General features: G+C 44.7%; 2 protein-coding genes across 11 annotated transcripts in view; both read left to right on the forward strand.

The window, feature by feature from the left end:
• The first annotated feature begins 15,489 nt into the window (after positions 1-15,489).
• On the forward strand, positions 15,490-90,595 carry LOC121660292 (dedicator of cytokinesis protein 1). Its single transcript, XM_042019569.1, has 23 exons — positions 15,490-15,592; positions 16,049-16,149; positions 18,992-19,050; positions 24,876-25,024; positions 31,555-31,640; positions 31,828-31,984; positions 35,553-35,593; positions 36,915-37,005; positions 40,280-40,399; positions 49,557-49,646; positions 51,871-51,975; positions 53,830-53,971; positions 54,183-54,261; positions 54,604-54,688; positions 55,519-55,605; positions 58,995-59,171; positions 59,815-59,898; positions 64,078-64,215; positions 66,268-66,413; positions 69,808-70,006; positions 74,264-74,417; positions 78,297-78,442; positions 87,560-90,595. The coding sequence occupies exons 1-23, from the start codon at positions 15,548-15,550 to the stop codon at positions 87,653-87,655; spliced, it is 2,577 nt and encodes an 858-aa protein (XP_041875503.1). The 5' UTR covers positions 15,490-15,547; the 3' UTR covers positions 87,656-90,595.
• Positions 90,596-122,693: 32,098 nt separating this feature from the next.
• Positions 122,694-143,131, forward strand: part of NPS (neuropeptide S) — a 22,142-nt gene continuing 1,704 nt past the window's right edge. The window contains exons 1-6 of one of the 10 annotated variants that reach the window (XR_006014578.1): positions 123,165-123,248; positions 129,482-130,616; positions 135,138-137,198; positions 137,387-137,531; positions 138,580-138,668; positions 142,421-143,131. The exon at positions 142,421-143,131 is cut by the window's right edge and continues 1,704 nt beyond it. Coding sequence is in view for 1 of the 10 variants with exons in the window: in XM_042019571.1 (XP_041875505.1) it covers positions 123,207-123,248; positions 124,894-125,103 (252 nt within the window). In the remaining 9 variants the exon portion in view is untranslated. Of the gene's footprint in view, positions 123,249-124,893; positions 126,417-128,501; positions 130,617-133,649; positions 137,199-137,386; positions 137,532-138,579; positions 138,669-138,710; positions 140,728-142,420 lie in introns of those variants that run through there. The other 9 variants (XR_006014580.1, XR_006014582.1, XR_006014579.1 and 6 more) reach the window with 9 other exon arrangements.

Below are 143,131 nucleotides of genomic sequence, written 5' to 3' on the forward strand. Positions count from 1 at the left end.
TGGAGAGCTGCCCTTCCCCTGCCCCCTCCGTGAAGGTGATATTCAAGGAGGGCATTGTCTATGTTGGGTTTTTAAATCTGAACTCTAAATGTGTAAAATGATCACAGTGTGCCTCTCTGCAAGAACCCACATCCAACCTGGAAAACCCCAGCCACAGAGACTTGAAGAGGTGAAGAAGCTCGAGTCTATAACAGTTATTTCAAATTAATTTTCTGCCATCCAGCTCCAGCAGTTCATTTTTCCTACTGAATGGGATCTAATAAGACCTAATAGGTGATAAATCAGTTTCCCGGTTTCGGGCATTAAGGAACTGCAGTGCTGTGTTCTGCTAGAGCAGGAAGGTCTCCAGCTCTCTGTTCCACAACAAGTGGGGCATTAAATAGTCTTAAATCATCAGCCTGTCCCTTCCTCAGCTGCTCCAGGACCACTCCTGAGGCTGGGAAATTCCACAATGAGGGATCATTCTTTCTGGCAAACTCTGTAGCTGCGAGCAAAGCAATTTAAAAAACACTTGAGAGTGGTTCCTACATCCTGCTCCTGTTACAAATCACTTGGCCTCGGTGTTTACAGAATCTGCAGTTTAACTAATACAGATGGGTTATCAAATTATCCTGATGTGAACAGATAGAGAGGTTGTTTCCTATCAACAGATCCATTAGGAACTAACAACAAAATGGGATTATTTACTCAGCATCTATTCATTCCTGCTAATTTGGCACTGTGTTATTAGCACTGAAGCTTTGCATGCGAAACATTCCAATTCTTGGGGTAATTTGATAATGCAAGACACGTTCCTGATCCATCATTTTATAGGATGGATCCTATAAACCTGTGTTTTAACAACGCAGTCCTTACCCAGCTCTTGTATGGCAAAGCACATCCATCCCAATTAGGAGCAACACCAGTTCTGCAGAAGGTTTAAATGAGCCTGGCTTTGCTATCCTTGGGTCTCTAACCCGCACTCCAAAGGCCTTATTGTTCCAAGGGCTCTTCTTTTTCCAAGTTTAAAGCTGAACAAGGCTTTAGGAAGGTTCAGAGCTGCTGGAGCTCACAGCAAAGGGGTTCACCAGATCCACTGGCCAAAATCAGCGGGGTTACCTCGGTTGGTTTAAGTCGCACAAACCCATCCCAGCTCTTTTTCCCTGGGGGAAGAATCTGGTGGGGGTGTGTTTGCACAAGGTGCTTTTTAGCAGCAATGTTTGGGAAGTGATAACCTCCAGCAGAAAGATGGGGATCAGGGAGGACCAGTGATCAGCCTGGAGAGGAGAAGGCTCCAAGGAGACCTTAGAGCCAATTCTGGACCCTAAAGGGGCTCCAGGAGAGCTGGAGAGGGGCTTGGAACAAGGGCTGGAGGGACAGGACCCAGGGAATGGCTTCCCAGTGCCAGAGGGCAGGGCTGGATGGGAAATTGGGAAGGAATTGTTCCCTGGGAGGGTGGGCAGGCCCTGGCACAGGGTGCCCAGAGCAGCTGGGGCTGCCCCTGGATCCCTGGCAGTGCCCAAGGCCAGGCTGGACATTGGGGCTGGGAGCAGCCTGGGACAGTGGGAGGTGTCCCTGCCTGTGGTGGGGGGTGGAATGAGAAATCTTTAAAGTCCCTTCCAAACCAGACCGTTCTGGAATTCCACAGTTTTATGATCAGCAGAGTCCTTGCACGTGGGATTTGTCAGCCCAGGCCCACCAGGTTTTGGATGATATTCCCCTGGGATGAGGAGTTTCCCATGTGTTTGTCTTGCCCTCCTGCTGCTGAGTCAGATAACCCTCTCTGGGCAGTGATGTGTCCACTGACTGCCCTGCACATAAAAGGAGAAAATATTGGATTCAGCTGGAGAGGAGGAAGGGAAGCACAGCTTTGCTTCTCACCCTGATCGATCCCACTCCTGTGGCTGCTGAGACTTCTTAAAGGAGAAGATGAAGTTTTAGTTGTTGTCAGAGGCAGCAGTGAAATTACCTTTGCAGTTCCAGTTGAATGAACGAAGTTTTATTTATTCTCTAAAACCAAACAGGAGATAAAACACTCACACCCTGTATTTTGTTTGTACATCATCATAGCAGCATTTTCCTGCTCAAGGATTAACACCAATTGTGCTTGGATTTGTTATTTACAGGTTTCACCTGGGGGCACATTGCCTTTTTTGAGTAGGAAAATCAAAAATTGGCCTTGCATGAGATAAAGGCAGAGCTTTTAACACGGGAGGTCGCTGGCTGCTCAGTGGCATCTTCTGATGTACAAAATGGGGTCAGCACAAAACGTTTCTGTCTCAAAGACATTCAACACCCTGCGAGTTCCAGCTCTGCCAGACCTCTGCCCTCTCCTGCTGGGGCATCCCACACCCACTGCAAGAGGGACTCTGAGGGGCTGGAGCGTGTCCAGGGAAGGGAACGGAGCTGGGAAGGAGCTGGAGCCCCAGGAGCGGCTGAGGGAGCTGGAAAGGGGCTCAGGCTGGAGCAAAGGAGGCTCAGGGGGGACCTTGTGGCTCTGCACAAGTCCCTGACAGGAGGGGGCAGCCGGGGGGGTCGGGCTCTGCTGGCAGGGAACAGGGACAGGAGGAGAGGGAACGGCCTCAGGCTGGGCCAGGGCAGGCTCAGGGTGGATATTGGGGAAAATTCCTGCATGGAAAGGTTTGTCCAGGCCTGGCACAGCTGCCCAGGGTGATGTTGGAGTCCCCATCGCTGGAAGTGCTCAATAAACGTGTGGATGTGGCCCTTGGGGACATGGGGCAGCGGTGACCTTGGCAGTGCTGGGATCCATGATCTTGAGGGCTTTCCCAGCCTTCCTTCATTCCATGGTTTTTTACTCATTTTTGCTGCATTTCCCTGGCTCTGTGCTGGGCTGGAGCAGGAGGAGTAAGTCAGAGATTTTTTACAGAATCATGGAATTGTTTAGGTTGGAAAAGCCCTCCCAGACCATCGAGTCCAATTCTCCCAGCACTGCCAAGGCCACCACTGCCCCATGTCCCCAGGTGCCACCTCCATTAGCCAAGTGCTGTTCCTGCTGCTGTTGTCATTAATTTAGGCAAAGCAAGGTGCTCAAATGTTGTTGTGATTGCCAAACCTGTCCCTGTAAATGTGTTTTAAAGAAACCAAGTGACCCCCCCCGTCCAAAGCAACTTCCCAAAAAAATCTGTGTTTGCCATGAGCTGAAATTCCCTAGCAGGAGTCAATTTAAACATCTGTGACCACCCCGTAATTAAGATTTGTCACAGACTAATATTTACTTTTTTGATTCATTTAAAACCCATTTGTTTTACTGTGTACAAATTAAGAACAAAGTGTCGTGTTGGTCCCTGAATGCATAATTGCAATTAAGGTGGTGTCTTGCAGAAATAATACATGGAAGGTTAATTTGGACCACGAGCTGGTTTTAATTCTGTCTTTGTGTTTCTTTACAAGTGAATTATCCCAGGGTGACACAGAGAAAATCACAGTTATTTGTAGCTGGGCTGTAACGTCGGGTTTTTAATGGGAGTATTTTTAATGAGGGCTTGTGGCTTGAATGGTTGATGGAAAGCAGATTAGTTCTGTTTGCTCATTCCATGAGAGGTGAGAGGCTCTGAGCAGTGCTTGTGGCCCCATCTGGGAACTTCCCTAAAGAAAATCAGGGAATTTCTGATGAAAATGTCAACACTTGAAGAGTTCAATCGCAGGAGGGCTCTGCACAAGTCTCTGTTTCTCCCTTTTTAGTGATATTTGGCTCTTAAAGATTTGATGATGCCTTGGGAATAAAAATATTGTATATTAAAATATGAAATATTTTGTTGTGAATGTCACCTAAATGAACTTACTCCCTATTATAGGAACAGCACTGGAGTGGTGTCATCATCTAATTCTCTGTGTCTTGGACTAAATCACAATTTTTGAGGCCCATTTGCACCATTAAATGCTGTGTGTGGGGGTAGAAGAAGCATCTAACTTAAATATTAATAAAGTGAGAATTTCCCAATTTTAATACCGCAAAATTAATATTAAGGTAGTTATAGATATAATAAAAGAAAGGATAATAAAAAACCTTTCACTGTTTTCCCCAGTAAAAGTTAAATGACTCAACCTAAACAGCAAGGGGGAGAGGCTGTTAATTCCAAAAAAGTGAGAGAAAAGGAAGAAGTTCTTAAAATATGGAGAAAAAATATCTCAGATGGCACTTCTGGGGAAAAAAAGTATAAAAATGAAATATTATGCTATAATTTGTGAAACACTCATTGCATGTTTTCTTTTAAAATACTGTTTTCAACTGAAAAGCTGGAAGAAAAAGCTAATTCCCAAATTTATCAATCCCTAATTTTTCAGCAGTGATTCTCAAACCTCTTTGGCCTCTGGGTGTGATGAAAAATACAAGCTTTTTGAAGGCTTTTGTGTGGCTCATGTAACACTAGAACTTTGGATTGTAACACTGTAAATTCTATCCCAGGTTTTGTGCTGCCACTTTCAGTGTCCTTTGGGATCAGTTTTCAGGGATCGATGTCTGGGTATTGCTGATGTTAAAGATGGAATTACTTAAAATCTGGATGACCTGTGTGTGCCATTCTGCTTTTAGTTCCTCTGGAAAAACTCCAGGAGTTGGTGCTTTTTACCTTACATAAACCTTTGATCCCACTGATCAGTGCTGGCCTAGATCACTTCTGGCTGGTGCCAAGCTTTCCATAATATCTGCTGCAGATGGAGCTGAAAATTCTGGCAAATCTGCTCTGCACAAGCATCAATATCCATTGGAAAAGCAGATTTTTGCTTGCCCTTCATGAGTCACTGGATGCCAGCATCCCTCTGCATCCCAATGTTAGTCCCTGCACCCTGCTCAGCTCATTCCCAGCTTTGTAAGTCCCTGCTTTCCTGATACACTGAATTTTCAGTGACCAGGCAGTGCTGCCTGTCTCACGTGGATGTTGTTGCTCAAACCTCACTCAAGCCAAGGATGAAGGAATTGTGTGTGGGTTTAGGGAGAATCCGTGGCACAGACATCCTGGAATGGTGAGCTTGGAGCAGCCTGGGCTATGGAAGGTGTCCCTGCCCGTGGAATGGGATGCTCTTCATGGTCCCTTCTGACCCAAACCATTCTGGGACTCTGTAATATAATCCTGTAAAATGAGGGTGGCTTTAGGTGTTACTCCGTACACAAGCACTGGGTGAAAAAATCATTGTGAATGTTTGGTTTGGTTGTGTTTTCTGGGTGAGAAAATCTCCTGTCGGAACTAATCTGAATTTTTCCCCACTTAAGTTCTTTTTGCTTCTATGAGCCCATCAAATAATTGCCGTCTACTCCCAGAGAAGCTGCTGGCTTTCAGTGCCACTGGCATTATAAATGGTCCATCTAGAGAGAGCCAAACTGTGTAATTCAGGCCGGGGAGAACATAAAAGGAGTAGAAATGGTGCAGAAATATTATTTGGGCCTTGTGCCCAACTCCACTTTGCCCCAGTGAGGGAGAACCAGGCCAGGGGCATTGATTTGTGTGAAGGGACTGCCTGGTTGTCCTGTCCTTGTGAGGCTCAGGAATCCATTCCCATGCTGGAATTAACTTCCCTGGCACTGCATCACCCCGTGTGCACTGTGGGGTTGATGGTGCTCCAGTGTGCTGGTGTCCAGCAGTGCTGCTGGAGTCAGGAACTTCCCACGCAAGGGTAATTCCCAAATTCCAAGCAAATAGACCTTCCATAGTTTTGGAAATTCACTTATTGCTGAGTCCACATTAAAGCAAACTTTTTCATGGCTCTGCCTTGGGAAGGTGAGGATTCACCCAAGGGCAGCTGTACCTGGAGGTTATTGCACTGTCTCAAACTCACCTGTCAGAAATCAAATTTTAGTCTTGTGCTGCAGCACTGTTTGGATTTCAAAAGCCAGAGAATTTCCTGTAGTTTTAAAAGTCATTTATCCATTCAGCATAATTTAGTAGCTTAAAGAGCTTTCTTGGGATTAGCAGAGGGAGTGAAATTAAAGTATTGCATAAAAGAAATTGCAGAGAACCTGATTTCATAGAATCCCAGAATGGTTTGGGTTGGGAGGGACTTTAAAGCCCATCTCATCCCATCCTCTGCCATGGGCAGGGGACACCTCCCACTGTCCCAGGCTGCTCCCAGCCCCAATGTCCAGCCTGGCCTTGGACACTGCCAGGGATCCAGGGGCAGCCCCAGCTGCTCTGGGCACCCTGTGCCAGGGCCTGCCCACCCTCCCAGGGAAGGATTTACACCCACAATTCTATTTCATGACTTGTTTAATATACACCACTTTTTATCCAGGCCTTTGTCCCAATGACACACTTGGCTGTGTTTTTGTGACCCTGACTGTGTTTGCCTCTTAGGCTTTGAGTTCACCAGGCACAAACTAATCCCCAGCTGTAAAATTCCAGGAAGGATTGGCATGTCCAAGCCAGCACCGAATCCTCCCTGGCCTTGAGCCCACCCAGAGGCTGCAGTGCAGCCCCCCACACCTTGGTGTGATCCCTGCCTAAAGGCTGCAAATGCATCTGCTTGTGGGGTTGGGAATGTCCCTCTGCTGCCCTGCAGTCCCCCTAGAACAGGAAAACCCCACGTTATCAATGGTATTATCTGCCCTGCAAGGCTGATTTTTGTGCTGGATCATCTGGGACTGTTTCAGTGTGTAGGATGATTTAACCCTTCCCACACGAGCCAGAAGTCCTGCTCAGAACCACGGAGGGGCGGAGCTCCCATCGTGCTGGGGGATTCCTCTTACTGGCAGGATTCCTATTACTGCCAGGTATTGAAGCATCCTGGTGAAGCATTTATTCCACTCCTGTCTCACTGCTGCAAGGATCAGGCGGGATGCTGAGGGAGAACTGGGAAGAAGAGCAAAGCAGGGATCTTGTGCGTAGGTTAATAGCAGAGTGCGGCGGGCAGAGCGGCACAGGAGGCGAGCGCTGCTCCCGTCTCGCTTGGCTCCCTCCTTCACACACCCTACTGCCTCCCTAAAACGTTTTGTGTCACTTTAATATCTGAGAGCCACCCTTTGGATCAAACAGAGGCTTACCTAAAGCTCCAGCAAGACTTTTTTTTACATTGCCAGCATTAGCGTTCCCTTCACAAAGCTGTCAGCCGCATAAGCAGCCGTGGCACAGCCGAGCAGAGCAGCTGCTGCCGTTTATCCCGCTCATCTCTTACAAGAAATCACATTTTAACCTCTTGCCAGGGAGTCTCTTCTTGCATGTATCTGCTGGGAGATGGATCCCAGTTTTGTGAAGGCTCAGCTCTCCTGGGCAGTGTCTCTGTGCTTGTGATTGCTCGTGTTAGAAAATAAAAGTCGTGGTAAGGCGTAGGGATAATTCAGCTCCCATGGAAAGTTTCTGCCATCAGAATGAGCTTCACATTTTGGGGGAAACTCCAGCAAATGGAATTTCTGAACAGACCTGATTGGTGACCCCAGCAGTGAAGAGGTGATAACACAGCCTTTGGACACCATTTGCAGATTGCTTTCTTTTTCCTCATTACTATTCTCTGGTGGAATTTGATAAATTAAATACCCGCTGGAAAAAATGGGAGATTCTTCTCCAAGCAACATCATGATGTTTGTTTAGCCAGGTGCAGTTGTCTTCCCAGTTGATGGCAAGATGGATGAGAATGCCAAATAATTTGAAATGCAGCAGATCAATTCTATTGATTTATCCATAAGTAGCTAAAGTGGCCTTAATCACCTCCAGTATCCATGGAAATGGGGAAGGAGCAGAGGACAGTGCTGTCAGCACTGAGCAAGGGAGGTTCCCCTGCTGCAAACCGTGAGGCGCTGTCAAGTATCTGAAAACATTTTGCCAAGTTCAGCCAGAACTTCCACGCTTTGCAGGATAATTTCCCTGTGATGTCCTTTCCCAACCTTTCCATGAATTACTTCTCTTGGAATTATTTCTCTTTCTGGACTGAATGTTTGTGTGAAAAGCAGTGCAACAGTGAAAAAACATCTTCTGCTTTCTTGATTTTTACCACTGCAAAAAGTGGTTGAATTCCCGTGTAAAATAAAGTCAAAGCAAGAACTGAGGTGACAAGTTGGGTGGAGAGGCCCTGGCACAGAGCAGCTGGGGCTGCCCCTGGATCCCTGGCAGTGTCCAAGGCCAGGCTGGACATTGGGGCTTGGAGCAGCCTGGGATAGTGGGAGGTGTCCCTGGCAGGGGGATTGGAACAAGGTGTTCTTTGAGGTCCCTTCCCACCCAAAGCAGTCTGGGATTCTGATGTTTCCAGAGGGGAAGGTGATGATTGGTGTTCCCAGCAAAGGCTTTCTGCGTTTTATGCAGCATTGCACTACAATGAAATGCTTGTTTAATAACTCACCTGATGGCAGAGATCCCTTCCAGCAGCACTACAACAAATTACATTTGTTTGAAATTACCAGCTCTGCTGTGAGTTTTTGCCAACTGCCACAATAGAAAGTCTCCTGGAATTCAGCAAATCTGCTTTCTTTGGAATATTAACTTCTGAGTAGAGGAATAGTAGCACTGTCCACTTGCAAGAGATGCTGCTTTGCCAGCATTGTAGCGTTAGCTAAAAACTTCTAAATGAAATTGTCTGCTAGCATTTCCATTAGAAAATGCAATTTCCAAGCCTTTATTACTCTGCCATAAAATTCTCCAGTGCTAAAATGGAGTACAGACAGTTCTATCCATGGAGTTACATCTTAGATAAAATAACAGGAGGCAAATTTGCTTTGGGAAAGAGGATAGAAGGCTAAAGCTTCTTCTCTCCTGCACTCCAAGTCATCCAAAAACCACAGCTGAGACCTCAGACACGTAGTCAAGAAAGGAGGAGGAGAGCGAGAGCAGTCAGATCCAATCCTTGGAGAGACTCAAAGCCCACCTGGACACAGCCCTGAGCAGCTGCTCCAGAGGCACCTTGGAAAAACAATCCACTGTACCTCTTGCAGGGCCCTGGGTGTTGGTAGTCAGCCCACAAGTTTGTCCTTCAGTTTTGTAACTCAGTTATTTTTCATTCATCTGTCCCCTTTGTTTTAGAGGACGCAGGGCCCGGAATACAAATGAGGGGAGAGCTATCAGTGATTAGAGATAATGTGCTAAAGCCAGGGCTGAAATATTTGTTAGAAAATAGGTTAATGAAGTGACGTGGAGCACCTGTGCTGGTGTGGAGCAGGCATTATGAGGAGATTATGCTAATGTGGGTATTTAGTAGCAAGTCTTCTTTGGGATTACTCTCTGCTATTATCATCCTCAGTCCAGGAATTGTAATTCAAAAGACGGTGAATGATCAAGGACTTAGTTTCGGTTTTTTTCTTTTTTTTAAGTTTTGACTGCTCTTATCCTGCTGAATTAGAGGATGTTGCAAGGACTCTTTTAAACACTTAAAAAATGTTTTTTAAGAGAAAGAAATGGGCTGGGCAGGGATGTGTAAATATAAAGATGTGTTAAATGAAATTAATTTTGGAAACCATCGTTGGTGGTGGGCAGCTGGCAGGCCTGGAGGTGCAAAGGCAGCTGAAGAGGAAAAGAAAAGAAAGAAAGTTTGGGAAAGCAGAAAAATAGGAGAGATGCAAAGATACCTTCAGGCTGAGTCATTAAATAACTTTGAGTTTCTTTTATGGTGAGACACTGGTGAGGCACCTCAGATTCTGGAGGCAGTTTTGGATCCTTCTCAACAAGACAGACATGGAGGGGCTGGAGTGTGTCCAGGGAAGGGAATGGAGCTGGGAAGGGGCTGGAGAGTTCCTGAGGGAGCTGGAAAGGGGGCTGAGCCTGGAGCAAAGGAGGCTCAGGGGGGACCTGGTGGCTCTGCACAAGTCCCTGACAGGAGGGGGCAGCCGGGGGGGTCGGGCTCTGCTGCCAGGGAACAGGGACAGGAGGAGAGGGAACGGCCTCAGGCTGGGCCAGGGCAGGCTCAGGTTGAATACCAGGGAAAATTTCTTTTTTTAATTCCTAATTAAGAAAAAAGCTGTTTAAAACCTTGCTTTGCAAGAAGGAGGTGTTGCAGAGGCAGTGGAGGTGTTTGAGGTGAGGGCTGTTCAGAGGAGCCTCTGCTGTGCTGTTCGTGCCTCCCTGAGCGTTTGCTCGGGTTTGGGATCTGCACTGGGATTTCCAGGTCTGGGGCTGTTGTTTCCCCCACGGCCTGACACGGTAAGAGGAGTCTGTCTCATCTGAGCACATGGAATTTGTCTCCCAGAGAAGCAGGAGCTCAGGCATGGAGAGCATGGCGATGGGCAGGATGTGATGAGCTGGAATAAAGCACTCATTATCCTTCCATCTAAATTAACTGAAATGACATCATAACAGTGCCTTTTAGAACCTCACTCCAAATTCCCTCTCTTTTATCAAATTATCAGCTAAACCAGAGTTATTTTAAGATGTATCTGTGTATTCTTGTTGAGATAATGATTCTGCCATTAAGGAAGTCATTTGTTCATTCTTTTTTCTTCTTTTTTTTTTTTTTTTTTGGATGTTTGCTTAAGGAAAAATAGTGGGGAGGACATTCCTATTTTGCATTGTTTCTTGTTTTCCTGTCAGAAATATTTTGCATGAACACTCACAGTGTAAATCCAAATCCCTGGGTAGTGGAGCTAACTAAATAACGTGCCAAATGGCATAGGCTGTAAAAATATTTTCACTTTTTTAATATTTCTCTGTAGATGATTTCTTCAGAGCAGTGTTTCTGCAGAGGCAGTTGGATGTGTGTTACCTGCTGGGAGAGGTGTGCTGCAGCATCCTGCACCCAGCTTTCCTCAGCTCCTGGAGCTTCCCACCATGTGAGAAGCTGAGTGAGGGAAAAGGGGGCACAGAATCTTTTTAAACATGAGCAAATCAGGGCACTTGACTAATTAGGAGGGAGAATGGTGCAATAAAAAGCGACTGAACCTGAGAAAGAGCTAAAAAAAAAATGAGTTGTTTGGCGCAATGACTCCTGTTCCATTTATAAATCGAATCCCTCTGTCCCTCCTTCATTTACAATTGCCACTGGAAGTCAGGATTTGATGTATGTTCCCAGCCTCCTGGAGGCAGTGAGGTTGTTTGGAGAGAATAAAGGACCTTTTGGAAAACTCCGGAATCGAACCATTCATTTTTGATTTGTTTGGAGAAGCAATCTCTGCATCCACAAACCACTTAAGCACCTATGGGCCTAGTGGGTGATAATCAGTAACAGGAAACATTCCCAGAAATCAGGAGTTGCAATTGAAGGTAGTTCCTGAACCAGCAGCACATTCCTGGATGGATTAACTCTGGAGTGAGAGCCACGAATGGGGAGAAATTACGGAAGCAGTTAACCCTGCCCAAGGCAGGGCAAGGTGGATGTACCCAAGCAGGACACTGAGACTGGCTAACCTGGCTTTTGGTTTGGTTTTTTGAGAATTTCTGCTTTTTATAACCTTTATTTCCTAATGCTGACCTCTGCCGTGCTTTCTTCCATCTCCTTTTCCCTGGCTTCTCTCACCTGAGCTCTCAGCTGTACTTCTGTGTCACCCTGAAAAGGTGGTGGGCAGCTCACTGTTCCTGCTGGGTCACGGAGAGCTGATACAGGTGTCTGGTCAGGAAATGCATAAACAGGGATGAAATACCAAAAATCCTGGTGACACAGAAAAGGCTTTGGGGAGACCTTAAGGTCTGTCTCAGGGGTTTCAAGAGGGCTGGAGAGAGATTTGGGACAAGGGCCTGGAGTGACCGGAAAAAAGGGGAAATGGCTTCCCAGTGCCAGAGGGCAGGGCTGGATGGGATACTGGGAAGGAATTGTTCCCTGGGAGGGTGGGCAGGCCCTGGCACAGGGTGCCCAGAGCAGCTGGGGCTGCCCCTGGATCCCTGGCAGTGCCCAAGGCCAGGCTGGACATTGGGGCTTGGAGCAGCCTGGGACGGTGGGAGGTGTCCCTGCCATGGCAGGGCTGGCACTGGGTGAACTTTCAGGTCCCATCCAAGCAAAATGATTCTGATTCTGGTCTGTGGAAGGTCTCTAAACACAGAATAAGAGGACAGTCCCTGCCTCAGAGGATCAAACTACAACAGAAGAGACAACAGAAATCTGTGGATGCCCTTGGAGCCATTCCCACCCCCCCATCCCCAGTGCTCACACACAAACCTCCTCTGTCCAGGGTGTTGATTTCATTCTTTGGTAGATTTTTATGCCTTTCTCTCTTCCACATATCCTGAAGTGACTTCCTTCTGTAATCATATTCCTTCTATTCCAATCACATCATAGGAAATGTTAATTTCCTTCTTTTAATTGGGTTGATAAAGTCTTTTGTCTCACAAATCTTTCCCAATACATTCGGATTAGGTTTTGTTGTCTTAAACGACAGCAGAGCCCATTGTGTTGGGTTCCAGGCTCTGAACTTCTCCTTTTTTCAAAGTTTAACTTCAGTGGCTCTTCCTGACATGGATAATAAATTCTTTTGTTCATTGAAAGTGAATTTCAAGAAGAGCACTTCTTTTTATGCACACACAACTGGGAGCCAATCTTCGTTATTAATTACAGCGAGATAAGGGCTGGCACTGCAAGGGATGCTCTCCATCCGAGGGTTTTGATTATTTGTCTCTTGGCCCAGTGATGTCCATGTCCACCTTTTATCCTTGAGACTGTTCCAGCAGCCAATTTCTTTCTTCTTCAGTACAGAGCTGCTGCTTTTGGGTTAATTCCACTTACTCTGAAGAGCCACTTTTCACTGCATTTTCCATTTTCTCTAACTTTTGACAGTGAAGTTACTGAAAATTGTCAGGACCTGCTTTGGAGGAGGAGGAGGATTTAACTAACACCTGGAATGATAAAATATTTCTGCTTCCTCTTTCAATTTTTATTTGGGCATAAACCTGAACCGTTTTTATATTCATGAGTTGCAGCAACTTCCCAGGTGATAACAAAGCATTGCCCAGGTTACAGCCAAGAATTCATCCAGCACAATTTTTTACTATTGAAATTCGCTCTTCAGAGTAGTGATCTTACAACTTGCTACTTCTTATTGCCAATATTTTAATATCTATCTTTTTAAAATTAACTTCATTGGATAAAAATCTTCTTAATTTTGCTGTTGTTCTTGGCACTGGAGGTGCTAAAATATCTTGAAAAGTGCTGTGAGGTTTGCCATGACATTCGATTTGCAAATGAAGATAGACTGTAATAATAATAGCAGTAATAGTAGTAGCAGTAGTAGGGGGAGTAGTAGAAGAAGAAGAAGAAGTAAAAATAATAAAAATAATAGTAATAATAATAGTAATGAGGATGATGATGTTCTGCTGACTGTCACTGGGATTTTTCCACTGACCTATGTTAGGAAGTGTTTTGTCCAGTCACAGAAGGATTGATCAAATGAAATCAAAAATAAATTGGGATTTGAATAATTCAAAAATTAACATTAAATCTCTCCATCCCTCCTTTGGATGTTCCTTTATGGAAATTGGAGGAATTCCTGGCTTCCTAAACCGCCCTGATGCCCAGGGGTTGTTTAATTCCAGCTCCAGTTGAACACATGTTCTGTGCTCTGCTCCTTTTCCAGTGGCAAATACAGCAGAATTTGTATTATTTGTTCTTTGTTGGTATTCAATGGAATTAATATAAGGGAAGAATGAGAGTTACAATTTAAAGAAAAATAATGGTATATAAAGTAATGAGATTGTGCCAAAGCTTAATTAGATGGAGTAGATTGAATACATTACAGTGATGTCTTGAGGCAGCATAATTAAGTTGTAGGCGCAGTCCTGCCTGAGTTGGAAGCATTTTTATCTCCATGAGGGAAGCAGCCTTGGATGGCCCCTGTACCATGTTAAATTCTGGGGAAGATTTACAGAGCCCATTGTATTATCAGCCTTCAGAAGCACAAAGCGAAGCAGGGAGAAGGCAGAGGATAAAACTGCAGGTTGTCTGATCACACAGATAACTCGGGTCTCAACCTTAGTGTGTGCTGCAGCTCAGGAATTGAATCACAGATCTCAAATACACGTATTTTGGAGCAGGGCAGTGTGTTAATTTGTGTGCTGGATTCAGCTCATTTGTAAAATCTCCTAATGAACTGCTTTCCCAAAACACTGCCAAAGATGCTGAATGAGGGCTGAAGTGCTGAAATTTCTCCTTGGCTGTGCTGGGTGCAAGAGCAGAGATGCCTCTGTCATCTCAGTTATAAAGAAGAATATTATAAAACACACCTGCATATATGTATGTACTTGATTTTTATGTATAGTTGCTTATATTTTATGTATACTTTCATGTTTTATTTTTTTTTCTGTGTTTTCCTTTCTAAATTTAATTTTAGTTTTCCCATTTGGATCCTTTCTGTCTCCTCCATAATTCTGCCAGGGGGATGATCTGACCTTACACTACAGATACATCCCAATGGCATCGAATTTTTTTTCCTTTATTAATTTATTTCAATCTATAAATAAATAAATGACCTCTCTTAGCATCCTGATGCCTTTATCCATTTATATAAATGCATCAATACATACAGAAATAATCTCTGTTGCCCATAAATAAATAAATAAATAAATAAATATAAATAATGTCTCTTGCCATCATGTTGCCCATGTGTTTTCTGGAGATTTAATTTCTCATGGATACCAAACCTTCAGCTAAATATTATTTTTTTTTCCAGGAGAGGTCGTTAAGTATCTTAAAAGTATCTTAAATATAGTACAAATCCTTTCTAGCTGGTTTGTTTTAAATCTGGCTCTTTTTTTTTTTTTTTTTTTTTTGCCAGCCTGGGGGAAAATCAGCTTTTTTATTTGCAGTAGCAAACTTTCTTTTTCAAGATTGGTTTTGGGGTGGGGAAAAAACAAACCCAGTACATGTCAGGAGGAGTTTTCGTCATTTTTGAGACTCTGAGGAGACACAAATCTCTCCCCCAGCCTGCTCCAAAGAGAAGCTCATTTGTCTGGGCATTAGCTGGCAGCTGCACAGCATAAATTTCAAGTTTGCAGGGGGAATCTCGTGTTTGTTTTGAAAATGGAGATCAGGCTACCAAGGAATAATACATTTATTTTTCAGCACCATGAATATGTAGTGCCCTACTTCTCCTGTGCCATTTGGTTTTCTCTTTCAAGCTTGTCAGGCCAACTCCTTTTGCAATTTAAGAAGCATTTTAGAAACTCCATAAACTACAGTGGGTACTGAATTAGCATCTTGGAAGTAGAGCAGTGAACAATGTTTTAAAGATTGTCCTTCAGCAGCATTTCTATTGTGCCAGAAGTGGAAATCTTTTTGCCTCATATGTTTAAAAACGTGTTTTTCTTGACCCTAAAGTTAAAATACAACCAGTTGCAGGTCTGGGTTAGATACAAGACTGCAACTTTAAAATAAATATATATATAGTGCTAATAAGCTGAATTTTTAATGATCTCTTGATTATGAAAAGATACTTTAAAGAGAAGTGATTTTATCCCAAACATTCCCTCTGTTTCTACATATGCTAATTTACTTGATTAATTTGGAGAACATCTGCATAGAATTCTGTACACTTACCAGTGGTAAGATCACCCTGCTTTTCAAGTTACAGCCTCAAATTTCACTTTCCAGACAGACTCAGATTTTGTGTCTAATTGGGATGCCAAATATACAAAGGTACCCCAGAAGAGTGTGTAATTATGTAATTTTCTCTTGATCTTTCAGAGTCTTCCTGCGAGCAATTAATCAGTATGCAGATATGCTAAACAAAAAATTCCTTGATCAAGCCAACTTTGAGTTACAGGTAAGAAAAAACTCCCCGTTTTAATGGAATAAATGATATTAATGTAATAAATTTCTGCCCTGAACACGTAGTTTTGGTGGGTTTATTTGTCAGTGTGAACCCCAGTTATCCCAGTGAAGCCATTCCAGGCTCAGCAGGTGTTGTGATCCATTCCTGGCTTGTGTGTCTTGTCATGGAATCACAGAACCACAGCGGGGTTTGGGTTGGGATTCTGCTTGAATCATCAGAACACAAAGAATTGGGATTTGTAGCTGGGAAACATTTGTTGGAAGCATAAAGGCAACGAGGAGATGTATTAAGAATTTATCAAGAAACACCATCTCTGTGGTGTCTGCTCTTTTCTCCTTTAAATATTTATGTGCATAATTCAGAGACTTCTAAGTTGTTTTGTAGGTGTGTAGAGAAACATTGCAGAGAATTAATGGAATCTCTTCTTGTCATTTTGGGGGCTTTCAGCTCTGGAACAACTACTTCCACCTGGCTGTTGCTTTTCTCACACAAGAATCTTTACAACTGGAGAATTTTTCGAGTGCTAAAAGAGCAAAAATCCTTAACAAGTAAGTCCTGCTCGTCATCTCAATCATGGCCAAGAACTCGAGGTCTACTGCCATAATTTCAGGTTAATTTCTTAGCTCAATCTATTCAAATTGAGATGCAATCAGGGGATAATGAAAGGTTGGGTTGAAAAACATGAATGAAGTGTTGTGTGTGTTTCTGCCCTGGGATCAGGATCTGAATTTCCCCCTTCGTTACTGATGGAGACAGTGTTTGCTGCTGTAGGATGTTCAGAAAGTCAAGGTTCTTGGAAGTGTTAACATGTTATAGAACTGCATTTCAAAATCACTTGAGCTTTGTGCTTCTTTTAATCTCATTTTACGTCTGCTCTTTTTTGTTTAATCCCTGGTGGCCTTTTAGAGGGAGTTTTGGTCGCTCCAGCCACTTGCACTGTGCTGTCCCTGAAGGATGGCTTGGGATAAGTGCAGCCCTGTGTGCATTCCTGGTTCTAAGGGGTTACATTCCCTGCCTCCAACCACCCCGCTGCTGGTCCGAATCCCACAGCAAAGGAAAGCTGTCAGAAGAGGGAAAAAAGCCTGGAAATAAGAGTGGAACATGAAGATTTTGTTTAAATAGAGTGATTAAGGGTGGAAAAGATCATGGAGTCCAACCAAGGCCACCACTGCCCCATGGTGCCAAGTGCCACATCCTTACAGCTTTTAAATCCCTCCAGGGATGGGGACTCCACCTGAACAACCAGTTCCAGTGCCTGACCACCCTCTGAGTGAGGAAATTTTCTCTACTCTCCAATTCAATCTCCCCTGGCACAGCTTGAGGCCATTTTCCCCTTGTCCTGTTGATATTTCTCCTGCTTTTTATTGGTGTTCCATAGTAATGACCTTATTATGACTTAGCTAAACACCAAGCTCTGAAAAGAGCCAGCTTTGTGATTTTAGAGTGTGTGGATTCTTTTTCTGTGGCATGATATTTGGGAAGAGTAGCTACAAAAGCAGGATGTTCCCACAGCCAGTGAGGTGGCAAAAATGGGGAATTTCCAAGCTGTGATTCCTTGAACAAGCACAGCTCAAGCTCCTGGTGTGTACAATAAATAAAATATGTCTATACAGAGAGAGCAAATGTATTTTGTGTCCCTTCACCTTCCCAATTCAGGCCTTTCTGCCTATTATTATGATAGGAGAAATCCCAGGGAGAATGGGGACAGTTCATCACTGCTGCAGTGACTTGATTTTAAGGGCTTTTTGCTTGTGTGGCTTTTAGGGTTTGACCAGAAAATTCAGGAAGGGCTCCACATCCCATCCCTTTTTTTGGGAGCCAAGTTTTGCCCTGCAAACTCCACCACTCCCTCCTGAGTTTTGAGGTGTTTCCTTTGGAAGCTGTGCTCTACCTGAGCCTTGAAAGAGAATTTTAAAGCACTGTAGGATCTGCTCTGCCTGTGGCTCGTGGGGCTTCCTTGATAAAACAGGAATATTTACCAGTTCAGAGGAAAAGTGGTGTCAAGCAGAGCTCAGGGTTTGGGGCTTGTGCTATAAATACCAGAACTAACATTATAGATAAAGGTTTTTTAAGGAAATTGAGCTGATATTGCAGAGCCAGATACATTTTATTTAAGGAAATTGAGATGGTGTTGCAGGTAAATTTTATTTAATTAAATTTAGAATCCCTTTGCCCTCTCTGCCCAGTGTTAGTGAGCACCTTTGTGAGCATTTCAGTTGGAATCAAACTCCTGACCTGAACAAAGAGCCAACAGCTGAGCTGTAATTGGGCTGGAAATTGCTGTGAAATACATTTGTGGGCTGATAATTCCTATTTGTCAGAATGGGAACCATGGGCACAAATTTTCTTGGAGTGATTTTTATATTAAACAGAGCAGTTTATCTCGCTGAAGGAATTCCAGGAATCAACAGGCATTTCTCACTGCTAATAGAAGTAAATAGATTAAGTCATTTGAAGTGGTTGCTTAATAAAGTTTGCTAAATTGTAAATCTTTGTTTATAATGAATTTGCAAATTGTTATTTTCAGTTTAATCATGTTTTGGAGACAGGAATCAAGACAATAAATTCTTCAAGGTGCAATAAGTGCATGGTCTGGAGGCACTTTCATTGCTGTGTGAAGGCACTTCTGTGTCGAAAGGGATATAATTAATCAGTTAATTCCATATCACACTCACCCATCTTTTTAAATGTATATTTCAATTAAAACATCAAATATTTAATAATTAAAATTTAATTATTGTAATTTGTAGGTTTTGCTAAACATTGCATTTAAGCATTAGATAATAACAGATTCTTAATGATGCAGAAGATTCTCTTTAATCCATATTAATGACAGGGTGTCTCACTATTATCCCCCAGAAATCCCACAAGTTGCCAGATATTACAGTTTTGCTCATCGTGTTATTTAAGTAATGATCTTTAACTTGCAAATATTCCATGTAGCAAATGCATCCTTGGAGCTCGTTATGGTTCTCATCCCATCGTTAATGAAGGCATTAGGATGATTTCCACTCATTAAAGCTTCCTGGTGTTCACGTGGAGAGGGAGGGGAATGCAAAACTGACCCTGATGGGAGATGGGAGGTGTTGGTGCCACCAGCTTTGGGGCAGGGTTGGTGGTGAACGGGCTCCCACCCCTGCCTGGGACCATGGATTGTTGGAATTGTTGAGGCTGGAAACCCTTTTTCTCCAAATTTTGATGTTTACAGATGCATTGCTGAGCTGGTGAGGGTGAGCCAAGTAATCTTAGTAGGGTGGGACTGATTTGAGAGCTTGTTCTGGAATTTCTTCTCTTTTTGGGTGCTGTGAATCTGATTTTGAAATGAGATTTGGCTGCTCGTAGGTCTTAGATTTGTTTTGTTTTAATGCTGGTTTTGTTTTCCTTTTTAAGGTACGGGGACATGAGAAGGCAGATTGGGTTTGAGATCAGGGACATGTGGTACAACCTGGGTAAGTATCCTGAGCACGGGTTGCCTTCAGTGTTACCATAAAATGAGTTAGAGGGATATTCCTGGAAAAATTCAGTGCCAGCTTGGATGGGACTTGGAGCAGCCTGGTCTATGGAAGGTGTCCCTGCCCATGGAATGAGATGGTCTTTGATGTCCCTTCCAACCCAAAGCATGCCATGACTCTCTATAATGGACTTGCTCTCTCTTGAAACAAAAGTAGGCCTGCAGAAAGCTTTTAAAAACCAGGTGATTGAAGAAACCAAGCCACCTCTGCATACTTAATTCACCATCTGGGAAGTCACATCACTCTTGTTAATATTTATATGTCTTGTGGTTTTTGTGGGTTTCAGCCTCTTGATAAACACAAAGCTGTTGTTATGGTGATACCTCGTCAGTGGGGGGCTTTTTCCCCTTAAAAATATCTATATACACACACATTTCTGTTCACTCACTCGTGGATGCAGTGCCTGGGACTGACTGTAGCAAAATGGATGTGTCCGTGGTTCTCAGTACCTCAGCCTGGAAATTCTGCTTCAACTCTGCTTTTCAGTCTTGTCTGCCTGCATCAGTGACTCAGTAGAGACTGGGAAGTTGGAGCTCCCTGGAGCTCGCAGGTAAATGAGGCATCTCTGCCTATCTCCAGCCTGGGCTGCTCTCTGGGTATAATTGGGCTGTACAGGGATTGAATTTCACGAGAAACTGAGTATTTACTGTGACCTGAGTGTACTTGTCTGCCAGATTTCACTTTCCTGAGCTTAACAGCACAGACACTTCAGCTCTTCTGAGTTTTATCAAAACTTCCTTAAATGATCAGAAATAAATGCGTTTGCCACTTCGCTTCTATCTCTGGCTGAGCTGTTGTTGCTGAGAGTTGAAAAAACCCCGGCATCTCGAAGAGAAGGGAGTGCCAAGGGTTCATAAGTATTTGATAGCACAGAATTTGCATCCTATCTGCTGGAATGATGAGAAAAGGCTTTGGAGAGCAGCTGAGTTCACTTTTTATTAGAAGCATCTTTGGTGAATTAAGTGTCTGGAGAACAGATTAGAGCTTAGTGCACGACTGAGATGTGACTTGACAGGCAGGTAATAAAATCAGTGTCGTGCCTGCTGCTGCATCACCCAGCGTGGGATGCTGGCAGCCTCTGGGTGAGTAATTAGCCAAATCCTTCCCTCTTCCAGGCCCACTGTCATGGAGTCATGGAATTCTTAAGGTTGGAAAAGGTTGAGTTCAAGCCAGCACTGCCAAGGCCACCTCTGCCCCATGTCCCCAAGTGCCACATCCACATGGATTTTAAATCCCTCCAGGAATGGGGACTCCACCACTGCTCTGGGCAGCCCCTTCCAGTGGCTGAAAATCCTTTTGCAGAATAAATTTTCCCAATATCCCCCCTGAGCCTGCCCTGTCCCAGCCTGAGGCCGTTCCCTCTCCTCCTGTCCCTGTTCCCTGGCAGCAGAGCCCGACCCCCCCGGCTGCCCCCTCCTGTCAGGGACTTGTGCAGAGCCACCAGGTCCCCCCTGAGCCTCCTTTGCTCCAGGCTGAGCCTCTTTCCCAGCTCCCTCAGCCGCCTTTTCTCCTCACTAATGTTTCTGGCCTCTTTGGATTCTTACGGATTTTTAAACTTTTCCCAGAATTTACTGGACTGAAAGTAGAAAGTTTGATGTAGACTTTTCCATCCAGCTGTTCTTAACTGAGGTTGTTTTATCCAGGCTGGCCTTTGTGGAGTGCATTGTGCCTTTCACTTCTGCTGCTGCCACTGCCTGCTCTTTACAGGTTATTGAGTTGCTCTGGGGTTCAGTTTCTCACCATTAACAAGGATAATAATTTCCCCTGGAGTTTTGGGAATCGATTGGCACAAGGGGTAGTGTTTTCTTCAATATTTCTTTCTGTGCTGTCATGAAAGCCTTTTATTTTTAATGGATTTTTTATAAATGGAGATTATCCAGGTAGATGCCTCTGTGACCTCCTCAAGCTCTAATGTCTGTGATTCTCTAAGATCCATTAATGGGATCATTAATGCCAAAGTCTCTCATGTGGAGGGAGTCGGGAAATTGCTGCTCTTCCCAAGAAAAGCTGGGAGAGAAAGGTAAATGTGAGGCAGGACCCCAGTGCAAGGCAGCCTTTGTGGTTCTCCTGAGCAGCACCTTGCTTTTCCTCATCTTCTTTGTCACACAGAGAGTCCATGTTTAACTCGTGGATCATGTTCAACTCATGGATCCCGTTTAACTTCTGGCTCCTCACCAATCTCATCCATGTCACAGCATCAATTAAGAAGGAATTCCAACTTCCCACTGCACAGGAATCGATTGGGGGATGCCTGACACTTTTATCTTGGAAGTTGCACTGCATTGATCAAATTATTCATGTGTATGTTCAGAAACCAAGTCAGAAAGTAAAGGGTGGAATTGTGGAATATGTTTGAGCATGGGATTTTTATGTCTATGCCATTGTGCATGAGATGTGGTGAAACCAAACCACCCTGACTTTCGATTTATGGAATAAAGGGTATAGAAAAGCCTCAAAAATGAATATTTTCTCTCATCGGGTTTTGTTTCTAAATAGCGTGATTAGCACACGATGCCTGCTGAGTTAAAACTCCCCAGCTGGGAACAAGGCAGTCCTCCAGCTATGATGCACATTTAAAAGTATAATTCTTTTTCTGAAATGAAATAGTAAAATAAGAATTCTGAAAGTTTTTACTTGTCTGCCTGTTTCTGATGCAGGGGGGGCCTCAACAGTCACCCCTTCCTATTTTTATGAGTAGGAAAAAAAAATAAAAGAACATTTATAGTGCAGAACAGCACTTCAGAGGCTTTTTTCCTTCCATACCACAACCTGAACTTTAAAATGTGTTATTTTGAGTCACTGTTTTGTTGAAACTGGGGCTATTTAAACCTTGCTGAGACATTAAGCATCAAAAAAGCATCAAACAGGCCGTGGTCTGTCTGGGAAAAGCAGGAATTCAAAAACCACGCCTTATAAAGCGTTTTGTGATGCAATTTAGCAAACAGAACCCAAGAGTGTGACACGAGGTCGTGTGCACAGGGGTGCAGTGGTTAATGGCTCCCACAGTTCCGTGCTAGAGGAATTGCAGTGACATTTCAAATGACATCCTGCTGGGAAAGGTGGCCAGGGAAAGGCAGCTCGGAGAGCAGCGCCTTTATTGGTGACGTCTGAACCAGCTGGGGGGAGATGGAGAAGAGAAATTCCTCAAGGTGAAGGGGAATGGTTGCTGGTGTCCTCCAGCGAGCTGCCACCGTCCCTCCCAGGGCTTGACGTCACCAAAGGTGTCCTGACAGGGCCGTTGATGTCGTTGGAGGGAAGGCCAGGGTTAAAAATAGCCCTGAACTTTGGGCGTTACATAAATAAAAGTCATCACACATCACCCTCTCTGGATTAGTCAGGCGTGTTCCCAGCCAGCCCAGGGGACAGGGAAGGCTGCTGGCAAATTACTCAGAGGTTTTTGTGGCCCAAATTGAAATGGGAAGAGGCTGGGAAAGGAGGATCACACGTTACCTGGCAAGGAGAGCACCTTGGCTTTGGTTTGTGATGAGGTCCCTTCCTACTGTGTGAGCACATCCCAGGGCCAGGCACAAGACAATGCAAGGGGAAGTTTTTGCATGTTCAAAGGCGGCTTTTTTTTGGCATGTGGTGGTTCTTAAAGCAGCTGCACAAGTTGATTTTCAGAAGAGACTCCTCAATTTTCTTCCAGACTTGTCACATTTGGAGTCTCTGCGTGGGAGTTCCCACACTCCTGCGGAGAGGAGAAAGGTGAATTTCTTGCTGGGTTGTTTATCAGACAGGGGGATGGATGCCCTGGGGGGCCAGGGGAGGGTTGTTTCCCTTCCTGCTTTGCTCCCATGCTTTCTTTAGTGGCACAACATCTCCCAGGCTCACGTTGTCCCAGCAAACCCGTGCGTGTGCACCGTCAGCCCCGATGCGCGTGGGATGGACGTCACCCAGGGCTCCCACTTCATGGGCTTCCCCCAGAGAGCAGCAAACAGATCATCATCAAATCAAAGATTCTGTGGATTTTTCACATCTCAAGTTCAAAAGATGATCCTCTTCTGAGGGAATTCCTGTGCTTGAGGCAGTGGAAAAACCCACCATTACCCAGTGAGAACTTGCGGCGTTCAATCAGCGCGTGACGAACAACTTTTGTCACCGTTATTTGTTTTCTGCAATATTGACTCTGGCACTCTTCAGGCATAACACAAGAAATCTGTCACCTGAGAGGCCCAGTGTAATAATCCTTGTAGGAGAGACTGAGGGAAGCTTTAGGCCTCTCACTTGATATTCCTGAGCAGCACCCAGCCCTGCAGCAGCACCCAAAGTCACCGTTTTCGTTGAGTATTAATTTGCCCTGATCCGATTGCTAATGCTAATAGGATTCAGGAGTTTGCCAAATCAAGGAACTTAAATTATATCCGCTAAAAAAAGGAGCATGTTTTGGTGGTAAAGGATTTTTCTTGATTACATTTGTTGAGATTTATGTTAGTTCTGGTCAAAAGTGAAACTACCAATTAAAGACTTCACTGGTTACTGTCACAGTGGTGTAGTGCAGTGGAATAAAAATGAGTTGAAATCTGTTTCTGTCCTGTACCACTGCTAACCACAGTGGGAAACAAGAGTTTGGGGAATGGAGGAAACTGAGGGCTCCCTAAATTAGCTGGACTCCAAAGAATCTGGTCTGAAGCACAGTACTGGGTATAGAAACAGTGTTTGAACCTGGCTGTAAACATCCCTAACAGGGCATTTGTGAGGAATATCTCCAGTTCTGTCCTGAGGTCCCAGTGGATCCTGGCCTGTTGCTGATTGGAGAAATGGATTTGTGTTTCATAAACTTCTATCTGGAACTCTCAGGGCTGTGCTGCTCCAGCACCGTTGTACAATGAGGTGATAAAACACCAGCACAGGGTGCCCAGAGCAGCTGGGGCTGCCCCTGGATCCCTGGCAGTGCCCAAGGCCAGGTTGGACAGGGCTTGGAGCACCCTGGGCTAGTGGAAGGTGTCCCTGCCCATGGCAGAGGATGGGATGGGATACTCTTAAAGTCTATTTCATCCCAAAGCATCCTGATGATTTTTCCATGGACTTGCTCACCAGATAATTTGCAGCACATACACTCTGCACCCATTTAGCCAGTAATATAAACAGTAAGCTGCTCTTTTTTCCTAGTCCAATATTTATTAAGTGCCACGCTCCTGCTAAGCTTTAATTTCTCTTCCCTGTGCGGAGCAGAGCCCGGAGAGGGGGGAGGAGCAGCTTCTTGTTGGGAAGCTAAAGTGAAATGGAGTTTTACAGGCAGCTCAGCTCCGAGGAAAGGAGACATGTTGTGGGCTGGCTGAGCTGTGCTTTCATGTCTCGAGGCTCTGTTAGGCTGCACTCATGGTGACACTTTGATAGACTGACACCGAGAACATTTTGTTCACACAGGAGTCTAAATAAGTTAATACAAGCGATGTGCCTTTCAGCCTCCCTCTCTGCCAGCCACACATTGTGCTTTAAAATAAAACCTGGAAATTGGAGTGTGAAAATCCGTAGTGGGAAATGTGGCGAGTCCCAGCTTGACGACTGATTCAACAACTCCTCTTGATTTGGGTTTATACACTACCTCCCCTCCTGTGGAATTAATAATCATTGTAGTGATGATGAGGGTGTTCATCATCATCATCAAATAAACAAGACAAATAAATAGAAGTGTTTCAGTAGAGCCAGATATTAAAACATGCTTTGTTATGCTCCACGAGGATTTATTAATACAGCTTTTACATCTTCTACCAAAGCCAGGGGCTGTTTGTTAACTCTGAAATGTGTCTTTTCTCCTAAAGGTCAGCATAAAATCAAGTTCATCCCAGAAATGGTGGGGCCTATCCTGGAAATGACGCTGATCCCGGAGACGGAGCTGCGGAAAGCCACGATCCCAATCTTCTTCGATATGATGCAGTGTGAATTCCACTCCACCAGAAGCTTCCAGAGGGTAAGAAGAGAGCTGCAGACATTTAAAGTTTAAAGTGAGGAAGATTTAGCTGTTCTTTGACAAAACATAAGGAGTTTTGTTATTTCTCATTTTTCTAAGGAATAATATAATTATGGATTTGCTTATTTCCTATAACTCCTGAGGGGCTGTGGAGTTCTCATCTGTTGGTTTGAAATGCTTATGGAAGGAGAGATTTGCATGTAGTAAATGAAACCTTTGGTTATGGCACAGGAGCAAAGACAGATGTCTTAAATTGTCACTGTGACTCACACAAGGAGCTTGCTCCTGAGATAAATTGGACATAAAGGAAGCCTGATAAAAGGCAAAAGTATAACCTGTAAGGATTTATCATCTCTACTATCATGTAATTTTGATTTTCCCTACCTTTTTATGGATTTTGAAGAGGGGAAAAAGCAATCCAGCACTGTCAGTACTACTTCTTGCTCTACAGATACTGCAGAATCTCCAGTAGTAATGGAGCATTTTTATTCTATTTTATTGCAATGTGCTGAGGGGAGCCCTTGAATACACACACACACCATCTTCTCCTGATAGCTTCAACTTTTGAAAGACAAGTGGAGTGAAATGGTTTCCTGACATCATTCATTTGACATTGCTTCCCTTGAAACTTTGCTTATGGATTCAGTTTAAGACTAGTTAGGCCAGGTAGGGTTTGGGCTAAGCCAGTGGAGCTCCTTCCCACTGTGAGATTTCCGTCAGTTCAGGATATGACCTTGTGAATTTTGCAATAAAGTTTGACATGTGTTGTTTGCTTTTTTTCCCTTTATATTGGCAGTTTTCTTTCTTGGATGAAAAACCTCATCCTTTTCCATACTTTTCTTGTGAACTGCTATTGAGAACCAACTCTTAATAAATCTGTAGGCAGAGTAAATGAAAATCTGCGTGGGGAGACTTAAGCAAGGGAAATGGCATCAGCTTTATTGCTTTGATTTGTTTTGTGCTGGATGGTGTGTGGAGAGGTTGTGAACTGTATTTTGGCTTCATCCAATTACTGCATAATCATTCGTTCTTATGTTTGACTCCAGTGCTACTGTAAAGATTGAAATGCTCGCTGGGATGCCATTTAAACAGTTTCCTGTCAGATGCTCTCTTTTGTTGCTTGTCATTTTTTATTTGTACAATTATATAGATCGTGAAAAATCCGAGGGTAACTTTATAGCTAAATTTATGGCCCTCAATTTTCCTGACAGAAGGAAACCAGCTTTGTGTGGAATAGTTGGGTGATTTTAATAAATGAATGTCTTAAATATTTCACTTAGGGATTTTTTTGCTGTTTGAGAGGAGAAATGCCTCATCCTCAAGTCAAAAATGTCTGGGGTTGTATTTAACATCGTATTTCCTGTGGCAGTGTAGCTTCATTATGGATGTGGCATTGACAGGACAAGTGCAGAGGTAACAATCCTCTTTTCCACGGGTTTGGAGTGAACAGCCACATGTGACAAGGAATAATCGATCTGTCCATTGATCGTGCAGCTCTGAGTTTGCTGAGTATCTCAGGTTGGCCTTTGGGGAATGAAGATCACAGGCTTGGGAAAAGCAGAGGGTTGAAGGAAAATCTAGGCTGGGACCCCTGGAAGTAACCTGGGCCTTAGGTTGGGTTATCTGGGACCACGTGAAGCTCGGTTTGGAATATCTCCAGTGAGGGTTGTTTGAGCTCTTCTCTGGGTGAGCTATTCCAGTGTAAATCCTGGCCTTTGGAATGTGTCCCTGCCTGTGGTAGAGGGTTTGGAATGAAATAAGGTCCCTTCTGACCCCAGCCATTCCAGGATTCTATGATTAAAACTTTCTGATTTTTATATCCTGATGGAATTTCCTTGGATCAGCTCGTGCCTGTTTCTGCTTCCATCTCCTTTCTGAGCACCTTTTAGGCTTTGAAATGTTTGAGCTGGATTTTCTCTGGGCTGAACAAACCCAAATCCTTCAACCATTCCTGGGGCCAGGTTCTGCAGCACTCTGCCCATGTTGGTGGCCCTCCTTTAGACCATCTCCAGCTTGTCAAGGTCTCCCTAAGCCAGTGAATCAGAGCCAGACACGGAATTCCAGCTGTGGTTCAACAAGTGCAGTAGTCTTGTTGCTCCTCTGGCCGTGCTCTTGCTGGTGCAATCTAGGACACATTTAGGCTCCATTGAAGGGGGACACTTTTTTTCATGTTCAGCTTGCTAAATTGGCTTTTCCCAGTCACCTTCTTGCCCTTTGTGTACCTGGAAAAAGCTTCTGTGAGGTCCTGCTCTGTGGTTTCCTCAGGAACTGAAGTGGGGCTGCCTGGTCTGTAGATTCCTTGCTCTTTTTTTTGTCTTTTTTGTGTTGAAGTGATAGAAATAGATATAATTTGGGTTGGTTTTTTTTAATATTATCAGTACCTAGGCAAGCTTTGATGCTTAATGGGTCGATGTAATGTGCTGCTTTATATCCTTTATATGCAAGTACCAATTATCCTTGTCCAGCACTGCTTCCAGAGAGAACTTCCAAATGGAATGGTTGGCTGCTGTTAAACTAATCTGCCAGAAATCCAATTATCTAACCTTATTAGTCACATCAACGAGGGTTTAGATTGGCTCCACTTCTCCAGCAGATGTATCAACCTCATGATTTGTGGGGGAGGAACTGCAGTTTTTTGCAGGCCTCCGATGCTGTGATGGTTTGTGTGATAAACAGGCAGCTTTCCCTGAGGTTTGGGTTTGCCTGGTAAAACCAGGGACAGACAGAAGGGGTTTTTTTTTCTTCTCCCAGTGTATTTAGAGACAAAACAAGATCAATTCCCCTTGTTTTTACAGAACTGTATTAAGGCTGACTGAATTAAAAGCTGGAGTTGCCCGTTTTTGCCCTGTCCCTCTGAAGGTGCTTTGAAGCCTTTATAAGACTTCAAGGTAGCCTGCACCTCAAAGCAGGAATCCCATCCTAAAAACAGTGTGGGACTGAAGCTTCCCTGTAGAAGGAAACGCCTCCTTCTCCACTCAGCTTCTCCCTTGGCCTGTTTCAGTAGCGGAGCCTCTGAATCAAAGGGAATTTTTCACAGCCAGGGAAGCGATGAAAGAGAATTGGTTTGATTGTTCAGGGCCTGGTCAGGTGAGTGGGATGGATCCCGTGGTGACAGCAGGAGGGAAAGCTCAAGGTGAAACAACCCTGCAGCTGGAATGTGGAATTTGGAGCATGGAAAGCTCCTGCTGCTGGTGCCTGTTCCTCCCAGCGGTGGCTCCATTCCTCGTTTCCTACCAGCACTCCTTTTTCTTTGCATCAATTTTAACTCACTTTCTCTGGACCTGTGTCACTGCTGATACCACGTTCTGCTTGTTTGGAGTTGAACCCATTTACAGCTGTAAATCTCAGTATCACTGAGACAGCCACAGCAGCATTTTGATTTTCACATGCTGGTTATTGATGAATTTCAGATGGATTTAATTCCCTTCAGTGAGAAGTTTCCCCTCGTTTTTCTGAATCTCTCTTGACTTTTAGAACCTGTAATTCCTTATTAAGTCTTTTTGCTGCTTTTGAGCCCTGGGTTAAGCTCCCTTTCCCCGTGCTGTGGATTTGCAGGCAGGACACAAGTAAATGACTCCCAGTTCCTGTGATCGCACTGAACGTGCAAATTCAAATAACTAATCCCCCACAAAGGATTGGTTTCAATCAGTAATATTTTTTAATTCCCTCCAGTTGAAATGTAAGTCTGTACATTTTTCTTGGTTTCTGGCCTTTTGGAGAATATCAGTATTCCTCCTTCACTGCATCTGGAGAGCAAGGGAGAAAGGTAATGCAGTGGTCTCCAAAATGATCCCATCATTTTAAATGGCTCCAGATCCGTTTCACAGCTGGAATGCTGTGGAAAAATAGAAAAGGGAACAGATGAAACTGTTGGGAGTAACCACCAACTTTCATAAAAACCTTTGAGCAACGTTTTGCAGTACTCATGTGCCATTTCTGCATCAGGACTAATTTCTGGTGGTGGGATCTGTCACATGAATTGCACATGGCAAATTATTATTAGCCCACATTAAAATGAATTTATAGCAGCTTGGAGGGCTGGAAGTCCTCCTCATCTGCATCAAGATTAACTTGTCAGCCAGTGCTCCAAATACAGCCTTCGTTGAGGAAGACCCAGGCCCAAAAATGATTAGTTGAGTTGACGTGCGATGGCTCACCCTGATTTATTTGCTCCAGGTGAGAGATTGTCACAGACAGAGGAAGCACTGGATGACAGTGCAAGGAAAAGTGGATAATAATGTCCTGTAATCTTCCTGGTATCACCCCTCAAGCTTTCAGTGTCAGCAGGAGGATGTGAATCTGGCTCACTGATGGTGCAGATACTCCCCCAAGCCTCCAGAAGAGCCTCAGCGAGTGCCACTGGCTCTAATGGAAGCACTGGAGATTTGGCACTTCTTCATTTGAGACTAAATCCCATCACAATAATTGCAGGCCTATTTATGCATTAAATTAAATGTAATGCATTTAAAAAAAAAAAGAATGCATTAGGGGAAGAAAAAGAGAAAAGGAAAACTCGAGTTTATCAACAGATGCCAGGTGCAGTGTCCCAGAGCCATTGGCTTGTCACATTCCCACTCCCATCATGGGAAATGATAAACCTCCAAAGCTCCATAAACCTCAGCTGGCGTTGATAAAACCTTCCTCCGTGGAAAGACCACAGAAGGAATTTTAACTGATATTAAATAACATTTATTCATCTGGCTGCCATGATCTGCATCACAGCGACTCCGAGAGAAATACAGGGGATGACTGAAGAGCAAAGATACTGTTAACAATCCTGAAAACCCCCAAAATGCCACAAGTCTGGCTCTGTGCAGCCCAAGAGGCCATTAGGGAAATGGCCCAACAAAGCGTGGATTTACAGAGATTTAAGTGAAACTGATAGTGGGAAGATCCTTGAGATCCTGCATGACAAATGCAATTGCTCTTGTCTGTCTGAGTGATCTCTTCCTAAAAATTACATCACCTATAGGGCTGGGGCTGGCAGTGAGTCAAGAAGTCAAGTGTCATTTCTCACATTGGGTTAGAAAGTCAGTTTCTTTCTGGGCTCCTTAGGGAACAGGATTTTTGTGACTTCCCTGTTTCACCATTGTGTTGTTTCTGTGTTCTACTCAACGCTCTCGTACTGTGGGAATGTGTTTGCTTCTGGGACGGGGTGGGTTGCATTATCCTGCCTTTTCTCATTTTCCTGTCATTATTTTAATAATGGATTCATTGTGTTCACTGTGAGCAGGGACAGGACCTGAGGGAACAGCTGGAGCTGTGTCAGAGGAGGTTTAGGTTGGATATCAGGGAAAGGTTCTTCCCCCAGAGGGTGCTGGGCACTGCCCAGGCTCCCCAGGGAATGGGCACGGCCCCGAGGCTGCCAGAGCTCCAGGAGTGTTGGGACAGCGCTGCCAGGGATGCCCAGGGTGGGGTTGTTGGGGTGTCTGTGCAGGGCCAGGGGCTAGAATGGATGATCCTGTGGGTCCCTTCCAACCCGGAATATTTTATGATTCAGACAATTCATTCTTTCTCCATGGGTACATTATGTGCTGTTAATATCACCTGCAGATACAAAGTACATCCCTTGACATTTACAGAATGTTGGTACTCTTTGTTCTTGTGCAGGGGCCCTTTGCTTCTCCACAGCGTCCTTAGGGCTGGCTTAAGCAGGTGACAGTGGAAAAACCTGGTGACAACTGTTCTGTCACCGAACTCCCACTCTGAGCACTGGGCTCCCATTCCCCTGCCACAGGCTCCCAGCTCACCCAGCCTCTCCTGCTGAGGTCTCTGTCTTTAATCCTGTGGATGTCTGTGCTTATTTAATGAAGAATTAGGAATTAGGAGACTTAACTGATTCATTACAGAGCAGCAGGCGACTAACAGTTCACATTCATTCCTAGCAGCAACAGCTAAAGCCCTCTGTAATCATTAAAAATCCAGGGAATTACCGAGTTTGCATTTTAAATTTATATTCTGATGCCCACTTAAGTTTGCGTTATTTTATTATTGCCCAAATAAAATTATTCTGGAGTTGTTTGAAACGTCTCCCTTCCCTTCTGCAGGGTTTATTAGCAGCTTTCTCAGTTATGTTCCACTGGGAGTCAATGTCTGTGTGCTAAAAAGGGGTGTCAGGGATGCTGGGGGATGCATCCAGCAGGATTATCCAGCCTCAGGTGTTGCCTTTCTCAGAGAGCTTCCAGCATTTTTGTATTTAGTTCTGCTGCTGGGGACATTCTGTGTCTCCTTTCTCCCTGCCCTCATTCCTGTCATTAATCTCCTTCTTTAGTTTTCCATAATGCAAATATTTACACTTCATTTAACAACACAACCAATGATTCCTGTAACCAAAGAAGTCCTTGTAGGGCCGGAGATCATCGTGGAGAATCTAAAACCAGAGGCTGCAAGCTCTAAAAGTGAATCAAGCTTTAAAGCAGGGGCTAAACGTCTCACCGAGGTACCCAACCAATCTGTGAGGCATTGAGGCTACAGTAATAAAGTGAAATATTTGCCAGCTGATTATTTACGCTTGCTTTGTTTAATTATAGTTCGAAAACGAGATCATCACCAAACTGGATCACGAAGTGGAAGGAGGCCGTGGAGATGAGCAGTACAAAGTGTTATTTGACAAAATGTAAGTGTTGATCAGCAGCAAAATTTATGTCACGGGGAAGTCAGGAGAGAGAGCAATTAGACTACAATGAACTTTGTAGCCCAGAAATAATTAAAATCTGTTAACGATGCGCAATATTTAAAACTGCACCTGAGTCAAGGTTTTTCTCCGTGTGTGATTAACAAGGCGAACTTAATTGGTTTTTCAGTCTCTTGGAGCACTGCAGGAAGCACAAATACCTGGCTAAGAGTGGGGAGACGTTTGTGAAGCTGGTGGTGCGTCTGATGGAGAGGCTCTTGGACTACAGGACCATCATGCACGACGAGAACAAGGAGAACCGCATGAGCTGCACCGTCAACGTGCTGGTGAGCAGGAAAATCACTGCAAAGTCACCCCAAAATCACTACAAAATCGTCACAAAATCACTGCAAAATCGCCACAAAATCACCCCGAAATCACCACAAAATCACCACAAAATTGTCACAAAATCACTGCAAAGTCACCACAAAATCACCCCAAAATCACCACAAAATCACCCCAAAATCGCCACAAAATCACTAAAAATCATCACAAAATCACTGCAAAGTCACCACAAAATCACTGCAAAATCGCCACAAAATCACTGCAAAGTCACCACAAAATCACCACGAAATCGCCACAAAATCACTACAAAATCGCCACAAAATCGCCATAAAATCACTACAAAACCATCACAAAATAGAAAATCACCAAGAATCACTACAAAATTGCCACCAAATTGCCAAAAATCAGCATGAAATCACCACAAAAATCACTACAAAATCACCACAACACTACCACAAAATCACTACAAAATCACTCAAAAAATAATTCAAAAAATCACCATAAAATCACCCAAAAAACCACCACTAAACCACCACAAAATCACCCAGAAAATCACCCAAAGCCCCACTGCTCTCTGAATCCTGCACCTTTAACAGAGGGTTTGACTCGACCAGAGTGTCTGTTGGGATTCTTGGGGAAATTTGGAATGCTTTCCCCATTTTTTTCCTATTTTGGTGAATGCAAATCTCTGAAAAAGTGGGTTATTCCTTCTTTAATTGTTTCTACAGGAAGATTTAAGGAGAAATGTTACAGGGCCTGTTCATTGACATTTACAATTGATGTATAAACAACTCTGTGCAGAAAAACACTTGACATACGGAATGTTGGAGTTCTCTGCCATTTACTCCCAAAATGTCCATGGATTTGCAGTCCCATCTGTATTCTGCTCTCTGCTCAGCCCCCATATTCAAATTTTGTGAAGGAATTGAAGTTACTATTTCATTTACAGCAGGAAAAGCTTGGCTTGTTTTCCTCATTGATACGAGGAAAACTTTCTGGATCCTCTTAGATCCAGAAATTCTGGAGTGTCCACTCCATGCACAAATCTTGGTCTGTTTGGGCTGCAGATGGAAGCAATAATTGTCCCCACTGTACCCACATCATGTTTTTGGTGGAGATTCAGAGAATGAGATTTTACAAGCCTAAAATCAGCACCCATGAAGAATAACTTTCAGAGACCCCCAAAATAACGTGAACTAAATTTGAGTTTTCCATCAGCACTGTTTGCCACTGAGGATTCCAAGCTTTCCTCCCCAGATCATCATCGAAGCTTTAATTTTGTTTAAATACATGGGGCACAGCCAGTGTTTATCATTTATGTGATCTGGATGATGGATTTTGTTCAGGAAAGAGCTGAGTAAATAGTTTGAAGGTTGGTTTTTTTTTGCATATAATGTAGTTTGTAGCTTTTTTGATTTTGCATCTAATGCAGTCCTCAGCTCGTGCAGCGCAGCCTTTACGCCGCCCCATCACATCAGCCGTAAACAAAACAGTGCCCACTGGAGCAGGAGAGGAGATGGAGGCATCCAATTTGAAATTGGGCGCTTATTTTTAGTTTGTTTTTCCTTTCTGTGCACATTAGAAAGCATCAGAATGTTTGGGAAGTGGGCAGAGAGGAGGGACTTGCAGGGTTGTCACTGGCTGGTGGTGCAGCAAGTGCAGAAAGGTCACGGCGTCCTCGCGAGCAGAGCCCTGGTGGAAAGTCCTGCCAGTTCTCCAGGCAGGATGGGGAGCAGCAAATCAGTCACCATGCTCTCTGTGTCAAACTGGGAAAATTCCCTTAGGAAGTTTGAAGTTGTTCCTCCTTCCCTTCATCTGGATACTCAGAGTCTCCTCCCAGGAATTCTTGCCATCCCCATGGGGGATCCTGAGAACACTTGGGGGTTGGGTTTGTTTTCTCCAAGTGTCTCCCAAGAGCAGCTCCTGATGCTGGTTTTTGGCAGCTGAGTTTGTCAGGCATTTGCAGATGATGAATTTTGTGGGTGATGTGCTGCTGTCAGGTTCAATCACTGTGAGGCACCAGGCACAGGCCTGCTGGAGCCACTGGAGTTCCCAGGAAATGCTGGGAAGCGGCGCAGGGCGGAATTTTCTGTTACTTTCAGTAGTCATGATTTCAAAGTTTAGCTTGATTTTACACTCCCATTTTCCCTCCAGGGCCTACTCAGCCTTTTCATCATTCTCCAGGTTCCTGAAGTGAAGTTCATGCCTTTGCAAAAATCTAACCCACGGCTGAAACTCGGCACAATTCCCACGTGGGGTCTCAAAGAGCTCCTAATTGGGACTTTAATGATGCTGAGGGTTTCCTAGGATTAGGTTTGTCTGTATTGATGGTGCTTTAACTTGGAGGGTTTGATCTGCACTTAAGCCAGTGCTGACAGGAAAGGGGCTCAGGCTGGAGCAAAGGAGGCTCCGGGGGGACCTTGTGGCTCTGCACAAGTCCCTGACAGGAGGGGGCAGCCGGGGGGGTCGGGCTCTGCTGCCAGGGAACAGGGACAGGAGAGAGGGAACGGCCTCAGGCTGGGCCAGGGCAGGCTCAGGGTGGATATTGGGGAAAATTTCCTCATGGAAAGAGTTGTAAAGCGTTGGCACAGCTGCCCAGAGCAGAGGTGGAGTCCCCATTCCTGAGAGGATTTTAAAGCCCTCTGGATGTGGCCCTTGTGGACATGGGGCAGTGGTGGCCTTGGCAGTTTGTTTTCTGAATTGAACCCAAAACCAGTAAGCAGTTACATGAACTTAAATATCCCTGGAGTAACCCATCATTCTGCTGTGAAATGGGGATTCTGTCTTGCATTCCAGTTCTCTTCGAAGGGATCACTTCTGTATTGGATTTATCCCTCTTTTAGTACTGGGTGTGTGCTCTTCTGGTGCCTCCTCAAACTGCTTTAATTTAGCATTGAAATATATTTAATTCAGTGAAGAAGGACTTTCTTCGTTGTTTTTTTTTCTTAGATATATTTTATATTTTGGAGGCAAACTTGAAATTAGATTCAGCAGTGCCTTGAATCTTTCACCCAGTTTATCATATTTTGCATTCACAATATTTGCACTGTTAACTAGTTTATCTCAAGGCTGGAGGCACTCAGAGGAGAGGGATGCTAATGTGTGACATATGCAACCAGATAAATAACACTAATCTAACTTTTGATTTCCAAGGAAACTGTTAGAATCCAAGAGCAGATGATGTATTGCTCAACTAAGTTCAGAATTTTCAATCCATAGAACAACTGTTGCTTAAAAATTACAGGTTTTTTGTATATTAGAAAACTTCCAGCTGAAAATGGTTAATGATGTGTGACTTGCAAATGCCAGCAGCAAATTTCTAGCAGTGCTATTCTGGCAAACTCTTAACCTTTGCAATGAGACAGAAGGCCTAAAACACTGCAACATGAAACATCCCAGCATTCGAATTTGTGAGTTAAATAACTTGTGTTCCATCACTGGAGGCAAATTTCATTTTGCAGTTTGGAGGCTGACGTTATGCAATTATGAATTTTTAATTTGGAGCCTGTTCTGTGTACATTCCAAAGTGTGAAATCAAAGACTTTGTAACCAAATTATGTTGTTTTTCAGAATTTCTACAAGGAGATCGAGAGGGAAGAGATGTACATAAGGTTTGTAAACATGACTGGTGACAAACTGCCTGACACAGGCACTGTAATTGGGGGAAATTAAGTTCGTATTAAGCAGTCACTTGGGGGCTGGAGGAGAAGAGTACTGAAAAATCACACCTTGGCTGAACCTGAAGTAATTCAAAATCTTATCTGCACTGAGAACAGAGTGCTGGAAGTGAAAGTCAGGAGATTATCTCTGTCCCCTTTCTCCAAGTCCTTGGGTTCCATTACAATGAACACTGAAATACTCAGGAGCCAGAACTCTTCTGTTCATGAGGAAAACAAAAAAGTCAAAAGCTGAGCAAAGAAATGATGCTGCCTCCTGGTGAGGTACAAAAGATGTGACTTGGAATAAAAACAACTATTAAATAATACCTGATACTTATTTTAAACTTAAAGCTTTCAAAATCTCTTTTCAGACAAAGTAAACGTGGAAATTGGTGCTTTCTGTGAAAATGGGGTTCACAGCCCCCCATTTGTGCTTTGGCTGACACATTGTTGTGCTAAAACGATGGAGTTTGTGCTTGTAATGCTATTTTAGGTATCTAAATGTCACTCAATTCATTCTCAGGTGCTTGTTATCTTTTTGGAAGAATTTTCACTTGTGAACTCTCTTCCTGTCGTTTAAATGGTTTTAATTGGTCTGTTAGAAGCTTGCAAAAAGAAAATTGTGGACAAACACATGGAGTTATTTATTATTATTTAGGTCTCCCTGCTCAGCATCTCTGTAAAGACAAATTGCCTCTCACGGTCAAACCCCCATCCAAATTCTCTCCAATTTCTGTCAACGAACTTATAATTAACATCAAACATGAAAGTATTTTCACTGGCTTTTTCAAAATAGAATTTTTAATAGTTTTGTGGGGATTTTTTTAAATGGTCAGTAAAAAAATCATCAAAGAAAACCCAGAAGAGAATCCCCTTCCAGAGGTGCAATGATAGTGGAGTTAAAGAAGGAAATTTACTTCTGTCCCCATAGCTGAACTGTAAGAGTGCTCTGTCTTGCACAAAAGCAGCATTGGGTATTTTACTCATCACAAGTCATCCATCTGGTGTTCAGTCAAAGATTGCGCCCGATGATCTCAGAGGTCTTTTCCGACCTTAATGATCCCATGATTTTCTGAGCGTCCTTTGAGAACGACACAGCGGAAATGCAAATGGTCCTAAAGGTTGGCTGCACACAGAAATGTGAACTTTAACCAATCCCACAAATATTTACTTGTTTGAAGATAGACTTGAACCCTTGTAATCTTCAAAAGAAATGGCTGAGTAGCATCCTAACCCCACTCTTTTTAAGAGCCACTGTTTCTGTCGCTGGCAGGTATCTGTACAAGCTGTGTGACCTGCACAAGGAGTGTGATAACTACACAGAGGCTGCCTACACCTTACTCCTGCACGCAAAGCTCCTCAAGGTAAACCCCAAAACACATCCTGAGTTGGGGAAATCCCAGCAGCAGCCAGCCAGGGGGGTGTTTGCCACTCAGAGCAGCTGCACTTCGGGCTAACAGCTCTGTGCTGGGTTCTTTTTGCACATGGAATTCATACGCGAAGGAAAGCAGCACTTCAGTGGGTGGCAGAGGTGGATCTTGACCTGATATGAAGGGAATGTGGTCAAGTCAGCACTGCAAAATCCAAATTGCGAATATCCACATTGTGCAATATGTGAAAGCCTCAAACCAGATGTTTTAGTAAATCAGCTCTTCACAGATCTTTGTGCCAAGGAGTGCTGGAGCCCATTCTCGAGTGCTCTTGGGTGTCTGGAGTAGATTCAGTTTGGATTTCAGAAAACTGTAGAGAGGTTCAGATGGCCTTCTCTCCAAGTTCATGCTTTTAAAAGGTGCATGTCATTTTAGTGCAGTGTTACCCAGCTTAGAGCACCTTTAAAGAGGCACAACAATATTGCTGCTCTTCAAGGAATGTTTGGGGTAGCCTGCAATATGCACAAATAACATGTTATCTGCAGAAAGTGCAGAAAGTGCCTGAAGTAAAGCATTTGAGTGGTTAACACTATCCACTGCCAGCCAGAAATGGAGTGAAGCTGTATTTCAGAAGCATTAATTCCCTGAAAACGTTCTGGAGAGAAGATGTTGTCTCTGACATGCAGCTTTTTTACGTGCTTGTGTCACAAATGTGGGAGCAGGTACCCACTTTGCTCTCCTGGCTAGCATTTAGGAAGATGCTGCTCTTGCCAGCAGACACTTGTGTCATGAAATTGCATTTAATACATCTGAGTCATCACTGAATTCCTGTTTTTATGGTTTATGTTTTACATTTAAAAAGCAGTTAATGGGAAAAGCAAAAATCTCAGTGTGATCAGAATTAGAAGTTCTGGAAGAGTTGGCTTTAGTCCTGCTTGTCTTCCTCACATTTCACAACCTGCAGTGAAATCTTTCTCCCTCAAGGAGTGCTGGATCTCTTTCCACTCCCCTCAAGGACAGGACCCCCCAGGGCAGAGAGTCAGGGACAGAATAATTGAGAATTTCATTTTCCCCTTCATCTCCTGCTCGTGCCAAGGGTGTTGCAGCCTCCTGATCCAGGGAAAGTTTCCCTTCCTGTGGCAAGGGATGGGACAAGATGGGTTTTAGGGTTCCTTCCCACCCAAACCAGCCTGGGATTCTGTTACTGCAACCTGCTGGGCCCATGGTGCCCCTCTTCATCAAGGAGATGGATCTCATCCGAAGCAGCCAACTGTTCTTAGCAATCCTGGCTTTAATTTAAGCAATCCCCAGCAAAGTGCGAGGGTAAAATATCTGTTTTGAAAAGTTGAAAAGGGGAAGGTGTTAAATGAGATCTTCTGATGGATGCACTGAGAGTTATTTGTACCTCAAAGCTGAGGAAGCTGCATCCAAGCCATAATAAGACTAAATGTGATGCAGAGTGTACATGTGCAATTTAAATGAAGACACTCTGAAATATATTTACTGTATTTTAAAATAATCAGAGGGTTGTTACACAAGGAAACATCTCAAAGATTCATCTGCAGTGCAAAAGCAAACTGTGAGTTGTGCCCACTTCACATGGATAAACCTTTTAGATGGGATGAAGGATTCATTCCCTTCCATGGGGGCTGTGTTTTCTGAATAAATGATGGAACAAGCCATTCCATAAAATGATATTCAGACTTTCACCTGGCATGGCTTGGACTTGTTAGACATTTTACTTTCTGTAACCTCAAATTAGAGTTGAGCCAGTTGTGGCTTTTCTTAGAGAATGTGTTCAGCGAGCAGGTGAGAGTCTCACTTAATGTACTTCTTTGCATTCCATGGAAGAACTTCATGGGAAGAAATACGCATTTTTCTTTCCTTCTAATGCAAATCCATAGACACAGCAAATGCCAGGGTAGGGTTTGTCACAGGTTTTCTTTCCTGAGTGGACATTTGTTTATAAGTGTAATTTCATTATGGGCTGGAATTAGTTTATTGTAAAGGTGTATCAGTCTCTATCTCAGTGCCTGCTCCTGCAGCCCTTGGTGGAGGGAGGAGTTCAGTGTTGCCTGAGGAGCAGCAATAATTTGGGTGTGTAACTGAGCAATTGAGTTTTTCTGTCAAGCCTCAGGACAGGATTTTCAATGACACTCATCACTGGCAGATACTTCATCCCCCTGATTTTAATGGGATCACATTGAGGGCAAGACTGAGAGCACGTGAGAATTTCACCTTTAAATTTGCAAGAAGACTCTGTCTGTGGGGAGAGAGAGGCCAAATTACTGCAAGCTGATGAAGCACACTCAAGAAAGGAGACTTTTGTTGTGTTTTCAACCCTTTCTGTCAAAATGGAGGTGTTCAAAACTAACAGAAGATAGTGGCTCTTAGCATGCTGAAAAAAATGCCATCACACTGCAGGCTCCAGCAGGTTTGTGCTGCTCAGAAACAGAGCTCAGGACAGAGCTGTCAGAGGTGTCTGCATGACCCAAACACAAACATTCTGGCCAAATTAAGAAGTGATTGGGTGCAATTTAATAATATATAGGAGGTAAAATAACAGTAATTCTGGAAATGAATCTGGGAGTTGCCCAGAGAAGCTGTGGCTGCCCCTGGATCCCTGGAAGTGTCCAAGGCCAGGCTGGATGGGGTTTGGAGCACCCTGGGCTAGTGGAAGGTGTCCCTGCCCATGGCAGGGGATGGAATGGGATGACCTTGAAGGTCTTTTCCAACCCAAACCATTCCATGATTCTGTTGACAGCTTTCCCTTGATCCATCAGTCGCTTGCTGGAGGAGCCAGAGCTGCTAATTACAGACAGGCTGAATAAAGTTAATTGTGCTTTCCCTGCCTCCAGAGATTCTCAGCGAGTTGGAGCCATCTCATTTCCCTGCCTGCAGCCCTTTCCTTTGTGCTGATGTGTCTGGGCTCCAAGGCTTCTCTCACATAAAGTGAAGTGTTCCTTGTGTCCCCAGTGGGTTGTACCCATCAGCAGGCCAAGGTCGCTCTCATCAAACTCACCAAGGAGGGGCAGCCACCTCCAGAAGCTCCCTTCCAGCTGATAGATGTAATTAGCCTCCAATTACAGCATCCAAATAAATGATCCTTGTGCCCAAGGAAGCAAAGGGCACAACTGTGAGAAAACCCTTCATTGGTGCATTAACTGCAGTACCACTTCTTTAAATAAAACCCCTCTCTTTTATTTAGCTTCAGAACTCAAAACTTTGGATTTGCTTTCACTTTTCCCCTTTTTTTTGTGTGATTTAGTGGTCAGAAGAAGCATGTGCAGCCCATCTTACCCAGCGGGATGGATACCAAGCTGCTACTCAAGGACAGCTGAAAGATCAGCTCTATCAAGAAATTATCCATTACTTTGACAAGGGCAAGGTAAAAAGGGAAGAAAAAAAGTGCAAATGTATTTCATTGCTTTTCTCTCGAACTTATAAATTTAATAGTAAACATAGTTTGCATCCAGTGACCTTCAGGAAGCACTTACAGGTAATGATACCACCAAAAAAACAGTCAAAAGAAATCACTGGTACATTTATAACTGCTGTGTTAAGGGTAAATATATGGGTATGTGGTACCATGGAGTAAATAATAAAGTGATGCCTGTAATTTGGAGGACTCTTTCTGGCAGTTACAAGAGCTAATGGAATCCTTCAGCTCCCCTTGTTTTGCCTTGTGTACACAAAAATAATCCCTCAGGGCCTGGATGTCTGTGGTTCATATCATAAATATCCTGGGATGAGGATATTTCATCGCAATTGCATCGTTTAATGCAGCAGGAATTTGCATTTGGCAGTGCTTGGTGTTGGAGAGGAAGGGGGTTAACGTGGGAGACAGGGATGGATCAGTGTTTGGATATTCCAAGCACGAAATTCAAGTACAGAAGCAGGAATCTCTTTGTCAGAACATTTCAGAGAAGTAAACTTGGGGTTTAACAGTGATCTCTGTAGGGTGAACAGGAATGGTGTTTCCTGCTAGGACTAGAATATTATCCAGCCAGCCCATCCTTTCCAGGTGAGTTTTTAGCAGAATCAGACTAAAATACTAGAATCACTTTGATAGGAAGAATCATTTCTATCATTTTGTTAGAAACTTTGCCTGAAAAGTTAAACTTTATCACTTACCTTAATGCAATGTTTAAAAGTTGTTAGTGAGTGATGCTAAAAGTTGCAGTTCTAGACCGGGATGAAAGTTGTAAAAATATAATTCTGGAGTGATGAACAAGTGGCTGTTTGGGGCTGGGGCTGGTGGAGGTGACTTGGGGACAGAACTGGTTCCTGCTGCCCAAAAAGCTTGTCCTGAGTCAATGAGGAGAATCTCATTTGAATGAGGGTCACAAATGATTTAAAAGCTTATTTTAATCTTACATTCCTGTCTGGAAGGAAAATCAGAAGTTGCCTGGTTTTATTTTGTTGCTTTATGGGCTTCCTGTTAGTCCTTTAGGGTATCCAGGCACTGGGAATTGTTCTGCTGAGCACCAGTTCTCTGCAGAACTCAAATCCCAGGAGTCCTGTGTGATTTTTGTGTGTGTGTGTGTGAGGAGGTGATTAATTTCCAAAGTTCTCTTTTCTGCTTACAGACATTCCTTCTCTCATTTTCTGGTCACTCAAGCTGGTGATAATTTTTCATATTGCTCCGTGAAAAGGGAAATAAAAAAATCAATATACACTGGGAATATTCATTTTAGGTGAATTTGCAAATGTCAGGAAGCTCCAAGTGGAGGTTTCCAGTGTAGATTGAAGGTAATCCTCTCATTTGGGATGTTCTGACATTAAGTTAAATCAACTTCTTGCATGTTCTTGTGCAGTTTGCAAACATAGCCCAGCAGCTGCTTTAACTCCCTGGTCAGTAACACCTGAAACAGCCTTTGCTGTGCATTTTTGGGACACTGAACCCCTGCACAAACCAATTCCTCTTTTTTGGGCCGTGACCACCCAGCTGGGTCCCTGCCTGGCAGTTCACTCCAGCTTGATCCCACTTGTTTGATTTCCCTTCCCATAAAGCCAACAACAGGTGCCAAAAGAAGATCCCCACCCCCTGGACAGCTGCAGAGCCACTTCCAGGCTTTTACAGAAGCTCAGGAGTTTGGTCTGAAAGTTGTGAGCCTGTGCCTCTCCCACCCCAACCTGCCTGATGGGAAACTGGATTTGGGAAGGGAGGGACATGTGGGGGTCAGAAACATTATGTAGAAGAAACGGAGGAGAGGGATTTCCTAAAACTGGGTTTAAAACATTGGCTTTTTGCTTTTTAAAGGCTTGTGTAGTTCAGCCTCTCAAAAATCATGATCCCTTTCTCTTGGCAGAGTAATTTCCCAGGGGAAGGCACGGTGCACTTGTCTATTAAAACCAACCATGAGGCTTGTCCCTTAACTATTGGCATTCATGGGGAGGTGAATTTAGATTTCATCCTCCATACACAGGCTGGAATGGAGTGAACGTCTCACTTCTGGCCCAGAAGTGCCTGAGAGATTTGTAAGAGAGTAAAAGGGAGAGTGGACTTGCCCTGCAGGCAGGAGTGTGGCACCTCATGTGGGCTGAGAACAAAGTGCTGGCCCTCACCATGAGTATCCCTGGTACTTGTAGGTCAAGATCCATTTAAGATCCCTCATTTTGATTTCTATTCTTAATCTGCTGTTCTCAGGAAGTTTGCTTTTTTTGCCTGTATTTGACTTTTGGTCCTTAAACCAACCTTTTGTAAAGCTGAGGTACAACTTTCACCTTTAGTGAAGAAGCATTTTTGAGAAACACCTTTTGCATTTTGCAGTTGTTCTACTTTATGGATTTGATTCCTGGCTAGTTGTGCTCTTCATTCCTTTTCTAAGCTCCTTCTTTCCAAGAGGAAAGCTGTTTCCCTGGTATGGGCATCCTTTCCTCTCCTAGATTATTCTTCCTCACTGCTCTGCACTTACCAGTCTCCCCTCCATCTCTCTTGGCTTTTGCCCTTCAAATCCTTATCCTCAGGCTTATCCCAGCAGTCTGACCCATCCTTTGAACTGCTCTCAAGTGTTTGCTCTCTCTGTGTTTTCCTGAAGCTTTGTGATTTCCAACAGCCCTTAATCCAGGGACTTCACTGGAAGCTGTTGGGTTGGAATATCCCAAGGCGAGAAGGGAAAACAGTGACGGGAGTAAAGGGATGAGGGAAGAGGTGACATTTTTCCTGTGGGAAGCAGTTGAGGGAAGTCAATGTTAATGAACTCCTGAAGCCAAGGAATGCTCCTTGGCAAAGGTAAGGTGCTGTTTAAACCAGGTTTGTGTGGTCTCTGGAGCCACGAGGGAAGCAGCAGCTTCCTGCCCTGTTCCTATTCCTGCCCAGGAAGATGTGGGAACACCAACAGGCTCAGGTTTGCTGGGGATGCTGCTGCCCATAAATCAGGACAGGTTTCCCTCTGCTCTCCATAAATTGAAAGTGTTGGTCCCAAGGAGAAAAGAGGAAATAAATGCACACTGCTCATTTATTTCTGCTCCTCCTTTTTCCCCTCCTCCTCCAGAAAAAAGCTTTTACTGCTTTACAGCAGCCACAGAACAAAAAATATCTGAAATTACACAGCAAATGCCATGCTTTGGCTTAAAAGGCCTTTTTTTCTGGCTCATGGGATGACATCAAATGGCTTTTTTTCTTCCATCTTAACAAGAGAGTGGTGAAATTCACCTGTCTGCCAAAAATCTGTGTGAGGCTCGTGGCCAGCTCAGCCCTGGAGTGTGTCCTGAGAGCTGGGAAGGACAGAGAGTCTTGGGAGAGGGAGGATACAGAGTCTGTTCCAAAGGAATATATTTATTTGTTTAAAGGCTTTCCAGCCTGGCTCTATCTTGGATGCAGGGCTACCAATAGAGAAGTGCTGAGTTTTAGCATTTTATTTCAAATACTAAGCCTTCATGTTGGTTAATTACCACTACCTGAAATTTAGCCAGCTTAGAAAGTCCCTCACACGTCAGAATATGGCACCATAATATTCTTACCCCAGACTATTTCACTGCTCCTGACCATTAACTCTGCAGGAGCTCAGAAATACCCTGAGATCCTCCTTTGCTGCTATTAACCTCAAAAACTAAATTGGATGCTGTAGCTCTTTCTGGCCAACAAGCAATCCAGCTTGAAAAATAAATTAAATGGCTGGGTGTTCCCTAAAAAAGATCTCCTGCATCTCCAAAATCTTGCCTGTAACAATTTGCATCTCATGTCTACACAACTAAATTTAGGCTCTGCACATTTTTCCTACACCTAGAGTATAAAAGAAGCATTTTCCTTCCAGTATCAGCAGCCTCTCTCCCTGGTACCCTCTCCAGATAAATTGTTTCTCCCATTAATGAGTTGTACCTCGTACAAATCCTGTGTTGTAGCTCCCTGTACGACTCATTTCTCCAGCAGACTTGCCATGTCCTGGGCAAAGCTGGGAAAGCTTCCAAGGCAGGAAATCTGCGAGGCAGCAGATTGGGAGTTAGTGACCTTCAAGAATATAGATTTCATTTATCAGGATCCTGGGCCACAGCCGTGCTGTCCTCACCTGAATAAATTGGCTCTGGAGCAAACAGCTGAATTTTTCAGAGGGTTGTGCAGGGATGTGAGGCACACAGCCCCTGTTTCTCTAAGGATGGCAGAAAAATCTCCAGCTTTGGGTTGGTTTTCCGTGATGTTGGAGGTGTCACGGTGCAGCTGCACAAGGGAAAAGCCAGGTTCAGGAAACAGCCTCAGGTTGCTCCAGAGGAGGTTTTGGTTGGATATTAGGAAGTGTTTCCTCATGGAAAGGGTTGGCAGGCAGAGGATCAGGCTGCCCAGGGCAGTGGTGCAGTCCCCTTCTCTGGAATTGTTCAAAAAATGTGTGGATGTGGCACTTGAGGTCAGGATTTAGTGTTTAACAAGGTGATGGTTGATGATCTTAGAAGTCTTTTCCAACTTTAGTGATTCTCTGGACTCCTGGACCTCTGGAGTTCAGGGCACTCTCCACTGGAGAAATTGAGTTCCATAATGCAGCTTCTCATTGTTCCACTGAAGAACTGAACAGGACAGTTGGGATTTCCAAACAGAGATGTTGGAGCAGAGTGAGATTTTTAAGAGGCAGTAGAAAAAGAAAGTGGATGCTCTTCCCTGAGACAGAGCTCTTGGCTGGAGAGGGACCAAGTTAGAGACTGGCAAAAATGGAAAGAATCTTTTCCCCTTTATCCCTTTTTTATCATGCATTTGCAGTACAGTAGAAAAAGTGCCTGAAAGTGTTCCATTAAAAATAATGTGACAAAATGTCAGCAGGGTAGCCTGTAAACTGACTTTTAAAGAAACTTTAAAGGAATTCCAATAATTTAAGCCAGAAACAAATGTTGTTCTTAATATCTGAAGCTGCTCTGCTGATAGAATTGGGATTGTTCAACCTGGAGAAGGATCCAGAGAGATCTTAGAGCCCCTTCCAGTGCCTAAAGGGGCTCCAAGAGAGCTGGAGAGGGACCTGGGACAAGGGCTGGAGAGCCAGGACACAGGGAATGGCTTCCCAGTGCCAGAGGGCAGGGATGGATGGGAGATTGGGCAGGAATTGTTCCCTGGGAGGGTGGGCAGGCCCTGGCACAGGGTGCCCAGAGCAGCTGGGGCTGCCCCTGGATCCCTGGCAGTGCCCAAGGCCAGGCTGGACACTGGGGCTTGGAGCAGCCTGGGACAGTGGGAGGTGTCCCTGCCCATGGCAGGGGTGGCACTGGATGGGATTTGAGGTCCCTTCCATCCAAACCATTCTGGGATTCCCTGATTCCATGGTCTGGTTTTCTCCTGTTCATCTCCACATCCTTGCTTAAGAAGCACACAAGGATTATGTGATGACTGGGTGTGTGTTGTACATGAACTAAATCTGGATCACATTTAATTTGAGGATTCATTTTTCAGGCTCTGGAACATTTACAGAATCCATTATTAATATTAATATTCAGTAACATATAAAGGCTTTGTTCAGGCTAGAGGAGGTGCAGTGGAAGCAGCCTCTGCTCCCGTGTGTTTATGGTGTCAACAGACAAGGGTGGGAAGGTGAAAAAAAAGATCAAAGGAGATTTCATTCTGCTGAAGTTGTTCTTTAATCAGTGGCAGTGCTGTGCTACCTATAGGCAGTGATGTGTAGGCAGAGTGTGTCTGCTTTTAGAATCACTGAATGGTTTGGCTTGGAAAGGACCTTTAAAGGTCACCTGGTCCCACCCTCTGTCACAAGCAAGGGCATCTGTCATAGACCAGGTTCCTCCAAGCCTGGCCTTGGACACTGCCAGGGATCCAGGGGCAGCCCCAGCTGCTCTGGGCACCCTGTGCCAGGGCCTGCCCACCCTCCCAGGGAACAATTCCTGCCCAATATCCCATCTAAATCTCCCCACCTGGTGCTTTGCATTCCCAGACATGGTTTGGGAACACGTCTGTGCTTATCCAGGAGTCAGTGGGAAGAACCAACAGAGCTTGTTTACAGTGCTGATGCAAATCAGAAATGATTTAGGCTTCCATTTGTTTCCAGTCTCATTTTAAAGAGGGACTGGTTAAATCTGGAACATACAAACAGGGAACAGGACAATGATGGTCACACCGTTGTCTTTGAAATGAAAATATGCAGAAGTTATGGATGACCGAAGTTCAGAAGAGAATGGCACTCAGAATGAAGGAAGGTTAAATGATTCTGAAAGCTTTCACTTGCTGACTTAACAAGCAACTGAATATTAGTTCAGTTCCTATAAACTGATGCTATATTGCCCTTCTGAGTCAAAATTAACTCAACTTACTGTGTGAAAATGTCCTCCTTTTTCTGCAACTGTGCCTTTACTCTTAAATTCATGTTAATTTTGTTTAGAAATAAAAACATGCTCTGTATCATCATGCTAGATTAGATCCATAATATGGATAAAAACATTCAGATCCTTCCATTTGCAAAAATTGCATGTCAGAGCATTCAGGCTGCCTTGTAATTTCCTGCAGACGTGATCCCTCATTACCGTGATTATAATTAGTCCTTCTGATGCGTTTTTCACCTTCAAGGCACTTTACAAACACGAGGCAACTCATGCTCATTCCAGTCCTCTTCCCTAGATAAATAACGTTCTGAACCTTGTTGGAGAAATAAGGAAAATCAAGAGGAGGGGTCGAACACCACGTGGAGCTGCAAGGAAAGGTTAATGAAGAGCCAGGTTCTGCTCCTTGTGAGCATTCATGGCTTTTTTAGCTCAAATTAGGTCACCCCTTTGTCCAAACATCATCCCAGCTGGTTTTTGCAGGACTCAGAAGCTCCTTTCCCCTCGCTCAGCCCCACAGTGCAGTTTTTAGCCCTTATTTTGTCTTCACTTCGAGGGCAGAAATCTCTCTCCTTTCTCCCTGCGATCTGCTGTAACTGTTCTTCCCTGTGCAGTTCCTCATCTCCTGCACCATCAGCAGCTCCCTGCCTGTCCAGGCTGCTGCTCTCCAGCCATTCCTGCTCAGTTTGCCAATCTTCCAGTCCATCCCTCCACTTGAAAATTGGCTCCTGGTTTCCAAAGAGGAGCAGGGATGAAAAGTGAACCAGTGCGACCTATCTTGCTTTTGTGGCGTTGGCATGTTCCGCTTGCTGAGGGTTCATCCTTAACGTTTTATTCTTATTTTTTAAACCAGCATCTAGAACCAGGAATTTTTCTAATAGCCTTTTTTTTTCCTAATTTCCTGATATACTGAGAAATGCAATTTCAACTTGCAGATCAAAAGACAAATGGAATTCACCTGACATTGATTTTGGGGCTTTGAGTGTGGAATGTTATTTGTGTGGTTTGGGGAGCTTCTGGTTTTTGGGGTGTAAAATACCTCTTTATTTGCACAGTGCTTTAAAGCAGATGGGATTGGGGGATTTTTATGGGATGGATACAGGGATCAGTTGTTGTGAAGGTTTCCTCAGGTCATCATTCCTGTTCTCTCCCCAGCATACACCTCCCACCATCACTGGAAGTTGTGGTGCTTCATCCCAAACTCCCTGTTCCCAAAGGTGGATGTTTTTGGGGACAAATGGGGAATTCAGTGTTCAGCCCTCCCCCTCAGCCCTCCTTCATCCACCTGCTCTTGGCTGCTACATCCCTTCAGGGTTCCACCAGGGCAAGGAACATGTGGCCTGATGCTGAGAGGAGAATGAGGTGGTGTGGCCAGAGGATTTAAATTTAAGATGAAGGCTAATACAATCTTCATTTCTAACTCATGCTGAATCTCATTTTTAAAAAGAAAGTGAGGTCAGCAATGCCAACCAAATTTCAGCAGCAGAGGCAGATCATCAAGTTTGATCTTAGATAGCCTGGTGTGCTAATTTCAGCATATTTTTGGGTTTGAGTGGTTCTTTCTCTTTGGAGTAGAAAAAACAAATGAAAAATGCACATTTAAAACCATTCTTGCTGCTCCTCATTAAGATTGTTGCCTTCTGAAGAGCTGAAGGATATTGTTAAATTTCTTTGGGTCACTTGAGACGGCTGCTGAATTTCATGGTTGAGGAACGAGAGGAAGAAGAACCAATGGAAATATAATGAGTATTTGTTCAAAGCAATATCTGCAAATTGCCTGTCCTGTCTAATACAGATTATAGATATTAGAGGGAGAGAGAGGTGATTATGAAATATAATCAATCACCAGCCTTGCTCCAAAGCCTTAGGTCCTGGGTTTCTTTGTGGACAGGCTGTGTTTGCACATCACTGGATGGGCTGGCAGGAATCATTTTACTTCTGAAGCTGTTTGATCATCTGACTTGATTTGCATCCAGTAAATTTGCATCTCGTGCCAGGGAAGGTCATGGAGCAGATCACCTTGAGTGCCATCAAGCCAAGAAGGCCGGTGGCACCTGGGTTGTGTTAAAAATGGTGTGGTAGCAGGACCAGGGCAGGGATTGTCCCTCTGTACTGGCACTGCTGAGGCACCTCCAGCCCCTTTTAGGTTTTGGGCCCCTCAATGATAAATGAGGGGCTGGAGCGTGTCCAGGGCAGGGAACGGAGCTGGGAAGGGGCTGGAGGCCCAGGAGCGGCTGAGGGAGCTGGAAAGGGGCTCAGGCTGGAGCAAAGGAGGCTCAGGGGGGACCCTGTGGCTCTGCACAAGTCCCTGACAGGAGGGGGCAGCCGGGGGGGTCGGGCTCTGCTCCCAGGGAACAGGGACAGGAGGAGAGGGAACGGCCTCAGGCTGGGCCAGGGCAGGCTCAGGGTGGACGTTTGAGGACAATTCCTTCATGGAAAGGTTTGTCCAGCCCTGGCACAGCTGCAGTGATGGAGTCCCCATCCCTGGAGGGATTTAAAATCCCATGTGGATGTGGCACTTGGAGACATGGGGCAGTGTGGCCTTGGCAGTGCTGGGAGTTGTTGAACTCGATGAACTTGGAGGGCTTTTCCAGCCTAAACAATTCCATGATTCCATTAATAGAGACATTTATAACTCCAGCACAGCTCTTTGGCACATCAGATGCTCAGTGTTTTCAGGCATGTGACACAATGCATTTGGCTGCTTCATTCAGATTTATTTGATTCTAATGTTGATGTTTAACCAAGGTATGTAATTCAGCTTCTTTGTTGTTGTTTTGTGATTTTTTTTTTTCCAACAGATGTGGGAAGAGGCCATTGCCTTGGGTAAAGAACTTGCAGAACAGTATGAAAATGAAATGTTTGATTATGAACAACTCAGTGAACTGCTGGTAGGTTTTTTTAATGACATAGACACTGCAATAATTTGTTTCAGAGTTGAATTTGTAAGCTTTTAAAATTATATCAAAAATACTACAGCAATGACAGTAAAATGCAGAAACACATACCCATCTTGGCTTTGCTGGACCAATGTCAGTTAACTGGCTAGTACTGGAGTGCCTGAAAAACACTGATTTTTTTTTTTTAGCTGAAAGAAAAACATTCATTTGGGGTATAAAAGGAAATTTTGAATGTAAATATAAATGGGAACATGAAAAAAAAAATCTCCATTCTCTCTCAAGTGTCCTTCCATATTCACATTTCTTTTTTTAGGTATGAATAATCCCCAAGCATTCGTGTCTACAGTCAGTTATTTTTGCCCTGACGTTACCCATTCATTATCCCTGCACCCTTTTTTTCCTCCTGTTCTCTTCCAAAGATACAAATGACAGCTGTCACTGTCCCTCCTCAGGTCCCAGCCATTCCCACAGCAGTTGGGATGTGATTCCAGTTTGGTTCTGAAAATTCTCACCTTTCAGGTTTTTGCTACATTTTACCTTTGCACTAAGAGTACATTTTCCTGAATTTCTTTGAATTGTTTATCTGGTTTCTTTATCCCAGTGTGTCTGAGCTGGGCATTCCCATGGTGTTGAACTCAGCTCCACACAGCCCCAGCTTACTCCTCCTGGTGGGGTGGGCACAGAATATTCTTCATTTCAGTATAAAAGGAAAAGGGTAGGATTGTTCCTCAGCGAGAAATGATTGCCTTGTGTCAGATAGGATTATTCACCAGCAGGTGGCTGCTCTCCGAGTCCCTCAGTTTTAATTTTTCATCTCCTTTTTGCTTGCATGTGGGAACATGAACAGGTTTGTCACAGAGGCAGCCACTCTTTAATTATCCTGTTGGATCCTTTTGGGGGGAGAAGTTGGAATTTGTAGCCAATGATCACAGAATGACTGAATGATTTGTGTTGGAAGGGACCTTAAAGCTCATCCAGTTCTACCCCCTGCCATGGGCAGGGACACCTTCCATAGACCAGCTTGCTCCAAGCCCTGTCCAACCTGGCCTTGGATGCTTCTCCAAGATGCACTTTCTCCCTCTTCAAATAAGGGAGACCCACAACTTCCAATCCTCACATCAGACAATTGAGTTTATCTGCTCTTTATTCATCAGCCAGGAGATGAGATGTCACAGAATTAGTCCTGGGGTGCGTTTCCCTCACAAGACAGAGATCAAAATCCACATTCCCGTATGAGTCAGGTCTCACATAAGCCATCAGCTTTTCTTATTGCTGCTGCTGAACAGCTCTTTTTTTTCTCCCCAAAATAAAATTTACAAGTTTTTTGTTCTTTCCGTTCTCCCTCTTGTCTCTTTTCTTCAAGCAATTTTAAATATTAGCCTCTAAGACAATTCACAAATGACAAAATAGTTTTGCTCCAGATGAGCTGAGAAATATTCGGCAGATCTGGGTCTTTGTAGTCTTGGTGCCATTTACTGTTATATGTCACGTGGGAGCAGCACTAAACCTCATCCCAGATCAAAAGTCATTCTCTTTGCAGAAATAATAGACTAAAAATAAGTTAATGAACAGATCTTCTGAAGCTGCTCATTTGCTATTATTTCATCATTAGAGATAAAGAGCTCGGCATCGAAAGCAGATGGCGTCTGACATGCGTACGTTTTTTCCAAAATTTACATTTTCCTGCAGTTCTCAACTGCCTGCTTTCCATATGCAAATTCATGGTTGGAAATATGGAAGAGAAGCAGTAGAAAAATGTAATGAGATGTAACAGCCCAAAACTGGCAAGTCAGCACCACTGGGATGAGCTGTGTGTGGCTTCATGCTTCCGGTGTTTCAGCATCCCAAGTGTCACAACTGGAATTTCAAGATTGCCTTGCAGATTCCAGACCTTCATTGCAAGTGAAATATTGGATATGGAACAGTGAGGTTCACCATGATGAGGTCCATCAAAATGGAGATATTGGATATGGAACAGTGAGTTTCACCATGATGAGGTCCATCAAAATTGAGATATTCCTTAGGGAACAGTCAGATTCACCATGATGAGTAGAAAAATGGCTGCAGAGTCTGGTATTTCAAATATTGCCATGAACCTGATAGAAAGATGAAGAAAAAAGGGAACAAAACATCTTTAAATTAGAGATGCACACCTTAAATATGAGGAATCTCCTAAAAGCTCAGGTCATAGAAATGCCTCCTGTTTATTTTGCAGAGAAAACAGGCCCAGTTCTATGAAAACATTGTGAAAGTGATACGACCGAAGCCAGACTATTTTGCTGTTGGATACTATGGCCAGGGATTCCCAACATTCATAAGGGTAAGTGGCCACCTATTTCCACAGAGGTTTCTTGCTTTGGAAATTTCCCTTGGCTTGGAGAAACATGCATGACACTGACAGGTGTTTTTTAGGTGTATAAAACAAACACTGATTTTTCCTTTCGGGTTTCTAAGATGGAATAGTTGAATTTTAGTAGAAAAACTCTCTCTTCAAATATATCCACTGCTTTATATTTCTTCAGGGTATCACTAGAAATGAAGATAAATGACCCAATCCATCACTCAGGGTCATAACCATCTGAAATGGTGACATTTTTGCCTGACAGGTTAATATATATTTATATATATAATATATATATATGAGCATGGTAGCTGTGCCTTTTATATGTGTCCATGGTTTCAGGTGAGTGTCCTTCCCAGCACAGTCACTAAAATGAAGCTGACTATCAAAAGTGTGTGTGATACCTTTAATAGCAATTTTTATCATTGATTTGCTTGTGTCATGTGCCAAGTTAAGACATGTGTCACTTGATTGGTGCCAGGATTGTAGCTTTAGTGACATTTGAGGGGTTTTTCCCTCTGATATTACGATTTTTATGGGTTGAATAGTGAGGCTATAACATGTCTGAATTGCATCTGTGTTATGATTATCTGGCACTTAGGTGGTGACACAGAAATAACCCATCATTATTTAGTTAACTTCCCTGGGCATCCTGTGCCAGTGACTCCCCCCCTCACAGGAATGAATTCCTTCCCAATATTCCATCTAACCCTGCCCTCTGAAAACCAGGCTGTTGAATGTCCTGCTGATGGAGCAAATCCTCACTTTTCCTTCTATTCCAACGTTCCCTGTGAATTACAAGTGGATATACATAAATTACAGTCGTACAGAGGCCTCTTAAACATCTATGATTACCTTTTTTTTTCCCCCAATAGAGCATTTTCTTTCCCCTGCTGAGCATTTCAAAAGGCACCATTGCAGAGTTAAACCCAACTGGGCAAAGCTGAACTACTCCAGGTTCCTACCCCCAGTCAAAACACCCTTTTTTAACAAGTGCTGTGTAATTTTTTCACCAAGAATTCATTTGGAGATGAGTAATGAGGTTAAGCATATTCAGATGCAAATGTTATCCAAACTTGCTTTAATATGTTTGATCAGTTAAAAATATGCAAGTTGTCTTTTACATTTTCCTTCAGAATTTAATGAACTCAGCATATAAATGGACTGGATAAAATCTGTCTTCATTTTCTTTATTGGCAAAGAAGAAACCAATGCTTACAAATACAATGTACCTAATTTTAAAGTCATAAAAAGTTTAAAGTTTATAATGGCAAAAATCTAATACATTAATGTGAAGTCTTTTTATAAGAGTCAGTATTTTTGGATATTCCTCCTCAAATTGGCATTGTTTTATGTTTCTGTTTTTCTCTGCTATTCTTGCTTACTCACCTAAGTACCTTTGAATTAATGTTTATGTATAAAAAGCCTAATGCAGTTTATTTATTGACATCCATTCCATCATTAGCTGTGGAAGGGGGAGGAGACATCTTGGATTTGGTAATAATTTCTCTTAATACATTTTCAATGGCCACCAGTGTTACAGATCCTTGAAATCACGTGTTGAAGTGATTTTAGTGTGGCTTATAAAAATACCTAAAGGTGATCGTGGGCTAATTGATCCAGCCCCGAATTGGAGGTGAGAAAACCAATTTGTGCTTCATTGAATCAGCATTAAAAATTGGTAAATTAACGATTAAACCATAGTGTGAGGAATGTGAAATTGTTCTCTTACCAGCATTGCTGTCAGCGCTTCTGAGGCCCCAGTTCTGTACTGGGGGCACTGGTTTTAGCACTGGGGGTGCTGGTGCCAGCTGTGGGTGCCTCTGTTTGCAGAACAAGGTGTTCATTTACCGGGGCAAGGAGTACGAGCGCCGCGAGGACTTTGAGGCGCGGCTGCTGACGCAGTTCCCCAACGCCGAGAAGATGAAGACAACGTCACCCCCGGGCGATGACATCAAAACCTCCTCTGGCCAGTGTATCCTTGGGCTGTACAACCAGCACAACCAGTACAACCAGTGCATCCAGCAGCTCAGGTCAAGGATTTATGGCCAGCGTGTTGCACTTCCACCCTGACGGGCGTAACGCACCAATTTTGTTGTTTTGTCCTTTTTTTGGTGTGTTCCTGTTGAGCTGTTTGCTCTGTGTGACTGAAATGCCCTTTTCACTTCTTAACCCCTGAAATTCAGATATTCAGTGCTTCACTGTAAAACCCAAACTGGATTTACCCTCAAAGTTTCACAGGCCAGTGTCAGAGCAAATCGTGAGGTGAGTTTGGGTTGGGTTTGGGTTGGGCTTGGTCGTTTTCTCCATCCCCTTTATAACACATTTTTGTTGTATTAAGAATCTGTGCACAGCCAAGGGCTGTGGGCATGGTGAGGGTGTTTAATGGTGATTTTTAATATTGGCACAGATTCCATCCAACCCACTGGAAAAGAGTGATCCCATATTTGTTCATAAACTTTCTCTAACATTAGAATTTAGTATCAATTCCCAAACAAACAGTGCTTGATTTTCATTGTGCTTTTGGGGCTTGGAACTGCATGATCTTTCAGGTCAATTCCAACCCAATCTGTTGTGTAATTCCATGATTCTTTGCCCTTTTTTCAGTTTCTACAGGGTGAACGAAGTCCAGCGCTTTGAGTATTCGCGCCCCGTTCGCAAAGGAGAGAAAAACCCAGACAACGAATTTGCAGTAAGAAATTATAAAGAAAATAAACCACTTTGGGTTTGCTTGTTTATCCCCCTCTATTTTGAGAATCTGAGCCATTCATTATCTTTTGCTTGTTGAGAAATAAATTCTAGGTTTAAAGGGATTATTTTTCATAGAAAGTTAATTAAGCCAATTTATCATGTTCTGGTTTATACCAATAGGAGAAAAAAAAGGGCAAAGCTGTATTTATTTGGTAAAAACAGCTCTTCTGAGAAAGGATTTTAAATTGTTACACCTCAAACTTGTCTTGCCATGAAGATTCCAGTCAGGCATCTGAAAATCTTTTGTCACTAGTACCTTTTGCTTTTTTTTTTTCTTTTTTACTAAACCATTTGTTTCATCTAATGGTCAATAAAATTCCTTCCCTGGGAGGGTGGGCAGGCCCTGGCACAGGGTGCCCAGAGCAGCTGGGGCTGCCCCTGGATCCCTGGCAGTGCCCAAGGCCAGGCTGGACATTGGGGCTGGGAGCAGCCTGGGACAGTGGGAGGTGTCCCTGCCCATGGCAGGGGGTGGCACTGGATGGGCTTTAAGGTCCCTCCAACCCAAACCATTCTGTAATTCCATGAACAATTGCATCCAGTAAAACCAGTGGATCTTTCTGTGGCATTCTCCTTCAGAAAGGGAGCAGTTGTTCCCTGCTAAGTCACGTAGCAGATTTAAATCAGTGCTGCTCCATCTTCCATTTGGAATTCGCCCCTGGCTCTGTAACATCTGCCATACCTTGGTCCCTTGCCCTGGTGCCGATGTTTTAGGGCTTTGCTCGGGATCAAAGCTGTCCCTGTGATAATGTGACACTTGTGTTCCCTTGGCAGAACATGTGGATTGAGAGAACCATCTACGTGACAGCCTATAAATTACCAGGGATCCTGAGGTGGTTCGAAGTCAAATCAGTTTTCATGGTAAGATTGGTTTGGCTTTATTGAGGTTACTTTAAAAATGGGGATTTTATACAGCCAGGGAGCATTTCTGTGTCTCAGAGACTGTGCTGAGTTCTGTGAGCAAGGAATCCATGGGATTGTACCTGGCACATCCTGAGGGAACTTGCTGATGGTGCTGATTGTTGACTGGGGGTGACTCAGGCAGTGCTTTTCCATTCCCGAGGGAAGGGAGTGCAGCCAGCCCTCCAAGGCCTTCAGCCCTTTTATAAAGTATTTGTGTCTCTCAGCAGGTGCCTGAAAGGAAGAGGGACCTGAGATGGTGTAGGGGAACCCTGCTCTATCCCAGAGAATGTAGCCTGAATTTTAGAAAAGAAGATCTGGGTATTTTGATTGTCATTAATTCAAAATACCCCAATAATCAAATGCATTGTATGGCTGCATTTCTTACCACTTGTGATTAAAGGTTGTTTTTGTTTCTTCTCCATATTTAGCTAAATATACCCTCAGCAACCTCACAGAGTAACTCCAAATTACTCATTTCTCTGTTCAACCATTTAGACTGTTTAGATAAGACATATCCATTAAATGCCTTTAAGATTAAATTATTCTTATGCAGCTGTAATTTTTAAGTAGCAATAAAAACATTGTTACTGCGTTTTTTAAATCTCTCTTGTGAGGCTTATTTTTAAAGGAAAAGAACAATTTGCATATGATTAATTAAAACCTTTTTCATTGCTCCATTGAGGTTATGTTGGACAGTTGTATTTGGAGGAATGGAAGTAATGCAGAAAATTACTATGGTATCTATAGTAACAGAATATGAATGTGATGTGTGACAGTAATAGGCAGCTGAATAAAACACATTGAATTTTTAATGAATTTTGTAGTTTCAGTATAATCCTGATGGAGAAGATTGTGTTATCTTCATGATGGCAAGAAGTGCTGTTTGTAAAGGCTGGCAGCTCTGATGCCAGTCCTGATGAGCAGAGGGCAGAGCCTGACAGGCACTTTGTGTGTACACCTCTAATGCTCTGCCTGGCATCAAAATGGGCATAAATCCTGGGAGAGTGCCTGCTGTCAGCCTTTTGGGAGCAAGGATTGTATGAGCTGCACAGCTGAGAAATGATACCAGAATGGAACTTAATAATGTGTGGGAAGAGTGCTACAGATAACTTCTGACCTCGTCTGGCACAGCTCCTACAAAATGGGTATTGACTTTCCTCAAGATCCCTGTCAGCTAAAATGCTGCAAGGAGGATCACAGGGTTTACATCCCTGTAATGCTAAATTGTGATTATGGATACAGATATTATTGATCCCTTACTAAGCACCAGGATACTCAAGCAGCTCTGCATGTTTCATGTTTTATTGATGGCACTGGAATATCGTTAAAGGGAGAGGTGAGATCCCATCAAATCAGTGCTGAGAGAACTGAGTAATTTCATAAATGCAGTGGATTACGTTACATAATCCATAGGAACATGGAGAATTGCTTTAGATCTATTGGCTTTTCAAATTCCTTCTGAGTACTTTCACCTAAACCTTTGCAATCTCTTCATTGTCTGCAAGGAGTTTGGGGCCAGCATTTGTTATTCTGTATCTGATTTGCTTCAGCTGGACACAAGTAGATGTAGGGGAAAAATTTGCTGAGACCAGCCAGGGAATTAGAACCTGGATTTTGAATCACACTTGGGTTTAAAAGCACAAATGCTCATCTCTGTTTTGTTTTTATCTCAGAATTTTGTACTGGTGCAGACATATCAGGAGAACGTAATTCCTGTTTTCCCTGATAGAGTGAGGAGTGCCCAGAGTCAGGAAGGCACTGGGAACAAGGCTCAGAATTTACACGTGTCATAAATAGCTTTCACTAGGTTCCAAAGCCCAGTTTGTAGTAGTGAGATGGCAACTGCAATTCTCCATCTGCTTTTAAAAAATTAGAGGGAGTGTTACAAGAGTAGTAAAAGAAAGGAGAATGAGAAAGAAAGCCATGATTGCTGCTACAGAAAAGTCAAAAAGCTGTCAGCTCAATGAGTGCTAATTTCTGTAGATGCTCAAGAGCTTTAAAAGCAATGGTTCATCAACACATTATTGCATAGTTATAAGCCCATTAATACAAATGACAGAATGCTAAATTTAGCCTCTGATGTTCCCAGCAGTTCTTGCCCAATCGGAGGCTGAATGTGGCTTCACTCCCCAGTCCAAATTCCCCCCGTGGCACGCTGGGCTCTGTCCGAGCCTGGCCTGCTCCCTATTCCCAGCAGAAACACCAGGCTCCTTCCCTGCCTTTCAGAATAATTCAGCAGGCAGGCTGCTAAAAATGCTAATTAAAACATCCTTGATGTAATCAGCTGGCAGGTGTAAGAGTAACAACTAAAGAGATTTGATTAGAAGTGGTTCTCAGAAACAGGGTAAGCAACTGATAGCCAGGTAGAAGTGCTGCTTTGTTTATGTGGCATTTATGCAAATGAGCCTGTAATCAAATATACACTTGCATTTTCCTCACAGGCCTCAGTTAACCTTCCTTTTCTCTCCCTACCACATCATTTTTTTCATACAAGCAGCCTGTGTCTTCCAGTGAGGACTCGCTACACTCTGGGTCACTGTGAGAGTTACTGATTTTTAGCCCATTCACTAATATTTCAAGTATTTTAAGGCTGGTTTCTCAACATGAACTTTTTGAAAGACACAGCTGGGCATAAAAGGTAGCTGGAGGTCAGTCAATTAAAATAAAGCCAGTTTTAGACAGTAGAAGAGCTAATTCACCCTGTGAAGATGTCTGAGGTCTCTCTTCATTGAAGTCCAGGCAGAAAGGAAATTTCTCCCTTCAGTTCTGGATGCTCAGATGAAGAAAATGTGACCTCTTGGGAGAAAGCACAGCAGATAGTTTAGATGTCACCTCATCAACGTATTAAACTCGATGTCCTTGGAAGCACACCAAAATAAACACTGCAAAAACATCTTTTTGATTTTTTCAGTGGTTTAGGATTACATTTTCCATCCGAAAATCCACGTTAAAGTTATCATTTCTTTCTTACTGTTACGTTAAGCTGGATCTTCTTTGTGCTGCTAAAACCCACCGACCCTTAATCTCTGACGTTCTCCATAATCCTCCAAAAACCTCACGTGATTCCTGCCAGAGCCTTTCTGGGTGTTGTGCTGGGATGTAATCTCTCCTGCAGCAGCAAAATGCAGTTAACTTCCTCCACTGATACCCATCATCATATCAGTGACTGCAGCACAGAGATACCAAATATCTAAATGCCTGAAATCACCCTTTCTGGTAATTATTGGTCAAAAATCTCCCAAGAACCTCAGTTCTGAAAGGCCTGAAATGTTTCTGCCCATGGGGTTTTGCTGAGCAGGTTAAAAACTCTGCTCCTTGCTTGGAAGCTCCTTTTGTTTGGGTTTCAGGTGGAGATCAGCCCGCTGGAAAATGCCATCGAAACCATGCAGCTGACCAATGATAAGATCAATAACATGGTGCAGCAGCACCTCAGTGATCCCAACCTCCCCATCAACCCCCTGTCGATGCTGCTCAACGGCATCGTGGACCCCGCCGTCATGGGAGGCTTCGCCAACTACGAGAAGGTAACGCCGGAATTCCCTCAGGATTCCCTCTCCTGCTGGGCCTCAGCTGATCCCAGCACAGAGAGGCCAGAGGAGGGATGGAGCAGCTCTGCTGGGAAGAGAGGCAGGGAGAGTTGGGAATGTTCAGCGTGGAGAGGAGAAGCTCCGGGGTGACCTCAGTGTGGCCTTGCAGAGTCTGAAGGAGCTACAGGAAGGATGGAGAGAGACTTTGGATAAGGGCTGGAGGGACAGGACCCAGGGAATGACTTCCCAGTGCCAGAGGGCAGGGCTGGATGGGACACTGGAAAGGAATTGTTCCCTGGGAGGGTGGGCAGGCCCTGGCACAGGGTGCCCAGAGCAGCTGGGGCTGCCCCTGGATCCCTGGCAGTGCCCAAGGCCAGGCTGGACATTGGGGCTGGGAGCAGCCTGGGACAGTGGGAGGTGTCCCTGCCCATGGCAGGGGTGGCACGGGATGGGCTTTAAGGTCCTTTCCAACCCAAACCATCCTGGGATTCTGTGGTTCCATAATTTTCACTTTGCATTTGTAGCTGTTCCTTCGCAGAATATCTGAGTTCATCGATTTATCTCCGTTGTAGCTCGTTCTTCTGGTAGGAGATGTTTCGCTTGCTGAAATAATTTGCTCATTTCTCTCTTTCTCAATTAGGCTTTTTTTACTGAAAAATACATGCACGAGCATCCCGAGGATCATGACAAGATTGAAAAGCTGAAGGATCTGATTGCTTGGCAGGTAAAAATCTTGAAGTCAGGTTTGGCAGAGCCAGCAGCTGTGGAAAGGCAGCTTGGTGTCACTTTGGAGAAAATTCAGACATTATCCTCACCTGGGATACATTTCTTTGCCATTTCAATCTGTCTTGGAGCTTGAGTTAAAGTTCATGTTTTCAAATCTGACATAATTTCTCATTTTGATAAACGCACAGAGAACAAATATGATCAACACCTTTTATTTTTTCTTTTTTTTTTTTTTTACAAACTTCATAAGTGAAAATCTCCCATCTGTACCAAATGAGAAAATATTTTTCAGAGCAAACAAGAGACAATTCCAGTTTTGTTCCGTACTCACAGACTGGACATTTTCCTGTGGTCTGAGGATAATTTTGTGATAACTAAAAAAATACCAGTTTGATTGGAAATGTTTTTTTTTTTTTCCCCACAGCAGAAGAAAGTGAATCATAGTCTTTTCATATTCAATTCTGTCTTTATAATAAAGGGAATAATTTACATTTCTGTTCATTTCAGTCTTAGAGGTGATAGAACCAAAGCTACAGGATTCAAAAATAAAATATCCTCTGAAGGCTGTAAAACCATCAGTGAATAAAAACTCTTTTGGTCTGGGGAAAAAAAAACCCCACCTTTATTTATTTATTTTCTTGTGAGCTTTTAGAGAAGATTAGATTTTATAAGCTTTAAGTTTTATAGAGGAAAATAATTTGGTCCCAGAAGACTGACTTGGTGTCAGCTCTGTGTCTTTGCCTCTGAGAGTGATACTTCCAAATGAATTCCAAACACACTTCCCCTCAGCAAAGGCTCACTTTGGTGACACTTGCGTATTAAAATAATATTACAATTTGAAAATATGTGTGGCAGCTGATCACACTGTATTTTAATTATTCAGGGCTTTTAAACACATGATTTCCCATCAGCTTAGTAGTTCCAAAACAACAGGAACGAAGCAAATAGAGGAAAGGGATCCAAAATTATTTCTAAATCTGAAAATTATGGTCATTAAAAGCTGCTTCAGTGCTTTTAAATTACCTTGGATGTTTCATACACATTTAGGGTATCCTAAAATTTAAAATTCCTCTCAAATTCTTTCAGTTTCCAGCCAGGTGGGAGTCAGCTCCCAAATATTGGGAGAAGGATGCGTACGGAAGCCTTGGCAGGGGCTGAATTCCTCCTGGGCCAACAGTGATGGAAAGCAAAAAGGAGTTTTCATTTTCCAATAATGTGGGCCTCAGAGTTTTGTAATCACATGGAGTTTTCTCCCTGCTGCATAAATCAATCTGGGTGTATGAAATAGGAGCCTGACAATTGTATTACCAGCTGACCAGCTAAATTTAATTTTTTTCTCTCCCCATACCTCTTTCTCCACTGTGCTGTGGAATTCAGGATATGATCCTTCTGTAATTCCTGTGGACTTTAGGTGTACATTTTGTTTCTGCCCCTTATTAATTCACATAAATTCCATTAGCAAAGCAATGTCCATTTTTGTCCTTCTTGGTGCTTTTCCAACTTAGGCAAAAAACCGTTCCCATGCAACTGCACCATTTCGAGCTGATCTTTCATTCGAACATGAAGATAATGAAATGACTGATTGAAATTAAGGCAGAGAAATGAATGATTGATGACATTAGTCACTCTGCATTTAGCTAAAGTATTAACAGCACTCCAAAACAGAAAAACACCACGGCACATAAAAACCTTGTACTCCTTCCACAGAGATGGAAGAACTGCTGCATACCAAATGCAGGTTTTATGATCATGCTTTATGATACCTTTGTTTTGAAATATTGTTTTCAAAGATTAGTTTAATAATTCAAATCAATGTCATTTTTTTCATTCTTTTCAGCCAAGAAGATCGAGATTTAAAAAAAAAAAAGGGGGGGGTGAAACAAATCAGGGAATAATTTGAAGTTGCAGTGGAACTTTATAAAATTTTAAAATCAGCCAAGAACAGAGTTATGAAATTAGAAAGTGCCTTTTCTCCAAGGCCAGATTAGTTGGGAGTATCCTGAATGTGGCAAAATTCTGCCTCTTAACAACAATTTGTGGAGATGTAAAATTCCATGTCACTCATCAGGACATTCCCCTGTGTCTGGAACGGAGACACAGGAGGAATTTTGGAGTTGGTAGAAGATGCAACAGAAATGGTAACACAGTTAGAAGGTTCTTCCTGCACTTGATAAATGTTTAAAGATTAAGTGGTCTTGGACAGGGAGGCCAAATATCCTGACTCAGCAGCCTCCCATTGTTCTGGGGCAAGGCCATGGGGCGTTTATTAATTTCAATTTCAACTTCTGTAAAACATTAACAAACCTGTCCTTCTTCTCCTCCTCCTCCTCCTCCTCCTTCTTCTTCACCTCCTCCTCTGTCTCCTCCTTCTCCTCCTCCTGCTTATGCTTCTGCTTCTCCTGCTTCTCCTTGCCCTTCTCCTTGTCCTTCTTGTCCTTGTCCTTCTCTTTCTCCTTCTTCTCCTTCTTCTCCTCCTCCTCCTTCTCCTTCCCCTCTCCTTTCCCCTTCTCCTTCCCCTCCCCTCTCCTTTCCCCTTCCCCTTCTCCTTTCTCCTTCTCCTTCCCCCCACATTTTTTTTCCTACAAATAATGTCATTTGCTTCCTGTTGCTTGATTTTCCAACCTGGAGGTGGCTGATCCCTAGGACAGGCTCCTCAGTGCGTTTTCTGCCCATAAAATGGTCTCAAGACCTGAAGCTTCAGACCCCTCATGTGCTTCACCTTGGTAATTCCAACTTTTAAAAAAAGAATCCATTTCAAATATCAGCAGTTCTTTGAAATAAAGGAGCCAAGTGACCACTTATCCCTCCGAAACAGGAGGGTCACAGTGTGGCCTGATAATTATGAAAATTTACAAATTCATTTACTTACTCAGAGCAGGAAAACTTTCTGGTTTCACATTTAATTTTTGTCGAGGGCAAATCCATGTGGTTATAAATAGAAGCCACTACATTAAAAAAAAAAGTCGTTACTCTTCTCTTTGTTTGTAGTCTTTTAGGAGAAGCAGCTCTGTCCATTTAAATAGTGCCAAATCACAGGGCATCATCTTGATAAGATTTCTTGAGTTTGTTCATCTGTAATTCATCTGTGTATTTATTATTCTCCTTACTAATAAAGCTGCTCCTTCTGATTGCTGCTCAGTCTTATTAGAAAAATCTGTTTTTAATCAGTATTATGATTTAATTATGAATTATTAAGAAGAAGCCTCTTAGCTTGATTGCTGCAGAGAATATCTGAGTTAGAATCAGAGCAATGTGTGGGCTGAAACGGACCTGGAAGAGGAAATATTTTTCCTGAGCTGGAGGTAGAAAACTCTAATGGTGTGTCTGGGTAGCTGTGGGAATGAAAATGTCTCTCTTAAAACGTTTCCAAAGGTCAGCTACACCTCCACACTAGGAACTAATTATATAATCCTGTGCTGGCATGGATATTTGGTGACAGAAGCCTTGAAGATAAACGATTATTTTCAGTTACAAAAGAGAATTAATTTAATTTTTTTCCTCTTCTGTTTTCTTCCCAGGGAAAATAAAATAATTTTTCTAAGGAGAACTATATAGCTTATAAAACTGTATGTTTTATTAATAAATATTGCTCTGCAATATATATCTGTCCAAGTTTGTAACTCATTTGCAGCTTTAGAAAGAGCATTTATTAAAGAAAACATAAACTATTTTCTTCTTCAGGGTTTCATTCTCATGGAACTGGGAAAGGATTTGGCATTAATAACCCGGTGTGAGACTCATCATTCATCAGTTTGCTGTTTTAAAGTACAGCATCCGTGGGGGCTTGAGAATGGAATATCACAGGGGGGTTTGTGCTGTGGGATGAATCCAATATGGGATTTCTGGGCAGAATTAGGGCTGTATTAAATTTAAAGGACTTTGCTTAACAGAAAAATAGGGAAATCGTGGAGAGCTGTTTTTTAGATCCTGTTGTACCTCTGTGCAATGAATGATGATGATCACTGTGATCATAGTAATAATTCTTGTTGTCATTTTGAATCTTTTTATTATTGTTGCTATTTATTATTATTACTAGTGTTATAATTACTGTTACTATTGCTCTTATTGCCAATAGTATTGTTACTGTGTGAGCTCTTGCACTGCTGTGGGAGTGTTGCCATGTCCCTTCGCTCAGGAAGGGCTGGGCATGGTGGAACAGCCAAACTCTGCTTTCCAGATCCCATTCCTGGCTGAAGGCATCCGGATCCATGGGGAGAAGGTGACAGAGGCCCTGAGGCCATTCCATGAGAGGATGGAGGCGTGTTTCAGGCAGCTGAAGGACAAGGTGGAAAAGCAGTACGGAGTCCGCGCCATCGTAAGTTCCCCCCCAATTTCTCCTTTCCACAATAGCTGGAATTTCCTTAAATTACAGCAACTCACTATTCCTGTGTGATAATTCCTTTGATTAAAAAAAACGATGTGGATGCAGCATTCCTGGTTGTTCCCAGTGATCATCAAAGTATGGAACAGTGAGCAGGTGGGAGATGTTGAGGAAGGCTCGGTGCTTTCACTTCCGAGCACGGGAGCAATTTCTAAACTGCCTGAGTCTGTTCCTTGAAAGTCAAGCTAATCCTTCAGTTCTGAAGGATTTGGGTTACAAAAATGAATTTAAAAATGGGCACTTAGCAGGATTCTTCCCAAGCTGAACGTCACCTTTCCCTAGGTGGAATTCCTTTAGGGAAGAGAGGGCTGTGCTGCTCTATGGCACCATGTGGTTGTACCTACACTAAATGTAGGCAGGCAGGAAATCCACAGCTCCTACTCCATAAGTTTAGAAGGAATGAAATTCGTGCTTTTCTCATTCCAACAACCTATTTGCAGTTGCTGCTTCATCCTTAAGGGAAAGCCAAGAATTTCTGGTGTTCCAGTGGAGGTTTGTTCTGCTTTTGAGTGTTCAGTGTGAGGGAAACCAGAACAAAGCAAACAGCTTTGTAATTCAGGATAGAATTGATAATTCAGTCAAAAATGGGGTGGGATGCTGTTATGTGATCACTTCTGCCTGGAGCAAAGGAGGCTCAGGGGGGACCTTGTGGCTCTGCACAAGTCCCTGACAGGAGGGGGCAGCCGGGGGGGTCGGGCTCTGCTGGCAGGGAACAGGGACAGGAGGAGAGGGAGCGGCCTCAGGCTGGGCCAGGGGAGGCTCAGGGTGGGCAGCAGCAGGAATTTCTGCATGGAAAGGTTTGTCAAGGATTGGAAGGGGCTGCCCAGGAAGGTTTGGAGTCCCCATCCCTGGAGGTGCCCAAGGAAGGCCTGGATGTGGCACTCAGAGCTCTGGGCTGGTAACAAGGTGGGGATTGGGTACAGCTTGGACTCAATCTCAGAAGACTTTTCCACCCTAAATCGTTTTCAGATTCTGTCTATAGCAATGAGTTTTTTTTTAATGAGGACACTGAGATCTTACAGGGAACATGCCAGCCTTTATGGTATCCTTTAACTGATGTTCTGTTTGTGGTCCTTCAAATCCCATCTTGCAAATTTATATATTCAGGAAAAAGTTCAAATAATAGTTTATTCCCAGGGAGAGCAGGAATAATTAACATTAATGATACCTGCATGTCAGTCACTTCAGTAATATCCATTTACATCATCAAGGAGGTGACTGGAAAGTGGTGTTATCTCTCTAATTTCACTCTCCCCACCAGTAAAAATGTTCAGGATTGATGGAGTTTTATCGCTTCTGTCTTCCTTGTACAAGGCCAATTTACCAGTAGCTGACAGGGTGGAAAATATACCTGTAATTAAACAGCATGAGATTCTTATTTGTTGACTGCAAGAGTTCAATTATTTTCTGCATATATCAGTTATTAATGACTAACGAAGCTTGGAGAATTATTCAGAACTCTGAAATTGTCTGAAACAAAACCAAAACTTCCATATATTTTCTTCTTAACCTAGTGTCACTCTGTAAATTGGCTCTCCTGGTATTTTTGACATCAGGTTTCTCTTTGTGGGTTTTTACTTTGGGTCTTTTGGGTTTTTATTAAATCCATTTCATTGAAATACATTGACAGGGCAGTCACAACGATGGCAGAGATGGATTCAAAAATTAAATGTAAAAAGATTGCTTTTTAAAGGCAAGATGTACAAAAGCATGGAAATACCATTGGAACAAAGGAATTCTTGGAATGTGCTTAAGATTATACATGTGCCTGTGAGGACCTAAATATTTCTGTCTAGTGCTTCAGATGGATTTCTTTTAGAACCTGGTTTTTTGTTGTTAAACACGATGTATTGGCTGCGATTAATTAAATAACACTGAACTGTACCTGGAAGAAAATCCATGGACCCTTTCCACGTTGCCTTTGGCATGTGGATATGAGCTTTTTGGGGATTTAAGCAGTAAAGGTGTGGCATTTCTTGGCTGCAGCTCTCCAGCCTGGATGAGCGGCGGGGCAGCCGGCCCCGCTCCATGGTCCGCTCCTTCACGATGCCGTCGTCGTCCCGGCCGCTGTCCGTGGCCTCCGTGTCCTCGCTCTCCTCGGACAGCACTCCCTCCCGGCCCGGCTCCGACGGGTGAGTGAGGAATCTTCAGCCAGGGCTTGTCTCTAAAGCATCCACGGGGTCTCAGGGTGGTCAGCGTTCCCAGATCTCAGAGCTGAAAACAGCTGGGAGAGCTGGGGGGGCTCACCTGGAGAGGAGAAGGCTCCAGGGAGAGCTCAGAGCGCTTTCCAGGGCCTAAAGGGGCTCCAGGAGAGCTGGAGAGGGACTGGGGACAAGGCATGGAGGGCCAGGACACAGGGAATGGCTTTAAGCTGAGAGTGGGGAGATTTAGATGGGATATTGGGCAGGAATTGTTCCTTGGGAGGGTGGGCAGGCCCTGGCACAGGGTGCCCAGGAAGTGTCCAAGGCCAGGTTGGATGGGGCTTGGAGCAGCCTGGGATAGTGGAAGGTCTCCCTGCCTTTGGGACTGGGTGAGTTTTAAGGTCCTTTCCATCCCAAACCCTTCCATGATTTTTTTAAGTGACAGCCTAATATTGGCTAAGAAACCCCAACCTACAGAGACATTTCTCTCAAGGTCTCCTGTTTTCTAACCTAGATAAATATAAAACTCTTTTTTGCACTCTTCAACAACGTTAAACAAAACCTTCTGAGCATTCAAACAACACCAAACAACCCCAAGGAGGAGTTAAATTCCCCCTTTTAGAGTCTCACAGGTGTCAGTGCAGGTGGGATCCCCTGCAGGCCGTGTGTGCAGCCAGCCCTGTCCCAGGAGCCAGCCCTGTCCCAGGAGCCAGGTGGAGCTGGGCACAGGGCAGGATTAGCTGACTGCTCAATCACTGCTGCTCACTTGGGCTGCCAGAGGAAAAGCTGCTTATGGCAAGATTGTACTTCAAGACTTACCAAGATATTTCACATGAGAACTGGGAATTCTGTTGATAAGCCTTGTCTCACAGTCACATCCCTCAAAGAACAAAATAATCTGTTTGCTGTCTGGGCTTTCCATGCAGCCTCAGAAGTCCCTTCTCCCTCTTCCACCCCTCAGGCACCCCTGTAATCCAGAAATGCAATATTTGAGCAAGGCAGCTGTTTTTTAAAGCCTTCTGAAGGGCTGCTGACTTAGCAGGGATGTGCTAGAAAGTCCTGTGCACCTTCAGAGGGGAGTTATTACCTGCCTAGAGACTAAAGGCATCAAGTGAAATCAAATACAGCACCTGAGGACCAACAGGATGCTTCCTTAATTACAAAGAGTTAATGTAGTCATTGAGAGGAGCTGCGAACAGAGCACAGCTCAGCTCTCATTCCACTGCCCTCTGGAATGTTTTCCCACGTTGGTTCAATGTGGGACAGCAGAGATGATCCTGAGCTTTGACTAATTCACCACAAAGTTGTCTTGCTGGAACTTGGGCAGAACAACCATCCCAGGTTAGTGGACAACTTCGTTTTGTCTCAGAAGAAAAATATTGATTCTTGCCCTGCCTCTTTCTGGTTTTCCCTTAAAAATCTTTACATTTATTTTATTTTCTCATTGGGTATTATCTTCTTCAGTTTCACCTCTCAGCTTTGTTGTGGTAGGTGTCACCTAGCAGGTTTTGAGGATCTGAGTCTCATCAGAGTGTGTTTTTACAAAGATCCCACAAAGATCATGGTGCACCTCAGCTCCTGCTCTGAGCCCGGGGCAATACAGGAAAACAGAATGAACAAGTCTTGTCACTGACACTTTCACTGTCCTGAAAAAGCCCCTCATTTGTTTGACCAATGGAGCAGGAGAAGAAAAATCATCAGATGTAAATAATGTCATGAAAGGCCTCAAAAATTCAAGTGGCTGTAAAATCATGTGGGTGGTTTGGCACTGCTCACCTGGCAGAAGTTCCCTCCTGTTCCTACTGTAGTTGATGGGGTTCACGGTCAGTTCTCCTCTCTCTTTCCATGTCCTCCCTCTTCATATGTTAATTTTGAGAATATAAATGAAGCTAGGAAACAATTAAAAATGAAGCTAAAAGAGTGCCTTATCCATATCACCCAATTTCTATTTCTTGCCATTTCCAGCTCCTGCTCTGGAGCTTTCAGGCAGCGAAGACTCAAAGCAGACTTTGACACAGTACATGTTTTACAACTCCCAACTCTATGTATAAATAAAACTGACTTTAGAAAAGGGCCTTGGGTTTATTCCCTGCTTAAAATGGGACTTAGAAGTACAAATGTGAGCACTTGCAGCGAGTGGTTGGAAGCAGCAGAATCCCAGGGTCCAGTGGGGTTTGTCAGCTGTTGGCAATCCTGAAGTGCTTCCAGCTGGAGCACAGTGTGCTGACCCATTTTAGCACAGATCCATTGCATCCAAATAATTAATAGTCCTAATAATACTAATGCCTGGAAGGGAGGCAATTAAGCATTGTCTGAAGGATGGAAATTCCTCTTGTAAATTTGCAGTCGGCCTCGGAGGTGCTGGCACTGCCAGCCCAAAAATACCCAACTCAGGTGCCTGAAGAGTCCTGGTGTTGGGAGAGCTGTCCTGTGCTCTGGGCTCTGTCTGTGAAGTTCTTTGTGGCCCTGGGCAAATCATCACTCTCCCTTTTCCTTGTCTGTAAATAAATAATAATAAACCTTGGGGGTTTGTTCCCAACCTGTGGGATTTGGGCTTTGGGAAATGGCTCAGGGGCTGCTGTTGCAGGTGCATCTTCCCATCAAATGAGCTGATGTGGAGTGGAAACAACAACAAAAAGTAATAATCTTTTGGGATATCACTGCTGGATATTGCTGCTAATGGAGGGAATTAGGATAATGTCACTGCAAGTTGTCTGAAATCTAAATACTCTGATATTTCACAGCAAAGATTGTGGCCCATACCTGCATGCAGCCCATGGCATGGTAAATGCTTTTCCAGGGTTAAAAAGTGTCCTTCTTTGGGAATTTTTGGTTTGGTCTTAAAATCTGCCCATGTGGTTTTGTCTAGGTGTGATCTTAGTGTTTTTTTCATTTGTAATTTAAAATTATTCATTAAATACTTTTTCTGGCTAAGAATGCTCCACCCCTGGAAGTGATGCCCCATCCCTGGAAGTGTCCAGGGCCAGGTTGGACAGGGCTTGGAGCAAACTGGGATAGTGGAAGGTGTCCCTGCTCATGGCAGGGGGTGGAACTGGAGTTTCCAGGTGCCACAGCATGGAGAGTGGCAGTGCTGAATGAGAAACTCATTTTTTATGTGAAATTCAGGAGTTTGTGCAGCCATAAACCAATAAATTTACTGCAGAGCAGGGAGATCTGCAGCTCTGCTTCTCCAGCAGTTGTGCAGTAATTTTTATTGTAAGACAATTATGATTGTTGTGACCTTCTGCCCCCTCCTTCTCCCTCTAATGAGTTCTCCTGGATTAGCAAAGCCTCATTAACTCAAGCGAGACTTTGGGAAATATGTAAATAAAAATTAGTTGTTTTGAAAATTTTTATTGATCTGAGCAACAACATTTTCCTTTAGGTTTGTGCTGGAGCCCCTCCTGCCAAAAAAGATGCATTCTAGGTCGCAAGATAAATTGGACAAGGATGACCTAGATAAAGATAAAAAGGAAAAGAAGAAGGAGAAGAGGAACAGCAAGCATCAAGAGATATTTGATAAAGAATTTAAATCTACTGATATTTCTCTGCAGCAGGCTGAAGCAGTGATCCTTTCAGAAACGGTAACTTTATTAGCAAGGAAAGCTTTATCTAATTCTGAGCCGTCTTCTCTCTCTTTTGAAATCAAAATGTTGATTTTTACCATTTAGTTGCTTTGTAGACCAAAAATAACTCAGAGGGGATACACCACAGCGTTAATATCCATGCTGATGAATCAAAACCACAGATTTGATTTACAGCGGGAAAAGATCATCTGAGAATCTTCACCCAAAGCTCTCTGTAACTATTGGATAAAGGAACAGATGGTAAAGCACAGCTGAAGTAAATGCTGCCATCCCAGCAGCCTTTGGAATAGCTGGTTCCCAGTAGATGGGGATGGCTTTGCTCCTGTTTCAGCTGGCAGTGTCTGGGGGGATGTTCCAAGGTCATTCTGCTGGCGGTTGCTGTCCTTGAAGGGCTGTTTGGAGCAGAAAATCCTGAGCAGTTCCTGTGTGTAAGGAAATTAAACCAGGGCATATCTCCCTTAAACCCTCTCTTCTCGGCTTAGATTTAATTCACTGGAACTGTCCTCGAGGCTTGAGGTAACCCGAGAAGTTGGAGCTGGGAAATTGAAAGCAGGGATGTCTAAAGCTGGAGCGCGAGGGCGTGAACTGACTGTGACCTCCAAATCTCTGCCTGGACACCTGTTTGGAGGCCAGGAGTTTAAAACTTGCCTCCCAGAAATCAGTGTAATGTTCTTTTGAAGATGTGCACAAGTACCTGTAGAGCCAACTTTGCACTGATAACTGGATCCTTTAAGTCTTTCTGTTTGGTATTTCTAGGAAGATATTATTGAAATGTTCAGCCACGCGTCCTCTGTTTTCTGGATTTTCCCCTCCCTTTCCACCCAGAGATGAGTTAATCTCTCACACATTTCTTGGGACATCCTGAAAAATCAGAGTTCTTGTGTTTGATATGCCCAGTCAAAAACTCCAATAAAATCCCATGTGGGGTCTCAGGCTTTTCACCTTTGAAACCAATGAGTTTTTCCATTGACTTCAGTAAGTTTTGGATGAGCCCTGGTTTGTTTAAATGGAGATTCCTCCTGCCAGAGCCAGCCAGGTGAGCATCATTTTGCACAGGTTTCCATGTCTCATGGTTTTCCTGCAATGCATTTGGCTTTGCACCTTGCAGCAGTTGTATTTTGACAGATGGAGGGCTGGAATCACCATGGCAGGACTTCCACTGGCATCTCCCACGTCCCAAATGGACCAGCAGAGCTTTGTGGGATGTCAGAGAAGAGGCAAATTGTATTTCAGGGCAGCTGAGTCAGTTGGAGCAGTTGGGAGGCATCCTAGGATGCTGGGGACCCAGCTGATGTCACTGCGAGGTCACTGTCAGCTCCCAGAGGTCTTGGACATTGGAAAAGCTTGTTTATGACTGGAAAAATGCAAATTCTAGCTGGAAAGGAGGGCAAGATAAGCCCTCAGGGCATAATCCCATTTGTAATCTGAGGAGCAAAAATCAGCAAAGCCCAACATGGTTTGAGTCAAGTTTTTCCAATCTTCGCAGTCAGGAGCTTTCAGTGGCTGACTGGTGTGAATAATATTCCCCTGGTTATGGAGAGGGAGGGAAATTAAATGTCAGAACTGGTTACTTACAGTCACTTTGAGCTTCTTCAAGTCCACAGATCAATAATATGAAAAGGAGTTTGCTGTTGAGAGAAAAGCTCTCCCTTTTCAGCCTCTGCAAAAGCCTTGACGAGCTCCGGAACGACCGAGTCGATTTGGAACGTTTGGTGTGAGTGGGGTTCATTTTTAGGTGAAGCAGAAGAAACACTTCTGAGATCAGTTTACACGAGTGGTTGCCCAATTCCCACTGCTGTCATCTGGAATTTTGAACAGATAATATCAAGGATAAGTTTAAAGATAAAATTGGTCTTCAAATTTTTGCGTGCTGGAGGCATCCCCTGTTAATGATAGGAAGGGAAATTCGGTAGGAATTCAGCTTTTCCATTGTCCAATGTTTGTGTGCAAGTCCCCTTTTGAAGCTGAAATTACTCCCAAAGCACTTTTACCACTTATGTTGTATGAAGAAAAAGACATTTTGCTTTCTCCTGCATTAAGAACTTGGAAGAAGGAAGTTTGCTGGTTTAAAAATGGAGAGGGAAAATAATGATTGTTTTTTCTAAAAAAAAGAAGCTGGGAGTACAGATTTGACTAGAAATGGAAATTAAACTTTACAAAGTTTCTAAAGTGACATTTTAGTAATTAATACTCTTAGTTACTAAATTTTTTATTATAGTTACTGGATTTGTTCTGCTGAGAATTTTACAGCTCATTGTGCTGTCACTCATTCAATTAAAACATTTCAGTTATTTGGTGAATTTTCTCAGTTCTGGCTTCTGAAATATTTGGGGATTTTACAGCAGAAGACAAATCTCCAGAGAACATGAAGTGGGAGAAATGTCTGTGGCCATCCCCATCTCTGCAGAGCTTCTGCTGCTCTTTCCAACCATGGTGTTGTCCAAAGAAATGAGTGTTTCCAGTCTTCTTCTTTCCAATCCAATGAATCACCATGGAAGAACATGGGGAAGTTCTAAAACTGCGGAATTACTTCATGGATCTTTTAGATTTACTTTGAAAAGGAGCATTCAGAAGCTGTTTAAATACTCTTTCCCAAATTTCAGTGCTCACCATGAATTTATTGACTGATCAAACTCTGAGCCTTAATTACATAAAACAACAAAGATAAATTCAGCACTTCACTATGTGAAGATGATCAGGAATATCTTCACAGTTTTCTAGAGATTTATAATCTTCTTTTAAGTATCACATCAACTTCAACATAAATTGTCCTTGTTGGTGCTTTGATCCCAGGAGCTGAGAGCAAACCCCACTCTGAGGCCAGGTAGTTAACAGAGCACTCGAAGGCTCGTGTTGGAAATCAGAGGAACAGGCTGTGTTTTATTGATTTGGTGGTGTCTGACATCACTCACGATTGATCTGCCCTTCGTTAGACCAGGAGAAATTAGCAATGGCTTCATTATGGATTGGTGGCCTCCCAAGAGCTCCTAGTCCTCAGCAGATCTGTGATTTATGTGGAGCTTTCAGAGGAGCCCAAGATTGTCAATCACAGGAGAAGTTCACATTTATTTAAGTAATTACAGAGTGGGTTAACTTGGGAACCTTCCTCCAGTTGGTTTTTCTCTTGATTCTGGCATGTTTCCCTCTCCAATTAACGTGTTTTCCTTAGTTGCTTTTTTATAATTATCTGCCCCTGAAAAAGTGATTGCTTTGCTTATCCATTCTACTAAAAATACACCTTAAAGGATCTGGAAAGCAGAAACCTTTGGAGTCTCTAGGATTTGAATTTTAGCATCAGACAAATTTCTGAGAGGTCACCCTGAGGCCTTGATGAACTTTCCAAAAAGAGGTCCGTACTTTGTGGTCGTTTATTTGTTGTGGAAGGGTCTCACAGGTGCAGCCTTTGATGCAAAGCCTTTTAGGGTTTGTTTTCTGAAAACAAAAGGAAGCACTTCTACATCATTTCAGATTTCTCCTTCCCGATGTACTTCATAAAAAACCAAACATTGGGAAATGACAAAATCCTTTGAAAAAGCCTGGATTGCTGCTGGCTCTTTCTGTTTTGTCCCAGTGCAGCACCTTGGAGTAATTCCCCTCTTAACTTCAGGCTGCTGCTCCATTTTCTTGGATCTGTTGGAAATGAAAATTCCTTTTTTTTCACTGTAATTCCTGTTACCCTGTGGGTGGTGAGTGGGGAACATCAGTAGAGCTCAGAATTAAACTCAGTAAAAAGAATTACCTTAACTAAAGTATTGAATTGCCCATCAGATTAAAAGTATCTTTTGAGGGTTCCTGATGGAAAATTTGAATGGATTATGAAGCAGCCAGAGCAGAGAAAAAGGGATATTTCAGTGAATTAAATACAAGCACAGCCAGGAACCACCAAGAAAGTGTTTCTGGACAGATGATGTCTTCATCAGAGGAGAGTTGCACCTGCAAATGGTTAAAGAGATCAATTCTAACAGGAAAGTAGAGCTGTGTGAGAAAAAATAAAAGATTCTGAGCACTGTGTAATCTGGGGTAAGGCTCTAAATTTCTTCAGCTCTTATTAAACAAATGTTTGGGGAATTAGCTCAGAAAACCAGGCCAGACTGTGAGGAGTTGTGGTTCCTTGGGAGAAGGGGAGAACGTGGAGCTGGGAATCAGCAATATTGGCTGTTAGCACTGCCCTCGTCCTGCTCAGGAGCAAAACGTGGCAATTCCAGCTCTGGCACTCATTTCTCTCACTCCTTCCCTGTCTCCCTGTCCCCCCAGATCAGCCCCCTGAGGCCCCAGAGACCCAAGAGCCAGGTGCTGAACGTGATGTCCAGCGAGAGGCGCTTCTCCGCGTCGCCGGCACCGCCCAGCTCCCAGCTGACCCCACCTCCCATCACCCCACGGACCAAACTCGCCTTCAGCATCCAGCCCAGTAAGTCTTTGCTGTGAAATAAATTCCCTTTTGGTGTGGGGTTGTGTTTCCTGAGCATTTCTTTACACCCTGGTTTGAGTTTTGCCATCACCAGGGTATTTCTTGCACCAGGTGCTGCTTAAACTCTTACCTGTGCCAACAGAAATTAATTCAGGGTTTTACAAAAGCAAGCAAAGTTGTTGCACTGAAACAGTTTATTTTCATTATCATCATTCTTTTCATAAGTAATCATTAACAATTAATTAGGTGAAGAGTAACAGTCAAAAATTCATGTTGTACTTGATCCTATATTGAGCGTTTCGGAGCATAAAGGCTCAAAAAGCAATATTTTTTTGTAATTGTACATTAAAAAAAGCTTGTCTTTGATATGTTGTGAGTATAAGCCAGAAGGGAAAATAAAGGTCAGGATTTTTGGAGTAGTTTTTGTTTGACATTGACACCTGTCACTCAGTTTTCCTGTAAAATCTCATCTGTTTGCTGCAGTCTGCAGCAAACCCTATTGCAAAACTGGGTGTAATCCAACACCTATTTCTTTCCCAGTGCTCTTCTCCAAAACCTGTTATTCAGAGTTTGCAGCTGCCAGTGTGTGACAGAAAAGCAGAGAAAGGTCTTTTTGATCCCTGTACCCGAATCCTGGTGCAGTGGTCAAGAGGTCAGTGTTAGTAGGGAGGAGAAGAGATGATCAGTCTTAAGAAAAACATCTTGTTCCATCAAGGTCGCTGCTTTATTTACTGGTTTTGGTACTTTAAATCTTTTTTCTCTTAAATAGTCAGACACCCAAAGCAAATATTTTGATTACAATGAACTTGTAAGTCTCACCTTTCTTTACAACTTCATAGCCAAAATCTACCAGTGTGCTAAAAACTGGGAACACAGAGAAGTAGAGGATATGTCCTCCTGCAAAAGATGTTATAAATTGGATTTTTTGTTCATATGTACACTTAATTAACACTGCATTTGATTTCTCTTTTAAAAAAAAGTATCTGAAGTCACCAGGTATTTCTGAGAATTCATGTGCTGAAGATCGGTGGGTGTTATGTGAAATAGGATCAGCTTATTGCACTGGCCCAGAATCATTTGAGGAATTACAGTGCTGAAATTTTTTCGGAATTCCAAGGATAAAGAAGTTCCTTCAGAGCACAAGCTGGCTACAAGCAGTTAATGGGTTGCTAAGCAATCCTGGCTGCTTGTTAGCTGGCACTTCAGGAGAAGGGAGTGTAAAATGTGATCATTAGGGTAAGATGAAAAAAGAGTCCCTTCACTGATCTCGTGCCAGCTCCGAGATCTCCCCAGTGGAACATGTCCAGCAAGGAGTAAATATTCTGAGCACACTCACGTGATGAACCACCTTGAATATGAATATCATTGAATGATGAGAGCACACCAGAAATTCGGGGAATTGTTTGTATAGGGACCATGTCAGGGGGGTGTAGCTCAGCTGAACTGGGCAGGAGGAAATTAACAGATCTACAGCAAATGGATTTTCTTGGGACAGCACTGAAAATTCTTGGAGCTTTTGTTCAATACCTGTTTCTGCTGCAGGGTGGGTGTTCCCTGGATTTCACTGAACTCTGGGAGAGATCAGAGACTTGGACAAATCACTGTTTTTCACGACAGAATCTTGTTGTTGCACTGAACAGTTGCCAGATCAATGCAAACACGTTGCCCATGTATTTGATGAGCTCTTCCTGTGGGTGGAAATGCTCGGCCCACATTTGCAGGGATTTATTGCTGCCTTCATCAGGACGAGGCTGGGAAGGTGCCACAGCAGGGGCTGCAGGAAATTCCAGCTGGAACAGGAGCTGGGGAATGTAGGGAAAGGGGGAGAAGCAGAGCAGGACACGGTTGCATGGACAGTTGGGTTCCATCCAGGTTCTTCAAGCAGAGTTGCCTCCACACCATGTTTCCTTTCCAGCTCTGGGGAAAACATTCCTCAAATGTTTCCTGAAAACCTGCCTTTCCATGGATCTTCCAAAGACTTGTTAAAAGAAACAAAGGATTAGGGTTATTCCTAAAAAAAACGGTCTCACCATCCCCTTGGGAGCACCTTGACTTAGATGAAGTTAGAAGTTTTATCATGGAAGAAGTTATATCTTGTTAGTTGAAAAAGTGTCATATAGAATGCAAAGCTGAAGTGTTCAAGGTGGTTAAATTCACTTCATTTTTGGGAAATTGTGTGTTATTACACTCACTTTCAGTTTCCCAAGGAATGTCAGAGGCCTAAAAACATGGCTTGTTTCTAGTAAATATGGAAAGGTTTCTCTTTCCAAAGCAGGATTCGAGGTTTTGCTAAAGCTCTAACTAAACACACTGAAGAAGATTCCATTTCCCAGATATTTCCCTGTGTTATCCTAAACTGCTTGGAAAAAACAACCAAACAAATCCAGATATAAATACATTTAGCTAAGATACAAATGTGTAGCTGTGTAGTTGTGGGTGAGATGTGCAGGACCTGTGCCAAGGAGTTGTTCTGTGACATTAAAGGTCTCAAATTGCTGAGCTCTTCAGGTGTGCAGAATGGATGGGGAATTCATCCAGAATGGATAGGGAGGCTCATTCCCAGCATCAATATTCAGTTACAAATGCACAGCATGGTTTCCAGCTGCAGTTTAATTCCCTGAGCTCAGCAGAAGGACATTCTCATGGAGATCCATAAAGGAAACTCTCAGGAATCTCTGGGGAATGGAGAAATCCTCTCTGTAGAAAAGGAAGGATAAAAAACAGGAGCAATGGAAAAAGCAATGAGAAATTCAGGTCCTGGTGGACAAACAACATTTTTCAGCCTAATGGAGAAGAAGCCACTGAAAATGTGAAGGCCCAGGATGGAAAATAACCTTTTTTCAGTGTAGTCCAGAGTTCAGGTGGAAGGATGAGGAGTAAAATTACACTTTTCAGTGACAAATCAATGGAGCCACCTTAGAGTTAAATCGTGTTGTGAGAGGCCATTTTAGAGAACAATAAAATCATACTTTTAATAAAATATTGATATGAACTTGCAATAAAAACATCTGCATAAACAAGTCCTCCGCTTGTTTCACAAATCACCCCAGTAAAATAAAATAGAAGTCACCTTTTTTTTTTCTTTTCCTAAATAAAATTCCCTCATTTAAAAAAAAAAAAGAATTTGGTTTCTTATCTTGTAGAGATCACAGTGGGTTTTATTAAAAAGGCTGAATTGAAATGAGTGCATTAAAATGACTGAATTACCCTGAAATACACTGTAGGGGGATTTCTCCCCAAAACCTATGTATCACTCAGGCAGGCCTCAATAAACTTTATTGTCCCTCAGGCTATTTGCCTCTCCAGCACATACCTGGGAGGATTTATCTGCTAAGAAAAGGGAGTTTTCTAGCCAGCAAACAGGAGTAATAAATGTTTGGTACTTTCTCGTGCATGATTTTATTTACCCAACAACTAATGGCTGCTCATTTGTTACAGTTACCTGGAGCCTGAAAGTTTTGGAGAGAGATGTACTTAATTCCAGGCTTTCATTTGTGCATTTTATTAACAGGGGGCTTTTCTTTTACTGGGAGAAAGTCAATAAAACTTAGTTAGATTATATTTTCTTCCTGCACTTAGCAAAACTTGTATTGTGTTTTAATGTACAAGGTGAACTTGAAGCTGGGAAAAGAGTATTTTCTAAGCCATTAATATTTTGGTGGGAAATATGAAGCAAAAATTATTTTTTTATTAAAAATGGGGGGTTGTTCAAGAGCATTTTAAAATGAGCCCAGTGTGAGTCCAAGGCCAGGTTGGAAGGATAGTGGAAGGTGTCCCTGCCTGTGGACTGGATGATCCATGAGGCCCCTTCCAACTCAAACCATTCTGGAATTGCAGGATTCAGCTGCTGACAGAGTTAACCCAGCGTTGTTTTTGCAGATCTGGAGCTGAATGGGATGTCTGGCTCCGACATCCCCGACGTCCCCCCTCCTCTGCCCCTCAAAGGAAGCACAGCTGATTACGGGAACCTCATGGAAAGCCAGGACTTGATCAGCCCCACCACGTCCCCCCCTGCCCACCAGCGGGTGAGTCCCCAGAGAATGATCCTTGTGCTGTTTGCTTTGTACCCTCAGCCATCCCAGCTGAGGTGGAATCCTGCTCCTGCATCCATCAGCTCATCCAGAGGGCTCCGCAGCGTCAGGAGTGGGAGGGAACAGCAGCCTGAAGGAAAGCTGGATTCTTTCTGGTAAAGCCAAAGCCGAATGTTGTGAGGTTTGTTGGGCAGGGAGCTCTAACCAACAGGATGTTCTCTGAGCAGAAATTGGATTTAAAGCCCTTCAGTCCTGTGTCAGGAAAGGAGATAAAACATGAACATGCCATCCTCCCTTCCTGGTGCTCCGCTCTGCCCGCATTCAATCACCACTCGTTTCCCTGAGGCAAACACACGTGTCCCCTTTGAGGCAAGGAGCTCAGAACCTCTTCATCACCACCAGCAGCTTGCTGAGGAAAAGTCACTTTTTCAGCTTTGTTTCCTGTAGCTGGAAGCTTTTAAAAATAGCATGGACCTTTTCTTTAAAGCAGCACTTCTGAGAAATGCCTTTTATTTTCTCTATGGGCAAAGCAAATACATTTAAAGGGGTGTAGGGGGTTCATCCTGGCTGGTGCCCACCAAAGATGCTCCATCACTCCCCTCCTCAGCTGGGCAGGGAGAAAGAATGTAATGAAAGTCTCATGGGTCGAGATAAGGACAGGGAGAGATCACTCCCCCCTTACCCTCAAAACAAGCTTGGCTTTGGGAAATTAATTGCATTTATTACCAACCAAATAAGAGCAGGGCAGTGATGCCCCACAAGGTCATGAGTTTTCTTTGACTTTGAAATGTTGAACTTTGAGGTGTTTTGTGGAAAACTTCCAGTGGAACTGATCCCTTTTTGTTTCCAGGATCCCTCTAAAATTCAGCATTCCAGTGAAATTCTGTTGAGTAATTTGCTTTCCAGCAAATTTCATGGCCACAGAAAGCATTTCTGATCTCAGCAGAGGAGGAGTCAGGCAGGAGTTTGGTTTGACTCTGGGAATAGTTGTGTTTAACACAGACTGTCCCAGTGCACAAGTCCAGCTTTTTCCATGGTTGAAATTGTGCCTTTGTTGCAGGAATTGAGTTTTTAATTTCTTACCATTTCAGGCTGAATGGTAAAAAAACCAGGTATGGAACTAGCTTCAGGAGTTTGAATGGAGATCTTCAAATCATCATGTTTTACTCTTTATTTGCATATACTGAAAAATTCTCTATTCCCATGCTCTCTTCCATAGTTATTCCCCATGGCTGGCTCATTTTAGTCAATATTTTCACTTTTCTTCTCATTTCCATCAAACTCTGCTGCACTTGTAACCTTACAGCCCATTTCCCCAGCTTCTGTCTCAGGGGCCAGCTCTCATTTGTCCTGAATACAGACCTCTAAGTGGAAAATTACAGAATGTACAGCAGGGCTGCCAGGAGGTTTGTCTAAGGAATCCATCTTCAGGAAGAAAGCTGAGAAATTCGTATTAAGATTCACGTTTCTTCAACTCCTTCCTGCATAAGCTCCAGCGAAGTTAATTCATTTTGTGTGATATACTGTAAGGTTTAGGCTGTGGTAGTAGCTCAGGATTGCTAAGGTGAGTTCAGTTTTTAGCTAAAAAGTATTAAACAGTGATCAGAAATAAAATCCTGGTAGCCAGGGGTTTTTTTTTCCTGCCTTGTGAGGCTCTTTGAAGGGGTTTCCACTGTGGGGATAGATGTTTTTAGTTACTGTATGACTGCCAAATGCCATGGGGGTGTGGTTTTTGGAGCCCAGACCTGGAGATAGCTCAGGTCCCAGCGTGATTTGCTCTGTGACCTTGTGCAGCTCCTGTCCTGCCATGAGCAGCATTTCCACATCATTAAATGGGAGTTCATAAAAATAGTACCAATATGCTCCTGTGGTTTTTTGCAAAGTTTTATTCAGCTCTTAATATTTTTGCTCTTTACAATCCTGATTGCTCAGGCTCCTGTCATTTTTTTTTATTACATTTTGTCACTGTAGGAGCAGACCCCTTTTTTTAACATGCGCTGTAGAAGGGCATCAGGATTTAATACCTAAGAAATGAAGTCAGATACAGGCTACATCTTCTTTTCTAAGTGTCCAAAATTTTCTTCAGTGTCTGTATTTTTATAAGCTTTTCAAGATGATGGAGTGTAGTTTCGAAGCCTGGCAGAAGGATCTAAAGCAGATCTGTCCCAGAGCCACGTGTCCTGTGCAGGGCCAGGAGTGGGAGTCGCTGATCTTCGTGGGTCCCTTCCCCTTCAGCAGATCCTGTGATTCTGTATTAGGTTTAGAATTGATTTTGGAGAAGGTTTCTAATCTTACAACAATCACTCTGTGCCTTTATTTCATAGGTAGGAAGGAAGCTTTTAAAGAACATCAAGAAAATGAGTAGTGCTGGACATGAAAGATCAGATGGGTAAATTCTCATTGCTGCCGTGATTAAATCCCACTCCATAGTTTTAATGACTTATGTTTCATGGGTCAAATAGCTCCATAATTCATAACTGGATAATTCTCTGCCTGATAAACTGATCATCTTTTAAATTACACTGCCTTTGTATCAGTGGAGAAAAATCAGTAAAACCTATTAGAGATAGGATTATCTGAGTGGCTTTTAAGCTGGAAATATCTCCTCTTGTGAGGAATGATTGTGTTTTTCACTCTGGTTGTCTTGCAGTGGGTTATGAAAGCCAGGAAAAGTGCTGTAGTGAACTCAAAAGCAGGCAGCCAGAAAGGGATCTGATGCTCCAAGTCAAACTGCAGGCAATAATGTCATTTATGAGACAGCAATCTCAGGTATTTGGAGTCCATGTTACCTTGGTCTACCTGAAGTCTTTAATCCAGGTGGTCACCTCATTATCATTTCACGATTGTCCCTTACTCCTTGTTAACTCTGAGACCCCTGTAGATACTGTCTTGCTCCCCGTGATTTGTTCTGCTAAAAATGTCCTTAATAATATATGGGAACATAAAAAAAAAAAAAAAGAAATCTACGACTCCTGCAAGGATTATTATTACATCAAGGGATTCCTTTAGGCACTTATCATTCTTTATGGGTTCATCCTCACCCTTGCATACAAATCAACCTCCTGCTTAGTATGCAGAGCAGGGAGGGAGCTCAAAGAAAATAGACAAAGGAGCACTTGGGTTGATAATATTGGCTATAACACTTGCTAAGCATGGGATAATGGCTGGGATGGGAACATCTCCATCAATCCCGCACAGGTGGAACGGTGATGGCTGAAGCCTGCGAGGAGCAGAGCAGTCTTGGGTTGACTCTCTGTTGTATGGGGATTATTCTGGCTGCTTGTTGGGATATAATGGGAAGGCAGACCCCAGGGGGATTTTTCATGTGTTGCAATGCAAGTGCTGCAGTGCTGGAAATTCTCTCTTGTATCAGCTGCAGTGAGCAAAAAATGACCTGAAAGGCTTCAGCAAATGCATTGTTCTCACGTGGACAGGGACAGAGAGGCTGGAAATGCAGCTGGAACTATGGAGGAGCAGGGAATTAGGGAGCACAACTTCAGGGGTTGCAATAGCAGCCTACAGCTCCTCTCTGATCTCTGCTCCCTGTGACAGAGACAGGACCCAGGGAACAGCTGGAGCTGTGTCAGGGAGGTTTAGGCTGGATATCAGGAAAGGTTCTTCCCCCAGAGGGTGCTGGGCACTGCCCAGGCTCCCCAGGGAATGGGCACGGCCCCGAGGCTGCCAGAGCTCCAGGAGAAAAAAAAAAAATTAAAATATGGGGCTTATTTGCCATGTGATCATTATTTTTGCCTGCTGGAGATGGGAAACACTGCAAGCCCTTCTTCCAGTGCCAGTCCCTCGCTCTTTGGTGGGTGAAGCTGTTGCTGAGCAAAGAGTTTCTGAAAAATTCACATTTACTTTTTAGTAAGTCTCCAAATCAATGGACTGCCACTGCTTTTTACAGGATTTTGAGTGAAATCTGTGTTCTCCTGCTGTCTTCCCAGACAGTGATGTGTCCCTTGATTTAGTTTAGGGAGTGGCCGTGTCCCGCTCTCCGCATGGGATCAGGCCGTGGTTTGGGCCATGCTGTGTTGGTTTATCTCTCTTGCAGGACCTGGGCCTTCAGTGAGAAATACAGGGTCAGTCTGGAGTCTAAAGCTAATTCTGAATGTTTTGCTCATGACTCCTGAGCTCTGTTTGTGCCAGGACTGGAGCGGGGAAGCGGCGCTGGGGAAATCGAGTTACCCAGTGTGGGCAGAAATACTGACAATGTCCACGTGGAGAAATGGGTTTCACAGAGGGAAAGTGGCCTTAGCTGTGCTCCAGCACAGCTGTCACACTCCAGGAGCCAGGTCCTCCCTATATGAGGGGTGCAGGCCCCTGTCAGGTCCAGCTCTGCCCTCACCCACTGCCATTATCCCCCACAGGAGCATCCCCCCAGCCAGGGGCCTGCCAGAAGTCATGGGGAAAGTCAGAGAATCATGGAGTGGTTTGGGTTGGAAAGCATCTTAAATCCCATCCAGTGCCACCCACACCTCCCACTGTCCCAGGCTGCTCCCAGCCCCAATGTCCAGCCTGGTCTTGGGCACTGCCAGGGATCCAGGGGCAGCCCCAGCTGCTCTGGGCACCCTGTGCCAGGGCCTGCCCACCCTCCCAGGGAACAATTCCTGCCCAATCTCCCATCTAAATCTCCCCTTCTTCAGTTTAAAGCCATTCCCTGTGTCCTGTCCCTCCATGCCTTGTCCCCAGTCCCTCTCCAGCTCTCCTGGAGCCCCTTTAGGCCCTGCAAGGGGCTCTGAGCTCTCCCTGGAGCCTTCTCCAGGCTGAACAATTTTAGCTCTCCCAGCCTGTCCCAGAGCAGAGGTACCCCTTTGATCTGATCTGGGATACTGACCTGGAGCAATTCCATGTTGCCCATTTTGAGGCATTTCTCCCATTGCCCCAGGAGGGGCTGAGGGCTGGGAATACACCGAGTGCACCTCTGCAGAAGAACCCTTCAAATTCCTCTCCCTGATCCCAGTGCACTCCAGCAAGGGCAGGTAACGGCTGTGCCACAGAGTCCAATGAGACTCTAATGGATGATGTATGAACCAGGGGCTGAACAGTCATTTTACATCAGGTACCTGCTGGATTTTCCACAGAACTTTGCTCCCTGGGTCAAACAGCCAATTAGCTTAAACTGTCTCTAATTTAGCTCACATTAGTGGAGTCGGGCTGTTCTCCCTGCAGTGTTATTCTGCCAGAGCCTCACACTCAAATGCTACATTTCATTGCAGATATTAAATAAGCAGGTTGTTGTCAGGCATCTCAGCTCTATGCTGAAGGAACAACTCAGTGTCTGAAAGCATTTTCACAGTCCTGGGTAGCTGATGGTCTATTTACATCCCAGGAGCATTTCTCCTGCTCCTGGCCTAATTTAGATCCCTTAATCATCCCAACCAAAGTGCTTCTCACTGGATCTCCAGAGCTCGTGGTATCGATGACCACTGAATTCTAAAGACAAAGAGTTCCTTGCACAGGAAGAAACCTCGTGCAGTGTCACAAGGACCGTTTTGATGAATCAAATTCTGTTTGATTTTTTGGTAGTTGTTTCTTTTAACAGTATTCTCTGAATGGAAAACAACTCATCTCTCATTTTGCTGCTTCGGAGTAGCAAAAAAAGAAAAAGCATTTTCTCATCTTCTGTAATTGATTTTTACTCCATCCTGAACACGCCTGGTGTAGTGCAGCTGATATCTCTCTGTAAAAGAACGCAGACAAATGTTTTTAAACTTGATTCTTTTCTGTATCAGGGAAAGAGAAAAAAAACAACCAGCAAACAAATGGGAGCAATTTCATGTCTGAAGCAGAAGGAACAGATTGTTTCTGTGTTGCAGATGTGCCTTTTACATAAGGTTTCTGCTTCCCCTGAGGTACCCGTGAGTCAAGGATTCTGCCCAAAATAGGTTGGGATGTGAAGCAGCAGCCTCTGTCAGTTTGTCAGGAAGGAAAGGGAAGAGTCAGGTTCACGATTAACCACCAAGATACAAACATGAACTTGGCAAAGAGAGTCTTAATTAAATACAAAATCAAGGCAAACTCTTATTTTTATTGCAAAGTTTCTAAGGGGAAGTGCTGCAAAAATGAACTTTATAAGCCTGATAGTGATTTTTGCGAGTGTGGTGTTAAAGAGAGGGAGGAAGTGTGCTGGAATTTCTTCTGTCCTGGGATAAAAGGAAGGACGGATCAGCCCTGGGAGCGATGCTTTGGAGTTGCAGCAGCTCCATAATGGAATGTTTTGTCTTGCTAAATTCCCAACAATGTCACCCCAACCAGCATTACACATCCTACTTAATATATTCATTGGGAGCTTATTATATAAATGAACATGTGCTAAATTTATCCGACTTTCTAATGGAAATTGTAAATTCAATTATAATAATTATCTACCTATCTCTGCTATTTCTTTCTGCCTAATTTGCTTGCAGAATCTGAGCTCGGGTAGGTTTTGAGCTTGTTATTTATAGCATATATATTTAGCTTCTTCTCATTGTATTTGCATTGTCTCTGCTCTTCAGAACCAGGTTTTCAGGGCTGATTTGATTGTTCTCTGATCAATATGAAGGGGCTCATTTGGTTGAGAAATGCCTTTGATCTAATTGAATTGAGAATTATTGCCAATAGAGTGTTATTTAAATTCAAAATGGATTTGCACAAATGATGCTATCAGCAGAGTTGGGGTTTTTTTTTCCTGGTGATGAATATGAAGTTAAAGAGAGCAAAGCAAAGAGGAAAGTTTTGTATTTTGTGGTGTGTTTTTGAGGGGCACGTGGTTTACGGAGTTGAGAAGGGAATGTCAGCTCCATGAGATGTTGGATGTTCTTCAGACCACCAGCATTTCCCAAAGCTTTCCCAGAGCCCCTGCCTGGATACAGGACTGGAATTAAACAGATTCCACAAGATTTTGAAATCTTGACACTTACTCAGGTGCCCCAGCAGGGATTCAGGAGTTAACATGCCAAGTTAAGAAGGGGATTTGCTCAGGTAGAGGAAATGGTTCTGGCTGTAACACTTCAGAGGCAGATCAGCAGTGGCATTTTAATTAAAAACCAAACAAAATGTTCAGTTTTGCATGTAGTAAAAAATTAAATTCTTATTTTATTCGCTTTCATAATAACCTGTTGACTTTCCTGACTCAGAGATGATCATGTCCCACTGGAAGCTGAGAATAAGTAGTGCCCGTTTGGAGCCTGCTGTGGGAAATCATGGAATCATTTAGGTTGGGAAAGGCCACTAAAGTCATCGAGTCCAACGTTCCCCCAGCACTGCCAAGGCCACCCCTGCCCCCTGTCCCCAGTGCCAGGTGTGGAAGCCTCTTTTCCAGGCAGGCAGGGAAATGCAGCATCCCAGACCTGGCACCCTGGCTCCGGTGCCTGGCTTTTGGTTCAGAGCTTCTCCTTCAGCAGCAGATTAAACCCGATGGATTTCCATAGTGCCAGAGAACATTTAGCAGCCAAGGAGGAAGGTGGAAGTAGGCAGAAAGAGCAGTGGTGCTGCTGGACAGGCTGGGAAACAGAGTTGGGTGGAGCAGAATGCAGAAACAAGCTCAGGGCATGGCTCACCCGGTGGTAGTTTGGGATCCCTCTTCCTCTGCCACAGGAGAGAGTCAGGAGGAATGAGGAAAGGTGTAAAACAGATTGGAAAGTGGTTGTCTCCAGGCAGGATACAGGAAAGAAATTCCAGCAAAAATCCAGCCCCCCTGGCTCAGACAGTTTGCATTCTTACCTTTCTCCTTAGTCTGTGATCAGTAAAAGTGTCTGGTGAAAGCTCTGGGTTTGTAAATCCATGCTGGCTTCAAACCTGCTTGGGAGAGGGTGTTTAGTTACCTTAAAGGTTGTTTTCCTTCTACTCTTACTCATCTCCAAAAACTCCCAGTCATGAGATTGCAGGAGCATCAGCAATTATGCTCTGAGCAGAGAAGAGACTGAGATGTCCTGGCATCACCCTGAACCGCTCTTCCTTTTGGGACAGAGTCCTTGGATAGCTTTTCAAAGGAGCAGTTCTGTTTCTGTGCACTTCCATGGGGTTTCTCAGTTGTTTCGATACCAGGGTCTTCCTGATCCTGACAAACCATCAGTAATTTTGTCCAGCACTGAGGCACTGCAGGTGCTTGGGCTGTTCTTGCAGAGGTGCCCAAGGAATTTGGTGCTTATCAGGCTGTGACTGTGTGGAGCCAGGAGCTGGTGCTGGGCTGGGTGAGGCAGGACGGGAACAAACAAATGGCTCTGGAAAAGCATCATCAGGCTTGGAGGAAAACAAAAGGCCCTGAGTGGGGAATGGGGGAGAAACTTAGGGAAAAACAAAGCCAAAACAGCGCTGATGAGCTGTGACCCCGGAGCACAGCCAGGGAAACCTGTGCTGCCTGCACAGCCAGAGTGCTGGGAAACCTGCCTGCAAACTGCGGTGCTCTCCAGCTCTTCCTGCAACAGATTTTATCATCTACTCTTTGAATATTATGGAAAAAAGGTCTTAATTTCCATAATGGCTTTGTTAATTTGTCCGATTAGCTGGTGATTCTAACTGGGGATGCTCTTCTGTTGAGAGATACGTAAAGTGATTTAAAATATGAATATTTGAACATTCTGCATTTCTGTTTGGAATATTTTAATTATAACTGTGTGTGTAATAGTAAATTGCAAGTTACTTATCTCCCTAACTAGTTTTGAGTTGTTTCTTTTTTGGTTTGGTTTTTTTTTTATGTTTCTGTTCTAACTGTGCAAGATCCAAAACATAATGGAAAAGCAATGAAGCCATTGCCTCAGCTTGGTTTTTAAGCTCTGAGTGCCTAGAGGCTGAGAGCAATCGATACAGACCAAGAAATCAATATCCTATCATGATATAAAGTGGGGAATTATAAACTTCTCCAGTGCTTTCAAAAGATTTTTCCTGAAATATTGAGCTAATTAATCCTGAACCTTTGAGAGATTTTTTTTTCATGATCAAAAGTAAAAGTTATATTTAAAAGTAATGGCTGAGAGCCTGTGGTGTTCACAGCAAATTCTGCAGGGAGAGGTTTTTGTGAGCCAGAGGGCTCCAGACTTGCCTGCTGCCTCTTGCACTTATAGATGACCAGAAAATGTTCCAGAATTCCATTCATTCCTAACGTGATCAATCCAAATTGGTTTCTTCCAGCACCTGCCTCCTCCACTCCCCAGCAAGACTCCGCCGCCGCCGCCTCCCAAGACGACGCGGAAGCAAACGTCTGTTGACTCTGGGATTGTCCAGTGAAGAAGGGGTTTTGTTCCAAAGATAAAGCTGTAACAATTCATTTCCCTAAGTATTTTATGGTCTATAATGTTTACCTCATTCAGGCGTGCAGTATCTAACATTTAGTGCAATGACTCTAACTCCGTAAGAAATCCATCTCTAGCCACGTGTCGGACCCAACACTACATCCCCCTCGTTTTGGGGTTATTCCCTCCCATAACTTGAATCTGGATTTCTGCTTGAGACTGGGAACTCCATCAACTGACAGAACCCTCTTCCTAAACCTTCTCCCTGCTTCAGGAAACGCCAGGCACAGAGCTAAACGTGGAGATTAAAATGAGAGCTGGAAATTTTGTACCTAAAGATTTTGGGTACTTCTGGAGTTTCAAATGAGCAGAGTTTTTGTATCTAATCTCAGTGTATATAGGAATCAATGACAATATTCACATGGAATTCAGGGCCGGAGGAGGTTTCCCAGTGAGGTGAAGCTGCTGTAGGATTTCCCTGAATAACAGGGATTTTATAGCCCAGGGTTAAAAATCAGACACCACTGATTTGTGAAATTGGTCAGTGTTGCAAATAACCTGATTGAAATGAGCAAAGTGGGGATTTGGGGCTGTCTTGGCCACAGTGACCACAGAGCCATCGAGTTTAAAATCTCTGGTGAGAGGAGGGAAAGTGCCAGCAAAACCTCCGCTCTGACCATGAGGCTGCTCAGGGAACTTGTAAGGTCCCCTGGGAAAATGTTTTTGCAGGTGCTGGGGTCCATCAGTGCTGGTCCCTTTTTAAACATCACCTCCTAAGGCCACTGGAGCAGCAATTCCCAAATGTTGGCAGTCAAGCAGGCGGGGCAGAGCTGGCTTGGCTGGACAAGGATCTCCTCTTGGATATCCAGTGGAAAAGGAAGGTGTGTGCCAGTGGAAGCAAGGTCAGGGGACATGGGAACAACACAGAGATGCTGCTCCCCACTGTAGGGAGAAAATTCATGTGGTCAGGGCTCAGCTGGGGTTGGAGATGCCAGAACTGTGGGGGAGGGACAAAAAAAGAGAGTTTTTTCAAATATATGAATGGCAAAAGGCAGGGTAAAAATAACATCAGCCCATTCCAGGGTGGGATGGGCACCTCACAAACAGGGGACAGGGACAAGGCAGAGGGGTTTGACACATCCTTTGGCTCTGTCTTCAACATGGGTCACAGACCAAGAGGGTCCCAGTGCCCTGAGCTGCAGGACCATGACTGTGACAATGGTCAACTCTCAGTCAGCCTGAAACTGCAGGATCTGCAGCCCCAGCTGAATCCCTGCAAGTCTATGGGCCCTGGTGGGATTTATCCAAGAATCCTTAAAGAGCTGCTGATGTCATCACAAAACCCCTCTTGATGATTTTCGAGCAGTCTTGGGAATCCAGAGAGGTCCCAGCTGACTGGAGGTGGAGAACGTCGTCGTGGTTTTCAAAAAGGGCAAGAAGGAGGGCCCTGGAAACTACAGGCCCAGTAAAATCATGGAAAAGATTATTCTGGGAGGTGCTGGAAAACACCTGGAGGACAACGCAGTCATTGGTGAGAGCCAGCACGGCTGCATGAGGGGAAGGTCCTGCTTGTGGAACCTGATCTCCTTCTACAGCAGGGTGACCCAGCTGGCTGATCCAGGAAAGCCAGGAGATGGAATCTTCTTGGACTTCATCAAAGCTTTTGATACTGCCTCCCACAGGATCCTTCTGGACAAAATGTCCATCCTGCAGCAGGAGAAACACATCATGGGGTGGGGGAACAACTGGCCCAGGGGTCAGGCACAAAGGGTGATAGTGACTGGGGTGACATCAGGCTGGCACTGGCCACAATATAAGTAAGACATTAAACTATGAGAGGGTGTCCCAAGGAGGCCATGAGAATGGGGAAGGGCCTTGAGGAGAAGCCGTGTGAGGAGCAGCTGAGGGCACTTGGAATGTTCAGCTGGAGAAGAGAGACTGAGGGGAGACCTCATTGGGTCATCAGCATCCTCCTGAGAGGAGAGCAGGGGCAGGAACCGAACTCGGTGTTGTCATAATCAGGGACAGGAGCCAGGGAATGGCTGGAGCTGGGCCAGGGAGGTTTAGGTTGGGTATCAGGGAAAGGCTCTTCCCCCAGAGGGTGCTGGGCACTGCCCAGGCTCCCCAGGGGATGGGCACGGCCCCGAGGCTGCCAGAGCTCCAGGAGCGTTGGGACAGCGCTGCCAGGGATGCCCAGGGTGGGATTGCTGGGGTGTCTGGGCAGGGCCAGGGGCTGGACTGGATGATCCTGTGGGTTGCTCCCAACTCAGGATAATCTGTGATTAGTTGGCTTTGTAAAATCAGTCATTGGTGATCAGCCATCACCATTTCCATTCAGTTGGATCTCCTGGGTGTCCACGAGGGGCAAAAACAAGGAAGCCTTGGAGCTGCCAACGGCACAAGGGTATGGGAGAGGGAAGAGCAGGCAGGGAGGAGACTCGTGGTCACTCTGAACCTAAATGTTGAGTACAGAAATGGGAAGAGCTTTTTCCTTTCTTTGTTGTGTAATATTTCATGTTGGATTAGGATGAACTGAACAGAATCACTTTGTCCTTGTGCCATCATTCTGTACAGTGTTTGTATATATGATGGTTTTTAGAATGTTTTAATTTTTATGGTGCCTGCTTTTCATGTAATAATGAATTAATTTGCCTGCAAAGAATGCTTTACGTATTCTTAATTTCCTAATTGCTGAAAGTGTAAAGAAAAAACAAAAAGCATTTTTTTTTTCCAGATATTAAGCTCTGAGAAATATGAGACTGATGGGATGGGGTTTTGGGAGGGAGGAAGGAAACTAACTTTATACTCTTGTGGTTTTTTATTGTCATCACACTTTTGGTTTTTTTTATTATCTACAATCTTTTTACTCTTACAGTAGATTGTTTTTAAATATACCACTGACTCAAAAAAAAATAAACTGTTATTTTAAAACGTTGTCTAAGAAAATGGAATACATTCCCTGGGTATTTTTGAGCCTTACTGCAGAATTTTGGGAACTACTGCATTCTGCAGAGGGCTGCATATACACTTCCTTTTTTTCAGGACAGTTTGGTGGAGAACTCATGGGAAAACTGAAATCTTTCACTGTGCTGTTGTGGTTGTCCCTGCAGGTTGGAGCTGAAACACTCATCAGCACTAAGAACACCCATCCCTGTGTGCTGTCCATGCCCATGATGATGGCTTGGGTATCTCTAAGTGAAAGCTTCAGAAAACAGATGAGTTTCATGTCGTATTTTCCACCTCAGGTATCGCTACAGGATGCAAGTTCCAAGCAGAAGTGACTTTACACAGCAGTAAAGCAACACTGCTGTTACAAAGGCAGAAAAATTGCCCTTCTCATAAAAAGTGGCTCTGGTGGTCAATTATATATTCTCATATTTCTGCCTTAAACTATGGTGTCACTTTGGATCAAACAAACACACTTTTCCTTGCCATAAAATCAGCTCCAGGAGTGCCTCAGAATGTACTGTTGGATCTCATCCTGCAATTCTCTCTTTGTTTTGTTAATATAATCTCTGCTCAGGAGGAGCAGGCAGAGAAGGCTTCTTAGCTGCAGTCAATCAGGTATCTGTAGTCAATTAATAATATATTACAACTTGAATTCTGTAAGTCTTTTATTTAATTGAGAATTGCTTTAGAGGCTGCTCTTGCTGCTGCCAGGGAGCTTGTGCTGGGATGCTGGTGAGTTTTCCTCTTTTCTGTTCCATTTGCTTCCTAAAGGATGGGAAGAGCTTTCCCATCGACCTTTCAGTGGATGCCTGTAAATTGTATTTCTGATAATGTGTTTGTTTTCACACGTCCTTAGCAAATTCCTGTGCTCATGCAAGTGTTATAATTCGGCCCTGCGAGACTCCTCAAACAAGAGCTGCACTTCCACATCGCTCTCACAGTACAGACTCCAAATCCCGTCTGTGTGTGTGTTTTACAAATACACAAGCTGAGCCTGGGAATTGAAAATCAGGCTCTCAGACCCGAATTGTCACCGCTTTCACAGTCTAACAGCTCCTGGGCTGTGGTTCACGTAGAACCCAGGCAGAATGAATCAGTGCCCTCCTCCAAGTGTGGTAAAAACACACTTCAGCAAATCCAGCAGCTGATTCCTTACAGGCAGTGAACAATCCCAGGAAAGCTGGTTTTTCCCATGGTTTGCCCTCTTCCTTTGCACTCCAGTTGGGAGTCAGAGCATCCCAGTGCCATGGGAATTCCTTGTCACGTTGTTCGTGACACAGCAGAAGAGCTCATTATGCAACAATAGAGAACAAGGAGCTGATTTGACTTTAACCAGTGGTGGGACCTCCTGGCTCTTCCATCTGCCCCATTTCTGTGGGAATTCATCCCTAAATGGCTCCAAGGAGTCTTTTGCTTTCCCCACCCCATGGCCTGAGCTGCATGTGGAGAAGGTGAGATTGGGATCACCTGGTGTATTTATCCTCCTGGTGCCTCCATGCCCGAAGGCCCCACTCAAACTTCATTCAAATCAGTATTTCTGCTTGCACAGGTGACCCAGCTGTCTCTTCCATAGCAGACCTTGGCCAGGGAATGGGCCAAGGATCCAGAGGAGCCAGGTTTTCACCATTTGGGACAAGTCAGGGATTAACCTCCGCCAGGTGCTGTCCCTCTGCTCAGACGTGAGAGCAGCTCCACAGGGCTTTCTGACACAAAGTTCCCTGAAAGAAGTGATTCAGAGGTGTCAAGTTACTGGACAGTGGGAAAAACTGGAATTTTAATTGTCACTTCTTGAAGAGCAGCTTGAATTCACTTAGTGAAAGTTACCTCACAGTGCCAGGATAGAAAGGAGAAGCCCTTGATTCCATTTCCCTGAGTCTCAGCGTGGGAGTGAGGGGGGATTTTACAGGTGCACAGATGAGTCCCACACAAAACCACCCAAGATTTGTTGCACAGGGTTTGTTTGCTTTTTAATCACATTTATTTTCACTGGGAAGCTCAACAGAAAGGTCACTCCTCTAAGCTGGTTCCTGTAATTGACATTTATGATTACTGAGATGTCTCCCATGGTACCACAAATTCTGAGGGTAAAAATGTTTTTAAATTCAGTTTTGTGTTAACATAGGCATTTTTCTTTACCTTGGCTGTAGTTCTGTGTGACTTTACAGAGGAAAAGGGTGAAAAGTTTGCAGTGGAAATGTATTTATTTATGATACATGAACAGAGGTTCATGCGAGTGCAGGTACAGCTGTGTATTCATGCACACACATCAAACACACATTTTTAATGTGATCTCTCTCTCACTGACTGCTTGAGGTCTCCACCTTCTTGCTTCATGTTAAACATCTTCCTTGTCAATTCTTGTGGCTGTTTTGGGGACCATCCCGTGCCAGAAGTTTGATGTGGTGTGAGGCCAGGCTGTGGCTGCATCCCCCGCACAAACCAGGGAAGGCTTTTCCACTTTGCATCCACACCTTGCCCTGGGATAAATCAATAAATTGGAGCATGTCTAGAGATTGCCCCATGGAAAACAGACCGAGCACTCGAGTGATGGTGAGCCCTGGAATTCAGGGTTTTCCCCTGTCCTCAGTTTTTAGCAGTAATGGGAAGCGTGAGGTCCAGCTGTGCTGATATTTCAATTTCCTCTCGTTCTCCTTTTGTACTTTCCATGCCTCTAAACTGAATTTCAGGCTTGCCATTGCCCTCTTCTTGGGGCTGCAGAAACATGGGGATCATTACAAGCACTTGGTTAGTGTATGGGGTCTCTCCAGCTGTTCTCCAGTGAGGCTATTTATAGGATTTTTAATTTCCCTTGGGTTTTTTTCATATGTATTCTGCAGACATGAATAATTACTGTAAATTGTGTTTCTCTATTGAATGATGCTTCTATTTTTCATTTCCAGCGTGTGTGGCATTGTATTCCAGCACTTCAGTGGGAAGTGGCTGAATTAAATAACTCATTTCCCAGCTAAGGAAAGGTGGCTGTGGGCTGCAGTGCTGGAGACACGTCCTGACCCCCTTGGGATGGCGTTAAGATGCCAATATTGAGAGATTCCTCTGCCCAAATTAAGGTGCACGGGAGACTGTTGGGGTCCCTCCCCTGCCATGTAGCCCTGGGAGAGGGGCCCTGAGGGCACAGACACGGGGTTTCCCTGCCCCTGCTCAGCCTCGTTCCCATGGGTTGGTTTGTGTTCCCTGCGCGGGCAGAAGGACCCTTGGTCCCGTGACTGGAACAGTTCCTGGGCAGAGCCCCGGCCATGCGGCTGGAGAAATAAACATCTCTGAAACATCTATCAAGAATCTGTCTGTCCATATATATTTCCTTTCCACGGGACTCCTGGTTTGATATATGCATGTTGCAGTATCCCCACTGCAACAAATGGTGGAGAATGCGGGCAGAACGATCCCCGATCCCTAAGCGACTGATTTGTGTGAGTAAACCCTGGAAACTTTGGATTCCTCTTCTTGGTTTTGCTTTGCTATTCCATATCTAAACTATGGAGGAACCGTGGGAAGACTCTTGGCTCTCAGAGCCGCATATGGACATTTATCTTAAACTTAAAATGATTCTTGAACAACGATTTGTGAATTTTAGCTTGATTCAAGCTCAGAAAGAACTGAAACACTTCCTGGCATGGTTGTTTAAGAACTTTTTCTATGTTTCTTGGGATTTAATTCTTACCAAGGGTTTTTGGAAAACCGTTTGGACACAGTTAATATTTGAGTCAAAATATATGCCGATGGAAGAATATTTTCGTGAATATTATTTAGTTACCGAGACTGTTGAGCAATGTCAGCTGTGTCCTGGCGAAGGGAAGCCTGGCGCAGGGACCGTGCGGCCCAGGCCACGTGCACCGAGCGCTCTCCGAGCAGCAGCGAGGCAGTTCCCGCGTGCGGGCGGAGCCACGCGAGCCGCAGTGTCGGCAGCAGAGCGAGGCGCGGCGGGACCCGGCGGTGCCCGCACGGCCGCGTGCAGCGCGTGGTGGAGCGAGCCCCGTGAACGCCCGACCGAGAGGGGCGGCGCGCGGGCAGCGGCTGGCGGCAGCGGCGGTAGAACGGAGCCGCGCCCAGCCGAGACGCGCGCTGGAGCAGGGCGCGGGGGGATCGTCGCCCGGGGGCCCGGCTGAGACGTGGATGCAGCGGCCGGCATCGGCAGCGAAGCTGCGACCAGAGGAGGCGACGCACGGAGAACTGAGCGGCGCGGCCCGGCCCGGCCCTCGCAGCCCTGAACGCGACCCCGGGAAGAGCGCGCAGGCACCAGCAGCCCCGACAATTCCAACACGGGAGCGACCGAAGGAGAGAGCAAAGACGCAGCGAGACAGAAAACAGCAGCCACTCGGAAAAAGATCATAGTAACTAAGACCTTAGGGATAGTAAAATGGTATAATGTTAAGCAAAATTATGGTTTTATAACAAGGTGTGACAACCAGCAAGACATATTCGTGCATAGAACTGCTATTAAAAAGAATAACCCTGGAAAATGCATCCCAAGCTTGGGAGATGGAGAGGTGGTGGAATTTAATATTGTACTAGGGAGAAAAGGGTTACAAGCATCGCAGGTCACTGGGCCTGATGGTGCTCCTGTAAAAGGCAGTATATATGCAAAAAATCGTAGTCATGTTAGACAATATCTCCATTGTAAGCCCCCCCTACAGTTTCCCTTTCCTAATCCCACCTTTCCCTTTTACCCTATGTCCTGTTACCCCCAGTGTATTCCCAATCCGTTTTTTCATCCATGGTTTCCCTCACAAAACCATGCTTTTGCCAATTGTTTCCCCAAAAATCCCTTTCCAATGCCGAGTGGGGGATGAAAAGGGGGAGGGAAGAAGTTAAACCCTCTCCTGCCTCAGTTTCCCCACAAAGCATGCTCAGAGAATTCTGTCTCCCTTCTGTCAGCCCTAAGATGTTCCAGAGAATCTGTTTGGACATTTAAAGACTCAGGAGGGTGGCTTGTTTTGTCTTGAAACTGTTCTTGTTATGTTTATCCAGTTGTTTTCATTCTCCTTTTATTAAAATAAAACGGGTGAGGTGTTGGGGTCCCTCCCCTGCCATGGAGCCCTGGGAGAGGGGCCCTGAGGGCACAGACACGGGGCTTCCCTGCCCCTGCTCAGCCTCGTTCCCATGGGTTGGTTTGTGTTCCCTGCGCGGGCAGAAGGACCCTTGGTCCCGTGACTGGAACAGTTCCTGGGCAGAGCTCCGGCCATGCGGCTGGAGAAATAAACATCTCTGAAACATCTAGCAAGAATCTGTCTGTCCATATATATTTCCTTTCCACGGGACTCCTGGTTTGATATATGCGTGTTGCAGTATCCCCACTGCAACAGGAGACCATGTGCTGGAGTCAATCGTTCTGGTTTTATTTAGCAGTAAATGTGAGGTAGAGAGAAGAAAGAAACAGAAAAGAGAGGAGAGAGATTAAGCAGAAGATATTTGTCATCAACATTTGAGAGAGTCCTTACAAGGAGAAAGCAAAACCAAACCCAAATGTTGCTCTGGTTCCTATCAAGGCATTTTTGGTGTGTTCTCCAGTTGCTGGCTGCTCTGCCCAATTTTATTTCATTCTCCTGTGGCTGTGCTTGCATTTCCTCAGTGCTGCAATCCCGATTTAAAATGAGTTTTCTTTCTCCGTAATTCCCACGAGCGATGCCGGATCACTGCACTGCCAGTGGAAAACCCAGGAAACCAACTACAGAACCTTCCTGGACTACAAAAAGAATTCCTTAGCAGGATATGAAGCGAGCAGTGGGAATGAAGAGGGACCCAGGCACCGTTCCAGAGCAGTGTGACACATTCCGTGTGGGATCACAGCGACTCACCAGACACGGAATGGTCAGAGAGGTAAAACGATCCCAGCAGCTCCAGGCTGGGCAAAACATTTCTCAGCTCAGCATGAATTATGCAGCTTAAACCACTTATTAACATGCCATTTAACAGGATGTACACTGGTTTGGGGAGCGTGTTCTTGCAGCAAGAGGAGAAGGCATTGCAGAGAGCAGGAAGTTTGGTTAAGCTGTAATTACTGTTTCTCTGGAAATGAGATGTGTTTGCCTGCATTTAATTGCATGAGCTCAACAGCTCACCAAGAAAAAGTCCAAAGAAATCAACCATAAATTAAACAATTTTAAAAGTATAATGCCTTCTTGCAAAAGATGAGGCACTTAATACCTACTGGTGTTATAGGAGGGCTGTCCTGAGATATTTTTTACATTTTACTGAGATCTGGTTGTCCATAATATTCCGTTTACTGGCTATAAACTTACTTCCATGAGTTTATTACTGTGTACAGTTGGTAAATAGGTTTGTTGTTGGCTTTTTCCAAGCAGTCCATTATTGTTGAGCTGCTCCTTAGAGGAAGAGAATAGAAGAAAAAAAATGGAAATAATGGGATTTTTAAAGAAGTTTGTGTCTTTCCTGACTTTGTAGTCCCTGTGGAGCTGGGCAGAGATCTGTGGGAAGTTACATCTTACTCTTGTGTTGGATTATCCTTCCATGTGGAGAGTTGGGAATATAAGTACATGTCCAAACACAAAAAACCTTGGGAAGAGACAGAGCTCCTCTGAACCTCCCATCAGAAGGACCTGGAGAGAAATCAGTGTTTGGTCTGGTCTCGGCTGCTCTGTGGGCTCTGGACTCTGTGGCAGGGAAGTGACTTTGGAAAAGGAAATTCCTTCTCTCTGGTGTGAGGTTTTCTGGGACGTGGTGTTTGTGTAAGGTCAGGAGCAGAAATCGTGTCTTAGGTTAGGCCTGGTCTCTTTCACACCTGGAAAATGGGAAGTTGTGCTTGGATTGATGACAAGAACAGGGCTGAAGCTGCTGTTCAGTGGGAGAGCTGGGGGTGCTCACCTGGAGAGGAGAAGGCTCCAGGGAGAGCTCAGAGCCCCTTGCAGGGCTTAAAGGGGCTCCAGGAGAGCTGGAGAGGGACTGGGGACAAGGGATGGAGGGACAGGACACAGGGAATGGCTTTAAGCTGAAGAAGGGGAGATTTAGATGGGATATTGAGAAGGAATTGTTCCCTGTGAGGGTGGGCAGGCCCTGGCACAGGTTACCCAGAGCAGCTGGGGCTGCCCCTGCATCCCTGGCAGTGCCCAAGGCCAGGCTGGACATTGGGGCTGGGAGCAGCCTGGGACAGTGGGAGGTGTCCCTGCCGTGGCAGGGGTGGCACTGGGTGGGCTTTCAGGTCCCTTCTGATCCAAACCATTCTGTGATTCCATGGTTTTCTCTCCCATGCACTTGGTACCTCTGAGGCTGTCCCAGAGCAGCTGCAGGACAAGTGCCAGCTCTGTGTCCGTGGGCACAGGCTGATCCCGGGGTGGGCACCTGTCCCTGGCACATCCCTGCTGGGAGGGGGCTGCTCTGCGCCCGGCTCTGTGCCAGGATTGCCTAACATGGAGTTACCCAAGTTCAGCAGAGACACTTTCCTTTCCTGCAGGCCATTGTAGAACCACTAAAAAACACCCCAAAGCCTCAGCAAGGGACTCCTCTCTCTCCAGAACTCCTTGTTCCTGCTGCCAGGGAGCATTAACTGGTGGCATGAGCTAATTGGAAGTGACCAGTGACCGCAAAGGCCGGCTGGGAGCGAGAGCCCGGCTCCCTCTGCTCTGCACACACCGACAGCTGCATTTAGGATGTGCTTTTTGTTCCCTCCTCTTTCTCATGCCTTTCCCTCCACGGTTTCTGTTATTTCAGAAGGGAAAAATTCTTAAAGGGGACAGCAGGAACGTGTGGTTCATGAAAATGAGGGTGAGCAGCTTTCACCCACCCCTGGTGTCCTATGGGCCAGAGCATGGGGAGGTTTTCAACAGGAAAAGGGGGAATGGCTTTAAGCTGAAAGTGGGGGGATTTAGATGGGATATTGAGAAGGAATTGTTCCCTGGGAGGGTGGGCAGGCCCTGGCACAGGGTGCCCAGAGCAGCTGGGGCTGCCCCTGGATCCCTGGCAGTGCCCAAGGCCAGGCTGGACACTGGGGCTGGGAGCAGCCTGGGACAGTGGGAGGTGTCCCTGCCCATGGCAGGGGTGGCACTGGATGGGCTTTAAGGTTTCTTCCCATCCAAACCACTCCATGATTCTCTGTTTGGAATTCCAAGGCATGAGCTGCCTGTGCCTGGCACTGCCCTGGCAGCTGTGCTGTGCCACCCTTCATCCCCATGGGCCCCTGAACTCACAGCCTGGACCCTTCATCCAGTTTGGGAATGGCACCTCCTGGCTTGGACACACCCCAGAAGCCAGGGGGACTCTCCCGATGGAGATGTGGGGCTGGAGACAAATTTTTTCCTGTCAGAAGTTGGTGCAGTGGGAGAGCAGAGGTTCAGGGGGAACCTCAGACCTCATGGAAGGGGTTTTGTGATCCAGCCAGGAATTTGTGCAGGTATCAAACGATCCCTGTGCTCCATCCTGCTGGCAATCATAAATCAGTGAGCCCATTACATTTGATTTTCACTCCAAGAAAAATGAAAAGGAGGGAAGCCAAATGCTCCCCTATTTTCGCAGATAATTTACCTGTAGCCGAGCTGTGAAATGAGTGGTGCTTGCATTTCTCTTCTCCCTTGAAACGAAATGATGGAGCAGGGGAAGGTACCTTCAGGCAAGAGCAGAGCTGGTGGGGAAACAAAGTGGAGCACGTGCTCCTGTTGTGTTTGCTGAGGGATCACGTTTGTGTCTGGCAGCTCCCTGAGTCCTGGAGCTGGGAACGGTGGACAAAGGGGGAATTGGGAGGGAATACCCCTGGAAATAAGGGTAGCAGAAAGAGCTGGAAAATGCATCCCTATTTCCTAACATCTGGATACCTCAGAGCCCCTTGCAGGGCCTAAAGGGGCTCCAGGAGAGCTGGAGAGGGACTGGGGACAAGGCATGGAGGGACAGGACACAGGGAATGGCTTCCCAGTGCCAGAGGGCAGGGCTGGATGGGATATTGGGGTATTCTGGATGGGGAAGCGAAATGTGAATGTGTTTGAGGCCAACGTTTTCTACATAATATTCCCCTAAAAACCAGAGGTTTGATTTCTTCTTTCTGCTCAGTCTCACATCTAAAAGGGAAATGGGAGCTGAACTTTGAAAGGTGCCCTGAAGTTGGTATTGGCAGCCGAGCCTTGCGTTATATACCCAAGGTTCCATGGGACTTGCTGGCTTCGGTGGGTTTTGCTTTATCTAAACCGGCCCAAAAAAGAAACAAACAGAGGTGTTTGGATTTTGATCATGGCAGAGCTGTGCATGTCTTCTATATTGCCAAAAAAATCTAACTGTGTATAAATAGTGCCATCTCAGTCCTCTGGGAAGCACCTCAGTGATCTTCCAGCTTCATCCTGCTCCCTTTTACATCATCCTGTTCTGTGCCTTACATAACCCTGCTCCTCAAACCTCCCTGAAACGAGCTGGATGCAGCAAAATCCCCCTGGATGTGCAAGGCAAGAGCTTGGCCTCCTGAATCGAGTATTTTATAATTCCTGCAGCTGTGTTTTAATGCAGGTTTGGGTTGGGTTTGTTTAAAAACCCTACAAGGGGGTTTTAAACCTTTGTTGTCTCGTTCCCAAGTGGGAAGGATTTAGAGAAAGGGCCACACGTAAAGCTGTGGGACATTCAGCCCTTTGAAAAGCAGGTGCTCTCCCTAATTTATCCCATGCTCCCCCAAAATCCCTGGATTTGGGTAGGAGCACCCAGGGAAGGAGAACATCCCACCCCTGACCTGAGGACTGAGTTTATCTGGGTGCATAATTAAAGATGACACCTCCATTCTCTACAGCCTCACATCCTGCTCCTTGCCCTCCATGGATCTCTTGTTCCCGTGGCTTTGCAGGACTTTTCCTGTCTCTCTCCAACTGAATCAAGGCTTGGAGTCCCATCAGCCCTCGAATCTCCCTGCAGAGCTCTCCACCTGCCCCTCTGCAGCACAGAGGGGTTGGCAGTGCAGGAGCACCCAGGGAAGGCAGATTTCAATGCTTTCTCACCTAAAAGGGTTGGATTTTATCCTCGGTGACCTCACTTCCCAACAGATCCCTCTTACCAGGCACTGGTGAGAGAAATGGGATTCAACCATTCAGGGGAAAACTTTGGGGTGGGAATATTTTGGGGCTCGTTCTAAGCATTCGACCATTTTCCTTTATTTAGGGAAACATTTGTTTGCTACAGCGCTGCCAAAAGTGCAATGCCAACACAGCGCCAGGCTCAGCAGCTCAATCTGCCCATTCCCCTCCTTCAGCCTCGGCCTTGTCAGGCTCCATTATTCTCAATACACTTTGACAGTTCTGGGTTAAAAAGGCATCAATTACCTTTGGAAATGACCCTTTCCCATAGGCTCAGCTCCATTCCTGCTGACTTTGGACGTTCCCTGTGCACAGGAGAGGTTTGGGAGGGGGAGGCTGCCTCCAAATGTTGCATAAACCCATTTTATTGCACTTAGCGGTGGCTGTGGCACTTGGTGGCAACCGTCCTTCTTGAGCACATCAGGGAGACAATTTAATTATTAATAGGGCTGGTTTCTCTGGGTTTACTGCCATTTCACTCCTCTTGGAACCTGTAAAGCCTGGAAATATGGAATTCTGTCCCCGCTGGAGAACTACAGGCAGCTCTGCTCTGTGCTGGGCAGAAAAACAAGTCCCAGTTACAGAGGTGACCTCAGAATTTTGTCTTCGCCAGTAAAATCTGATCAACACCTTTGCAAGTATTTTTATTTTCTTTGGTTCCTTTGTCGTTCGGCTTTTTAAAACATTTATTTATTTATTTATTTATTTAGGAAAAAATATATAAATTAAAAATAGGGAAGAGCAGGAAAGGAGCAGAATGGGCTTCTCCAGGGGGTGGTTCATCAACAGGTGCTTAAAATTTCCTTCTGGAGGAACCTCCCTGTGCATCCAAAATGCACTTCATGGATCAGTACCTGGATCCATGGGGTCTGGGTGGGCAACCAAGCCAAAACTTCTGATGTTTTATAGCAAGGAATAATTTAGCTGTTTATAACAAGTAATAACTGCAGCTGGTGTAGGACAAGTCATCAGCTGAGGTCTGGGTTGCAGCAAAAGCCACAATTTCTTATTTTCCCCCATTTCATTTATTCATTTCTGGCTGGGTTTACCCTGTGCCTGACCCATTCTGCTGTCACAGCCTCCCCTCCCCAAATCAGTCTTTTGTGCCTCTTTTCCCTGCCAGGGGAGGATTTGATCCTGGAAATGTTGGGATTTCGTTCCTAACCGGAAAATAAGGAGGGGAACTGCCAAGCAACTGTTGTGACCCAACAACAGAACTGCCCTGGATTCTCACATCTTGTTTGGAAATTTGATGACAGCCTCATTGCCCAGGGGTACAACATAATCACTTCTCAGTTCACTGATACGCTGCCTTTCAGCATCTGCACTAGATGTGTTTTTATCCCCACTGCTTGTAAGAACACCTCTTAATTCTTCAGATGCACAGGGAGGGAAAAGAAAAGCCCAGCTCAAGCATAGAATGGCTGGAATTTTTAATTCTGAATGTAAATATGCTTTGGAAATGATTCTTTCCACCCCCTCACCACCCAAATTCTTCATTGATGATGCTGGGTTTTGTCTTTATAAACATTAGCCCTGGATAACACCAGCAGAGCTGCTTCTGGTGTTGTATCTGCCAAGAAAGCTTGGGAATATCTGAAGCACCATTTGCAAAAGTTACTGGAATTTCCTGGAGTGAGATCAGGTGCTGGATGGAGCATTTTGGGTGCTGCAATATCAGGCTGATGGGGTTGAGATAGTGGATGTAGTAGATTCTATCTGTATATTCTACTGTATCTATATACTCTTCTTTACATGAGTGTGAAACCCCACCTGAAGGGAAGGGCTGCAACAGAGTTTCCATCGGTGGTTACTGAAGGACAAAGAAAGAAAATTTTTCCTTTAAAAAATTTTAGGTTTTATCCTGAAAGGTCCTTCCAATAGCACATTTTTGGATTGTATCATCTGAATCCAGTGTTTCCATCAGTGGTTACTGAAGGGCTGGTGAGACAAACTTTTATTTTTAAAAAAATGTCATTTAAAACAATTTGGCCTTTATCCTAAAAGGTACTTTCAGTGGCATATTTTTAGCTCATATAATCTGAAATCAGTGTTTCCATCAGTCTTTACTAAAGGGCAGACAGATAAAATTTCAATTTAAAGAATTTTAGGTTTTCTCCTGAAAGGTCCTTGCAATGGAAAAGTAATTTCAAGGCCTGTGTTTGGGTCGTATCAAAGAGCTCAGTAAAACAACTCCATAAGTGAGTATAGAGGAGATGTTCTCACTTTGACTCTTCTCTCCAGAGAGCTGCACTTGGATCTTCCAGGGACACTTTTTGTGCTCAGTTCCTTGAACCCAAAGTGGTTTCACCTCAGTTTTGGTGGGATTTTGGCCTCAGTTGAGTTCTCCTGACCTTCCGCAGCCGCGCGGAGCTGCTGGAGCGTGGGACGGACTCTGCCGACCATGGGGAGCCCCGTTCTGGAGGAAACAAAACCTGCCCGTGCCTTGCTGCTGAGATCTCTGCAGACATCCCTGCAGTGAGGTGACACAATGGGATAATGTCCCAGGAAAACCTTCCCTGCTTGTCCCAGACCTCCCGGAGCCGCCCTGGCTCCTCCTGCTGCCTCTCCTGGATGATCAATCCCAATTTCCCAACCCTCCCTCCACGGACAGGGATATAAAGGAGCTCTGGGATCCTCTCTCCTGGTTACCCCATGTGTTTCCCAAGGCATTTAAAAGATCTTTAGTCCCTACACTTCTGTTTCTCATGGATAGAACAGGGCCTGCACTCGCCCATGGCCAGCGTGGATTTCCTCAGCCAGCAGCGATTTGCAGGGAGTTAAACAAGGGAACAAGAGGAGGGAAATATTGTATTTGCACCAATAAGTTTGGGGTTTTTTGCTTTTTCTTACAAAAATCACATTGTGGCTTTCATTTATTCCAGCTGTCATTTGGGGAGCATCAAACAGAAGATGGGTGAAATGTTTTATTTGCGTTATTAGGGTTTTTGGGTGGTTTTTTTTTACAAAAATCATAGTTTTGCTTTCATTTATTCCAGCTGCAATTTGGGGAGCATCAAACACAAGATGAATGAAGTGTTGTATTTCCATCAATAAGTTTTTGGTGGGTTTTTTTACAAAAATCACATTTTTGCTTTCATTTACTACAACTAGAATTTGAGGAGCATCAAACAGAAGATGTGTGAAGTGTTTTATTTGCATTACTAGGGGTTTTGGGTTTTTTTTTTTACAAAAATCATAGTTTTGCTTTCATTTAATACAGCTGCAATTTGGGGAGCATCAAACACAAGATGAGTGAAATGTTGTATTTGCATCAATAAGTTTTTGGTGGTTTTTTTACAAAAATCACATTGTGGCTTTCATTTATTCCAGCTGTAATTTGGGGAGCATCAAACACAAGATGAGTGAAATGTTTAAGTTTTTGGGGTTTTTTTTTACAAAAATCACATTGTGGCTTTCATTTATTCCAGCTGACATTTGGGGAGCATCAAACAGAAGATGGGTGAAGTGCTTTATTTGCATTAATCGATTTTTGGGGGTTTTTTTTTACAAAAATCATAGTTTTGCTTTCATTAATAGAGCTGCAGTTTGGGGAGCATCAAACACAAGATGAGTGAAGTGTTTTATTTCCATCAATGGGGTTTTGGGGATTCTTTTTTTTACCGAAATCACATCGTTGCTTTCATTTATTCCTGCAGCTGCAGTTTGGGGAGCATCCCCAGTGTGGCTGGAGCTGCTGCAGCCCCATTGTTGCAGGTGGGTGTTGCTGGTCCTCAGCTCATTTTAAAAACGTAGAACTCTTGTTGTACCACCAGAAAAACAACCAATATAAAGGAATGGGAGAGGAGGCTGCTGATAATCCCAACCTTTTTTATTTCCCTACGATCCGTTGTTCCCTCTCCGTGGTTTTAATGGATGGGCTCATCCTACAGCTATCAGATTCCTCATAATTTATCTGAATTTACAATTTCCCAGCTCTGAGAGAGCTGCTACTTTTCATATTTTTGCCTTTGTGCTTTTTCTTTTCAGCATCTTCTTCTTTTTAGAGTGTGCAATGCTCTGTGCTTTCCAGGAACTGCAGCTCTATTTCAATTTTGCCCTAAATATCCTGTGCCTTGGTTGGTTAAAAGTGCCAGAGCACTTTGGAATCTTCAAACAGGCTCTTAAATTGCACAGAAAAAATGGGAAAATCTCTCTCTGTGGCCTTCTCCTACAGGGCAGCATCAAACCTGACAGGGCTCTTTGCTCCTGGAACACAGGGAGCAAATTTAAAGGAAGATCTAAAGCACTTTAAAAAGCCATAAGCAATAAAAATGCCTTTCTCAAGCTGCATGGAGACAATCCTTTTTTTTTTTTCCAAGGGTAGTTATTTATTTATTAGGAAGGGTTCAGAGAGGAGTTGTTTATCACATGTAATAATTAGTCCTGAAAACAAGACCACACTGGTTTAGCTCAATTAGAAAAAATCATTATTTAGGCCAAAATTTTAATTATTTCCTCAGAAAAATATCTATACCTGGCAACATCCTGCAGTCCTCCCATCCTAAATGTCCCATCCTGAGGGATGAGCTGCAGCCCAGCAGTTTGGAATCACCCAGAGGGTGGCTTTGAGGTTTATTTTAGTTCTGTTTGCTTCATTTTGCTTCCATTTCATCAGTTTGATGTTGTTCCTGTGCTGAGCTTCACATTTGTCTGTGTCTCGTGAGCTCCTTACTCCACTTGCTCCAGGAATCAGGGACCTGCTGGGCAGCACCTGATGCCTTAGGTTTTAGCTTTTCTGTTTTTCAAATGCTGCACTGCCTGGTGTGTAACTCTGGAGTTTCCTGTGCCCTCTCAGCTGCTGTTCTCTCACGCTGGTCAGACATAACAAACCTCTCTAGGTTTGCTCTCCAAGGACACCTCGATGGTCCCAGGCCCCAAAATGTGTAAACTAAAGCCTTTGAGAGGAGGGGCAAACTGGGGGTGATTACATCATTAACTGAAGCTTTAACTGGAGAATTAACCCTGATATGCAAATGAACCAAACTTACAAAGGTGTGAAGAACCCGGACTGCCCAGGGTGTGCCTTTGAAGGCCCTTCAAATAAATACCTCCTTTTATTCTCTTATTCTTGTCTCGTCTCTGGTGTTAGATGCCACCTCAGGCATCATACCTGCCTCAGCTCAGAGACAAAATTACCCTCAGAACTTCAAATCTTCTTTCCTGGCAGCTCTGCCCTGGTCCTGTTTGAAGCTGCACCCCCGAAAGGAGTTTCTTACTCAACCCCCAGCCAGGAGGGACAAGATTTCTCTCTGTAAATCAAATTAAACAGTTGGATACACAATGTTGGTGCCAGTGTTTTAAACCCTTGGCAATCCAAGTTTTTCATACCAGTTTTGTTCTCCCAGGCAGAATCTTAGAATCTTTAAGGCTGGAAAAGCCTTCAAAGATTGAGTCCAACCCTTAACACCCTAAACCAAATCCTGAAGTACTTAGGAGCTATTTTCATTTTACTTTTGCTGTTGTTCTCACTGTTTTCACTGTCACAGCCCTGGGAGATGCTGCTCCTGACAGGACCTGCTCTGGTGCTACAAAAAACCCAATTTTATCAGTTTTCTTCTGAAAAGCACTGGCTGGAAGAGCTCTGGCAGAGGCAGGCAAAGGGCATTTTAATGATTACATTTTATTACCTCACTGGTGTCACCTCAAATCCTCCCTCTTCATCATCCTGAAACTAATGGAAGGCATTAAAGGAGCTTCAGTGGGCCCAGAGTGGCCCAGGGTTGTACCAAATGCATCAAAAAATCACAGAATAGTTTAGGTTGGAAAAGTTTCTAAAATTATTGAGCCCAACCATTCCCCAGCACTGCCAAGGCCACCACTGACCCATGTCCCCAGGTGCCACCTCCACAGGGCTTTTGAACAGAGCTGGTCCAAAGGCCTGCAGCTCATTGCAGAGGGAAAGCAGAATGAAAAGGAGACAAAATCAGAATTTTAAGTGTCCAAGGCCAGGTTGGACAGGGCTTGGAGCAATCTGGAATAGTGGAAGGTGTCCCTGCCCATAGCAGGGGGTGGAATGAGATGAGCTTTAGGGTCCCTTCAAACCCAAACCATTCTGTGAGTCTGTGATTCTATGATTTTCCATCCCAGACCCGTTCCTAGTGGTTTTCTACTTTAGAAAAAAATAGGGAGCCTTGGGAAAGCATTTTCCAGTTGGGAAAAATATCAGTGGAGAGTTGTAAAGCTTCAGCAGCAGAAGGTGAGCTGTCCTGGAGGGGCTGCCATCGTTCCAGGCAGGGCAGGAGAGGTGGGGGACCCATCCCAGGAATGTCAGGAGAGGAAGCCAAAGCAGAAATCCATTTATAAAAACAACCCACGGTGCAGTTTTGACTGACTGGGCTTTTTCTTGTTCTCTAGACGAAGAAGATTTATGTCTTCAGTGAGATTTAGTTCCTGTCCTGCCTTCCCTGACAGCATCCCCTGGCATTTCCCTCACTGCTGGTGAGAAATGTCCCTCAGGAAGGGGATCCTGTCACACAGACTCGAGCTACGCCGGGTTTGTGGTGACCCCTGGTGAAATCTGTCAGCAAAAGGAGCATTATCTGCACTTGTCTGGCATTAAATGCATCCCAGCTGCACAATAACCATCATCATGATCCATGTCCGTGCAGGGCCTCGTGCTGCCTGGCTCCTGACAGGCTTCCTCAGGGCCCCTCCAAAAACCTGGATCCAGCCAGGGACACCATTCCTTGTTGATCCTGACTGGGATTAGCTGCAGCACAAACCAGGCTTTGGCTTTGCCTCAGTCAATGATTTCATCCGTCGTTTCTGCCCTCACTGCTCTCCTCACCTCCAAATGCAGCTCTGGGAGGGTGGCAGTGCTGCCCTGCAGCCTCTGCCTGCTTGTTCCCTCTCTTCTCCCCTGTTTTTTGTGTGGAATAAAGACCCTTCAGCACTTCCAGACAAATCCATGTTCCTACAGCAAGGAGCTGGCAGTAGGTCCCAGCTCATAGAAGCTTTCTGGAAGGGTCATTTCGGTGTCTGTGAGCAGCCACAGACTTTTTACATCCACAGGTTTTTGCAGAGCTGACTCCTTGCAAATATTTCGGAAGCAGATATTTGGCAAAGCAATTAAAATTTGTGAGGACTTTATTGCTGTCAGTCAGGTCACATGTTGGGGTATTTATTTCATCCAGTCCCTGTGTGAAATGCCTTCATTTTCCAGCGCTTCCTGGAATAATTAATAATTCCTGGAATAATGTTACTTTAATTCTGAAATTTACCTTTATGGACAGTGTTTTGCACCATTTTTTGCACCATTCTTGCTTGTTGGAATTAGTGCATTTAGTCTTGTGCTTGGGCTGCTGATAATGATAAACCGCCTGAAGAAATGGAAATCCAGTTGCTGCAAATCCCAGAACCATATTTTAAAGGATGTCGCTGCCACATGCTTTACCCATGCTGGGGGCAAAGGTCTCATCTGGGGACGTTTTTCTGTGTCAGTGCTTTTTCTAACTGACTTTGCCCTTGTAATGATTTCTCTTAAATTATTTGACAGACAGTGAAAGTCCAGTTGCTGAAATCCTGGAATTTTCCATCATCATTGAACCTGCATCCAACTAAACATCACCTTGAGAGTCCTGAGCTCCCAGCCTGTCACAGCTCCTGTCACAGCAGCTGCCTGCTCTCTGTTCCACGAGAGAAGAAGACTGAAAACCTCTTCTTTCCAAGGTAATTCCTTTAATTCACACTTCTCTAGCTGCAGCCTCAGACTCAAAATACGTCCATCCCCATTTCTGTGGGCAGGGGAATGCATTAGGGATGGAAAAGGATGGATGGGAATGGTCAGGACCTGCTTGCTGCAGACAAATGGAGCCCTTTGTGGGGCCTGTTGTAGGAATTAGTTGGAATTGCTTGTCTGAGGACATCTGATTATAGAAACTGAGGAGCTGAAGCCTTTGTGGGAGTGTTTTTCCAGTTCTCTGCTCCCCCAGGACAGGGCTGGATGAAATACACTTGTACTGGCACAGAGAAGTTCCGTGTAATGAGATGCAAATGTCACCAACCAAATCAAAACATTGCAACGATCCTAATTATGAAAATAAATGTGGGCCCTGCTAAGAGATGTGAACCATTGCAAAATAAATCCTGGAGTGCAGGATAAATCACCCAGGCTTAGAAGCAAATAACCAAGGGCTCCATAATACAGAGACCCTGTTTGAAATGATAATCTCAAATAATTGAGGCACTTCATTTACAACTGGATATTGTCCCAGGCTTGTCCAAGGATTCCTGAAGCTCTCAGTGATTCCACAAAGGGAAATCTGCTCCATGATCTGCAACATATGGTCTCTGTGGCTACCAAATTTAAATCCTTTTTTGGGGCAAGACACAGTGCACCATAAATATCGATTCATGTTTTGCACTTAACACAGAATAAAATAATTCCAGAAAGCCCTAAAGCCTGAAGTGCTGATGGATTTTTCCAGGGGCAAAGGCAGACAAAAGAACACATGGAGTTTTCCAGCAGCGTCCCCCAAGGCAGCAGAATCACCCTTTTATTTCCAGGGTTGTTTCAGTCCAGGCATTTTTCTGCTTTCTGTGCAGCAGAACAGCAGAGGGGAGCAGTTGATGTGATGTAAAGGAAACCTGCAGGGTTTTTTAGGGTTTTTATCCAGAATTCATCTTGGAAAGTCCTGCTGTCTTTGACCTGCTAACCCTGGCTGCCTGGAGTTGGGCACTTCTCCACTATTTCATGATGCTCCAGCGCATTGCTCTCCCTAAAAAATGTGTAGGGACATTTATTTGCAGAAAAAAAAAAGTACCTATTAAAAAACAACAACAACAAAACACCTTTGGCTTGTCCAGTATGTGAAAGTCTTTTATCTGGGTACTTGACATTCTGTTTACTTGCTCAGCTTCATCACAAAACATTTCCTGGTGAAACTACAGAATTGCTGTCCAGATCTATTTTATTTTAATTTTTTTTTTGTCCTTGACATGGGATTTGGTACTCCTGGGGAAACAGTAATTTTCTCCTCTGCATTGAAAAACTCTTCTCCTGGAGCTTTCTGGTGACATCCTCTCTGCTGGTGGCACGGAGCTCTCACAGAGTGTTGCAGCTTTTGCTTTCAGAAGGGAATAAAGGAAGGGAAAAGTGAATTTGGGGGCTCTGCTGGGACTGTTCAGGTGCAGTGATTTTTGCCATGGGTCCAGATTTGGTGCAGTTGCTTTGGCAATGCTGGATGGTTGGCTTGGAGTGCCTAAGCAGATGGAAAAAATGGATGTCAGTCGTTTTGTGGCATCCCTGGCAATGCTGCACCGTGATAATATCTCGGAGCTGTATTTGGGTTTATTTTGTTTATTTGGGTTCATTTTAATGAGCCCCCAGAGCAGGTTGGATATCCAGGGCTGCTGCTGGAATGCAGCTCCCAGCCCTGGCAGTGGGTTTGGCCCCTGCATGACAGAATTCCCCCTCGCAGGGCACCGTCCCTCCAAGTGCTAATTTGACAGCCAAGGGGCTGTGGGAGCAGGGATGTTGGAATTGCCATCCCAGCCCCTGGAAGCTGTTCCTTTGGTTTGCTGCTGAGGACATTGGCAGCAGCTTCATCAGCCTCTGCTGGGTGGTGTCAGACTGCCTGGAATTCACTGCTGAGCCAGGAGAAAACGGGCAAAAGGGAACTTCCTTCCCTTCCCTTCCCTTCCCTTCCCTTCCCTTCCCCCTTCCCCCTTCCCCCTTTCTTTTTTCCTTCCCTTTTCCTTCCCTTTTCCCTCCCTTTCCAATACAAAGAGGCTGGCTGGTAACAGGACACAGAAGATCCTGTGTTCTCCTAAACTGAAATCCATGGCACATCCACCTGTGGTAGGATTAATTTCACTTCATTCATTATTAACATTTTCTCCAGAAACTGACTTTCTGAAAATCTCAAATCACATCCAAACACAGCTGAAATATTAAGAAAATAATAAAGAAAAAGTCGAGGCAGTTACACTTGAAATGTATGTTAGGAATCAACTGGCTGCAGTTTCCTGGAATTTTAATTTTGTTTGAGCAGTCGGGAAGGAGCTGAGTGTGTTTTTAGCAGTGTTTGGTGTCAGCTGGGTGGAACAACCTCTGATGGTGACCCAGCAAAAACCCCAAGGCTGCCTTGCCCTGAACATCTAAAGCTCCAGATGACTTTTGGATGCTCAAAAACTGATGTTGGCAATAAAAAAAACCCCAAAAAAACCCCATTGGGAATGGAAGACTCAATTATATTTTTCTGTTCTATTTAACAAGGAAGGTGCCATATAAATTAGTAGGGATGTGTATAAACACGGTTTAATAAATGTGAGAAGGAAGCTGCTTCCACCCCCCAGAACGGGGAGTTTATGGCCCTGTGCAGTGTAATTGTGTTCAGATGAGTGTGAGCACCATAAACTGCAGAGAGTCACTGAGCAGGGGTGGAATTCGGAATTCTGGGGGTGAACGGGACCCCCCTGAAACACTGAACTGCAGAATTTGTGTCAGAGACAACAGGGAAAGGGTTTTGGTTTGTTTGGATTTTTTTAATGTAAGACTGGAAAAAAACAGCACAAGATTCTCCCAGACTGCTCCCGCTGGAATTTGCTGTTTAATCACAGAATCCCAGACTGGTTTGGGTTGGAGGGACCTTAAAGCTCATCCAGATCCACCTCCCACTGTCCCAGGCTGCTCCCAGCCCCAATGTCCAGCCTGGCCTTGGGCACTGCCAGGGATCCAGGGGCAGCCCCAGCTGCTCTGGGCACCCTGTGCCAGGGCCTGCCCACCCTCCCAGGGAACAATTGCTTCCCAATATCCCATCTAAATCTCCCCACTTTCAGCTTAAAGCCATTCCCTGTGTCCTGTCCCTCCATCCCTTGTCCCCAGTCCCTCTCCAGCTCTCCTGGAACCCCTTTAGGCCCTGGAAGGAGCTCGAAGATCTCTGGACCCTTCCCCAGATGAACACCCCCAGCTCTCCCCACCTTTTGTTGAGACACTTTTCCATTAAACCCTTTATTTCTTCCACTTTTCCATGCACGTGAACTGGATGATCCCAATGATTCCTTTAACATCCCTGTTTGTCTCTTTTTGACCCTTCCAGGGGCAGGAAGCTGGGAGTGCAGCACCTCCAGCGCTTCCTCCTGCGGCTCTTCCAGCTGCCCCTGGGGGATGAGCACTCAGAGGGAAGACCAGAACATTCCTTGCTGACCTCAGGGATTGGAGACAGACCCTACAAAGGCCTTGTAACTCGGGATATAAATCCCACAGGGATTTCAGCCTCTCTTTTTTGGCTGCAAGGCTTTCTGAGCAGAGGAGTGGCTGCGGTCGGTGCCCTGGGAGCCTCGAGCACAAGCTGCAGTTTTTGAGCATCTGTTGCAAAGCCTGAATTTTCTCTCTATTTCCCTGCGTTGCTTCCCTGCCCATGACCTAAATTATGAGGAGAAGATATTAAAGCCTGGATTTCAACTTAAGAGCTGACTACACCCACAGGAGGAATTAAAGCCCAGTGTTGTTTTCTGATTGAAGGTAAACAAACAGTGAAATGACACTGCTTTCCTTGTCTAAACTGCTGCCAGGAGTAGGACATTTGGAGCAATATCCTGCTTTTCTTTATGGATTTTTGTCCTCTAAAATCAGTCTGGTGCCCCAACCATATTTTCATGGCAGGGGGTTGGAACGAGATGGTTTTTAAGGTCCTACCTGGTGCTCCTGCTGTAAGTATTGAATGCATTCTTTCGTCAAATAGGCCAAAAAATATCCCAGTTTGCCAATATTTAATCTAAATAAATGCTCTGAGCCCTTGAATAATCCCATCTCCTTTGATTGCAGCTCCTTCATCTCTACTCAGCCAATTCTTCCACCTGCTGGTAACATCCTAATGGATTTAAGCCTCATGTCCTCAGCTGAGGGATGAGGTGCTCAAATGCTCTGACTGATCTTTCCTCTTTTGGGGCAGATCTGGTTGTTGTTGGGCTGTGAGTGACTTTCTGTTGGATTTATCCCTGTGAAAGGAGTGCTTTGGTTCCTGCAGGTTCCTCTCGCGTCAGGATTCTCTCCCAGACAAAGTGCTAATGGTGGATCTGAAGGCAAAGGTGTGGAATACATTTCAGTGATCCCAAAGAATGGTTTCCCAGGCAACTGGAACATCTTCATCCACAGCAGGGAGTGGGGCCTGCCTGGCCAGCCCCGCAGAGCAGCCGCGCCTCGCCGAGCTCCGCCGAGGTTACGGAAGCAAATATGCTTTGGATGAGTTTGGGATGTGTTCTCTCTGAGCTAAGGTCGTTCCCGGGGCTGAGATTGTCTGGAATAAAGAGGATTTGACTGCTCAGGACATGTAGCCTGCTGGCAAGGACTGAGTGGGTGCTGTGAATGCAGAGAAACCCAGCTCAGGGGCAGCTGGACCAGGGCTACCCCTCCCTACAGAGAAACAGCAGTGAGAAAAGAGAGAAAACCCCACATGGCTGAAAGTAAGGGAAGAAGAGAAGTCTCTGAGATGATCTTCTTGTGGCCTTTCAGTACCTAAAAGGGCTGCAAGAGAGCTGGAGAGGGATTTTTTTATTAGGGCAGGTAGTGACAGGACAAGGGGGAATGGCTTTAAACTGAAAAACAGTAGTTTAGGTTAGATATTGGAGGAAATTCTTCCCTGTGAGGGTGGTAAGGTCCTGGCATAGAGAAGCTGTGGCTGCCCCTGGATCCCTGGAAATGTCCATGGCCAAGTTGGAGCACCCTGGGATGGTGGAATGTGTCCCTGCCCATGGCAGGGGGTGGCACTGGGTAAGGTTTAAGGTCTGTTCCAACCCAAACCGTTCTGGGATTCTATGAAAACATCACTTTATGCAGCAGAAAAAAGCACAGTAAATACATTTGATTTTGGTTCTCTGTTTGTTCTTGCAGAAAATGGGACTGAGCACAGAAGGACAGCAGGTAATCTGAACTCTGCATGAACACAGTTGCTCTTCTTCCAAGTCCCTCCCCAGCCCCTCTTTTTCCTACACCACCCCAAAAGTGTCGGCAGGGTTTGGGGAGATGCTCTAGGTTGGGAAATAGCGCTGGGAAACACGAAGTTATCCAGGTCTGTAGGTTACGGGGCGGGTTCGGTCGGGACGGAGACGGAGACGGGAGATCTCTATAGGCAGGTCTTGGGACACAGTCGGTTTATTGCAAAGGGCGTGGGTATAGGGGCACTGCTCAGAGCTGCCAGACTCAGCTCTGAGCAGGCCCAAGAGAGCAAGAGAGTAAACGGGTGAGAGAGAGAGAGAGTGTAAGAGCAAGAGTAGGAGTGGAAGTAGAAGTGGTAAGAGTAAGAGCAAGAGCAAGAGTAAGAGCAAGAGTAAAAGTAGTAAGGAAGGAATGGAATGGAATGTCTGAAGTCCTGGTTACAATACAATAAATCATCTTCTGTACTGAATATTCTAATTGTCACTAACCAATCTAATACAAGATACAAATCCTATAGCATTTACATACAGCCTATAAGAGTTCTTATATTACCATAGAGTGTTACATCTTAAACTTCTAAAAACTACTCTTTGGACCCCTTCTGCTGAGCTAGTAGGGTCTGCTCTGACCCTTGGACCTGTTTGCAAGCAGAGAGTATTGTTCCATCAAGAGGGGATTATCTTCAGTTGGCCATACCATTGTTTTCCAGTTGTTCAGTAACTAAGACTTGGTATTTCAAAAGTGGCTTTCATTTCGATGTTGCCTGTAGTTTTCATATTCCCAAAATCTTTTGTCAGGCAATCATATTTACAAGGCTTTCCTGTTTCATCTTCCCCAACACAGGTCTGTGTTTCCCATCGCTGACATTTGGTTCAGAAATTGCCAATTTACAGCCTGTGAACTACAGGGACTGCAAAGGGACTTGATGGGGCTGAAGAGCAGTCTGGCACTGAAAACACAGACCCTGAGATTCACCAGGAAACCACAGCAGGGCTGAGCTGTGAATCGTGCCAGGGCAATGGAGAACTTTGTGCTGAGGCCCTTGGCCCTGTCGTGGGTGTGCAGTCGTGGGGCCGTGGCAGAGCCGTGCCCCGGGGTGTGACACTTGCGGGGAGCACATGTCAGGGACTCTGCCCTTCCATCAGGAGCCTGGGATGAGCTGGAGCTGAGTATTTTTAGCTGCTGTCCTGCTGGCTTAGGCGCTGCTGATGTTATGGAGTTTGGCAAGGCAGAGAACTGTGGGGTTATTTGAGTTTCAAGGGATCTCTTATCTGTAATGTGGTCGTGTCATTCCTGCTGCGGTGAAGGGACCGGGAACTGTGGGAGCTGTGCTTCCTCAGCTGCTCATTCATAATTCGTTGTGGTAGTTGGAGCTTCTCCCACCTCCTGAGGCGATGCCGAAGGGCAGGAGCCCTGACAGGGATCCCTGAGCCAGAGGATGGCTCATGAAACACCAGGAGAAGCATCCCTTTATCCCTGAAAACCTAAACCCAGAGACAGCCTGGATGCCACCAATCATTCAGGTGAGTGGTGCTTCCACGGAGCGTTAATTCCGGGAGTGTTTCCCGCTTTTCCAACGAGGCCCTCAGCCCCTTGAAGGAGCTGCCCTGTCCGTGCTCACCCCTCACAGCTCAGCCTTTATTGAGGAGTGCAATACTGAAGTCCATCCGGTCATTTTTCCAGTGCTCTCCTGAGCTGGGAATTGGGTTTCAAAGGCTGAGCTGTCCCTGCTCCAATGAAAGGCCGGGCTGTCAGCAGGCAGGAGCTGTGCAAGGAACAAAGAGTCACTGCGTTTTTGAGCACTGCACGTTCACTCCTGGCAGTCAGAGCAGTGTCAAGTGCATGGAGAGCTGCTCCTTTTCATGTACTGTGCCTTCAGTGCTCTTCCTGAGGGACTGGAACAGGGAAAGTCTGAGCTGAGGAGCTGGAGAATATCCCCTGTCCTGCCATAGGGAGCAATCCTGACCCTCAGCACCTCTGGCCTTTTCTGTTCCCCAGAGAACAGGGCTGTATGAGCTTTTCTAATATTGGATTTCATGTTTATTCAGATTAATCTGTGCTCCTGATTAAGAAGTGGCAGTTGATTACCTCCAAAAACCTTGAAGACCCTGATGCTAAAAGGGGAACTCAGAGGGTGGAGAGGGGAGAGATGAGGTTTGCAAATCCAGTACTGAGGCAAATAATAGAAGGATAAGGGAGGCAGATACCACAGAATCATAAAATCATCGAATCATGGAATGGGTTGGGTTGGAAGGGCCTCAAACACCTTCCATTGTGCCAGGGTGCTCCAAACCCTGTCCAGCCTGGCCTTGGGCACTGCCAGGGATCCAGGGGCAGCCCCAGCTGCTCTGGGCACCCTGTGCCAGGGCCTGCCCACCCTGCCAGGGAACAATTCCTTCCTGATATCCAACCTAAACCTACTTTCCCCCTTTTTCTGTCACTCCCTGACCTCATTAAAAGTCCCTTTGCAGTTCTAACTTTTGAAGGAGTTGTATCAGGCATTAAAACCTAATTGGGCACGAAGAAATCCTTTTGCACAGAGCAAGAAAAATCCAGCCAGCTGCAACAGGCTTTCAGTGAGGAAACGGAAACTTCTCCTGCCTTTTGGTGTGGGATATTTTTGGATGAAGCCTTTTAGAAGAGGGAGAGAACACAAAGGGAAATGAAGCTCTTGGGTCGGCCGTGTTCAGACAAAAGGCACGGAATTGTTTGACAGCCACATTCCCTCTCTCCTGCTCGAGGACCTTTACAAGTGGCAAAAGTCGCCAGGAATTGATCCAGACCTGGCATTTCCAGAGCCTGCAGAGCGAGGCAGACTCACAGTTTGATTTTATCTTCCTACAGGCAGATTTTAAACACATCGTGCTCAGCTCCGCAGCTCGGCTCCCTTCCTTTGCTGTTTAGAGGGTCATTATGGAGAGAATCCTTCTCCTCAAAAGCCTTTTGCAGGAAAGGAGTCTCCTCTAAAGAGGCTCCAATATCCTTGTTTATTTAAGCGGCACAGCCGAGTAGAAAGGAAACGGCAGCGAGCTAAAAGAGCAGGGAGAACAGATGGAAAACACTGCATTTGGGAGGAAAAAAGGTGCGTCCTCTCACCTCCTCCACATGATGAGTGGTGTTCCAGATGTAGCCACTTATTTCCTAAAGGTACTTGAGGTCTCGTGTCACAAATTCAAGCTGGCACCTTCCCCTTCTCCAGAAATGCCAAGAGCTAATTTGAGGAAGAGCTGAGATGTCTCCCTCCCAAATGCTGCCTGCTCAGGAGGAAATGGAGTCACCCTGAGTTGCGAGCTGGAGATTTGCTCATCATTCTCTGCCAAGTGAGGGTCCCTTTGCTCCTCACCCAGCTGTCTGTAGGGATAAAGAGCCTCCTGGCAGCTGCTTTGCACCCACCTGAGCTGTTTTCCAGGGAAAGGTCACTCTGAATTGCACAAAAAACTGCTCAGGGGTGAGCAATTCCCCCTTTGTGTCCAGCCTGTGGGTTCTGAGTATCCTGAGCAGCATTCAGCATCCCCTGTGCCCCTCGCTGACCTTGCAGTTATTATGGATCCACAGGTTTGTGTCCCACTTTTTGCCTCCCAGCATAATTCCTTGGCTTACCTGTGCTGCCAGGACTGACTTTTCCCTACGTTGCTCCCTTTTTCCCATTCCCAGCTGACCCAATGCTGTTGGTGAGACGTCCAAGGATTTGGGGAGCAGAAACAAAGAGGTTTGTGCTGGGATTCTGAAGGGGAACAATGCAAACTTGCTTGGGCCAGATTATCCCAATAGAAAATATTGGGTATGTTTTCCTTTCCTTAGCCTTATCCATGGGAGAACCTCGAGGTACAGTGCAATAAAATCCATAAAAAACTGTGCCCTTCAAAGCCACCCAGCTCTTTCTCCCTATTCCTTGCTATTTATAATATTTATGTTAGCTTTCCTTGACTCCTTTCAAGTTTGATCCCTTTAAAGTTTGATCTCTTCCCCAAAAGTCACATCAGGCTTTCCTACATCCTTTTCTCCTCTCTCTCCTCAGAACCCTTTGCCTTTTCCTGTCTATCCAGGCTCTTTTCTCTTTCTGGCTTCTCCTTCAACAACTGTTCAGCCTTTCTCAGATCACCGAGATCTTTGTTGCATCTGAGCAGGAATTTGGGGTTGGCTTTGACAGGTGTCTTTTTAGCTCAGCACTGACATCTTTTCTTCAGCAGCCACTTCCTGCAGGATCTATTTGAGAGATTTCTGAGCGCATAAATTACGTTGGCACGCACAGATCAGCGTAGCAAAAATGTTAATTACCTCCACTTTTCTGCTGCTCAGCCTCCTCTTAATGGTTTGAGCAACTTCTGTCTGCTCTGCTCTTTCTTTTCTTTTCTTTTACCTCCAGATAAATTCTCAGAGGGCTTGGTGGTGGTGCAGGGAGAGCTTGTTTTTCACGCTGCACTTCGTGCAGATTGTTTTTCTGAAAGCGTGCTAAGGAACCTGACAAAAAAAGCAAGGGATCCATAAATTAGAAACACTTCCTGCCGTGTTTTAGTATGTTTTGGCCAAAAAGCTTCGTTCCTGCCTCTTCACGTTGGCTCCAGCCCGAGTGTGGTGACATCAGCAGGGTTGGGTGACATCATCAGCAGGGTTGGGTGACATCATCAGCAGGATTGGGTGACATCATCAGCAGGGTTGGGTGACATCAGCAGGGTTGGGTGACATCAGCAGGGGTTGTGTGGCCGTCTGTGGCCTGGCACAGGGCCTGGGAGTGCCACACGCTGTGGGATGTGGGCAGTGATGACTTTTTCCATCACCACCTTGGCTTCAGTTTGGGACACGTGCTGGGGAGTGGGATAAAGAACTCATGCTGCTTCTGCCCACACCAGCTCTGACTGTAACAAGGAAAAGGAATTTATATATTTAGAGATGACGATTTAGGGTTTAAAATCCTGGGGATGGTGACTGTGACACAGCCGACGGTTCCTGTGTGACGTAGGACCAAAAATGGGATTTTGGAGCTAATTTTTCCCCCTGGCATGGGAGGATCCAACTGCAGCTTCATCCCCTTTGCCATGACAGTGACGTGCACAGCCCCAGTGATGCAGGAGTGCTCTGAAACCAGGTGGCAATGAAGATCCTGAGGTTCACAGTGTCCACAAATCCTGTTCCTTCCATACCCTGGCAGCCCTCACTGCTCCCCTCCTGCCTGCTGAGCATCCATCCAGGAAAACCAAAGCTGTGGAGGGGGGCAGGACTGGCAGTGCTGCTCTGCTTTTGATGCCTTTTGATTTTCCTTCTCTCACAGATCAAACCTGTGCGTCAGAGGGGGCCTGGCTGGAGCCTGAACTGCTGCTGGCTCAGGCTGCGAGGGGAGCGGTGTCTGAGTGGAATTGCATTAAAAACTGCCTTTTAAAAAGGAGCCACGCATCTTTCAGCCAGGGCACGCTGCCAAGGCTCAGCAGAGGAGCTGTCCCTGCCTGCAAGGAGCTCGAGCAGTGTCTCACTTAACAGGACTTCGCTCTGCGGGCGGCAGTGCTGGCAGCCAGAAAGGAATTCAATAAACAGCTCTGTCCTTCTGGAGAACCTCTGAGGCTGAAACAGGAGCACAGAGCTGGTTATCCACAGCAGCCAGCACAGGCCTCAGTGGTCCTAGAAAATGTGCCCCTGACCTTTGATGAGATTGTTGCATCCTCCCCAGAGAGCTCTGTGCAAACCCCTGGGTGGCTCAGGAGCCAGGTAAATGACAGACCCCGCCCTAGGCACGAGTGCCAACTGCTTGTGGGGCAGTGGAGATGGGCAGGCACTGCCCAAAGGTCCTAGGGCAGGAGAGGGGCAGAAGCTGAGCTTCCCCCAAGCTGCATCATTTGGTCTTAGAGCCCCTTACCTTTGTAAGCCAGGGCCGTGCTCCTTCTGGATCAGAGAAGCTTGGAATGGGTTGGGTTGGGATAAACCTTAAAGCTCATCCAGTGCCACCCCTGCCATGGGCAGGGACACCTTCCACTGTCCCAGGTGGCTCCAAGCCCCATCCAGCCTGGCCTTGGGCACTGCCAGGGATGGAGCACCTCATGATACCCAAGTTTAAGGGGATTGGAGGCACCCATGGCAAGGAAATGCCCAGAATATGTCAGGTGTATCCACAGCAGCTCTGCAGCTCCTTTGTGCCCCTGGAGATGAGATCTCATGGGGCAGGTGAAGGGTTTGGTTGTGTCCCCTTGCAGTGAGAGCACAGAGGGACTGACCCAAGGAATGAACTTTCTGCTTTCTGTGTTTCTTCTCTCTTTGTGTCTTGCTGGGATTTTCTATTATCACTGAGTCAGAAGCAGGTTTATGTGCTGGGAGCATGATTGATTTCCAGCTTGCACCTTGCAGTGGTCTGAAAGCAAACCACGCTGGCTCTTGGGTTTCTTGAAACTCCTGAAAGCAAGAAAAAAAATATATTGAACTTGGAACAAAATATCCTGGCAGCTTTCTCCAGAAAAGCCATGCTGAGGTTTCACTGGGAGCATCCCAGAAGGAAACAAGGAGATTTTGAACCTTGCCTTTATCAGGAGCCATGGTTTTACAGCGTTTGGGGTTATGCCAATGGACAGGTTGTGGTGTGTTCATTGATTTTTTTGTTATGATCCCTTAGCAAAGTCACACGATGCCAGTTTAAACACTTTGGATTGACTGCGGGGGTCGAGGAGGAGGGGGAAATACCATGTCCTGAAGCTTACAGGCCTATGAACCTCAATAATTTGCAAGGTTTTACAGGCTTAACAGCGAGTTTTGTGTTGTTCCATATGACTTTTGGGGGAAACAAAAGAAAGGAGGAACAAGGTTCAATACAGCATCCCTCCAACAGGGCAGGCAGGAGGGAAGAGGTGATATTGCCACTGATATTGCTGCTGATTTATTCTCAGAAAATACAGATTTTATGGATGCTGGGAGGTTTTACTGTGGTTCTTAATGATTCATTTGACCTCTGATAGCTGCCAGTGAACCCAGCCTGGGAGCAGAGCCTCTGCCTGGGTGCTCAGCAGACAGAGCAGGAGACAGAAATGTCAATTGCCACTTGTGCTGTTCAACCTGATTCCTCCAAACCTGAAGTGGGAATATCTTGAATGGATCTAAATCTCCATCTATGCTTCTTGCATGCAAATCACAGTTGTGTTGTGTTGTGTTGTGTTGTGTTAAACTGCATCCTGAAAAGCTGGGAAAAGTAAACTCTAAGAAGTGAGAAGCAAATGGGAGGGTTTGAATATTCAGGAAATACCTTTCTGTGTCTGAGGGGTGAGCAAAGCCCTTGGGCCCCGTTCTGGGGTGGTGATGTCTCAGTTGACTCTTGCCTTGGTGCCATCTGCATCACCAGAGGAGGTTCATGTTGGATATTGGGAACATTTCTTCCCAACAAGGGCTGTCCAACCCTGGCAGAGGTAGAGTTCCAATCCCTGGAGGGATTTAAAGCCCTGTGGATGTGGCACTTGGGGACATGGGGCAGTGGTGGCCTTGGCAGTGCTGGGGAATGGTTGGACTCAATCTTAGAGAGCTTTTCCAGCCTAAACTATTCCATGATCCTGGGTTCTTCAGTTCCGAAGCAGTTTGTGATTGCTCATCTGGTCAAAACGTCTCTTAGAGGGATGTGAGAAAGGTGAGCATAGGAGGGAGTGACCAGGCCCAGTGGGAGGTCACCTGGGCCTCAAAACCCCCATGATTTAAAAAAATTGACTCAATAATTCCCCACAGTTTACCCAGAGAGTCTCAGGCTGAACCTGGAAACCCTGAGCTTTAATCACCAGCCCGTTCTGGACCCTCACCTTCCACAAAAAGTGTTGTGTGAAGGTTAATTTGGGATTAAAACGGAGCAGGACTAAATGCAGACACAATGAGAGCTGAGCTAAGCTGTGCTCAGGCAGAATCCATCCCAAAGTGCTTTTCTTTGCAGCAGGAACACGGCCTAATCCTCTTATCTTTGGAGTTAGAGGTCCTGGACGAGTGGGAATGGGAGGTTCCATTCAAGGAGAGGATTTGCTCCCTGAATAAGAGGACTCAGGCTGAATATGCAAATAATCAACTGTTCTCCTGATGGCTTTATAAAGGGATTGCTCTCTGCAGGCTTTAAATGAGGCAAATTTCAGCCTCGTTTCCACAGCCCTCATGGGCCTGGACAGTCCTGAAGAGCTTCACCAGCAACCACAAGCACTTCTTGTAAAAAGTCATTTAAAAAGAGTTGTTGGATTTTGTCAACCACGACATGATCAGCACCACCATGACGAGGGAAAAATGGTCAACCACAACCTGAGATCACATCAGGGGTTCTGGTTTAAAGGCTCTTCCATGCCACTGGTTTTCTTCTCACAGCTGTCTGTCTCCTGGAATGAAATACACTTAAACAGGAGACTGAATCACAGCATCGTGGAATCATTATGGTTGGAAAAGACCTTTCAGATCGTCAAAATTATCTGAAAAATTGCAGTGAAATTTGACATCATTTATAACAGCTCAGGTCTCCCTGAAGACTCACACAAAGTTCCATTCTGGAGTCCCTATACATTGATTTTTTAGTGTAAACACCAAACCAAACGCAACATTTGGGGTTTCTGACTCACTGTGTGCATGCCTGACATGCACTGACAGCACTCTGTGGCTGTCCAAAAACGATCCTCAGTGTTTTCATTAGAATCCTGGAATTGTTAAAGTTGGAAAAGCTCTCAGATCCATGAGTCCAACCATTAACCCAGCACATTTTTGTGGATGTGGTGCTCATTCTGAGAAAAAATAAATGGAATTTAATGTTTTTCAGCATTCCCTCCCCTGTGCTGTCCAACCTTGTGGGACGCAGCACTTTCACACCCCTCTGGATAAATAAACCACAGAATCCCCTAAAATACTGCACCATTAAATTTGTAGCAGCAACAAATGATGCTTTTAGACATGAAACACTTGCGGTGTTGCTGGAGATTAAGAGAGTTTGTAGAAGTTTGTGTTGACTAAACTCAATGTGGGCTGAGATACGGCTGCAGAGTAGAAATTAATGGCCAAAGAATTTTAATTGTAAGAAAAAAACTTAATTCGGTGTATTAAGAGCTAAGCACGTAAAAAAATAATGCTGGGAGGAGAAAAATTTTTAAAAATCCACATACTTTTCTCTATATTGTGGCTGTTTTGAGTATAGTAAAACTCTTTGAGGAACTTTCTACTTAAAATGCACTTTAAATGTTTCTCCCTCGATGCCAGGCTTTGCAAGGTCTCCGCCTGATCTGTTGGAAGTGGTAACAAACTCTTGAGATGTATTTTTGAAATCCTTACACCTCTGTCCAGATTTGCAGTGGTGACACAGAGGTAACAATAAAGCCACTTGAGAGACATTTAGTGGGACACTTCAAATGAAATCCCCGGAGTTGGTAATGGCAGCTGAGCGTGTTCTTGCCATTTTCCCTTTTAGCAAGAAGAAAAGGCCAGACAAGGAGCAATTAGTCAGAATAAAATCAGCTTTGATGACATTTTCCCTCCTGAACTCTGGTATAAAATGGTCACCTAAGGAAGAACTGAAAGGATGTGTGAGGAATTTGGTAGTAGAGCTGCATGTTCATACACACAGTGCTGGGTAAAAAATGAGCAGGTAAAGCCACTGCGGGGTAATCAGTGCATGGGTTGCTCTCTGCTCATATTTTGCTTGATTTTGGTCCAAATTTTGATTAATCTCAGCTTTTCTTTGAAGTCTATGCAGGTTAAACTTGGTTTTCATTCTGTGGATCTCCATGACATTGGTGTGCTCGGGTTACCCAGTTGGACCTTCCATGGTAAGTCCCATTCCCTATTTCCTCCCAGATCTGTTCCATTCCTCTTAAATTACTCCTTTATTTAAATTCATTTTGTTTGTTTGATCGCTTCTTTGCTGCTATGTTTTTGGCTTTTTTTTTTTTATATATATAAAATGAAGGAGTTTCTTGTATTAAAGCTGTTGGTTAAATATTATTACCTCATTTTCCTGGAGCATGGCCTAATTTTTCCTGGAGTTATTATAAAATATGCAAGCCTCTGAAATAATCATGTGAGCAACCCAGTGCATATTTAATGTGGAGTGTGGGGAGCCGGAATCCTGGATGGAAGAGAGAAAAACACAAATCCCCTCTCCATTTCATCGGAATTCCTTGCATATCTTAAATAGGTGCAATTAGATAGATATGTATTCATTGCACTTATTGCTAGCTAGTTTATCAGTTAATTAACTTATTTATAATCAACTTATTTATTTAGACACAGCTGGATCTGAGTAGCCACATTTCCTAGTGGATGGGTTCTCTTTATGGCAACGATGTCGTGGTTAAAAGGAGTTTAATTGCTTCAATAAATGTCAAAATAAAAGTCATTTATTCAGTAAATCTAGTGAAATAGCAGCTAAAAATTCAAAATAGGAATTTCTCTGCCTGGTTTTTGGATTTTTTGGTTTTTCTCTTGCAAAAAGCGTTTTTTCTTGTTAGGGAGAAAGTTCAGTCTGGGAAACCCCTTGTCAGTGGCAGAAAGTGTTGGATGCAGAAAAAGTCCTGAAACAAAAAAAAAATTGAAGTAATAACCAGTATTAAATAAGAGCAATAAAACACTGAATTAAAACAAATCCTACTGAATTTCATGGCAATTTTACCAGCAATTCCAGGGGTTAATCCTATGGCTTTGCATGGAATTTTTAGAGATGGCAGAATGTTGCTTTTAGACGGAAAATCAGCTGGGAAATCAGAATATGATGAAAGTTGCACAGAGCAACCATAGACATGCCAGGAAATGTTTATATTTTACAATTCATCAGTAATTAAATGCGGTTTGTTTTAAGAGTTGTTGAAATATGTCAAAGTTTTTATGTAGTTGGCATTTTTATCCTACAAAGTGGAAGTAAAAGGAATGTGGGCAAACCCCTGGATTTTTATCCAGACTTTTTAAAATTCTCATTATTACTTTGTCATTATTAAACTTCTAACTACTTCCATAACGAGTCATAACTACTGAAAAGCCTCCTCCAAAGTTCAGCTTTACAGGTATTTTTGTTTTCTCTTACCTGTAATTTAAGCCTCAGAAGTTCACACAAGCTGGTATTTAATTTTTCCCTGAAAAAATCTCATTTTCCAGCAATAAACACCCATGTTGTTCCAAGGAAACAGTGTCACAGCTGGTCAGCATCACAGAAAACAATTCATATCATACCCTAAACATAATTGTATCAGTATTTTAGATCAGAAATGTATCCAAAACTATGAAAAAATCGGATTTTGAACACGATAAATCCTTAGAAAATAACAGCTCATCCTTGTCATTCAAAGCATAAATTGCTTTTGTGTTTCTACTTTGCTTTGTATCCTGAACAAGTCCTGGCAAATACACAAATCCATAATTTTACCTTCTCTTATCTCTTTTTCTTTCCTCCTTGTTTGTTTGTTTGCCTTTAATCTCCAGAGCAGAAATCCTTTTTATTTGACCTGCCAGCTGTATGGGAAATCGGATTCGTGCCTGGTGCTGCTGAGCAGCTGCCTCTCCAAGGCGGGCAGGGATGAGGAGCTGGCTCTTGGGAAGCCTCTCCCGGAGTTCCCTCTCCACAAAAGGTCCTTCCGCAACGGCGTCGGAGCGGGAATTAAAAAAACTTCCTTCCGAAGGGCAAAGTCCTGAGCAAGTGTCCCAAAACCCGGCCCAGATTTTGATATCTGATGTTTCAGTCGTTGCTTCGAGTCTGTTTGATGCTTTTCTCTGACAAAGCCACCTCTGACAGAGTCCCCGTGTCCCCAGCACATCACCAGATGTCGATTTCCAAGCGCCGCGAGCCAAGCGGAGCAGATGGGAGCGCTCAGGAAGGGCTTTGATCCCAAAGTTACAGTAGCATAAAGTTTTGTCTGGAAATGAATGTTTTCATTTGCTTAATTCCCCTCCTTTGTCAAGCTACAGATTTCATCAAGTTGCTTTTTGATTAATACAAAGGTAATCCCGTGCTTTGAGGAGTTGTGTGCACGCAGCCTGGTGGGAGGACGGAGGATATTATTCCCAAAATCCCTCCTCTCTGCCAGACACGAGGCATTCCTGTGCTTTCCCGTCCCAAGTCACATTTACTTGAAGACAACTGGTAGTTTTAATACAGACTTAAAGTGCATTTCATTTCAGGTTTCGAAAGATATGAAGGGCCACCAGTGAAAAGGAGAATCAGGCCTTACTTGTAACTCCCACTGGCTTTTTAATATAGTTATTTAAAATGACTTTGGCAGGAAATAATCTCTGGAGATGTCTCATCTCATATCCAGAAGAATCCTGGGAAATCACTCTAAGGCAGGGTATCAGCACCACTCCCTGTGCCTCAATTAATTGACTTAGGTAGGCAACTCCCAGTTGATGAAATGTGCCAAATCTGGGATTTTTTTTTAATTTCCTGTTAGAAAAAAAAAAAGAGAAAGTCATTTGATATGAAATATGTAAATGTGGTATGGAGGAAAGGTTACCTGCTGAGTTACGCACATGTGAGTTCTACCTGTGGCTGTGTCCCCTGAGCGTAACAAGCTGTGCCCTTGGCTTGAAAACGTGGCAGAGTGTCCCTGCAATGCCTCTTGCAGTTAAAGCTACGGTATTAATTATAATAAATCACTATGTGGATGTTTTCTAATATTTCCCTGGTAAATATCGTAGCTCAGGAGAGCATTGTTAACCCTACAATGAGATGGTTTGGTGTCATCACCTTTATGATGCCCCCCTTGAGCCCATGGGGTGAAGTGACCCCAACATGGAGCTGTGCTGGTGGGACAGTGGGTTTTTCTGGATGATTTCTGGCTGATCCAAGGAGGTGAAACACATTCCTGCCTGGTTTTGTCCCAGCTGAAAAGTTTAACACATCCTGGGTTTTAAAGTCACTTAAACACCTGAGTTCCTTTGGGGTAGTCTTGAGGTTGCTGAGTCGCGTGGGAACCATGGAACCCAGGAACCATGGAACCGGGAACCATGGAACCGGAAACCATGGGATCCTAGGAACCATGGGATCCCAGGAACCACGGAACCCAGAAACCATGGAACCCAGGAACCATGGAATCCTAGGAACCATGGGATCCCAGGAACCATGGGACCTAGGAACCATGGAACCATAGGAACCATGGAACCCAGGAACCATGGAACCTTAGGAACCATGGAACCCAGGAACCATGGAATCCAGGAACCATGGAACCGGAAACCATGGGATCCTAGGAACCATGGAACTTAGGAACCACGGAACTTAGGAACCACGGAACCCAGAAACCATGGAACCCAGGAACCATGGGACCTAGGAACCATGGAACCTTAGGAGCCATGGAACCCAGGAACCATGGAACCTTAGGAACCATGGAACCCAGGAACCATGGAACCCAGGAACCATGGAATCCAGGAACCATGGAATCCAAGGAACCATGGAACCCAGGCACCATGGAATCCAAGGAACCATGGAACCCAGGCACCATGGAATCCTAGGAACCATGGAACCCAGGAACCATGGAATTGTAGGAACCATGGAATCCCAGAAACCATGGAATCCAGGAACCATGGAATCCTAGGAGCCATGGAATCCTAGGAACCATGAAAAATGCCCAAGGAATGTGCTGGATATTTATTATCCTTGGGTACTGTCAGATGGGAGCAAGCCCAGGATGGCTCTGTGGTGACACGAGGGGTTCCACTGCAGCCAGGCACTGCCCCGTGTCACCCCTGGCTGCTGGGATTTCAGCCATGGCAGATGTCCTGAAAATTTTCCATCCCAAACACTCTCCAGCTCTGTCCAGCACTGCCCAAGGAGCAGAACTGCACTGCAAGTGAAGGGCTGGCAATGACTCCTGGGCAGTGACAGAAGCAAACACACGTCCCAGGTGCATGGATTGTCCAGAGCAGCTGGGGCTGCCTCTGGATCCCTGGAAGTGTCCAAGGCCAGGCTGGACATTGGGGCTGGGAGCAGCCTGGGACAGTGAAAGGTGTCCCTGCCCATGGTAGGGGTGGCACTGGATGGGCTTTAAGGTCCCTTCCCACCCAAACCAGTCTGTGATCCTATGATCCCATGATCCCATGATCCCATGATCCCATGATCCCATGATTCCATGAATCCATTCTGCATGGCTGTGGGGATGGAGCTGTTTTGTCCCAGTGCAGCTGCCTGCTGTGGCTCTGTCCTGCTCATATCCCCACCCAAATCATCTTTCAGGAAAGCAAAAAACCCATACAAGTTCATATTTACCTTTGTTTGGGTGTTCAGATCCATTTTTGTTAACATTTTCCTACATAATCAAATACATTCCTGCCTTGTAACCTGGGATGAGCAAGGTTGTCTTTAAGCCAACAGAACTCTTCGTGGAGCTTGGAAAATCAGGCTTTTCCCCTTCCTTTATTGTGCAGGAGTGAGAGTAACTCATTCAGTGTTTTGGCATTTGCCTTTGAGCAGGGCACGTTCCAGAGGGATGCAGAGCTGGTGTCCTGCTCCCATAGACCTTCATCCCCTTTTATTGAAAATAAGGAATGAAAGAAAAATTGGCTGCTGGAAAAATCCCATTGTTTATGATTTAGCCATTCCCCGACAGGCCACTCCAGCTGGAGGGATCTGCATGGACAAAACAATGGGATGAGGAGGCCACCCAGAGCCATAAGTCACCTAAATCACCTAAATCCAGAGCAAGCCTGGAAAATGTAGATTATCCAGCTGCCTTTCAGGAGTTCCGTCACTGCAGGGTTGATCTCACCTTTGCCACCCACAGAAAACTCACCCTGCAATGCTGAACTCATCTCTGGACTCTAAAGGTGGCTTTATTTTGGAGAGAACAGAGAGTGACCTCAGTGACCTCTGTCAGGAAATAAGGATCTGAGGGTGCCATTGCTGGGCACATTAATTTTTATGCTGACAGGAACTGGAAATGTGGCAGAAAATGTCTTCTTTCAGTAAAAAGAGGAGAATAAGAACAACTGTAGGGATGCCAGCCTGCAGTGTAATTAATGTGCTGCCATTAATTTTATTCCTTTCTGGAGAGCAGGGATTCAGGATGCTGCAAAAAAATTTTTTTTATTAATTTCTTTTCTATGTTTCTTGGCTAAACTAACAGAAAGAGAAAAGATAAGAGTTCAGAGGGTGGGAAGAGTGATGCTTTGTCTGGGGATTGAGGAGCAAGTTGGGAAGTTGGGAATGCTCTGGCCGGTCTTGGCCTTTGTGAGTAATTCAGTCTGGGACTTCAAACAAATAATTTCTACTCAATTTCTCCATCCAAAAAATAAGAAGCTGCCTTCATTGAGCTGTCTTGAGTAAGCAGTGTCATGGCTGATGGACTTGGGAAGAGTTTTGGGGCAGAAAAGGGTGGTTTCCATAGCTGGAGAGGCTGAGGGAGAGGACATGCAGAATCCCTGAATCCATAAGGATTTTTTTTCCTTACTTTGCTCTAACTTGTATCTGCCTCTGGAGGCTTTAGACATAAATTTCCAGTGATGATTCCCTGGTTTTGAGCTGTGAGAACCATCCCTGAGCTCAGCAACCACTGTTTGGAGCAGCCAAACTCCATTTAGCCAGTTCTGATTCTAGTTCAAACTAGAAACCAGATTTCACTAGATTTACTGAATAAATGAATTCTATTTTGACATGTATTGAAGCAATTAAACTCCTTTTAACCATGAAATCGTTGCCATAAAGAGAACCTATCCATTAGGAAATGTGGCTACTCAGATGCAGCTGTGTCTAAATAAATAAGTTGATTATAAATAAGTTCATTAATTTATAAACCAGCCTGTCCTGAGCCCTGGGATTGGGTTGATGCTACCCTGAGGTTGTGGGAGCTGTGTCTCCATCCCATCCCCATCCCCATCCCCATCCCCACACCTGGAATGGACCTTCCAAGGAGCAGGACGTGTCACCTGCTGCTCCTCTGCTCCCTAGAAACCATCTGTGCCTTTGAAGGAGCCTTGGGGCTACCACTGGTGAACCTGAAGGGAACAAATCCCGTAAAACACCAACAAGAGAAATCTGCCCAAAGACAAGAAGAGGAACTAATATTTTTCTTTTTCTCCACAGGTTATTGGCAAGGAAGGCAATTAAATAGCCTGACCTAATAGCATCTAATTAACTTGCAAGCCTGAAAATTCCCCGTTGGAATGACATCCCAATACTCGGGTTTCTGATTGCCCAGCACATATTAAAGTATGGGTATCACATTCAGGTTTCCTAATTTGCTATTATTTGCCTGTTTATGGTAATTTATTCCCTGAAAATACCGAGAGGAAGAAAGGGAGAAATTTCTTGCTGCTTTTAACTCTGGATATAATTTTGACCTTAAGAAAGAACAAGACAGATATGAGAGAGTATATTAGATGTTATTATTACCGTAATAAAACAGAGATAAAAGTCATAGTGCAGAAAAGCTCTAAGACAACTATTAACCATTTGTCATATAAAGAAAATCAAAATTTAACTTATCAGAGAGTCTGGCACTTTAGAGATTCCTCATGAAAAATTACTTCTAACCATGGAGCATTTATGCAGAATGTCATTGATGAGCTGTCTGCTTAAATGTTGAAAGAGTTTGGGGAAAGATTGGAAAAATGTCAAAGATACGCCTTTTATCAGTCTGACAGAATGTTTCACGATATTTAAATTTCTTCTTGAGAGTGAAGCAGCATGGCAGGACTTTTTTCTTTAAGGAAACAAGCTGAGCTCACTGCCCTACCCCAACAGGCCATGGCTGGTGAGAACAACCGAGGTGAGGATGGACCTTGGTGTGGCACAGCTGAACATCGAACATCACTCTGGGGTTGGGGTACAGAGCAATTCTGGGCTTTAGGGCATTTTTTCTGTCTTTGTAGTGATAGAAGGACTTTTTCTTCTAATTCCCTCACAGATTTGAAGTCATTGGGTTGATTATTCCAGAAATTAAGCCGATCTTAAAAGCTCGATCAGCCGAGACCCATCTTTTTGACTTCTTCAGTGTGAACCTTCCAGAAGACATGGAAGGGCTCAGTGTGACAAGAAATGAGCTGTGGAGAGCTGCTCTCCAGACATCATCCCCAGACATCATCCCCAGATTTCATCCACAACTTCCTGAAGACAACAGGGAGCGATGGAATCTTCCACGGGTTATGCCTCAGGCGTTCGGTGCGTTGAGGGTCGGAATGTTTTGTGTTCACTCCTTGTGGTCGGTCAAACGAACCTGGTGAGTCTCTATGGCAACCCTGGAGCGCCTCACAGAGCTCTGAGCGCTCCGAGATTCCTCTGCCCACGGAGCTTCCTCACAGATTTCTGTGCTTTGTGCCTAAGGGCTCTCCTAACCCCCGGTATCTTAACTGTGCTTTCCAAACTGCAGCCAAATTCCAGAGCTGGGAGCTCCATGAGGAGCCCAGGCTGCTGTGGCTGGCTCTGTGTCTTCATTAGCATCTTAATTAGCAGCATGACACTTGGCTGAAGCGAAGGCCTGTGAGGATGCTGTTGAAATGTATTGTTCAACTCGGTGATGTCAGCATCATTCCAGAGTCATTTCGGTTCCCCCAGCTCTGCTTTGCCTTTTTTTATGACTAAAAATTACACCATCAGTGGAGGATGGTTATCATGTTGCAGAGGGGTGTTTTTTACTTTATTTTCAGGTAAAAATCATCAATTAATTGGAAAGAACAAATGGCTCTCAACTCGAAGGAGGAGAAAAGAATATATAAGAGTAAAAATGGGGAAAAAATTATTCCCATTTAATGGAATTTGAGCTTTTTCACTAATTTATTGATAATCCTCTATAGTTCTGTTTTAGGATATTTTTATAGTAAATCAAGACCCAGGGTCATGATGTATTTTCATATATTTCATATATTTTGGTAGGAGCCATCTCCTTTGATAGCAGCCATGTTCTTTCAGCCCATAAATTTTGCTGTCTTAATTTTTGAGTCCCACTGATTCTCCCTGATTAATGATTTTCTTGAAGCCACTGAATGGCAGTTGTGGTGGCCTTCCCCACCTCTGGAAATGTGTCAGAGATACCAAATCGTCTCAGTTTGAAGTTTTAAAGGGTTCTGCTGCACTTGTACATATTTTGGATTAAAGGATCTCTCTCCTTGGACTGGGGCACTTTTGGGTTCCCCTGTTATGACAAGGGATGTGTTTGACCCTGCTGGTCTTTCTGCTTTTTGGTTTTAGCCAGCTCTGCAAATTATTCCTCCTTTCTGGCACTGTGGGTCTTGTCAGGTTCCTGGAGGATGGGAGCAAGCACAGCCACAGGGATATTTTCTGCCTCTCTGTGGCAAAGTGCATCCTGTGAAATGCCACTCATTTCTCAGTTTTAAATTCATTTTTACATGCAAAATATGGCAAAAACTAGTGTTGCATGAGACACTGTGGCACGTCAGGATTGATGGAAAGTCATTCCCCTAATTAGGCAGCAACTGGGGCTGGCTGGAGGGTCCCTAATGTGAGGAGCTGTGGGCAAATCAAAGTAGAAAGCTGGTGGACTGCTTGTTACTGACTCAGTGTCATGTTTGGGATCAGAAATCCTGCTGGGAGTGGGCCAGTCCTGAGTGCTGGGTTCGTATTCTCTGGGATTTTCTGCTCACAAGATTTGCAAGACTATTATGAATCCTTTATTTAAATATCTTTCAATAAAATGGCCCAATTGCAAGGAAAAAAAAAACCCAAAAAAGTTACTTAATACAGTATTTGTATTCTCTTATATAGAATCATGGAATGGTTTGGGTTGGAACAGACCTTCAGCATAATCCAGTCCCACCCTTTTCCATGGGCAGGGACACCTCCCACTGTCCCAGGCTGCTCCAAGCCCCAATGTCCAGCTGGCCTTGGGCACTGCCAGGGATCCAGGGGCAGCCCCAGCTGCTCTGGGAAATCAGGGCCTCCCCACCCTCATGTTAATTTAATAATGAGGTTCCTTCCTTAGAGCCACTTGAAGCAATGTAGGAAAATCAACTGGAGGAGGTTATGGAGCGATTTAAGGCCCAGTCCTGATTGCTGAGCATACTTGTGTTAGCTGATCCTGTTGATTCATTTACACAGCCTTAAAGGAGAGAAGATAATTGCCCCATGTGGGTGGAACTGGGCTATGAAAAGATAATTCTGAACCCAAAATCCTGGTCTTTTCCCACTTGCAAAGGTGGGGTGATTTTGCATTTTCTTTAACTTTCTGCAAATATTAATGATAACATCACTGGAATTCTCATAGAATATCCTGAGCAGGAAGGGATCCACAAGGATCATGGAAGTCCAGTTCCTGGAAGAAGCATCCTCATGGATGCTCCTGCCTGCCAGGAGCTGGGCAAGCCCCTGTCAGAGCACAAACTCCACATCGAATCCATGCCGCTCAAGGAGGCCACTACAGCACTTTGAACAGCCCAAATGGTTTCTCTATTTTTGTATCAAGCTGGCATTTTCCTAAATTTCTACCACCTAAATTTCCTAAATTTCCTGCTTTCAGTGCCCAGGTGCTTGTGCTGCACTTTTTGACCTCCTCACAGTGAGTTTTTCCAGAGCTAGGCAGAAGCCGTGTGAGGATGAGATCTCCAGGATCCATTTGCTCCTTTGCATGTCGAACATGGTGCCAATTTGCATATTTTGGTGCTTGAACTTTACAAATCACTCCTTATGATCAACAAATAAGGTGTCATTTACGTGCTTGTGTTCAGGAAATGAGTTGCATTTATCTTCCCTGTGTTCTCAGGATGAGTTCAGGTGTTTTGGCACAGCACACTCGCCTCGCCTGCCTCGTGCTGTTCACCTGTCAAAGGCTGTACCTTTGAGCCTGTAACTGCTTAATTAATGATTTCATAGATGCTGTAGCCTTAAAAACTGGATTGTTTTGTCACTGGCCTAACTTGGATGTTTTTCAAAGGCATATTCAATAATTTAGCTATTTATTTATGTAAAATACCTTCTATTTTAGATTTAGTCATACCGCATTAGAAAAAACCAATATAATTTTTAAGGGTCTGATGGCTGCAGACAGTTTCATTTGACAAATCAATTGCACAGTGTTTAGCAGAGTTAGTGAGGGAATATATCATACAGTTGTTCATTAATGATTGTTAATAAATGAGGCTGGGCAGGCCCTGGCACAGGGTGCCCAGAGCAGCTGGGGCTGCCCCTGGATCCCTGGCAGTGCCCAAGGCCAGGTTGGACATTGGGGTTTGGAGCAGCCTGGGACAGTGGGAGGTGTTCCTGCCATAGCAGGGGGTGAAACTGGATGGGCTTTGAGGTCCTTTCCAACCCAAACCAGTCTGGGATTCCATGATTCCATGATTCCATGATTCCATCACACCATTTGCTGTTCCTTACAGCTCTTTTTCCAGTTGTTGCCAGGAGCTTTTACTCCATGGCAATATTTTTTTTACTGCGTTTCCAGCCAATGCAGGAATTTTATTTTGTGTGCAAATCATGAAAGAAATGAATCCCCCTCATTATCATGGAATCACGGAATGGCAGGGCTGGAAGGGTTCCCACATGACTCAAGCTGGCATTCCCCAAGAGTCATACAAATGATGTTTCAATAGTTTTGTGTTGTATTTTTTTGGTGACTGCAGCACAGTTGTGTATTTTCCTCAGTTCCATGTTAAAAAAACACAAAAAGCCCTGGTCAGCAGGAGCAGTGAGGTTGGTGCTTGTTCCTGACTGACTGAACAAACCCGGGAAGGGAAAGTAAACTCCTGCTCAGGGTCAGTGACAGCTCTCATTTCTGAGAGCCACTTCGAAAAGTCCTGGCCTTCAGGAAATGGTTCCCTTTCCCTGTAAATAAAAAATGAATTTCACCTGCCAGAGAGGGAGAGGGAAGTGATGCCTTTTGAACTGTTAATATTTTGATGCTGTGGAGCTGCAGACACACAAATCCAGGAGTTATCCAGGCAGGAATGCTGCACATCTGACATGGAGCCCTGCAAAAATTCAATTACAAAATGAGGCCACTTCTTCTTTTCCTACAGGAAAGTCCCCCACATTCCCTGTGCCACCTCAGGCAGGATTCTGACTGATTCTGCTTCCGCACTTGGCTCTTGCACCCAAAATTTTGAACTTGTCCTTTTTCCTTCCACTGGTCTGTTGATGGGATTTTCTGCTCCCGCTTGGAATTTGTGTGGCATCCAGACACTGCAAATTAATTTGGTGTTTCAGCAGTGCTGCAGGGGAAATCATAACTAATTATGGGAACGATGAATAACCATGGGATGGCGTGAGGGAGATTTCCAGAGGAGCAAGGAGGGGTTAAAACTGGATCTGTAATTCCCATATTTTGGGGATATGTTTTGTCCTGCAACTTCCACGAGAAAAAGTTCCCAGGGAGATAAAAGTTGGTGACTTCTGTACAACGTTTTGGGTTTTTTTTGGTGATCACAAGCTTAGCTTCTTAAATGAGGTGTGGCTGGAGATGGGGGAAGTGGTAATATTTTCCCAGCGAGCCTGAAGTGGCTGCAGGTTAGCATTCCATAATGATTTTTGTCAGAAAGATGAATGCCATCCTAAAAAAAAGCTGGAAGCTCACAGCACCTCGGCTTTGATATATGAATATTGCCACTGTGGATGTTGGAGTGGCATTCTGGATGCTTTGTGGGTTTATGGCTGTGAGACATTCCTTAGGCTGATTCAGAAACACTTTTCCTACACATTTGAAAGCAACTTTTTGTCTTTGACTATTTTTTGCCCCTTTTTTTTTTTTTTTTTTTTTGGTTCATCTGTGATTTCAAAACGCTTCTGGAAGTGAATTGAAGAGATTGGAGGATTTTGGAGCCATTCATCACGCAAAAGTGAGTAGTCACCTTTTAGCCACCTCTGGATTAATACCCTGCAATGTCATGGAAGGGCTGTGCTGCATTAATTCCCACAAATTCCAGCTGGGAAACCACGGAGCCCTCACAGACAACTGTTGGGAATGGGAATAGTTAATATGTGAGGTTTTATATATTGCCCACCCTCCCAGCTATCCAGATACCATGAAAATGTCATTTTTGAGAGATTTCTCAGAATTGTGATCGTTCTTTAGTGAAAATAGCAGTTTTTGTTTGAAGCACGTTCGTAACCTCAGCCCCAGCCTGCCGAAGAACTTGGCAACCAGAACTGGTTAAATACGTTGGAAAAAAGCAGGAAAATGGGACACTGCCCTCTAACGTCAACAAATCCAAGCAAAAGGGACTGGAAAGCAGCACAGGCAGGTGAAGTGGGATAAGGATTCACTCTGGATGAACAGAGCTTGGAGTAGGAAAGTAGAGGAGCATTTGAAATTTGGGGGTTTCAACAGTATCAAATGCAGCTGAGCTTCCAGGAAAAGCCAAATCTGAGCCTCAAGTTCCATTTGTTTCTCAAATCCTGCCCCAGGTGAGGCTTCATCTGTTTCCTTCCTGCCTTTTAGTGGGATGAACATTTAGTGGGATTGGATCAGATGGTCCATTGTGACCTTTTCCCACCTCACCCATTCCGTGATCCTGTTTTCCATGGAAAGGTGGACTCCAAACACAGAATATTTCATGCCAGTTGCTAAAACACTCATATTAAGTAAAAGAAACATGTCTTGGATCTGTTACCACTTCCTATTGCACCAAATGTGCTTTAAAAATATCAAAGATACCCAAAAAAGGGAAAAGTCACTATTTGCATTAATATCAAAGATCAGAGAACACAGGGAAAGGTCCCTGTGTGAGGTCCCACTCTGTGATTTCGACACCACCAGATTTTGGGGATTTGTTTTCCCTTGCTGCCCAGCAGCAGATTTCTGTGCATTTCACATTTATTTGTGGCCACCAATTCACACCCTGGGACCAGTGCTCCTTTTCCATGGAGAAGGGCTCGGGGAATAAACATGAAAGGTGTTCCCAAAACACTCCAGACAGCAATGCTTAATTTTGTGATCACTCAGGCAGCTCACAGGAATATTCACAGGGGAAGGACACCAAGGTGGATGCAAATCCAAACATGATTGAAGCATCAATCACTTATTCATGGAGAAATATTTACAGTGGGTTTTTTTTAACTTGATGAAGGGATAATGAAATGTGTGTCCTAGGGGGGTTTATGGGCAAATTTTATTCCAAACATTTGCAATTAATGCAGAAATGGTGCACTCCTCGAGTATTGAAAAGGGCCAGGAATGAAACAAAACCCCAGAGGGGTTGAAATCAGGCTGGCCAGGACTTATGTCCAAACCGTTTTCCATTGGAAAATGCCAGATCATAAAGAATGAAGTGATCTGTGGAAATCAATCAATCCTGACAGAGTCACAGCAAGGAACATTCCCTGCCAGCTGTCAAGCTCCTGCTCCAGTCTCCTTCAGGAGCAGATCCAGGATGTTCACCCACCCGGACACCTGGACACACATCCCATGTCCTGTGTCCTTCCCAGCCCTGGAAGCCACCAGGAGCTCCAGAGCCACTGAAACCCAGTGTCACTGTGACCTTTCTGCTGAGCTGCATGACAGATTTCCTGGTCTGGAGTGACACGTGCAGGTGTGTTTGCTTTTTCCCTTTTATTGTACATTTTTAAACTCAGAATTACCGGCACTGATTTCTGGTCTCCTGAACAAGAAAGGAAAAGCAAATCCAAGCTGAAAACTGGCAAAACCTGGAGAAAAGCTTTCCCAGTCTCCCAGAGCACTGACTCTAAAAGACCAGCAGATTTATTGATGTTAGGAAGTGTTTATTCCTTGTTTTCCAGATAATCCAAAGCAAGCCGAGTGCTCCTGGTGCTAAAAGGAGCGAGAAGTGCCAGCCTTGGAGAGCTGCCACCTCGACTGGCCATTCCCAAACTGCACTGCAGGCACTCCCAGGGGGTCAGGAGACTTTCCCAAACCTCATTACATCCCCCATGGGGGCATTATCCCTGCAGCTCCTGCACCTGCACTAATTTGGGTGGGATGGGGGAGCAGGAGGGGTCGGGACCCACAGTTATCAGCCCTGCTGGAGCTGCTGGAGGTTTTCCTGCAATAAATTAAGAGTTTTTTTCTTTTTCTCATCCTAGCTGTAGCACGGTGTGTTTCCAGCCCTCCAGGAGGTGTTTCCACAAGCCTTGGCAGCACTTTTGGGTACATCTGTGGAGGTTGGAGATGCCCGTGAGCAGATGGAGCTGCTGCAGATGGCCCGGCTGGCACACACGGGGAGGAGGGGTCGGTTCCTTGTGGTGGGAGTGGGATGTCAGAGGGGTCAGAATGGCTTTCCCTTATCACTCAGGATTCTTGTACCTGCGATTCCAGGCTGGAAAACTGTAAATATCACATGGAGTGGCTTTCTCTTATCACTCAGGATCCTTGTACCTGTGATTCCAGGCTGGAAAACTGTAAATATCACAGGGCAAGGCTCATTGCTGGCACCTTGGGAGGGATGGGGTTAGGAGAGGTATTTCCAGCCTGCATCCTGCAAGTTGTTCCTGTTAAATGCTGATTAATTGTTATCTCTTGTTAATAAATACCACGAGGAGAAGTGGAGCTCTCCTCCACACAGCTCTGGCCTGGTTTAAATTAAGATTTAGGAGAGGGATGGGAATGAGCCATTGCTGGATGTGTGGGGAGAGCAAGGGAATATTGCTGTGCTCTCCTTTTCCAGAAGCAATTTCCAACCTCTCTCCCCAAACACAAAGTCCACCAGTGGGCAGAAACCAAGATTAAATCTGTCATGTTTTTATTTCGTTCCAATACCTCTGTTTGAAATCTAAACTAACTTGCCGAGGAAAGCAAGGAGCCCTCTAACACCAGAATTCCAGCAGCAGAAACAACAGCCAGGCTCCAAAGGGCAGTAAAATATTCCATTAGCTGTGAAAACCAGAGGATTCTGCAGCAGTGACAGAGGAGTTTTAGATCCTGTATGGATTTCCTTCGAATTTTAATGAAGGAAACCAAGTAACAAGGAAGATTCTCCCACTTTAATAGCAGAAAGAGTGGATTCTCTGGGAAAGGAGTGGGATGCCTTTTATCTTTTCCTAATGAAAACACTGCCACCAGCTGGTTAATGAATGGGTCTGACCGGGGCTTTGCACAGGAAAAGTGATACTGGGGGCTTTTAATCCACAGCTAAACTAAAGGGAGTGGTATTTGAGGCCAGTATGTTTTCAGAACAGAAAGTAATTAATTACCTGTATGCTCCATTTCTTTTTCAAACAGAGGTACATGATAATAAAGCAATTAATGCTTCTTGCCTTAAATATCTTGTTAAACAAAGGTGCCACTACATGAGGTACTTCAATCACCTTCCACCTCCGTGAACTGGTGTGACCATCTCAGCTTCCACTGCAGCTCAGACACCTCCAGGTTTGTGGTTGATTATTTTTCAATTAGCACTGAAATGAATTGAATTGAGGCATTTGAAATGCATTTAAATGAATTTGTCTTTTCAAATTCATGGGTTGTTACTGATGTCCAGTGTTTGCTGAGTCCCTGCTCACCGGAGCACACCCTGGCAGCTCTGGGCTGTGAGTGCAGCTGTGGGTCTTGGTGCCAAGATTTGGCGTGGTTCCATCAGCTCCTCACTCCTGATTTTGTTAAAACATCAGCAGTGGCAGCACTGACATTTCAACTGCCATGGTGGGCTTTGAGACAATTCCCGTGCTCGGAATGATCATTTCAGGTTTCCTGCAGCAGCGAGAAAAGTGCTGCTCAGCTTTTTAACGCTGATGGAACAATCGCTGGGAAGAGAAACCTTGTAAATGGAGGGTGAGGCTCGGAGGCACACTTCCGTGCTCAGGGGGGACTCCCAACTGATCCTGTGCTGGAGAGACAGAGGATTTACTGCATTCTGAGGCTCTGTGAGGGCAGCAGTAGATGTGTTTCATGTTGGAGTAAATCATTTCCCTCACAGGTGATGATCTCCTCTGGCCCCAAACTCAGGTAGTGACTTTTGGTGCTGGTTATATTTATTTGGGGTTTTTTATCTCTCAGCAAGCTGAAGCCATGAAGAATTTCAAGACCCCTTCACCAAGATTTGGCTTGAGGAGAAAATTTGCCCACCAAACCTGTGCCTGTGGTATCACAGAATCCTTGAGGGTGGAAAAGCCCTCCAGGATCACCGAGTCCAAGCTGTGCCCGATGCCCACCTTGTCCCCAGCCCAGAGCCCTGAGTGCCACGTCCAGCCCTTCCCTGGGCACCTTCAGGGACTGGGACTTCTCTGGATGTGCTCCAGAGCTCTGTGGCTTTTTGCAGCCTCTCTCCTGCACCATGAGCCAAGAATTCTCCCTGGCTTTTGCCACCAGACTCAGCTCAGGGCAAACCTAAACCATGTTTTTGCTCTTACCTTATCATTAATAGGGTTAAAACAATTAAAGATATGGTTTTTTTAAAAAAAGTGGTGGTAAAATTTTAAGTGACTCCGAGTTTTTTATGAGCAGGTTTCAACCCAGCAGCCCACAAGCCCTGCTTGAAGCTCTGTGTGGGGTGGGGTTTTCTTCCCAAAACCACCTTCCTTGATGTGAGAGTAGATTAATTGCTCCTGTTTTCCCTTGGAAACAAATATTTCTCTAATGATCCAATATCTCATTAGGCAGCACCAAAATACTGGTTTTGCTCAGGGAGTACCTGGTTTGTCATGAGCTGACAAGCAGGTGTTGGACCTTAAAACACCCCAACATTGAAACTGTTCTGTCTGTGCACCTTCCACACCCTAAGAGTGTCCTATTCTCCGTATCCATTGGAATGCCTGAGTGGAATATTCACTGCTCAGCAATAACAACAAACACATTCAAATCCATTGGTTTAATTGGCTACGAAACTTTTCCTCTGGGAGGGAATTCAGGACATAAAACATTTTACAGCCCTGGTGCAGATTATGTCGAGTTCTCTCCCAGCAGTCCCATTTATTTCAATGGATTTCCTGCAAAACGGGAGAGCCAGTGGAGAGAAGAGGGAATCCAGCCCCACACCTGGCCAGGGACGCTGCTGACAGCACCACGGGAGAGGTAAAACACCCTAAAGTCACCTATGGAAACTCAGCCAGCAGGAGAAATTTCTCTCTTCACTGTACAATAATCCTGCCTTGGAGAGGAGGATTAGGGGAGGATTAAGCTCCAGTGAAGCAAGGGCACTCTGTTCCCCAGGGCCAGACTTCTCCAAGGGATTTAGTGGAATTTGGAAGGCACCCGTTGAGTTCACGTGGCCGCTGCTTTACCCCGTCCTCCCGAGCCTGCGGTGTGGATGTGACCTGGGAGCTCCAGAAACACGGCTTTGGGGGATAACACTGGAACTTCCTGATCTCTGAGGGCACTTGGGATGGCCCCAGCATGGGTGGGATCTCTGTGGCTACAGTGGGCAGCTGGGTCCCTGCTCCGTTGGTAACCAGAGCCACGATGGAGCTGCAGGTGCGGATGCAGACACTGGGTGAGGAGAAATGGGAGTATCACTGGCAATCTCTTTGTTTTACTGATTTCACCTCGGTTTCTTTTTTTTTTCCCATTGTTGGGTCTATTTTAAGGAGGCTCAGGGGGGACCTTGTGGCTCTGCACAAGTCCCTGACAGGAGGGGGCAGCCGGGGGGGTCGGGCTCTGCTGGCAGGGAACAGGGACAGGAGGAGAGGGAACGGCCTCAGGCTGGGCCAGGGGAGGCTCAGAGGAGGAATTTCTCCATGGAAAGGGTTGTCAAGGATTGGAAGGGGCTGCTCAGGGAGGTTTGGAGTCCCCATCCCTGGAGGGAATGACTGGATGTGGCACCCAGTGCTCTGGGTTGGGAACAAGGTGGGGATCGGTCACAGGTTGGACTCGATGGTCTTGGAGGGCTTTTCCACCCTGAATGATTCTGGGATTTTGGGATCTGATACATAAATCAATATATACTGCCAGCAGCAAACAAAGATCCAGATCTGATCCTGAAATTTAAGTTATTCCGTAATTAAACAAAAAACTCATTCCAGGGAGATATTTAGACAGTTGCCTCTTTCCAGAAGCCATAGATATTCTAGATTCTGACAATACTACTCAACTAGAGGGTTTCTTATCAGCCAAAAGTCATTGAATATTTGAAGCCAGTTCATAAATGAAGTCAGGATATGAAATTGTCAAATTAAAACTGAAAATGTGCGTGTGTACACGGGGCAGATAAGTGCATTGTGCTGGTCTGAATTACCTGGTAACTTGTGAAACGTCTCAGGGTAATTGCACTTTAAAATTGATGTTTGGGTCTCTGTCAGGCTGGGAATATCCATCTTCCGAACTACAGATTCCCAGCACAGTGGAGAACTCTGTGTTCCACGAGAGTTTATTATGAGCTACACAGAAATCCTAATTGGGCTTCTAATTGCCAGCAAGTTTGGCAGAAGAAAAAGAGCATTTTAGGGTGGATCCCAATTGTTCAGCAAACACAGAAGAGCGATGGGAAGGGACAGGTTTTGTGTCACAGCAAAGCTGATGTGTCCCAGGAGGATGTGGTGGCTGGAGCAGGCTCCTGTGGGGTGGGAATGGTGCTTGATCCCAGTGGGTTTTGGATCAGATCCCGGGATAGCAACACAAGTTCTGCAATATGGACTGTTCCAGAGTCATGTTTCTCTACAGATCTCATTAACTGCCCCCTCATTAACTACAGGGTAATTGGGCACTTCTCATTTCACAAAGAGAATGTGCTGACCTTCAGTCAAATTCTAACAGACACTTCAGGGGAAGATTCAGAAAGCTCCTCTTGGAAAAATGAAAATCATGGCATGTCAGGCATGACAAACATCTTTATTTTCTGCCTGTGTGTTTCAGAGGCTTGACTTCTGATTCAGCACATGAACACCTGCAGGAAAAGCTGTTTTCCCAATGTTCTTGGCAGATTTCTGCTCGGGATTATTTCAGATTGCAATGTTTTGCTTGCTGATAAGATGTAAATAAACCCATGGGCTCCTATTCCCCTTTGATAAAGGAATTAATAGAATAAAAGACGAAACAGTCTCTCTTAAAAGATGTTTGCACACATTACAGAGTTGTGAAGCTTTCTGAAGGTTGCTCATCCAAAAATGACAACAAAAGTGATGTTTTGTGCTGTAATTTAGCAGATTAGCAGCTAAATATCAGGTTATTAATTGACTTCTTTCCCCCAGTCCTCCTTAGGGTTACCTGGTCAACCCTGAAGGCAGAACGAGAAAATATCTCCTCACTTAGGAAACATGACCAGGCAGCAGAAATGGTGGTGATTTTTAGCAGAGACTTCTGCCAACAGAGCTGTTACTCCTACAGGAGACTCCTGACAAGTCCAGAACAAATATTCTGACAGCGAATCGACTCCTGACCTGCGTGAGCCAAACACTTTGAAAAATGCTGCATGTTGACTCAGTCAAAGGTTTTCTACCTTGTTGATAAACTCAGCTCTTTCAGCCTTCAAAAGAGTGATTTCTGTGTTCCTTGGCATATCCTTTGTGTTCTCCTTGCAGGAATTTGTGAATACAGCAGTAATCAGTTAATTCTTACCCATTTTAAAAGCCTTTTGTATGCTACAGTGGGCTTGGGAGCAGCACCTTCAAATTACACCTTAGGATTGAAAATGTTTTCCCTTCAGGAATATCTCCCAGGCTAACAATGCCCACTGTTTTCCATCGTGTTTCCCATGGGAACATGAGCCTTTACAGGAGGGCAAGAACTACCCTGAGGGGGGAAATAACGAGGAGAATGGAAAATCCAGGCTTGTGAAACCATTTGTTTCCCAGTGACTAAACAGAGAGTGTGGATTTCCACTTTGTCTTTCCAATCCAGGCCTCGGTCAGGAAGGGCTGAGGCCTCCCATGTGTCATCACCATGTTGGGCTTCAAAAGAGG

The sequence above is a fragment of the Corvus kubaryi genome, unplaced genomic scaffold (genome assembly GCF_017639235.1).
Source record: "Corvus kubaryi isolate FWS band 111438036 unplaced genomic scaffold, C.kubaryi_AGA036_p1.0 138, whole genome shotgun sequence".
Lineage (NCBI taxonomy): Eukaryota > Metazoa > Chordata > Aves > Passeriformes > Corvidae > Corvus > Corvus kubaryi.

Coding starts and splice junctions, on each gene's coding strand:
- LOC121660292 (XM_042019569.1), top strand. CDS start 15,548: ATGCTAAACAAAAAATTCCTTGATCAAGCCAACTTTGAGTTACAG. Junction 15,593..16,048: donor AAGCCAACTTTGAGTTACAG/GTAAGAAAAAAC, acceptor GGGGGCTTTCAG/CTCTGGAACAACTACTTCCA. Junction 25,025..31,554: donor CCACCAGAAGCTTCCAGAGG/GTAAGAAGAGAG, acceptor GTTTAATTATAG/TTCGAAAACGAGATCATCAC.